Genomic DNA, 144,179 nt, shown 5'->3' on the forward strand with positions numbered 1-144,179 from the left:
CTTCAGAGAAACCAGGGCAAAAAAGATGTAAAGGAAGTAGATTCAGTAATAGCAGGCCTATCTTATAAGTTGAGAGCATTGTTAAAGTATAAAAAGGATAATTTTGATTATTTTTAAATCAAAATTTTTGTATAAATAAAACTTATGCAGCTAAGAATAGAGAGAATGCAGAAAACTGGAGGAAAAACTTACACATCTCTCAGATAGAATGTGATTGGGTTGAAATATTGCTGGGATGTAAGAAATGATGATTTTAAAAAACATGGAAAGACTTGAACTTATAAAGGAAGATGTCATCTACTTTGAGAGTACAAGTCTTACATATGTGAAAAGGATTGTATATATGTTTATTTTCAGAGAGGTCTATATGTATACATATATACAAACATGGATGCATGCTTAATTTGTTCCTCTGGGAAGGGGAAGAAGGGGAGAAAACAAAGAAAAATTGCACAGCAGAGAACCAAAAAAACTTACAAGTAAGCAAAGAAAAGCTGGACAGCTTTGAAAATACTGTGTGTAGTATTTATTATATAGGTTTTCTTGAAATGGAAATTTGTTTTATATTGAATCCTATCATGTTCTGCTGTAGACATAGTAATTTTCCCCCTTTATTTTGTAATTAAGTTTAAAATAAACTTTAAAACTTAATTTAAAAAATTAAATGAGGCAGAGTTGCCCAAAGTCTTTTCAGCCTTACACTCTCTTCCAGAGTCATTGAAGCCCAGTGGCAGGATAAAAATCAAGATGACTGGTCTAGAATGGAATGGATGAATTTGGCATCCTTGTTGTTGGATCAAGCTTTAAGTGCTCCACACCAGGGGTCCAGGGGTAGGTAAAATCAAATAATAATTTTCCCTAACTAATCTATGTGAGCCATCCCAATTAAATTACTAAAAATTAACTTACTGAGTTAGAAAAAATAAAAACAAAGTCCTTTGGAAGAGCAATCTGCTTCAGTTGCCTTCATGGCTGTTGCAACAAATTATTCTCATATGCCCATTCTACCAGAGGAAATCTTAATATGCTTGGGGTAGACATTTTTTTAACTCATCAATGGGTTTGAGACTATCAGTTATTTTCAGCTTGGTTGAGTCAGTCTGCCAAGATGGTTTTACTGGGGTGTGTCTACTGCACATGCTGCAGCTTCTTAGAAAATGAACATAGAAGATAAATGATATCAGCTTCTTACATCTGCTAGCAGTAACAAAGCCTTGGGTTTAGAATTCTAAAGCACAGGTGCCCAGCAGGACAGTAATAAATTCCCACCAAATGAGTTAAAGCCAACAGTCAATGCTCAATCATGACAACAACTGTCACAGCAAAGATTCCAAGAGGGAATAAGAGCCCATACACCATCAGGAGGTGGCAAATTGTTATCTTGGGATCCTGAGTTGGTCAGAAGGCTATAAGTGAAGTTTCTGGATGAAAACTGACCTGAGTAAGACTAACCTCAATTTTTCTTCTCTTCATCCTACTAGAAAAGTAAAATATTTGGTAAAAAAAAATAGTATTCCTCAGGTAAATAAGATTTACGTTCAATTTTTCCTAGTAGTCATGAATAGTTAAATATATAAAAATAATAAATGAAATAATTTTATCTTTAAAGTCTTCAGAAATGACTACATTTGTTATTCCTTTTATATAAACAAATCTGTTCCTTGGCTTTCTACAGTCCCAAGCATTAAGCCACCTTTCTTCTCTCATTACATACAGATTGAGTTATTTTCAACTTCCAGAATTGAATCACCCTGTCAACTTCAGTGTATTTAAAATGAGACCTGAGTGACTGAAAATTCAAACCAAATCATCAAAAATGAATATGAAAGAACAAATTGGTTATTATAATCAAAAGAATTAATTGGATTACCCACACAGGTACTTAGCAGTATACCCTGGACAAGTAACCTCACTTCTTGGGAGTTTTCTCATGTGTAAAGTGGGAATGATAATAGTTGTATTATTTCACAGAGTTGTTGCAAGGCTTAAATGATATATGTAAATTGACCATATCAATGTAAATTGATATTATTTCTTATAAAATAGCTGCTAGAATGAAATGAATTCATGGTGATAAGGGACATCATAGATAATTTAAATACAAAGAATGTTCTCAAATATTATATTTGCTATTTATTTCAGACACTTTTCACTTTATTGATATAGTTACTCTCTTTGGTACCTTTTCATAGGAAAGTTGGATGTGGTAAAAGGACTAGAAGCTGTCATGAGTCTGCTGCTTAGGGAAAGACAAACAACAAAATCATCTTCAGATTAATTGAAATTAATGAATGAGGAAACCATGGTGTTCCAAGACTATGATGGTAGACAATTTGGGGGCAGTCCTGCCAAACTAGAAAGATTTATAGAACTGATAATAGATTGTGTTTTCTGAGGAAAGACTAGCTTAGATAAGTTTGAAGAGGTTATCATTAGGAATTTTCCAACCAAGGCAATTTGCAAATACCTATCTCTTAAAATTTAGAGGGGGTTATAATCTATATTTGATTCATCAAACTTTATTCAAGGCACTGGGTTTATGGAGAGAATATAAATACTTTGAAAATTTCACTACTTTGAAATACTGAAGAATAAGAGTAAGACTATGCCCAGATAATTGCCCCTTTGGCAACAAGGTTCAATAGACTCTTTTCCTCTTCTATAGAGTTAATCTAGTACCATCTAACCTACCTAATCAAACTATAACAGCAGGCAGATAATCAAAGTTCAGTACTCCTGTCTTTTGCATCAATACAGCAACCAATATTGACTAAGAACAACATGTCTCATCCCATACATCTAGTTTAGATGACAATATGAAGTTATGAAAAAGAGCTCAGCTTTTGTAGACACACAGAGAAGGGGAGAGGAGAAAGGACCCCTCCCTAAATGGAATAGCAAATAAAGAAAAACAAAACCCTGAAATGCCTTCATCCAATCCATAATTGCCAAAAAAAAGAGTCATGAGACAGCGGTGTCTGGAATTGGGATCACATAAGGGAAGCCAATCCAAACCATGAATCCTAAAAGTTTGGGTAGAGGGATTGCACATCACAATGAAGAAATACTCTAAAATAAATTCAAGGAGTAAATCCAGACAGAGAGAATAGACTTACAAGTACTTAGTGAAACCACTTGGCTACAAAGACTACAAATATGACTAGATATGAAACAATAGTTAAAAGACGAAATTGAAATGAACATAAGAGTTCCAAAATATGAGTTGGGGAGGGATTGAAAGAATAGTTTAGACCAGAAAATGGAAACCCTTGCCCAAGTAATGGAAAAGAGACTAGAGTAATTAGAACTCAATTACTCTATGAAATAAGAAATACTCAAATAAAAGTGAACAATTGAAAAAATAAGAGAATGAAAGGTATCTACTATAAAAAATTCTGACTGAAAAAATAGTTCTGGGAGATATATAATTTAAGAATTAATGTAATTAGAGTACCTGAAAACCATTACCAAACTAATTTCTCACATGGATGCACTCTGACTTTTCCATGATGCCTAGGAAATTCATTACTGGAAGCTCATTATTGAGATAACTTCATCATCCTCTAAGATCTCATTAGCCCTGGTCCTCTACCTCATCGCTATCCTTTGCCTTTCTAATTGGAGAGTGAAACCATGAACTACAAATCTCTATTTAAGGAGAGAACTCAGCTCAGATATCTCCTCTCACCTGACTATTTTGGGATGATGACTTGCCTTTTTCACTATGTCTCTTCCTCAAGATTGGATGTTTTCATTTGATCTCCTTTTTAGTTCCATTTTGTGTGTTGTCTTCCCCCTTTAAACTGTAAGCTTCTTGAGAACAAAGACTATTAACATACCTAATACTTAGTACAGTGCCTCACAAATAAATAGTTTTGATTGTTGAGGAAAAACTGGTTACCAACTTTTTAGAAATCACAAAAGAAAACTGTTCAATCTATTAGAACCAGAGTACAAAGAAAATAGAATTCTACCTCCTAAAAAACACTCCAAACTGAAAACATTAGAAATATCATAACCAAAATTAGATACAAGTCAATGAAAAAAATACATGAAGTAGCTGGAAAGAAAGAGTTCAAGGTCCAAGGATCTATAGTTAGAATCACACAAGACAATGCTCCAGTGAGAGCAAAGGAGGGAAAATCTGGAAATATGATATTCAAAAAGTCAAAAGATAAGAAAATAAAACCCACTTATCCTGAAAAACTAGTATGATATCCTGTGGATACATGGAAAAAGAAATGATCATAAATAGATTAAAAGACTCAAACATTCCTGTTCAACAGTCCAGAGCTGAACAAAAACTTTGAAATGTAAACACAGAAGTCAAGAGAAACTTAAGGGGGGGTCAATTGGAGAGGAACTAAATAAATATGGAATGTTTAAATTTGAATATGAGGAAAAGTGACAAATTTCCATATGGGTTTTCACTGTCTCCAAAGGTCACAGAGAGAATTAAATAACATATATGCACAGACACTGGCAAGGCAGATGTAGAACCTCTCATATACTACACATAGAGTTTTAGAGACTGATCCAACCTTTATGGAAAGCAATTTGAAACTATACCCCTAAATTCAATTTAAACTTAAATCTCTTGATATAGCAATATCACTTCCAGACACATAAGCCCAAAAAAATCAGAGATAAAGGATCCAAATATAGACATTTTAATAATAGTTTTTCTTCTTGTAGCAAAGAACTAGAATTAGAGTGGCTACCTATCAATTTGAAAAATGGTTGAACACATTCTATTGTAGGGATGTACTACAATAATTTTATGCTGTTAAAAGGAAAGTGTTTTCATTTAAAATCAGTTGTAAAGCAAGAATGTTCACTATCACTACTATTATTCAATATTGTACTAGAAATTCTGGCAATAACAAAAAGAAAAAGAAATTGAAGGAATTAGAATAGGTAGTGAGTACAATATAATGGTATAATTAGAGAATCAACTAAAATACTAGTTGAAAAAATTACTTCAGTGACCTCAGCAAAGTCTAGATGAAAGAAATAGAAAAATGTCATTTAGAATAACTAAAGGCAACATAAGATACTTGAGAGCCTATCTGCCAGGACAAATCCATAAACTATATGCACGCAATTACAAAACACTTTTCACACAAATAAAGGCAGATCAAACCAGGAGGGATGGAAATAAACCAGGAGAGATGGGAATTCAGGGAAGCCTGGAAGAATTTGCATGAACTGATGCTAAGTGAGATGAGCAGAACCAGAAGAACATTGTGCACCCTAACAGCAATATGAGAGTGATAATCAACATCAATGGACTTGGCTCGTTCCATCAGTGCAATAATAAGGGACAATTTTAGAGTACCTGCAACGGAGAATTCCACCTGCATCCAGAGAAAGAACTGTGGAGTTTAAACAAAGGCCAAAGTCTATTACCTTTATTTTTTTTAAAGTGTCTTATGACTTAACCCCATTGCCTTGCAAAAATCTAAAAAAAGAAAAAAAAAGAATATAAAGTGTCTTATGTACAACAATTTTGCTATCTCTAATATTTTATTTTCTCCTCAAGGATATGATTTCTCTCTCAACACATTCAACATAGATCAATGCATACTGTGGGAATGATGTAAAGACTAACAAACTGCTTTCTGTAGGGGTGGGAGGGAAGCAAGATTGGGGAGAAAAATGTAAAACTCAAAATAAATAAAACCTCTCTTAAAAAAACAAAGACAGATCTAAACAACTGGAAAAATATTAATTGCTCCTGCATAGACTGAGTCAATATAATAAACATGACACCTACCTAAATTTCACTTAATTAGTGCTATACCAATTAGATTACACTCCACCCACAATGAGCTAGAAAAACTATAATAAAATTCATCTGGATGAAAAAAGTCCAGATAGCAAGGGAATCAATTTTTTAAAAAAAATATAAAGAAAGGTGGCCTGGCACTACCAGATTTAAAACTATATTAGAATTATAAAACAATCTGATTCTGGCTAAGAAATAGAGTGATATATCAGTGAAATAGAATAAGTATTTAATATACAATATTAAATGACCATACTAATCTACAGTTTGATAAATACAAATACTAAAGCTTTCAGGAAAAGAACTCACTATTTGACAAAAATTGCTGGGTAAACTAGAAAGCAGTTTAGTAAAAACTAGGTATAGATCAACATCTCACACCATATACTTCAGTGACCTCAGCAAAATCCAGTTGAAAGAGATAGAAAGAAAAATGTCATTTAAAATAACTAAAGACAATATAAGATACTTGAGAGGTCAAATGGATACATGATTTAGATATAAATCATTATGGAAATTCTTTTATGGATGGAAAAATTTACCCATCAAATTATGGATAAGGGAAGAATTTGTGGAAACATAAGAAATAAAGGGGAGCATAGAAAGTAAAATGGATAATTTTGATTACATTTAAGTAAAAAAAAAAAAAAGGTTTTGCGTAAACAAAGCCAATGCAGCCAAGATTAGAAGGAAAGCAAGAAACTGGGGAAAATTTTTTTTATAGCAAGTTCATTGATAAAGGCCTCATTCTCAAATATATAGAGATCTGAGTCAAATTTATAAGAATGCAAGTCATTCCCCAATTGATAAATGATCAAGGAATATAAATAGGCAGTTTTCAGGGGGAAAAAAAGCAAAGCTATAGTCATATGAAACTGCTTTAATTCACTTAATAAGAGAAATTCAAATTAAAATAAGTCTGAGATATCTCATACCTATCAGATTGACTAACAAAAGAAAAGGGAAGTGACAAATGGAGGTGATGTGGAAAAATGGGTACACTATTGCACTGTGTGTGGAGTTGTGAAGTGATTCAACCACTCTGAAAAGCAATTTGAAACTATTCCCAAAGAGTTATAAAACTATATATATATATATGTATATATATATATATATATATATATATATATATATCCTTTGACCCAGAAATACCACTATTAGGTCTGTACTCCAAAGAGAACAAAGAAAAAGGAAAATGATCTAAGCTTTCAATAATATTTTTAGCAGCTCTTTTTGTAATGGCAAAGAATTGGAAATCAAGGGGAAGTCTTTCAATTGGAGTTTGACTGAACAAGCTGTGTTGATATGTGATTATAATGGAATATTATTATGATGGAAGAAAAAGTATGCAGGTTAGTTTCAGAAGACCTGTGAAGACTTATATGAACTGAGGCAGAGTGAAGTGAGCAGAACCAGGAAATGTACATAATAACAGCAATTTTGTACTTTGAGCAAATGTGAGTGATTTGCTTATTCTGGTTTGCAATGATCCAAAACAATTCCAAAGGATTTAGGATGAAAAATGCTAATCACAGGAACATCTTGGTGGTATAATAAGGGGCAGCTAGGTGGTACAGTGGATCGAGTACCAGCCTTGGGATCAGGATTACCTGAGTTCAAATCTGGTCTCAGACACTTAATAATTGCCTAGTTGTGTGACCTTGGGCAAGTCACTTAACATCATTGCCTTAAATAAGTAAAATTTTTTAAAATGCTAACTACCTCCATAGTAAAATGATCAACTCTGAATACAGATTGAATTTTTTCTAGTTTTTTGTTTCCCTTTTTTGGCAATATAGATATGGCCAATATAGAAAGTTTTTTTGCATTTCACATGTATAATTAATATCACATTTCTTGTCTTCTCAATAAGTGATAGAGGAATGGAAAGAAGGAAATAATTCAGAACTCAATTTTTAATGTTAAAATAGTTTTTTTAAATGAAAGATTTATTGAGGAAAAACCTCATTTTTATCTGAATTAACCTACTTCAAAAGTCCTAGTCTACTTTAGAATAGCATTGATGTTTCATGTTTTCCATCTCTGGGCAATAAGGTGATAAATTAGAAGTGAAAAATGAGAGGTACATTTATAATCAAAATTAATGCATAGATTTGTTTTGTTGACAGAATTTGTAACAGAGTTTTATTGGCAAAAGGAATTTGTCAGAGAAAGTATACTGCAGATAATGACAAAAGTAAAAGGAAGAAAAGAAATAAATGTCAATAAAACATTAAAAATACTCAGAAAAGTTCAAAAGTTGGTTCAACTGTGTTCTATATTAAAATCAACCTTACTTTAAAAGTAAACTGTTCATAATATTTATAATATAAATTATATTGTTTTTCTGTTCTTTTGTAAAATGTTCATATTTCTTGATATTTTGTCAAGTTCAAAAATAAAAGTAAAAGAAAGCTTTTAAAAAGTAAAAGGAGGGACATGTTCATTACATGTAAAAAGACCTATTAGAGTCCACAGAAAGGTTTGCTCTTTCTGAACTTTGCCTGATAGTTCAGACCTAAAATAAGAGTCTCAGTTCAATCCTAGGTTCAATCATGGTCTGTGAAATTGGAGCAATAAAACAAACAAAAAATCAAGTCAAAACAATATTTTTATCTGAATATTTAAGAACTTGGGTAAAGAAGCAAATGTTTTTACTCTGATATTTAATCCCCCAGAAGTTATTTTTCAATTTTTGTTTTTATGAATTTAAATGATACCCCAAATTGTAATACACAAAGAATAGAAAAAAAGGAATCTCTATGAAAGTATGAATTGTATTCTGTACAGATTTTAAATGAAGATTTTTTTTTTCATTTAAGGCAATGGATTAAGCAACTTGCCCAAGGTCAAACAGTGAGGCAATTATTAAGTGTCTGAGACCAGATTTGATCTCAGGTCCTCCTGACCCCAGGACTGGTGCTCTAGGCACCTCACCACCTAATGTCCCCCATTAAATGTAGATTAAAGATAATAACAAACCTGTATTGTCTGTATCCTTTTCTGAATTTATCTTTGCTTCTTCATTTAAAAAAAAAACTATTTCACTAGTGGCCTTTTTTCCTTTTTTCCTTTTGACATAATTGTCCTTCTGCAACCTCTTCCTCCACATCCTACCCTCTCAAATAAAAGTCCTTCTTTATACAAATAAGTATAGTCAAATAAATCAATATATTATCTGTGAAAATTTATGTCTCATTTTATATCTCTAGTTTATCATCACCTCTGCCAAGTGGCAGGTAACATGCATCTTGCCACCAAAACTACACTGTCAGTAAATTTTTCTTAAGTACTTGACATGGGTAGCTAGGTGGTACACTGGATACAGCATAGGCTTGGAATCAGAATGATACATCTTCATGAGTTCAAATCTGACCCTGAGAAAGTCACTTAATTCTGCTTGCCTCAGTTTTCTCATCTGTAAAAGGAACTGAGAGAAGGAAATAGCAAATCACTCTAGTATCTTTGACAAGAAAATACCAAACGGAGTCACAAAGAATCAGACACAACTGAAAAAGACTAAAACAACATGGTGAGACATTTTACTTATTACTATCAATCCTCCATTTCACTTAGCTAATGAAGATTTAGTATCGAATGATTCATTCTTCTCTCAGTTCTTCCTAAACTAACTTCTAAGTTCAGCCCCTTTGTGGCAAGTGAAAGCACATCAGTTTAATGTGTGGTGATCTCTTTCTGAGTAGGTAGAAATTCAGTTACATTTGGCAAATTGTTTTTTAATTTTTCCTAAATAATGCTATATTATTAAAAGAGAAGGCAGCAAAATTCAAAGGTAACACATAGCTTTATCTATTGCAGACCCACCCCAGGTAACTCAGTGGTGTCCATCTTCCCACTATAAGGCATTTTCAAATACCCAACAGTTTGACACTGAGATTTCTATATATCACCACTTTTTGATATATATTCTGGAGACTAAGTGTTTAGCATCTGAACTTTAAAGACTATAAAATTCAAGACAAAGATTTTCTCCATAAGCATGTATGATATTTAGTGAATTCAGAAGAAAAAACATTTATTTTAAAGCATTTCTTCTAAATTTATGAAAAACCAATGCTCCAAATCTTTCATATTCTCTGAAATTCTTATCCCCTACTCTATCATTATGGGCTTTATCATTATAATCTGAATCATCAGCTTCATCTTTATCCAAATTTCTGGTTGTTTGGATATAGGTTCACTATTATAGCTGATGAAAGTTTTTATATAGTATTTTAAATTTGGAGGTAATTCCTAATACATTTGTTAATTACCAAGGGTGTGATCCTGGGCTAATTACTTCACCCTAATTGCCTCCCTTTTCTCATATATAAAATGAGCTGGAGAAAAAAATGGCAAGCCACTCCAGTATCTTTACCAAAGCAAACAAAAACTAAATCAAATGGGATCAAACAAAGTAAGATAGGAGTGAAAAACTACTGAACTGAGTTAAACACAAATGGAATAATGCAAGAGAGGGGGCTAAACTTTACTCTGGTCATCTATTTTAGAACCTAAATAGAGCGCATATACTTACTTAACTAGAAAAATAAAGTTTCATCGTAGATCTTAAAATTAGTTGGCAATATACCTTGCAAAAATGATTCAGATGATTGATAAATTGCTAAGCATGCTATAAATTTAAATAGTTATCCCTTTTACATCATGGGGGTTTGGGGCACGGTGCCCCTACAATCTGGAAAATCTGCTTAAAATCATGGGACAATACAATCTTGCAAGAATCAAAATTATAAGATACACAATTTGGAAAGATAGAAGCAAGTAGAATGAGTATATTATCAATGATAACTCTTGACCACAGATATGTATATGGCTAAAAAAAGAGGTGTGCTGCTCATATAATGAGAATGAATAACAATGAATATTTTGTTACCCAAAGATATAAAAGTCAGAAAGAATAGCAATGTGTCAGGTGACTTTTTTGTGAAAGATTTATGGAAACTCAAGGGTAGCAAAAGAAGAGAAGGCATGTAGGCATTGTGATATTCATTGATAGAAGGAATATTCACCATAATAAAAGCACACATTCTTTCAAGTGTCAATGTATTAAATTAGAAGACTAAACTTTTTTCTACAGAAGTATTTTCTTTTTATACTATTCTTTTTTTTTTAGGGTTTTTTTTTGCAAGGTAAATGGGGTTAAGTGGCTTGCCCAAGGCCACACAGCTAGATAATTATTAAGTGTCTGAGGTAGGATTTGAACTCAGGTATTCCTGACTCCAGGGCCAGTGCTCTATTCACTGTGCCACCTAGCCACCCCCTATACTATTCTTAATATTCTCTATGATTATCTTTATCTCAAAATTCTAAACATTTATAGTGAAAGAATTCTTTTAAAAAGGTAAGGGCAGAACCAGAATAATATTTTGTAGCGAGAGGATTGAATTTATCTCCCAATGCTTTTAAGTACATCATACCATCACCTTTGGATGTATATAGAGCACTGGGCCTGAAGTCAGGAAGACCTGAGTCCAAATGCTTCCTTAGACATTTACTACCTGTGGGATCCTGGACAAATCACTTATCCTCTGTATTTTTCAGTTTTCTCATTTGTAAGATAAAGTTAATAATAGCACCTAATTCCCAGAGTTGTAATGACTGAATTTTAAAAAAATGCATATAAACACATAATTCACTGTACTGTAGCCTTACTAAGGAGGAGAAAAAAAGAGAGGTTTTTGTTGTAATAAGTACCTTTAGATCAATAAAACACTTCGTAGTTTTTACCTTCTAAATCCTATTCAATTCTGAGTATGAACATGTATCTCATGCATACACATATACTCATATATGTAACAATGAGAGGCTCCTAATAAGAGTTGCAGGTATAGTTTTTTAGAGATATCTCTGGATTAAAGTCCCAATCAAGTAACCTGGGCAATGATTGTGGTTGACTCATTTTATTTTCCCCTGAAAAGGTCTTCAGTTCTCCTAAAAGTACTAAGGATAAACTATAGAAAAGATTTTATTTAACCTCAAAAAAAAAAAATGGGTTCATACTATCTTCCATTTTTCTAGTTTATCAAACAATCCTCTCTTTTGGTGTGTCCCAGCGCATCTCAAAGTTGGATGGGATTATCTAGTCCAACTGATATCTGAACAAAGATTCCTTCTACAACATACTCAATGTTGTCATCAGACCTCTATTTGAAGTCTTCTAGTAAGGGGGAAAAGGAAGGTCACAGTCTTCAAGTAAGCCTAGAAAACTACTGGATAGTTATAATTTCTCCTGGATATAATGAAAATATACCTTTCTGAATCTTCAACCACTTATAGTTATGCCTTCTGGGTTTAAATTGAACAAATCTATTCTTTCTTCCACATCATGCCTCTTCAAATCCTTGAAGATAGTTATTACCATCTCACCTAAATCCTCTGGGTTAAAAACCTTCAGCTTTTACTCTGAGTTGAAAACCTTCAGCTCTTTCATCTGATTCTCATACAGCATGATCTCCTTTTATGGTCACTATCTAGCTTATCAATAATCTTCTTAGAATATGGTATGTGGATATGAGCACAGAACTCCAGATGTGGTCTGAATAAAACAGAGAATGAAATAGTGTTGCTATCACTTCTATTAAGTATAATGCAGTTCTTCAAGACAGCTTAAAATTACGATGTGTGTGTGTGTGGGTGTGTATGGTTGTTGGAGTTATTTCTGGATATAATATAATACTGTTGACTTAGATTAACTTTCCAGTCCTCCAAAAATTCCATTTCTTTTTAATGTGTTTAATCATTTTTCAGTTGTGTCTGACTCTTTGTGACCCTATTTGGAGTCTTCTAGGCAAAGACTAAATTGATTTGACATTTCTTTCTCCAGCTCATTTTAGATGAAAAAACTGAAGCAAAAGTTAAATGAATTGCTCAAGGTCACAAAACTAGAAAATGTTTGAGGCCAGATTTGAACTCTCAAAGATGAGTCTTCCTGACTCAAGACTCAGTCTTTCTACTGTGCCACCTAGTTGCCCATGTCAGTTATTTAAGAAGGTTTACTGACATAGTGTATTAGTGTCCAGATATTGGACCTGAAACCTTAAGATAATTCAGAGGTAATGAATGATAGACTAGGATATAATACATGTTTTCATAGATAATATGATTTACTTGCCTGTACTTATTCTACACTCTATATACTGTACCACCTAGATGCTCTTGGTCTTCTACAATCCGCATTATTGACAGTATGAGGGCAATGCTATATTCGGATTGACCCTCAGTATATCTCAGCATTAAAACCTCTTCTAAAACCTCCATGTATATGTCAGTAATGTTTTTATTCCTTTTCAAATAAGTGTTCCCTCTAAGTTACAGAAGCAGATTGTTTTTTGGGTGAGTGTCCTTGGAGTACTCATCTAATTGGGGGGGGGGGGGAGAGTTTATCCAAACAAGGGAAGAGGAGCTTCTCTGGAGTCCAGAAAGGTAGAACATCACATAGTCAAGGTTGAATTCAAGGCCTAGCTCAGCTCTTTATTTCCATGTGTCACTATGGATGTAACTAAATTTCCTCATATAAACTGAAGGGGATGGACTAAATCAGGACTTCTTAACCCCTTTTGTGACTTGTATTTCTTTAAACAATTTGTTAAAGCCTGGTTTCTAGTGTATAAAGTAATGTAACAAAGTAATTTAAGAAATAAAGGAATGGATTTAAATGAATAAGATAAAATATTCATGATCACAAAGGAAAATATTTCCAAAATAAAGCCATCACAATGTTTAGAAAATACATTAATGCATACCAGGTTAAGAATGCCTACACTGGATTGTCTCTATGGTTTCTAACATCTTCAACGTGGTGATTTCTATAACTTATATAATAATTTCTCTCAAATGAGTTAGCATTTGTAGAACCTTTTGCAAACCTTAAATCACTATGTACCACCAGCAATAATAATGGTGTCCATCTTTCTTAAAAAAAAAATAAGTTGTATACTAGAAGAAAAAACTAACATGTAAATAAGCATTTCTGTTATATTTATTAGAACACATAATAAACCATTAACTTTATTTTTCTTTCATCAAAAATGGAACAAGTATCTTTGAACAGAAGATACAGTGCGTTATTTTAGAATAGGGGGGATAGGATTAACTGTTGGGAAGAGTAATTCCTTTAAATTTGCATTGGGAAAAATTCCACTCTCTTTCTGCCATGAATAAATACCTCCTCTTTTAAAGCCTTCAATATCAGTGATCTGAGAGCGGCATTTTCTGTGAATTGGTAATTTAAAATCTGGGAGGGGCTGAATCTATGGAAATAAGAGAAACATTTTTGAAGTGAACATAGGTCATTTCATACATTATTACTATTTAACATATTGGAATATGTTATAGACATATATACAGAGAGACAAAAATTCATTCCCAAATAATTAAAAGATTTTATCTCCAAATAAAATATTTAGCTGGCAAATCTGGCTTAATTCATAGCTAGGGATAATTTCATGTGGAATCTTCTTAAACAATTTTAGAGTGAAGAATGACTTTATTTAAAATTTATGCCTAAAACAGTTGGTGAAGTTGTATACTGATTCAATTATTCTAGACAGAAATTTGGAACTATACTCAAAGGACTGTGAAACTATGCAAGCCTTTTAACCAAGCAATACCACTACTAGGTCAGTATCTCAAAGAGATAAAAAGCAAAAAAGGAAAAAGACCTATATGTATACAAAACTTTATAGCAGCTCTTTTAGTGCTGGCAAGGGATGTCCACCAATTAGGGAATAGCTGAACAAGTTGAATATGATTGTGATGGAATACAAGAAATGACTATCAGGATGCTTTCAGAAAAACCTGGAAAGATATACATGAACTGATGCAAAGTGAAATGAACAAAACCAAAAGAACATTATATAGAGTAACAGCAATATTGTATGATGATCAACTGTGAATAACTTATCTATTCTCAGTAATACAATGATCTGAAGGGCTTATAATGAAAAAAATTGCATCTCCAGAAAAAGAAGTGATGGAGTTTGAATGCATATAAAATACTGCTTTTTTAATTTTTTTTTGTTTTGTCTGTTTCCTTTCACCATATAACTTATGTGGAAATTTGCATGACTGCATATGTATAATCTTTATCAAATTGCTTGTGTTCTTACTGAGGGGGAGTGAAAGAAAAGGAAACAAAGAAAAGGAACTCAAAAATTTAAAAAGGGTTAAAATTGTTTTTACATATAATTAGAGATAAATAAAATATTAAACTTTTTAAAATTTATGGCTGAGGATTAGAAGGAAAATAGAAAACTGGGGCATTTTCTGTGGTAAAAGCCTCATTTCTCAAATTTGTAGAGGAGAATATGAATTTAGAATATGAATCATTCTTCAATTGGTTCTAGTCCTTCCTTATCTAAGACCACCAAAATGACATTATGTTTGAAATAAATTACACTCTGTCCATCTGTGGCTGGTAAGAACAATACAAGCTTAGAATGTTCTACCACAGGTTCGGCACAAATAGTTCATATGTCATGTTTCCTTTGAGCTGCTTCAAATCTGCCTTCCTCAAAGAGTGCAGTACCCTCATTAATGAGGGCATGCCATGCTAGCAGGCCCTGTGCCAGTGTCTACCATGCTGTACAGTCAATTCTAAGGTTCTTCAATGAGACCTTCAGGGTATCTCAATATTGATTCTTCTGACCCACTATGAGTGCTTACTCTGGGTGAGTTCTCCATAAAATAATCTGTCTGGCAAGTGTATATCTGGCATTCTAACAATGCATACAGCCTATCATGGTTGTGCTCTCTGTAGTAATGTTGGAATGCGAGGCAGTTTAATTAGAGAAAGGACCTAAGTGTCTGGTATCATCTCCTGCCAGGTGATCTTCAGAATCTTCCTGAGACAAATCAAATGGAAACGATTCAATTTCCTGACATGGTGCTGGTAGACTGTCCAGGTTTCACAAGCATATAGCAGTGAGGTCAACACAATGACTCTGTAGACCTTCAGTTTGGTAGTTACTTCTCTCCTACACTTTCTTTTGGAGTCTCCCAAATACTGAGCTAGCTGTGGCAATGCATGTGTCAACCTCTTTGTCGATATGTCCCTCCCTGGAAAAGACATTGCCAAGGTAAGTTAACTTGTCCACAGTACTCAAAACTTTGTTTGCTGTAATGATGGTTCCCACATATGGATGGTGTGGTGCTGGCTGATAGAGCACAAGCAGCAAAGAATCAATCCATACTTTGTTGCATCTCAGCTTCAGAGGTTGCACTGAGTGCACAATCATCTGCAAACAGAAGATCAGGCACCAAAATTCTCCACTTCAGTCTTAGCTTGTAGCTTTCAAGTTGAAGAATTTGCCATTAGTGCTATAGCTGACTCTGAGGTCTTGTTCATCCTCAGTGAAGATGTTTGATAACATGGTTGAAAACATCATGCTAAAAAGTATAAGAGCAAGGGACAGATCCTTGTTTCACTCCATGGGTGCCTGGGAAATCTTGAGAGCATCATCCACTCTCCAGAACCTGGGCATGCATGCTGCCATGAAATTGATGTAAAAAATACTGATGAACATCTCCAGGTAACCAAATTTTGCCATAATTTTCTATAAATCCTCACAACTGACAGTATCAAAGGTCTTGATCAGATCTACAAATGTTGTATACAGACTTCTGTTCTATTCCTGACATTTTTCTTGGAGTTATCAGGCAGCAAACAATCATATTGACTGTTCTTTCACCCTTTCTGTAACCATACTGGTTCTCAGGGAGGTGACCATCTTCTAGGTGAAGGATCAGCCTATTGGGAAGAACTCTAGTAAGAATCTTACCAGCAATGACTAAAAGAGAAATACCCTTTGTGGTTGTCACAAAACAATCTATTCCCTTTACCTTTATAAAGATAGACAATGGAAACATCCTTGAAATCTTGGGGAATAACCTCTTCATGCCATATAACCTGGAAAATATCAGTCAGTTTTTGGATGAGCAATGGACTTCCCCCACACCTTGTTGATCTCAGCTGTAATAGAATCAGCACCAGGTGCTTTGCCACTTGAAAGGAGTTTAATGGCATTCAAAACCTCTTCTTCAGTTGGAACTTTAGCTAGGGAGAGATTTACTTCAACTTGAGGTAAATGGTCAATGGCTTCTGCATCAATTGATGATGGTCTATTAAAGAAAACCATGAAAGTGTTAGGCCCATCTCTCTAGGATCACATCCCTATCTATTATTAATGTTTTGGTAGGCAGGCTAAACCAGGTTGAGGGTAACCAAGGGAATCTCAAACTCATTGGTGAGTAGTGGGGTGTTACCTACCCCAAACATGTGAAGTCTTCCGCTGGGGAATGGGTGGAAGAGAACAATTCATTCCAATGGCCATGAAGTCAGCTGAAGCAGGTGCTGTGGAGCACTTAGAGCTTGGTTAGACATCAAAGACACAAAGGTCATCCACTGTATCCAGAGCCATTACCAGTTGTCTTGACTATCTTGCTATGCTGGATCATGATGATTTTGGAAGAGAGAGTGAGGTGGGTGACTTTGTGCAGCTCTATCTCACTTAAATCCAATCTACTCATGGCAACAAAATACATCACTCATAACCATTCCTCAAAGACCTGTGACAACAGGCAACTGATGAAGCAGCAGGTGCAGATACACTGGGAGCTGTAGTCACAGCACTGAATAGAACCAGGCCAGAGTAATGGTAAATTCTAAGCACCAGAGAAAAAGCAACATTACTATTCCTCCTGGGAGTTTGCCTTAGCAAAACAAAGCGCCTATTATACTACATCTAAGAATCCATTTGTCAAGGCACCATATCATTGACCAAATCCCAATGGATTACTTATGTTACTGCTGATAGCTACTTGGATTATACTAGACCTTTGAACTGGTGAGCTAATGGCTACTTTCAATCACTACTAATTTTAAACTAAGAGGAGGAGCTGTTTACTCTAAGTAAATAGCTAAACCTCAACCTGTGAAACAAAACAACCAAAAGCCACCAAAAATTATTTCTGTTCCATTTCTTTTTTCATTTTTCACTGGATCAGGTAGCTGCTTTTCCCCTAGCATTATGTCTAAGGGTATGCTAGTCCTTAAGAGGTGTCAGTATCAAAATGAAAAGTCACACGTCTTACTTAATTTTATTTAGTTCCTGGCTTCTCTTGTGCCATATAAATTAATGGAAATTTTTATTTATTTCTTTGTTTCAAGCTACAAAGGACATTTAGCCTTGATAAACTACATAGAACCTGCTCAGTCTTGTCTGTTTTATTCTTTCTTGTACAGTAAATAATCCTTGGGTTGGATCTGTCATCCAAAAAGCACTAGATCTTCATTTCAAGTGCAAGTAATCTCTTGAAAAATTTAGTAATTATAACCTCATTTTAACATTGCAGTTCATTTGATGGCTTTCTTCATGGGAGATAGTATAAGAAGTATCTTTAAAATAACATCTAGTCTAGATCCCTTTCCTACAGTGATCCTACAGTATATGGATTAATTGGTTGCCTAGATTCTTAACACCTAGAGCACACAGTTCTATGTGGGGGATGAGAGAATTAGAGGAGAGAGGGAGAGAGAGAGAGAGAGAGAGAGAGAGAGAGAGAGAGAGAGAGAGAGTGAGTCAGACAGAGACAGAGCCAGAGAGAGAGAAAGAAGAACAAAATGTTTGTGGATATATTGAGGAGTGGTTATTGTCACTGGAATTTCCATGAGAATATTTTGGAGGTTTTTGAAAGTAGAAAGACAATTTCTGTGTGTAGAATTTTTGTGGTACACAGAAACCAGTCCAAATGTAATAAGAAAAAAATCTAAAGGTAATCATTTAGGGAGTGAGGCTAAAAGGCATAGGGGCAATGAGACCTAAAGCATATTGTCTAGGATCTCATTCCCTTATGCCATCATTGTGGTATTGGGGTGAGAAGGAAAAAGTTAAGGACTTCCTGGTGCTCCTGCCCAGGAGCTATGAAAACAAGTGATGATGAGAAATGTGGTCAGATCTAGTCTCAGTACCTAATTCAAAGCTTCATCTAAATGCAAATTGATTGGGTTTCCTTCTTTTTCTTTTTCTTTATCATAATGATCATCTTAATTTTACTACCAGCTAATAAAATTAGTAAGCTAGCTAAAAAAAGAAAAAGAGAGAAAACTCTAGTTTTCCATCCATAGAGAAGGGAGAGACCTTTCTGCCCCCAGGATGTCCAACTTTACACTGAAGTGAGTTAAATAGACTCTGCAGTCTCCCTAGTCCAGATATCCTCAGATCTGATAAAATGGCTTGGATGATATTACACATAATTTGTACCACATCTGACCCTCCACTGTCCCCTAGTGTCTGTCCACTGATACCTCATCCCGGTCTGATCTGCAAGTTTATTAGCAACATGGGTGTTGACTAAAGCAATAATGACAATAGCTCCTTGAGGCCAGACTTTTTTCTTTTTCTTTTTATCCCCCAGATCTTCACAATGTCTGTCACATAGTAAGAGCTTCATAAATTCTTGTTGATTGATTTATGTGTTATTTTAAGGTTTGCCTGAGTTTTCCACAGGAAACCGATAATCATTATGGGTTAGATTAGGCAGTAAAGACTTCATGGATAAAGTCTTTGAATTCAAGTTGCTAAAAACAGGAAATACATGGAGAGGCAGAGGTGAGAAAGAGCAAGGCAAGGAATAGATACAGACACAAATAGATTAGTTTGGTTTCAGGTAGGGGATTGGAAACATAGATGGAGTTGGAATATCAAACTAAAGAAGTCATTGGTTGTAAAGAAAAGAAAAATGATTGTTTATAAGATATGATGGAGCAGTTATGTGGTGCAGTGGATAGAGCACTGACCCTGGAGTTCAAATCTGGCTTCAGACACTTAATAATAATTACCTAGCTGTGTGGCCTTGGGCAAGCCACTTAACCCCATTGCCTTGCAAATAAAAATGAAATAAAAATTTGTTTTAAATATTTATAAGATAGGATCAAATAACAGGATTTTAGGTTTACAGAATTAGAATTTGAAGGAGTCTTTGACCCTAACTCCAACCCCATCATTTTAGAGATGAAGAAATAAAGGCAGAGGAATTTAAGTGACTTTCTCAGGGATCACATAACTAATAAATATATTAGCTGGGATAAGTTCAGTATTCTATTCACTAGTATTTTATTAAAATTATTCTATTATGCAACATGAACAAAAGGCACTGGAGGTACTGGGACTATAAGTGATAGAATGGATTATAAGATAAGGAGTCAGGACTATGAAATTTGGAATAAAGAAGAATGTAACATAGAAAATACAATAGGTAGAGAAATAGTTTAGACTAGGGTAAGTCTGAGGCAGGGTAGGCCTGATAACTCCCTACATCATATTTTCAAAATTCATGATGCAGGGCGTTATGAATATAGGAAAATTGTAATCGGAAACAGATTTTGTGATCCTTTTTTACTGTTAAACTTTGTAAAAAATCTTATCTGCTCCTGTGATGTAAATTGACCCCTATTGTTCCATTGTTAAATGTAAACTTGTAATGTCTCCTCTTTCCCACCTTCCAACTTTCAAACTTTTACCTGGTTTCAGTCACATTGGGGGGGGGGGGGGGACTTCTCCTTTGCTCTTGGTCTCCAGCCCCTTCAATACCCAGAGAATTGGCAAGACTAGGAAGGTCTGGACTAAACTTCCCTCCTGGCATGCACACTCCAAAGACTTGGCCCAGCCCCAGTTCACCCCTCCCAAACAAATCTCTACTAGCCTTTTGTTAATTTATTCCTGTCCTCAAAGTGCTTGTTGCTTCTCCAGGAGGAAAAAAGGTTTTAATCTGTATATTTTGCAGACTCCTAAAATAAATCCTGAGCAGTTTTAAATCCCAGGGATGTGTATGAATTATTTCATCATTCAAAACTCTCAATCTTAATTTTAGAGACACCAAAATTTGGCAACAGGTCTATAATGTTGTTCAGTTGTTTTTCAGTTGTGTCTGACTTTTGGGGATGCCATTTGGGGTTTTCTTTGCGAATTTACTGGAATGGTTTATCATTTTCTTCTCTGGCTCATTTTATGGATGAGAAAACTGAGGCAAACCAGATTAAGTGACTTAGTCAAGGTCACACAGCTAGTACATGTCTAAGACCAGATTCAGGAAGATGAGTGTTACTAGTGGTCAAAGTTGAACTTCTGTAATCAGAAGAAACCAGAACAGAACCGTTCAGGTAGTGGTCAGAAACAAACTGAAGAAATTAGGGCACGCACCACGTCAACTACTACTTTGTAGATAAGGACAAGGGACAGTGAGGGAGGAGAGACTTCAAAATGAGATCAATGTCTAGAAGATCAAATTTATAATAAAATAAAAATCTAGAGCACTTGGCAGACAGACCAAGACAAATGGTGGAAGTCTAAAGAAATACTTAAAATTCCAAAGAATTACCTCAAAAAAGAGAGAGAGAAATGATTGTCTGAATGCATACTGAAGTCTACTTTTTATTTTATTATTCTTGGGGATGTTTGGGGCTTTATTTTTTTTTTGCATCATGGCTAATATGGAAATGATCATGATGTTTGTTTGCCCTTTGTTCTTGAAGGTGATGCCATGACAAGCACATGAATTGGATTTGAATGAGGGATTGCTGTGCTAATCACCAATCTCACTTTCCCTTACAGAGTCATCTGAATCTAGATGTCAGACATGAATCAGGACAACTGGAGATGGCCCTGGATGTGGGCAATAAGGGTTAAATGACTTGTCCAAGGTCACACAGCTAGTAAGTGGCAAGTATCTGAGGCTGGATTTGAACTCCCTTCCTCCTGACTCCAATGCCAGTGCTTTATCCACTTCGATATCTATCTGCCCCCTAATATGGAAATATATTTTACATGATTGCACATGTATAATATAATTCTAATTGCTTGCTTTCTCAAAGAGGGGGGGAAGGGAGAGAATTTGGAATTCAAAACTTTTCAAAATCAAATGTTAAAAATTTTTGTTTACATTCAATTGCAAACAAATAAAAATTAAATTTAAAAAAATTTAAAAATTTTAAATCATCAGCAGATATGTTAGCAAAACACATATGTGTGTATCTCAACATATATATGAAGGCACAAACAAGACAGATTTGGTAACTGAGATAGCTTCCTTGTTTGGGCTATAGCGCGCCTAGATTTTTGTCAGTTATACATTTGACCTCAATACCAGCATGGTTAATTTGAGCCCTACAACCAGAAACAAGTAAGAGAATATATCTGAACAAGGTAAAGGGTCTTTTTTTTTGGTTTTACTGTACCCTATTATGTATCTGGAATGCATTGAGGTACTAATTTATTTTATAGCCACTTTAGGCACTTAGCAAGAAGACAGCCAACAAACAAATCTAATGTTAAATGCAAGAGCCTCTCTGCCTTATTTCTACTGACTCTAGCCGTGCTCCAAAATGATCTAACAGTGACATGCTCTTTCTTAATAAACTCCAGGGGCTTTGTATTATTCTCCAGGACAAAATATAAAAATTCTCTGTTTGGCATTTGAAACCTTTCATAATCTGGTCCCTTCCTACTTTTCTAGTCTTCTTATACTTTATTCCGCTTTACATACATACTGCAATCCAGAGACACTGAAGCTCTCTTGCTATTGCTAATACCATCTCCCATATCTTCACTTTTTGCCATCCTGGAATGCCCTCCCTCACCATTCTCACCTCTTGACTTTCCTGGATTCCTTCGACAGAGTTCAAATCCAATCTCCCACCAGTTTTTCCTGTTTGCTAATGCTTTCCCTTAGAGATGACCTTTCATTTACACTGTTATGTATCTGGTATACACAAAGTTACTTAACTGTTGTTTCCCCTATTAGAATCTAATGGTAACTAATGGCAAAGACTATGTTCTTTCCATGCTCTGTATACCTGGCTGATACTAAAGTATTTAACAAATAAATGCTTGTTGACTAATAGCAACATAGTCCTTATGAGATATCCCTCAATATATACCAAGTGCTGGATCACTAACATTTGTATCCAAGCCTCAAGTCAACTTTTCTCTGCCTAGCAGCATAGTCAAGGTCAAGCTTTCCTACTTTGTTGACATGCCATTTCCCAGGGCTAGGACTAGTACTAATCCTAGGTTGAGACTGAATCAATTACATTGTTGGAGCTGAGTGGAAGGACAAAGGAAGGCCATAGCTGGAAAATCTCCATGCAATTTGGGACCAGAATCATGGTGCTGTAAGCCAGACTAACTTAGACTGGCTAAACTAACCAGACTACTGCTAAATTGAAAAAGTCAGAAGAGGAGGGTATTGGGAATTTAAAGTAATAGAAAAACAAGTGAACAAAAAGGCATGCTCTAGGGTGAATAAAACTAAAAGTCCATGATACCAAGGTAACCACTGAAATATGAGATAGAATCGGGTGTTACTCAATTGGCTTTGTTCAATTTTCTTTGGACGTGTTAATGGGTTTTTTTTTTTTGCTTTTCTATGAATGAGGTTGGCACTGATCACTAGTTCCCATGCTTACTGTCCAAAAAAATTTCTGAGTTGCAATGAATGGACTTTAGAATAGTACATGGGAATGGAAAGCAGAATAAAAGAAAATTGTATAGATACACATGCTTATAATTCTTTGATTATGTTCATTAAACTTAAGATATTCCTTTGTAATAGTGTGTTTTGGATTGGTTCATTAGAAACATAAAAATAGCTATAACAAAAGTTATTAGAAATGTATTCTTATTTTTGATGCACTTTCATCATCTATCCCAATAATGAATATAATGTACTCAAATGAGTGGGAACTTCAGGGAATACAGCTCAAGCATCCTTATATTGATATTTTAAATATAGACCTGGCTAGGACCCAGTATTCTCTAGTTGCAGCCTATCCTTTTATGTCCACTTAAGAAAATAAGCTCACTGGACCTGGTTCAAATGCTGACTGCTGACCTAACCTACCTGCCTCTCACACAGGAAAAAAAATGGAATGGAATGCTGGAGACTCTCACAGGATGGGCACACAGGATGCTTTCAACTCATTAAGCAAAATAATAAATGCCAATCGGCTCTGTACATCTCAGCCTCTTTATTTGCTATAAGCCATGTGGATAGAAGAATATAACTGGGCCATATACTTTACCCTTAACTGATACAAGAAAGGGGGGTTCAGAGAATGGATGATATTTAAACTTAGTGTAGATTCAGCAGTATGGACAAATGATAAGAGTTAAAGCCGCATTTAATTCCATCAAAAGTAAAATACAAGTGAAGCTTAGGGAGATGCAGGACTCTTGGTTCAGTAAGAAGGCAGAACAAACTAAAGTCCTTTTATGATGTCCTGAAGTGCAACTATGATGGGCTGGGCACATTGTTTGAATGTCAGACATAACCAAGATCAAAAGAAATGAAGTAAATTGGGAAACAATTTTTACAACTAGAATTTCTGACAAAGGATTCATTTATAAAGTATATAGAGAACTGAGTCAAATTTATAAAAAAAAAAACCCATCCCCCCCAATTGAAAAATGGACAAAGGATATGCAGAGACAATTTACAGATGAGGAAATCAAAGTGATCCATAGTCATATGAAAAATTGCTCTAAATCATTACTGATTAGAAAAATGTAAATTAAAGTATCTCTGAGGTACCACCTCATATCTTTCAGATTGGCCAATATGACCAGAAAGGACAATCATCGATGTTGAAAGGGATGTGGAAAATCTGGGACACTAATGCATTGTTGGTGGAGCTGTGAACTCATCTAGCCTTTCTGGAGAGCAATTTGGAATTATGCCCAAAGGGCAATAAAATATGCACACCCTTTGATCCAGCAATATCACCACCAGGTCTGTGTCCTAAAGAGATCATGAAAAGGGGCAAAAACATCACAAGTACAAAAATATTCATAGCAACTCTATTTGTGGTGGCAGAGAATTGGAAATTGAGTGAATGTCCATCAATTGGGGAATGGCTGAACAAATTGTGGTATATGTATGTTATGGAACACTATTGTTCTATTAGAAACCAAAAGGCATGGGAATTCAGAGAAGCCTGGAAGAATCTGCATGAACTGATTCTGAGTGAGATAAACAGAACCAAAAGAATGTTGTACACACTAACAGCTATATGGAGATTGATGATCAACCTTAATGGACTTGCTCATTTCATCAATGCAATAATCAGGGACAATTTTTGGGTATCTATGATGGAGAATACCATCTATATCCAAAGAAAGAATTGTGGAGTTTAAACAAAGACCAAAGACCTTTAATTTAAATTTTTTAAAATATATCTTATGCAATTTTCTCTTATTTATTTTTTTCCCTTAAGGATTTGATTTCTCTCTCAACACATTCAATTTTTTTTTTAGGTTTTTGCAAGGCAAATGGGGTTAAGTGGCTTGCCCAAGGCCACACAGCTAGGTAATTATTAAGTGTCTGAGACCAGATTTGAACTCAGGTACTCCTGACTCCAAGGCCGGTGCTTTATCCACTACACCACCTAGCCGCCCAACACATTCAATTTTGATCAATGCATGGAAATAATGTAAAGACTGCCTTCTGTGGGGGGTGGGGGTGGGAAGTGAAATTGGGGAAAAATTGTAAAATTCAAAAAACAATCCAGAAAAAAAAAAGAATGTCAGATGTTTACTTGCCAGAAAGACTATTTTATGGAGAACTCACACAGGCCAAGTGCTCACAAGAGGGTCAGAAGAAGTGATACCAAGATACCCTGAAGAACTGATTGTACAGAATGGGAGACACTGGCACAGGACTACCCAGCCTGGCATGCTCTCATCAGTGAGGGTGCTGTACTCTATGAGGAAGGCAGAATTGAAATAACTCAAAGGAAACATGACATACATAAGTTTAGAGTACCACCCAGATGTTCACATGGTCTTTTTGTGCCTGACCTGGTAGAACATTCTGAGACTGTTATTGGCCTGATCGGCCATAATCGGACATGATGCAATTTTCAAACATAGTGATGTCATTTTGTCCTTTTTCAAAACAAAGGACAAAAACCACCCATCTTGTATATGTCTCTCTTTATGCACATAAAAATCTCTTCTAATGAAATATAATCTCTTTGAGGGCAAGGAGTATTTATTTTTGTATTCCTCAATCTTAGCATTGTTCCTGCATGAATAAGTGGTTAATGAACACTTTTTGATTGATAGGTGTCAGTCTAAAATTCCCAGGTCAGAATTTAGCAAGGTCTCCTCCTTTATTTCCTAGATAGTAAGTTCTTCTGATCTTTGAGTACTTTAACCTCTATAGTTCATTGAATAAAATTACAACATCTCCAATGATCTTTTGTGCATCTTGCTTATATAGAAAAACAACTGTTTACAAGGTAAAGATGGTACAGAAATAGCTATGCAGGAAAAGAACAATGCTTATTAGGAAATTATTATGAAAAAAATGGAATACCAAAAATATATTTCTTTTTATTACTTGAAAAACAAGGGGGCAGAGTCACAAGGGGATAGGGTTGATTTTTTGTTTGCCTATTTGTAGGGCTCTTAGGTCTGACTTGGAGAATATTAGAGAGACCATTTGTTCTCTCTCTTCCTCACTACTTTCCACAATTCTTAGGAGTTTCAAAGATTCTTTTGCTTTTTTCTGTCTAGATATTTCAAGGTTGTGCAGCAAGAATAGCCCAGCAGGACTCTGGGAAAGAAATATTTACTATTCTGTTCTATTTTTTCAGAGGTCATTCCTGAACCTAGTATCCTCCCTTCCTAGTCAACAAGAATTTATATAAAGCACGTATTATGTGAAGAAGGATTCAGCAAAAAAGCAAACAGTCCTTGTCCTCAAGGAACTTACAGTCCAATAAAAGAGATTTCCATTCTCAATATTTTAGGTGTGCACATAAATCTCTTCCCAATCATGAACTTTAACCCTTTTTGATCTCCCTTTTGGATTCTGAATCATATTAGAAGTTGTTAAAGCTAAGCTCCCTATACAAAGTAGTTCTCTAATTGAACTAATTGCCATTTTGATGAACAATGATTTGTCTTTGAGCTAAAATTTCCCCTATGTGATTAGTGTATGATTTAAATCTGTATGCTTAATAAATTACCTTCTTATTTTCAGCAAACCCATAAGGCTTCAGACTGCTGGATATGATCTGCCAAGTCAAAACTATTGCTAAAAATAAAAGATGCAATGTTCATGAGATTATTAGAACATTAAGTAAAAGATGGGAGGAGGCTCACTGTTAAAAATGCAAATATAAAATTAAAAAGAAAAAGTTTCCTTAATAGATTGCAGTGAGTTTATTGCCCCAACAAAGAACAGAAGAAAATTTGCTCTCTTATCCTTGTAGGAATATACTTCCTTCATAATCCAGTTTATCCCAGAGCAGGGATTGTAGTAGAAGGAACCCTGACACCCAGACTTCTTTTCAACGAGCCAAATAGATACGGCCTAGAAAAAGGCATGGATCACACATGATGAAAAGAGGAAGAACAAAAAGAATAGCTACATGATAAATTTATCAAATATTGCTTAATCTGATATTCTTTAATTTGGAATTAATATTTATGATCTATATTTCATGTAAAAAAGGCAAGAAAAAGCTTTTACAATGGAATGGAAGGGGGGAAGATAAAGTGGAAGAGGTGAAGGTGAGGGGTAATGAATGAACCTTCATACTCATCAGTAGTGGCTCAGAGAGGAAATAACAAACATACTCAATTGGGTATAAAAATCTATCTTTCCCTAGAAGAAATAAGGAGAGGAAAGGGATGGGAGAAAGGGAATGGGAGAGGGGAAGTGAGGGTGTAAGTGATAGAAGACAGGGAGAATCATGGTAGAGGGAAATCAGATCCAACACACTTTTGAGGAGGGATAAGGTGAAAGGAAAGAGAATAGAATAAATGGGAGTGGGGAAGAATAGGATAGAGGAAAATACAGCTAGCAATAGCAACTGTGGGGAAAAATATTGAAGCAACTTCTTTGATGGACTCAAAATATATAATGCAATCCAGTCCAGGGACTGGGCCAATGGTATCTGAACACAGACTGAAATACACGTTTTTTCCCCTCTCACTAAAGTGTTCTTAAGGTTTCACTATCTTTGTGGGGGAAGGGGGATTATGTTTACTTTTACAAGACTATTGTAATAGTGTGAAAATACATGAATGAGAAAGGAAGAGAAAAAGAAAACAGCATATCTCAGTCTCTACTGAGTTAATCAGTTCTCTGTCTGGAGGTGCATAGCATGTTTCACCATGAGTCCTTTGACATTGTGGTTGGTTAGAGTTACTATAGCTTTCAAAGTTGATTAAAATATTGCTGTTATTGTATAAATTGTTCTTGATCTGCTTCACTTTTTTCAATTTTAATTCATTTATTTTTTTGGAACATGTCTAATGCAAAATTAAGTTTTGCATGACTATACATATTTGTAATGGGTTTTGTTTTCTAGTCTCAATGAGTTGGAGGGGGAGGTGAAGGGAGAGAATTTGGAACAGAAAAAATAAAATTGGACCTCCACACTACTTTGTGTGTTCTCTATCAGCTAAGCTTACTGTTAACCCAGTCATTACAAGGTAGTTTATATGACTTATGGAAATAAGATGTTAGGGGTGATGGTTTTAATTTATGATAAACTTTGCTTCATAGAGAAGTTGAATACTATAAGTTTCAGGAGAATAATCAGCTCCATTGCCCCTGTTGTAAGTTGAAACAATAAGTACTGAAATTTCCTTTTATAAAAATATATTTTAAAAAATACAAAGTATATTCATGTGTTAAGGTAGCCTTTAAAATTCACATTTATCTATACTCCATATAGCAACTTTCCTTTTTTTATAGCACAGATGTGCAGAAGCAAAGATGGAAAGAAAGCCAAAAATTTTACCTACCATAAAATTTTAAGTTCTGAATGACAGTAAAACAAGAAAGAAAGTGGCTGGTATATTTAAAGCACTGAAATTGTTTCTTCCTTGCAGTCTACAAACTACTCAAAACTGTCACATTATTAGTAACTTCTTCAGACATGTTGCTAATAGCTCTATGTAAATATAGTATTTTTAGTAGTCTTTTCTTACTTAAAAAAACTTGATTATTTAAATTGGAAGATATATTTTAAACAAATTAAAAAAACATTTTATAGAGCTCTGTTCTCTCATACTTACAATGTGTGAGTAATCATAGGGAGGAACATATTCTTCACGATAGTTTGTCATATATTCCCTATAAAGGAAAAAACAATATTCATGAAAAGACACAATAAACAAAAAATAGGTTTTTTTCTTTTTGTTTTAATGTCAGTTTGGGATGCATTCATTAAACTATGACTTCCCTTGGTCTCTCTAAAGACCATGTTAAGTCAAAGAATGACTGGGGTTTTTTGTTTTGGGTTTTTTGGTTTTGGGGTTGTTGTTGTTGTTTTTTTTTGGTTTTTGCAAAGCATTGGAGTTAGGTGGTTATGTGACTTGCCCAAGGTCACACGGCTAGGCAGTTATTAAGTGTATGAGGTCACATTTGAACTTAGGTACTCCTGATTCCAGGGCCAGTACTTTATCTACTGCACCATCTAGCCACCCTCAAAGAATGACTGTTAATCTGCATTGGTTGAGAGTTTTCTCACTAATAATTCTCTAAACAGCAGTAACAGAAGCAGCATCACCATAGACCAGCATTGAACAGAACTATAAAAATAGGCAAAATTTATCCTCATTTTTATCTCCCCAATAATAGTCCCAAATACAAAGATTTTAACCTATCCCTATTCTAAAGATCTTCTCTGATGTAGTGGATAAAGCACTGGCCCTGGAGTCAGGAGTACCTGGGTTCAAATCCAGTCTCAGACATTTAATAATTACCTAGCTATGTGGCCTTGGGCAACCCACTTAACCCCGTTTGCCTTGCAAAAACCTAAAAAAAAAAAAAAAAAAAAAAAAGATCTTCTATGTACAGTCAAACAGGAAACAGGAACTTTGTAAGAACTTGTTATATTCCTGACACTAGGCTCATGTTATCGCTCAGTACCTCCAAGGTTCAAATGCATCCATCCCAGTTTTTATTTTTCATCCATAAAACTTATCTGTCCTGTGTCCCACCCCTTCAGGATTCTGTCTCTAATACCTGACAGTTAATTGGTTTAATAAATTATTCTTCAATACTTTTAAATAAGAGGAGTTAGTATCAGTATTGTACTCAGTTTCTTTATATGCTAAAATGAGGAAAATAGTACCTGCTCTATTTCCCATACTCAGTTGTGAAGATGAGAAAAGATAATGCACATGGAGGAATTTTGAATAGTCTGAAATGTTCTGCAAATGTCAATTGGTATTGATGTCTGTCTAACAGCTAATATTTATGGAACATATTCAGGTTTGCAAAGCAATTTTCATATATGATCTCATGTGATTATTATGACAACCTTGTTAGGTAGTTATTACAAGTATTATTACTGCCATTTAAAAGAGGAGGAAACAGATTTAGGAAGGCAATATCCGTGTCCACATAACCACCTAAGTCAGAATCTGAACAGAGATTTCACCAAGTCCAATTCTAGTGTTCTTTTCACTATCTTACCATTTGCAGTCATCATGATAGAGTAAAAGGGGAAGAGATAACAAACATATGGGAGTGAAATGAAACTACATCATGGTTAATGATCTCTTCAAACTATTAGAAAGATTGATTTCTGTGAAGCATGGGTGCTGTAGTGACATTTGAGCTATAAATGCCAAGAAGATATCCTATATGATATTAAAAAGATAATGACATAGAAATCTTCAGTTATGAAAAGTTTTCATCCTTACAAAAAGTCTCTTCAATATAAATAGATTACTGTACTTTTTTCATTAGTATTTTATTTTTCCCCAGTTACATATAAAAACAATTTTTAACATTCATTTTTAAACAAATTTGAGTTCTAGATTCTCTCCCTTCCTCCTCCCCTCCTCCTCTGTGGAGAAGCAGAGCAATTGAGATATAGGTTAAACATGTGTAGTCAAACAAAACATTTCTGTAATAGTCATGTTGTGAAAGAAAACAAAGGCCCTTTTTTTTAGGTTTTTGCAAGGCAAACGGGGTTAAGTGGCTTGCCCAAGGCCACACAGCTAGGTAATTATTAAGTGTCTGAGGCCGGATTTGAACTCAGGTACTCCTGACTCTAGGGCCGATGCTCTATCCACTGCACCACCTAGCCACCCTTGAAAGGCTCTTATTTTGATTATGGCTTTCAGATAGTCCAATGATTTATGAGAAATCAAGAACAATAAAATAAAACCAAAAGAATGGTAAAAATAGAAGACAGTGTGAATTTTCTCTTTGGAAAAAACAATTGACCTGGAAATAGATCCAGGAAAGATCATTTTAAAAAGCTCTTTAGGCACAGTTCCAAATAGCTCACAACTCATCAACAATGAATTAATGTCACAATTTTCCCACATCTCCTCCAACACTTGTCATTTTCCTTTTCAGTCCCATTAGCCAATCTAATAGACATGAAGTACTTCTTCAGAATTGTTTTAACTTTCATTTCTCCAATCAATAGTGAGTTAGAGCATTTTTCATATGGCTATACATAGCCTTGATCACTTCTTCTAAAAATTGTTCATATCTTATATAATAAAGTTCTTATGAGTTACAAGTATCATTATTTTTCATTTGCTCAATTCTAATTTTTAAGGAATTATTTTCTTTAGTGAGTTTTTTCTCCCCTAATTTTCTTTTTGGCCAAGTCTGCTTTTTTAAAGGCATTCTTCTCATTGGTTTTTTGGTACCTCTTTTGCCATTTGATCTAGTCTGTTTTTTTGATATGGTTTAGGGGTTTTTTGGTATCTGATATTTTTTGGTATTGTTTTTCATGATTTCTTGCAACACTCTCATTTCTCTTTCCAATTTTTCTTCTACCTTTCTTACTTGATTTACAAATCCTTTTTGAGCTCTTCCATAGGTTGAGACCAATTCTAACTTTTCTTGGTGGCTTTGGATATAGGAACTTTGACTTGTTATCTTTATCCAAGTATGTGTTTTGATCTCTCCTGTCACCATATTAACTTCCTACAGTCAGACTTTTACCCAGCTTATTTATTCACTTTTAACCTTTTGTTAAAGTAGAGCTCTGCTTCCAGGGTGGAGGGCACCTCAAACTTCACACATACTTTTTCAGGGGAAAAGATGGACTTTCAATGAAATAGGGAACTTTCAAATTTTCCTGATGAAAAGACCATAACTGAACAAAAAAATTTGACTTTAAAGTCTAAGTTTGGGTTTTTGTGAAGTTTGGGTTTTGTGTAACTATATTCAGAGATACTTCTAGGGATTCCTAAATTTTCAGCTTTTTCAAGGTGGTATGATCTAAGGAGAGATATTTACTACTCTCCTGGCCTGTATTCAAAAGCATTCCTTTCTTCTCTGGAACTGTGAGGAGGGTCCCTGCTCCCCTGTGGCCACAAATTATGTTGTGCTAGTGCTCCTCCTCACCCTGGCACTGCCACCCAGATTATGACCTAGATCTGAGTTTGGGTAAGCTAGCTGAGTTCTACCTCAGTGCTAACAAATCTAATGCTAGTAATCCATGATGGTGATTTTTTTTAAGGTTTTTGCTAGGCAATGGGGTTAAGTGGCTTGCCCAAGGCCACACAACTAGGTAATAAGTGTCTGAGACTGGATTTGAACCCAGGTACTCCTGACTCCAGGGCCGGTGCTTTATCACTGTGCCACCTAGCTGCCCCTGCTGGTGATCTTCTGACTGGATGTTTGATCTTCTTACAGTTTTGAACTGGGAGCTCCAGGCACATCTGCTGCCACTGCTTATTCAGTGGCTCCCTAGGCCTGTCCTGGTTTGCAGTGGCAGGAGCTGTGTTGGGCAGCCTTTCACCCTGGTGCAACATACCTTTCCTATCAATCTTCTAAGTTGTCTTGAGCTGTAAAATTATTTCACTCCATCTTTTTGTGGGTTCTGCCACTCTAGACTTTGTTTAGAGAGACAATATTAAAAGTATTTGGAGGGGGGTTTGAGGGAGAGCTCAGATGAATCCCTGCCTTTACTCTGCTATCTTGGCTCCATCTCCTCTATAGTACTTTCTAATATGATTCACTGAATCATTAGGAAATTTCATCTCAAGAGAATTGGGAAGCCCTCAAGAATGATACTTTAATATTACAAACACCAATAAAGTCAAGGAAAAAGATAACAGGATGTTGCCTTAAAAAGACTAATAAGAATACACAAGGAACAAAACGACATGTGGCAAATCATCATATACTTACTGGCTGTCTAAGTGTGATCAGTATAGTACACATATCTATAATATGGGAATAATAAAACCTGCATATATATCTTCCCAGAAATGTGAGGAATGTCATTAGAAACCTTAAAGCATTTTATATGTCATTTTTTCTATCATCATCAAGATTGAAGGTGAAAGAAAGATTAAGCAGTTGCAGCTAACAAGTGTAATAAAGTTCAGAATCAACTCAGGCTAGGAGATTTTAGAGAAGAAAGGCAATGTTGCAAAAAGAAGACCAAAAAAAAAAGGTAACAGGATTAATGTCTTTGAGGTCCTTTCTAGCTCTTAGATTCTATGATTTCCCTGATCTGGATAGGTAGATGATAATAGTAGATTATGGTGAAGACAGAAATACTCAACTTTTATTCTACCTTTTTGTGTGATTTCCTAAAGAAAATGATTTTTAAGCTAGAAATGACCCAAAGCCAGAATGCAGGATGAGAAGTCAATATTCGAAAAGGTCTCAACAAAATGGAAATAATGGACTAAAATTTTAATACAATGAAATTTAATTTAAAGTACTATTCTTGGGTTCAAAATATTTCCTATACAAATAGAAGGGTTAGAGATACCTGGATTAGGGTTATATGAAAAAAGTTCTAATTTGCTCAAGGAGCCAACAAACTCAGGTTTCTGATTACCAAAATTTTTCATTAAGACTTTTTGTTCCTCTATGAATTGTTGAGGTCTATTTATAAGGAAAAGAAGCACATATATATGTACATATATATACATATATACATATATAATTATAAATTAATTTGAAGGTTTCTGAAATTTAATTATTCTCTGATAAATGTCTCCATTATAATAAAGTTATACATTTATGCTGTTTCACAAAGAGTTAACATGAAGATTATAATTACATTATAATTATAATTTTCCACCAAAACTAGAAACACATCGTTCTGGTCCAGTGAACAAACTCATTTTAATTCATTGCTTTTTTCCTGTTGACATTTAGTTTTAACTGCTATACAATTAGCAAGAAGCAAAAGAATAGCTGATATTCAAGAGAGAATAAGCTAAAATAGTTTATTTTAGTGAATTTTCCGAAATGGTATGCAATGTGTATTCAGACTAAAATAGTATGTTTAAGTTTTAAATACTTTGATTACATTCTTGAATTAAATAAAATAAACAAATGATTCCAGTCAACCATTTAAATTAATAGTCTTATTTGCTAATGAATATATATTCTCCACATTCATCCAACAAGATGTAATTAGAAAGGATTTTATAACTATGTGCTGTCAATTGTTATGTCAAATATAAAAATTAATCACACCACTTACCCATTATCTCAGAAGTATTTTTATTCTATAATATCATTGCTATTGTTTGTTTTTTCATTTTAAAAGAGGAGCATGACATCAAGAAGGCAATGTCATGACTTGTAAGTGAATTGGATTTAATTGAAGGAGGGTTGCATAAAGTTATCAGCTTCTCTGAAGAGAGTGACTAGAGTCATAGGCAGAACCACAGAAGTTCAGAGGTGAAAGTGACTTCATAAGTCATTTAGTTCAACCCATACTCACTGTAGCATATCTAAGAAGCCACTAGTTTGGGGAAACCTAAAGAAACAGCCCCAAATTTAGGCACCTCCAAAATTTAGTTGCTTTAGTTACTTTTTCCTCCCTGACATGAAACAACAATTTGACTTTTGGCAATGTCTATCCATTTTTCCTGGGTTTTCCCCATGGAATCAAACAGAACAAAATTAATCCTAAATGACAGAACTTCAAATATCTGGAGACAGCTATCGTGTCTCTAATGAGACTCCTATCCTTTGTGACAAACACTCCTAATTCTTTTAACTAATCCTCATCTACCTATAGAACATCCAAGAGAAATGAAATTATCTTCGATATCTGTGCTCCCCTTAGATAGATTAAGTTTATATTATTCCTTAATTCACAGATTCCCATTGCCCTTGAAATAAAAACTTTAGTTAATAATACATGTTTATCAAAATCACTGCAACCCAGATTAAAAGGAATGTAGTAAATTGGGAAACAATTTTTACAACTAGTATTTCTGACAAAGGACTCATTTCTAAAATATATAGAGAACTGAGTCAAATTTATAAAAAAAAAACAAACAAGTCTTTTCCCATTTGATAAATGGTCAAAGGATATGGAAAGACAAAGAAATCAAAGCTATGTATAGTCAAATGAAAAATTGCTCTACATCATTATCAATTAGAGAAATGCAAATTGAAGCATCTTTGAGGTACCACTTTACACCTCTCAGATTGGTCAATATGACTAGAAAGGATAATGATCAAGGTTGGAGGGGATTCAGGAAAACTGGGACACTAATGAATTGTTGGTGGATCTGTGAATTGATCCAACCATTCTGGAGAGCAATTTGGATTTTTTTGTCCAAAGGGCAATAAAAATGTGCATACCTTTTGACCCAGCAATACCACTACTGGATCAGTATACTAAAGAGATTCTAAAAAGCAGTAAAAATCCCACATGTAAAAAATATTCATAGTAGCTCTTTTCATAGTAGCAAAGAATTGGAAATTTAGGGGATATCAATCAGTTGGGGAGTAGCTGAACCTATTGTGATATATTTATGTGATAGAACACTATTGTTCTATAAAATATCATGAGGGATGTGATTTTAGAAAATCCAGGAAAGACTTGAATCAATTGGTGCTGAGTGAAATGAACAGAACCAGCATAATATTATATACAACAACAACATAGGATGATAATCAACTATGATGGACTTGTACATTTCAGCAGTAAGAAAACAATTTTAAAAGACTTGTGATGGAAAAATACTAACCTTATCCATAAATGGAACTGTGGAGTTTAAATGAAGACCAAAGCTAATTACCTCCAATTTTTTAAAGTTGTCTTATGTATTATGTATTACGCAGTTTCATTATCTCTAATATTTTCTTTCTTCTATTTGGATCCCGATTCTACTCTTATAACATTCTCTCAATTTCAATCTCTGTTTAGCATGGTTACAAATGTAAAGCCTATATCAGACTTTCTGCTGGGGGAAAAGGGGAGGGTCAAGGGAGGGAAAGAGAAAAATTGAAAACTAAAAGCTTTGCAAAAAAAAATGATTGGTAAAAACTACTATTGTATGTAGTTGGAAATATAAATAAAATATTTATTAAAAACATAAAAAATACATGTTTATGATGATCCTTCATAATGTTTTTGAAATCCTACAATTTCTTCTACATCACTGATATATATCTTTCATTGTGAATTTTTTAAAAAATTTTATATTATTACAATAATCTTGTCATGAGGGTAAACATAAACCCCTCTCCCTCCCAAGAGGTTGAAAAACCTAAAGAATAGTGAGAGAGAGAAAAAATGTACTTGAGTCCATGTTCAGATTCCAATGACTCTGATTCTGGGGTGAGTTGCCTTCTTTATCATAAGTCCACCAGAGAAGTTGCTTCAATATTTTCCCACAGTTGCTATTACTAGCTGTATTTCCTTCTTTTCTATTCCTCCCCACTCTCATTTATTCTATTCTCTATTTCTCTCTCCTTTCATCCTATCCTGTCCAAAAGTGTGTTGTATCTGAGTATCCTCTCCCATAATCTTCCCTCTCTTCTATCACCTATTCTCCCCTTCCCTCCCCCCATTCCCCCCCCCCTCATTTTTCTTTAGGGTAAGATAGATTTCTATGCTCTATTAAGTGTGTATGTTATTTCCTCTCTGAGACATTTCTGGCGAGAATGAAGGCTCATTCATTTCCCCCTTACCTTCCCCCCCATTCCACTCCATTGAAAAAGCTTTTTCTTGACTCTTATGTGAAATATCTTAGCCCCTTCTTCCTCTCCTTTCTCTTTCTCCCAGTACTTCCCTTTATCACCCATTAACTCCATCATTTTACTATATCATATTCAGCTCTTTCCTTTGCCTTGTCTATATATGCTCCTTCTAACAGCTCTCATAAATGAGAAAGTTCATATGAGTTATCATTATCTTCTTCCCATGCAGGAATATTAACAGTTCAACATCAATAAATTCCTCATAGTTAGTCCTTCTCATCCATCCCCTCTAGGGTTCACCAGAGTCCTGTACTTGAAAATCAGACTTTCTGTTAAGTTCTGGTTGTTTCAAAAGAAAAGTTTGAAAGCCTCCTGTTTCATTGAAAGTCCATCTTTTCAGGGGCAGCTGGGTGGTATAGTGGATAAAGCACCGGCCCTGGAGTCAAGAGTACCTGGGTTCAAATCCTGTCTCAGACACCTAATAATTACCTAGCTGTGTGGCCTTGGGCAAGCCACTTAACTCCATTTGCCTTGCAAAAACCTAAAAAAAAAAAGTCCATCTTTTCCCCTGAAAGAGAGTAGTTGATTCTCAATTGTAAACAAAGATCTTTTGCATTCTGGAATATCATATTCCAAGCCCTATGAGCCCTTAATGTAGATGCTGCTAGATCCTGTGAAATCTTGACTGTAGAGCCACAATAGTTGAATCGTTTGTTTCTGGCAGTTTTTAGTATTTTCTCTTTGACTTGGGAGTTTTGGAGTTTGGCTATAATATTCTTTTGGGATCTCTTTCAGGAAGTGACCAGTGAATTCCCTCAATTTCATTTCACCCTCTGCTTCTAGGATCTCAGGGCAATTTTGCTGTATTACTTGAAAAATAAAGGCTAGGCTTTTTTCCCAGGTCATGACTTTCAGGTAGCCCAATAATTTTAAAATTATTTCTACTGGATCTGTTTTCAAGGTTGGTTGTTTTTCCAATGAGATGTTTTATATTTTCTTCTAATTTATGGTTTTTTTGGAAGAGTTTTATTTCTTCCTGATTTCTCACAAAGTCATCAGCTTCCTTTAGTTCCATTCTGCATTTGAAGTTGTTATTTTCATCAAAGTGCTTTTTTAACTCCTTTTCCAGCTGGCCAATTCTGCTTTTTAAGGCATTCTTCTCCCCATTTGTCTTTCGTTTTGCTTTTTTTCCATTTGGCCTGAACTGGTTTTTAATATATTATTTTCTTCAGGTTTTTTTTGTATTTCTTTCGCCAAGCTGCTGATTTGGTTTTCATGATTTATCTGCACTGCTCTCATTTCTCCTCTCAATTTTCCCCCACCTCCCTTAATTGCTTTTCAAAGTCTTTTTTGAACGCATCCATAACCAGAGCCCACTTTCTCTTTCTCTTAGAGACCTTGGATATACAGAAGCTTTGAGTTTGTCATCTTCTGAATCTTCCAAGGGACCAAAGTAATAATTTTTTATGGTCAGATTCTTCTTTTTCTTTTGTTTGCTCATTTCCTCAGCCTATGACTGATTTACCACACTTCTGGGGGGGGAGGGATTTAGGACATCCCACTGAGACCTTTATTCCTCCAAGGACTTATGCTCTCTTGCCTGTGCTTTGATATGTAGATAACCACAGGTACTCACCCTCTGCCCTGGAATTGTGAGGAGGATCCCTGCTCAGCTATCTTAGTATGGATGCCTAAACTACAACCTGGATCTGAGTGTGGGAAAACAGCAGAATCCTGCCCCAGGGAAAGCAGAGAGAGTTCTACCTACCCCCTTACCATCTGTGGGCTGTGCTCTGGAGGTACAGGCTGGCTTTCCTGATTCCCACTGTAGGTTCTCACCACAGGGCTGTTTTGAGGCTGATGTTCCCACACTCTGGTGCAGCAGAGTTCTCCTACCACTCCTTCAAGCTGTTCCTGGTAATCCCTGGGCTTCGCTGCAGTCATGGTTTTTTCCCAACCTCTGGTCCCGTTGAAACACACCTTTCCCATGGAATTTCTAAGTTATCTTGGACTGGGAAGTTATATCACTCAGTCTTTCTGTGAGTTCTTCCCCTCTTAATTTTGGCTAGAGTTATAATTTGATGGCTTTTGGAGTTTTGGGGGAAAGGAGTTTCAGGGAAACCCTGCCTTCACACTGCCATCTTGGCTCCACCCCCATTGTGGATATTTTAATTTGGAACTACACCCACTAAATTAGATTGCCTCAAGATACCTATAGCCCCCAAAGATACATTACTTTCACAATTTCTTATCTTTGAAAAATAGGAAAAGGCATATTAATTTAATCAATGTATTATATAACAATTATTATGCAATATTAACTATATTAAAATATGTTTCATACTTATTAATGGGCAAAATATATTAAAGAACATAAGACTAGAAGATAAAACAAATTGTACTTGAGAATATTTTTAAGTCTGATTCATTGCACAAATTTCAGAAAATCAAATACCTTTGATTCATTATGTGATATTTTCTATTGGAGGTATTCTTAATAAATTACTAACATTTTATGGTGATCTGGTGGGTGTCGAGGGAAGAGAGCTCCAAAACCTCTTCTGGGAAATCCAATGTCCCTGAAAACAAAAGAACAATATCAAATTATCAAATATCAAAACATAAAAAACTCATTTAAAGGAGAATTTCAATAATTTTTAAATGATTCTATTGGAGAAAATGGTAGACAAGTCTATACCTTCTAGAGAGTAAAATGACAGCTTAAGTGATCCAATGGATAGAATACTAGGACTGGAGTCACAACAACCTGAGTTCAAATCTAATCTCAAACCCTAGCTGTGAGCCCCTGGTAGTTGTTCAACCTTGTTTGCCTCAGTTCTTTTTCTGTAAAATGGGCTGGAGAAAAAAACAGTAAATCGCACCATTATTTTTACCAAGAAAACCCTAAATGGGCTCACAAAGAATCAGACATGGCTGAAATGACTAAATAACAACAGAGAGAAAATATTTTAATATTACAAAAATTTGCTAAGTCCTATCAATTCTAGCTACATAATATCTCACATATCTCCCTCTTCTCTAATATGCTTGCCATATATTATATTTTATAATTATCTATGTGTTATGTCTCTCCCTAGTAAACTTTGAAGTCCATGAGGGAAAGGTCCTAATTTTATCTCAATGCATTTTTTTTCCTTTTTTTTTTGGCAAGGCAATGGGGTTAAGTGACTTGCCCAAGGTCACATAACTAGGTAATTATTAAATGTCTGAGACCAGATTTGAATTCAGAGTCTTCTGACTCCAAAGCTGGTAATCTAGCCACCCTTTCTTTCTTTTTTTTGTAAGGCAAGGGGTTTAGTGACTTGATGAAAGTCACAAAGCTAAGTAATTATTAAGTGTTTGAGGCCAGATTTTAAACTCAGGTCCTCCTGACTCCAGGACCAGTGTTCTACACTGTAGCTTCCCCTTGCAAAACCCTGGGGGTTTTGCAAGGCAATGGGGTTAAGTGACTTGCCCAGGGTCACACAGCTAGGTAATTATTATTAAGTGTCTGGGATCAGATTTGAACTCAGGTCCTCCTGACTCCAGGTCTGGTGCTCTCTCCACTGTGCCATCTAGCTGCCCTTTCAATGTATTTTCTTTTTACAGACACATAGTACTCTGTATTTAGTACACCCAATATATACTCACTGTTTTTATGATGTTATTAAAATGTCATACAAATCAGTAAGATATTTATATATTATGTGAAATAAACATAACTCATTTATTTTTCTGTATTTCCTTTTCATCTCCACTCAAAAATGTTCCTCAGATGTTTCATTGTAGTTTAGAGATAACCCTGAGGTATTAAAACCATGCCAACAGGGCAGGCATCAAAGGTTAAAGAGTATAGACTGATTATGAACTGTATACTTGTTGTCTGACCAGTCAAGTTACATTTATGATAGTTTTTTTTTAGGTTTTTGCAAGGCAAATGGGGTTAAGTGGCTTGCCCAAGGCCACACAGCTAGGTAATTATTAAGTGTCTGAGATTGGATTTGAACCCAGGTACTCCTGACTCCAGGGCCGGTGCTTTATCCACTGTGCCACCTAGCTGCCCCCAGTCAAGTTACATTTAGAAGATTCATTACCAGGCTGAAATAGGGTGAGTAGTTGTTCAACCACAACAAGTCTCAGGGAATATCATTTAGAGAATTATGTTCATTCTTTATTTTATATTACTATTTAAAGACTACCACAAGAAATTCCGTGAAAATTATAAATGCTAATCTTCATATATGGAGAAATTTTCACACAGGAAGTTCCTTACACTGCTGAAATCATAGATTTGTATAAAAGGAGACTTGACGACTGATTTACTGACCTCTTGAAAATGTTCTGTTTTTAAGGTTCATGCTCTATACAAATAAATGCAAATATAAAGAATACCGTTCAACAATCCCAGAATCAAGTGTGTCAATATTCAGCAGGGGTAAACTACTTCTTTCCACAAATTCTTTGTTTATGCAACATTGCTCCATCTGTTCCTGTGTTTCTGATTTCCAAGGCTAGAAAAACAAGAGTTAACATAAGAAAAATAAATGACCTAGCAAAAAGGTCAAGTAAATGTTTCTATTGAAGTAAGCACTACACTGATTTCTTTATAACAGCTAGCAAATATCTTCTGACAACTCCCCAAATTTCTTAATTTGGATATACATGTGGCCAAGAAAAGAGAGAACCAAATTTATTTTTAATAAAATGGAAAATATTATTTTAGTAACAATGAAAAACAATGTTTCTCTGGTCTATTTTGTTTCTCTTTCTCTTTTCTCAAGTGAAAAGTGAATTCTATTTATTCATTTTTATTTCATTTCTCTTCGAAATAGTTGTGTTGAAGATGATCCTTAAATCATACTTAGATCAATACTAGCCCCATAAGAGATCCTAGAAGATCATGACCATGAAATCTCCATGTATGTGATGAAGAGCCCCTTGCCTTGCCAACTCCAGGTCAAATAACTTTCTCAAATCTAAATACAAAATAGAGCCCTGAATCATTGGATGAACACCTGTACGCTCAGTATTATCAATGTTTCTGACTAAAAGTGGAAGGTATTTATTATATAATTTTTTCTGTAGGTCACTTCTACTTTCACAAATTTCTATAATGCATTTAAAAAGTTTTATAATGAGAAATATACAGGTTTGGGATTACAGTCAAACTAATGTTTTACAATTACAGAAAACTTCCTATTAAATAAATGAACATTTGGTCATGGAAGGACCCTTAGCTGCCATCAAGATAATTTTACAGATGAGAAAACTGAGGCATATAAAAATTAACTGACTTGTTCTGTTAGTTTGAAGTAGAATTTGAGCTCAAACATTACTGACTTGGCAAATTCATCTATCAGTTACTTCATACTACATCTTCAAGTCTAAACTATATCTTACTTGGAAGGATGAACCTTAAATGTCATAATTTCACTTATTTATTCAATGAAATTAGTTGTTATTTATTATTTAACATTAAAGAGAATAATCAGAGCCTGATCCTAATTCAGTGAATAGGACTAAGATGTTCTGTAAATCAAGTGCTCTGCTCTACCTGTCATGTACATTGTCTAATACCAAATACTACACATAGGCTCCCATATTCCTTATGAGGCCCTTAGAATTGGCTTTCACACACCCATGTGTTCTGCCCCTTAGATAGTAATGTCATTTTTCTCATTAGTCTAGGAAATAGTCATAGTTTATTCAACCAAAGCAAAGATTGATCTCTATCCTACTTTAATATATACCATTCCCCTTTGTTCCTTACCCAATTACTCTTTCTTTAAAGCTCTTACACAGAAATTCTCATATGTAGTTCTTTAATTGGAAATTACTAAATGTAAATAACATCAGTTTAATCAGCACAGACATTCTATAGCCCATACACTCATTCTTAGTTCTTGTATCAGACTCAACGCACACCTCTCAAGGTAATAGTAAAGTATCAAATCAAGGTCAGTCCTCTCTATTCCCCCTCACCTCATGTTCCCCATAAGGAGTTAGTAAGGTTTCTGCTAAAAAAAAATTTAAGATTTTTTTTGTAATCATAGCTAAACCTCCATCGTGTCCAATAACTTGTGAGTTAAGTAATCAGAGTTCTCTACTGGACTCTTCTGAAAATAGCACAAGTGACTCCTCAAGAAGGTGGAGCTGGGCATCAGTCCTATCCCAAATAATTGTGTCTGCCTCCAGGCTTCAACTCTTTCAGATGTTTTCAACCTCTCCTCTCTCAGAATTAGATAAATCTAAATACAAAATAAAGAAGAAGGAAGTTAAGGGGGTAAATAAAATGTTAGAAAATCTTGAATGGAGATAGAAAGGAATATACATTTTTTTCTGCAGTTACATGGTGCCTACACAAAAATTGACCATGTATTAGGGCCTAAAAACCCCATAATCAAATGCAGAAAGGCAGAAATAGTGAATACTTCCTTTTCAGACCATAATGTAGTAAAAATCATTTGCAATAATGGATCATAGAGAGATAGACCTAAAACTACTTGGAAACTAAATAACCTCATTTTAAAGAATGAGTAGATCACACAACAAATTATAGATAAAATTAATGATTTTAACCTAGCAATGACAACAACAAGACAACATACCAAAACTTATGGGATACAGCTAAAGCAGTTATTAAGGGATATAGTATATCTCTAAATGCTTACATGAATAAAATAAAGAGTAAATCAATGAACTAAGCATGCAACTAAAAAATTTGAGAAAGAACAAATTAAAAACCCCCAATTAAACACCAAATTAGAAATTTTAAAAATTAAAGAATTAATAAAACCTAAAGCAAGAAAATTATTGGACTAATAAATAAAACCAAGAGTTGGTTTTATGAAAAAACCACTAAAATAGATAAACCTTTAGTTAATTTGATTAAAAGAAAGAAGAAAACCAAATTACTAGTATCAAAAATTAAAAAAGTGAACTCATCATCAATGAGGAAGAAATTAAAGTAAGTAATTCAGAACTATTTTGCCCAAATATTTTGCCAATAAATTTGATAATCTAAGTGAAATGGACAAATATTTACAAAAATATAAGGTGCCCAGGTAAAATGAAGAGGAAATTAAATACCTCAATAACCCTATTTCAGAAAAAAGAAATTCAACAAGCCATCAATGAACTCCCTAAGAAAAAATCTCCAGGGCCAGATTGATTCATAAGTGAATTCTATCAAACATTTAAGGAGGTTTCAATTCTATATAAACTCTTTGGAAAAATAGATAAAGACAGAACTCTGCCTAATTTCTTCTATGATACCAATACAGTGCTGATACCTAAACCAGGAAAAATCAAAACAAAGAAAGAAAATTATAGACCAATTTCCATAATGAATATGGATGCAAAAATACAAATCTTACCAAAGTGATTACAGCAAGTTATCACTAGGATAATATACTATGACCAAGCAGGATTTATTCTGGGAATTCAGGGTTGGTTCAATATTCAGAAAACTGTCAATATAATTGACTATAGGGGGCGGCTAGGTGGCGGCTAGGTGGCGTAGTGGATAAAGCACCAGCCTTGGAGTCAGGAGTACCTGGGTTCAAATCTGGTCTCAGACACTTAATAATTACCTAGCTGTGTGGCCTTGGGCAAGCCACTTAACCCCATTTGCCTTGCAAAAAAAAAAAAAAAACCTAAAAAATAGATATATATAATTGACTATAGTAATAACAAACCTAACAGAAATCATATATTATCTCATTCGATTCTGAAAAAGCCTTTGACAAAATACAGGCCCCATTCCTACTAAAAGCACTAGGGATTGTGGGAATAAATGGATTCTTTCTTAGACTGATAAGCAGTATCTATCTGAAATCATCAACAAACATTATATGTAATGGAGATAAGCTAAAGGTATTCCCAATAAGCTCAGGGTTTCAGATGCCTGATATCACCACTACTATTCAATATTGTATTAGAAATGTTAGCTTCAGGGCAGCTAGGTGGCACAGGAGATAAAGTACCAACTCTGGCATCAGGAGGACCTAAGTTCAAATCTGGCCTCAGAGACTTAATAGTTAGCTAACTGCGTGACTGTGGGCAAGTCACTTAGCCCCACTGCCTTGAAAAAACAAAAAAAAAATTAAAAAAAAAAAAAAAAGAAATGTTAGCTCCAGCAATAAGAGAAGAATAAGAAACTGAAGGAATTAGAATTGGGAAGGAAGAAACAAAACTCTCACTCTGCAGATAACATGATGGTATACCTAGAGAACCCTAAAAATTCATCTAAAAACTACTTGAAACAATTAGCAACTTCAGTCAAGCTGCAGGATATAAAAAAAAACCCACATATATCTTCAGCATTTCTATATATTACTAGCAAGATACAGCAGCAAGAGCTAGAAAATAACTTCAGACAACATAAAATACTTAGGAGTCTACCTGCCAAGGCAGACTCAGAAGCTCTATGAAAACAACCATAAAACACTTTTCACACAAATAAAATCAGATTTAAATAACTGGGCAAAAATCAACTGCTCATGGATAGGCCGAGCTAATATAATAAAAATGACAATTAAATTACTTAATTAGTGCCATACCAATCAAACTTCCAAAAAATTACTCTAACGAGCAAGAAAATTTTGTAACTAAATTCATATGGAGAAAGAAAAAAGTCGATATCAAGGGGTTTAATGGAAAAACAAGTACAAAACAAAGCCTCAGTTATCAAAACTGTCTAGTACTGGCTAAGAAACAGAGTGGTGGATCAGAGGTATAAGTGCAAAAGAGACAGCAGGAAATGATTATAGCAATCTGCTATTTGATAAACCCAAAGAGTCCAGCTTCTGGGATAAGAACTCACTCTTCAATAAAAACTGCTGGGGAAATTGGAAGATAGTATGATAGAAACTTGGATTAGACCAACATCTCACACCCTACACCAAAATAAGATAAAAATGGGCACAAGATTTAGGCATAAAAGACAATATTATAAGCGAACTAGGAGATCAAGGAATAGTTTACCTGACAGATCTATGGAAAGGGGAGCAGTTTATGACCAAAGAAGAGATAGAGATAAAGAACATAATAAAAAAAAACAAACTGGTTAATTTTTATTGCATTAAATTAAAAAGCTTTTGTACAAACAAAACCACTGTAACCAAGATCAAAAGAAATAGGCAAACCCTATTACCAGGCATTTATCTTACATAACCTCCTTCCTCAAAAATCTTTAGTTACCCTCCATTGCCTATAGAATAAAGTCACAGAATTATACAGTGTCTGAGATGGAAGAGATCTAAAGTTCCATCTCATTGAATGTTGGGGGCCCTGCAAACCTGCAGCAGGGCAAGGGAAGAGTTACACATGACTGAAGGTTGCCTGATAAATCAAGAGACGGGACACTGACAAGATGGAAAAGAGAGTCTGATTTATTGAGCTTATATATTGCAAAAACCACAAGGTCCCCTCTTTATCTAATCTCCTGAGAAACTGAGTACTTCCCTTATTCCCAGGTTGTGCTGTATGTACTGGCATATCAAATGCATCATAACTGCATAACTGCTTAAATTCCAGGAACATTGTATGCTTAGAAAGTAACCACTGAAGCTTCCTGGGATGGGAAACCAATCCAGGCAGAGAGAGCAGGCTCCTTCCACCAAGAGGGTCTATTGAACCATCATGGTCAGAGTCCCACTCACCTGCGGTCCTCAACATCTCCCCCTTTCTTTTATTGAAGCTTAAGGAAGCACAGCTCTGTTCCTATGGAGCTCAAGGGCTGGTTCCAGCAATGACAACATAGAGGAACAAAACAACATGTAAAGAGTACTAATATGATCAAAGGGATCAGAGGTGAAACAAGAGTATTAAAGCCAATGCATAGGAATCAGTTCTTTCAAGGAATTCCAAAGATTCTCAACAATTTCATCTATATTCATATTATTTAATTTGTCCAATGATATTATTCAATGTTTATATATCCAAAGTTACAGAGCTATTTCCAAATGCTCCAAGCAAATGATTTTTAACTTTATCCCATTCATGATCAGATGTATTATATTTTACTGGAGTAACACAAAGAGGTACATATCTATAATCACATTTCATATTTAATCTAAGTTCTAACAGAACAAGTTCATTCCCTTCTGCAAGCACTACTTCCTTCACACTGTCAATCAATGCAAGGAAGTCCTTATTAATTCTGTCCTGTTTCTGTAATGCTTTAGTTACATTTCTTTGCAATTTTAGCAAATTCAGCAGGTTTTGCTCCCATCTACAAAGAAGTGATACTGCAGCAAACATAGATTCAGGTTTGTTTGATCACTTCATGTTTTTTGGTCTCCTACAGCTCCTTGCAGGGCATCTTCTCTTCCTCTGCTTTTCTTGGAGGTGCTTGGTACAGGTGAACACCTTTCTGTGGGACCCATGCTGCTGGTTCTCCATTACCCTCACCCCCTTGTTAGTACTGTTCTTGGCCCCTGCCAGGCATTAGTGGCCACATTTTTTCATATAATGTGTTTGTTCCCAGGACCTTTTGGGTCCTTTTTTGATTCATAGGTTTGTTTTTTGTTCTCAATTCCTTGTTTTTAACTCCAAAGTGCTGTTCAGCCAGCATAATTCCTGAAGCCTTACATGAAAGAAAATTTAAAGTATATAATGCCAGATTCAACTCGTTGATAAGGGTTATACCCATATCTCCCCCTTTCTTTTGTTTTTAAAGGAGTGTTTGAATATCTCTATGGTTTCTTTCTACTATGGCTTCTCCTGACAATAGTTCTAGCACACTCCCAGCTTCCTCCAAGGCCATTCTGTCCCTATCTATTATAGCATTTCCATTAATTCTTTTTCCTCCTATGACTCTGGAGGAGCCAAACAACATTTACAAACCCCTTAATTTAGTTTACATGTATCTTCAGATCACTTTGTACAAAAGATTAGCACATTATATATTTACCTAATTTGAAGAAACAATTTACATTTACCTAGAAATTATTTTTATATCAAACTTTTCATATTATGGGGGTTTATACTTTCCAATCAAGTCACTGCCAGATAATGCAAAAGTGGCAGTTTAATGCAATTTTCAGATTTCCCCAAACCTCATTTAAACACATATCTCTATTTGAACTTTTAGGATTTCTATATTTTTTACATTGATTTTTAAGTCAACCTCCAAAGCTCCCAAAATCCCCAAATCAATCATTTTACTCATACAACCTGCTCAAACCTTCTGTCTACATGCTTAACCATCTTCCAAACTTAACAAATGGTTCAAAAACCCCAACTGTCTCTATGCCTTGATTCTCTTCCCCAGTTCTTTCAGAACCTTTCTCAGATTATAAAACTTACATTTTCCCTTAATATTCTGCTCCACTATTCTTTTTCATTAACTTTTGTACTTTAGTTCAAATTGTTCTGAATTAGGATCCCCATAGCTTATTTAAAACTTTAAACTATAAACACTACATGCATGATTTCACTTTTCACAATACATATTCCATTCAAAGGTTTTAATATTTAACACTCCTTGATTTTAACTGGTAAAACTTTTAAGAAGGCAAACAGTCACTAAAAAAATCTCACAGACTACTAATTGGAATATCCCATGTCCCCTTCTTCATCTAGAATAAATGGAATAACTTCTTTTAAAGGGGATAGTCCTAAGTCTTTTCTGGAGTGGGGGGGGGGGGTCTTCTGTTCTTAAATCCTCACTTGTCCCATAATTTTCTGTAAAAACTAATATTATCAGAATCTGTGTTAATAAATTCGTGAAGCTATAATGTTACCATATCATTCTGGTAAAAGTAACTAGCTTCCCTTTTTCTGGCATTTCTATATTTACATTCTATAAACTTTCTCAAATTAATATAGCATTTCTTTTTATGATTTCTTTAACATATTTTCCTATCTGGTAATACTGTCTCTTTAACTCCAAATAAATTCTCTTTTTAACACTTGTTTACCCAAGTTTTCATGAAACAATTCTTGAACTCTTATCTAGTCCTTTTTCTAAATTCCTCCTTCTGCTAACTTCAAGGTCGAGAGATAAGAGCAAGAACTGCAAGAGGACTAGTGGAGGAGAGGAGGAAGCAATCTGACAGCACAAAATCACAAAGAAGAAGCAGGGAAGAGAAAAAGTCAACAGCATTTTATCATATTAATATTCATTTATCTGTTCACACACTGTTCTCCAATCATGTAGATTCGCAGTACCTTATCATTGGCAATTTCAAGGTCAACTGGGTTAAGACACTGTACCATCAATGTTAGTGAAGCCTCAAGCTCCTCTGGAGAAGGAGCAGTTAGTTCCTAGTATAGAATCCATATAATGAATAATGTACATCTCTGGAAAGTATTCTCTAATAGGCTGAAGAGCTTTAGCTACACAAATTTGACGTATACTTGGGCTATTTTTCATACTTTGTGGGAGTACTTTCCACTGAAATCTTTTATAAGGGCTTTGTAGATTAGTAGATAGTATGGATAAAGCAAAATGTCTGGCATCTTGAAGGGTAACAGGAATATAATAAAAACAATTCTTAATATCAATAATCCAAATTTGCATCCCTTGAGGATCATATTTGGAGATGGAATTCCAGGTTGAAGAATTCCCATAAGTTCCATTTAGGTACTGACCTCTCTTAGATCTGTGAGCATTCTCCATTTACCAGACTTTTTTCTTAATAACAAAAGCTGGAGAATTCCAAGGACTATTTGATTCCTCAATATGTCCTTGACTAAGCTGTTCTAGGATTATTTTAGTAAAAGCCTCAATTTTCTTTTTTTTGCAAGGCAATGGGGTTAAGTGACTTGCCCAAGATCACACAGCCAGGTAATTATTAAGTATTTGAGGCAGGATTTGAACTCAGGTACTCCTGACTCCAGGGCCGGTGCTATATCCACTGCATCATCTAGCTGCCCAATTTTCTCTGTTGTTAAGGGCCACTGCTCCATCCATATGGGTTGATCACTTTTCCATGTTATTGATATGGGTGTGATTGCTATGGGTGTAAGGTATTGAAGCTGTCTGTCAGTGACCCCCATCAGAAATCCTTTGTGGTGAGTGTTAACCTCATTTGCCCTAGTATGTCACAACCCCATAAGTTAATAGGCAGGGTTGGTAGCACATGAGGTTGTATAGTTCCTCTTTTTCCTTCACACTCCCATGTTAACTTCCAAGTGCTTATCTTGGGGGAAGGACCTGTGCCCACAGAAGAACACTTCTGAATCATATCTTCTATTGTGATTTTTTTTTTTACTGCCTACTAATGCCCTTTTGCAACCATTGCTGCAATTCTCCCCGTCTAATCAAAATGTCTGCAGCTGGTCCCTCCCCTACTTTTCTAAGAATAAGAATAGCCTTTGTGAGGCAGGCAAGGAAGTCTGTAAAACTTTGTTGCAGTCTTTGCCTTATTTTGACAAAAGATTGCCCTTTATCTTCCCTTCCCAAGCTTTAGTTGCACATAGAGTCACTTGTTGGTATCTGGCCACCTTATAGTACAGTTGCCTACCCACAGCCCAATATTGTACTATGCCAACTAATTGCTCAAAATTAAAATTAACCTGCCATTGTTCATTCAAAACTGCTTGTTGTCTACTGTTCTTGAAAGTCAGAACACCAGAGCATCTAATCTCCTGGTTTTAAACACATCCAAGCAACCCGCCTCCAGTCATGAGGAGGGGAAATAGAATAAGCTATTTGGTCCAGGAGAATTCTAACATAAGATGGAGGCAGGACCATAATCAACAGAAGCTGTTTTTATCTCCTAGAGCACTGTGATATCAAGAGGCTCATAATTCCTCAACTGTTGTCGAGTCATCAGTCTCTAAGATGGGATATATGTGGATGCTGAGTTCCCCTGTCCACCAAACTCACTTGAGCAGCCTCTAACATGTGGAGCCCTAGATCTCCGATCTCTTCTCCTTTCTCCTGGGCTTGTCTAAGAGCCCTTTCTAGGGGCATCTGTCTTGGCTTTTTCACTGGAGGTACAGAGGGCTGCATACTGGTGAAAGAGGGGCAGCATGACAACAGAGGGGCAGCGGGGTAAATAAGCTCAGCCTCTTTGTCACTCCCTCCCGTGTCTTCTCTTTTGGCCTTTGTATTTGTCTCTGAGGCCACTTCTCTTGACTCCCCTCCTCCCTCTTCTACTTGTGTCCCTGCATCGAGCCTACAGACTTTTCTATAATGGGCAGGGCCCACTAGATACAGTTTTATGACATTATATTATTGGAAACAATGAACGGGGAAATTGTCACCTTCCACTTGTCTGGGTTTAAGGTTCCCTCCCTGGGTAGCTAAGGGGATATGATCTCTATCAAATCTAAGCATGCTTTTATTTGTGACTATAAGCCCTCGGTGTTTCATCGATTTCTCAAAAGGACTTTCTCATCCATCTCTCAGCTGCACTGCTTGATTTGAACTTGTCTCATGTTTGTTACTTCCTTGCTCGGGAGGAAAAGTGAAGGTAACCACAAAGCAGATCATCTGAGCCTTCCCCTTACCTTATCTTGAAATCCCAGGTCATTGTCAGGAACATGGGGTACTGTCAGCCAAAACTAAGGCAGGCTCGAGACACCCAACTTAGCCTGCTATCAGTGTTCTCAGTGCCCCACATTGGGGGCCAGAATGTTGGGGCCCTGCTGACCTATGGCGGGGCAAGGAAAGAGTTACAGAGTTACATGACTAAAGGCTGTCTGATAAATGAAGAGAGGGGACTCTGACAAGATGGAAAGGAGTCTGATTTACTGAGCTGTGCACAAGCTTATATATTGCAAAAACCACAAGGTCCCTTCTTTATCTAATCCCCTGAGAACACTGAGTACTTCTCTTGTTCCCAGGCATATTCATATGGCATGTTCCCGTGCCATATGTACTGGCAAATCAAGTGTGTCGTAACTGCATAACCACTTATCTTCCAGGAACACTGTATGCTTAAAAAGTAACCACTAACACTAACTTCCTGGGATGGGAAACTGGTCCAGGCATAGAGAGCAGGCTCCTTCCAAAGAAAGGGTCTATTCAACCATCATGGTCAGAGTCCCACTCACCTATGGTCTTCAACAATTCAATTCACACCTAAAGAAGAATCACCGCTTCTATGATATGAACTAGGAGTTCTTCATCAACTAGGTTGCCCAAGTCAGCACTCTCCAGCTAATCAATGTACATCCTAAAATATGGTGCCCAGATATGGTCTGAAGAGTCATCATCTCCTTATGCAACCAAAGATTACATTAAAAATGGTTTATTGTGAATTATAGCCATTCTTGTATTTGTCCTAAAATTATTATATATTATTATTGTTTCTACTATTGCTATTTTATTATTACTGGATTGTATCCATTGTGAAGGTAGGAATAGTTTCTTACTCATCTTTGTATTTTCCTATTCTCTAGAACAATGAACAGAATAGGTACTCAAAAAAATTTGTTGAATGAAGAAATGAAAATTGAACATCTGAATGAATGAGTGAAATACAAACTTCCAAATATGTTTTGATGTAATTATATATTCTCTCCTACTTCCTATATTTCTACATTAATTCTGTATTTCTTTACTCTTGTACCATGAAATTTGATCCTTAAGAAACATTAAATTATATTCTTTATACTCTTACTAATAAGCATATATATGTATATATATATATATACCTACTAATAAGCAAGTGTCAGTTAATCATTTTTATCAGAAGGCTCAACAATAAAAAAAACCAAAGTTGTCTTATTAATTAGTTATTATGGTTAAAGGTTCTAGGCTTTTCATGGGGTTTTTGGTTCACAAAGTTTCTTAGTCCCTCATGGGTTCTGAATTCACGAGAAAAATAATTTAAACAGAATATCCTATTTCCCTATTATTCCAGTTAATCAAGGTTTTCCTTCATAAGACATCTCTTTTATGTGATATTTATACTTGAATACACCATTATTTGATTCACAATGTATACAGATCCATGAATAATAAATTATGACACAATAAGGTTCTACTTTATATTCCCATGTTGAACATTCTTTTTTTTTGGGGGGGGGGGGTAAGGCAATGGGGTTAAGTGGCTTGCCCAAGGCCACACAGCTAGGTAATTATTAGGTGTCTGAGGTCAGATTTGAACTCAGCTACTCCTGACTCTAGGACCGATGCTTTATCTACTGTGCTACCTAGCTGCCCCCCATGTTGAAGATTCTTTTTTTTTTTTTTAGGTTTTTGCAAGGCAATGGGGTTAAGTGGCTTGCCCAAGGCCACACAGCTAGGTAATTATTAAGTGTCTGAGACCGGATTTGAACCCAGGTTCTCCTGACTCCAGGGCCGGTGCTTTATCCACTACGCCACCTAGCCGCCTCATGTTGAAGATTCTTAAAACAAATTTTTAAAAATTGCTGTTTCCCTATGCATATTCCTTCAATCTTTTTTTTCTGCTTTATTGCTATAGCTAGCATTTGTAGGATTATGCTAAATAGTGGTAATGACAACAATGAAGAATGCTGCTCATCTCTTTATAGAGAAGTGAGAATCTAATATGCAGAAAGAAACATTTTTGGATATGGTCGATGTGGGAATTTGTTTTGTTTAACAATGTTTATTTGTTATAAGGGTTTTGTATTTCTTTTGTTGCTGTTTTCAGTGGAGGAGGGAAATAAAAAGGATAAAAAATCTTTGATAATAAACATTCACATAAAATATTTTTAAAAATACAAATTACTTACCATAGCATCCATTGTTCCAAACCTCAAATAACTTGAATTACACAGATTTCTTGAGCCCAAAGGAAATTCTTCTATATCATAATCTTTAGGATATCCTTCTCTGTCAACCTGCCTTTAGATAAAAAGGATGAATATTTGTTAAGAGACAAATTCTGTTTATCATTCTCCCTTCTGAAATGTCTTAATATTACTCAAAATATTGAACACTTTAGCTCTATTTCTTAATTCTAAAAAATACTTTGTGCCTTGTTTCATTTAAATATGAATTTGATAATAATGATAATACTTCTTAAAGATCAATGGAAAGCTTTGCCAATAAATCCATACGATTTCCTCACAAGGCTTCATTCCTATACTAGTCATCCCTACTCCAATTGGCTAATCCATCTCAGAGATTATTACACTGTGTTCTCTGAAATTCCTTGCTGTTATCATAAACTTCCTCAACTCCCTAAACTTAAAAAAAATTTTCTCAAGAGACTATCTATCTTCTGTCCTTCCTACCTCTCTGTATTAAGAAGAAAAACAAAGCTCCAGTTACAGAAGTGTATAGTCAAATAAAACAAATTTCCACATTGATCATGTCCCAAAAAATTATGTCTTAATCTGCATTCCACATCCATCATCTCTCCATTGGGATATAGGTAGCAAGTTTCATTATGAATTCTCTGGAGTCATGGTTGATCAATGCATTGAACACACTCTTTAAGTTGTTTAAATTTATTTGTCTTTATAATTATAATTTCTCTCCTGATTCTTCTTACTTCACTCTGCATTATTAATGAAATCTTTCCAGTTTTCCTGAAACCATCCCTTTCATCATTTCTTAGAACACAATAAGTTACCCTTAAGAGTTATAGTGATTTAATTCTTAGATCTTAGATCCTTTTCTCCTTACTCATCTTCTTTGACCTTTCTATGAGTTTCGATACTGTTGAACACCAGATCTTTTCTCCTTCCCTTGCTTCTATGAAAATACTTTCCACTCCCAAAAAATGTCTCTTGAATGCAAGGAAATCCATGGAAAAAGCAGTGTAACTTGACAGCCCAGGCTACCAAATGGAGAGTCATTGAGATTTTTAGCTCCTAGGGCAGAAGACCCAAATCTTTGCTTACTACACTTTGGGAGGTTTAAGAAGAGAGAAACATTTTCAATAAGACTGGAATATGGGGGAGGGAAGGGAAAATTCCTTCCATGCTGATAATTCAGTCTAGTCCCTCTTTCATATATTATATGTCAATCATTATTTAAATTCCCTAATCACAAATAATGAAATGTGCAGAGCCAAAGGAAATTGTGATCAAAAGGCAGTCATGGTATTAATTAAAACAGAAAATGTAAAAAATCTTTAAAGAAAAGGAAATTTTTGAAATCCACCTCTGCTCTCTTGGACCACTTTACCATCTACCTACATTCCCTTGCCTCTGACCTAGGCACCAGGCATGTTCCATATGATTATAGTGTGAGAAGGTGGCTTTCCTTTGCAGTCACATCTCTCAAATCACTGGGCATCTGTCTTACTCCACCAAAAGACCAATCTTAAACCTTACCAGTTTGCACTCAGCTCAGGGCAAATGTTCACTTGTTCACTTCTTACAATTTCTGCCTACAGACACTCTACAAATGCCCTGCCACACTATGATTTTAAAAATACACAGAAGGAAGTTTAGAAGGGAACACTGCCCAGCTGAATAGTGTTGGTATTGTTGAAGTAGATTTAAAATTTACTTGAAATAAAAACAAGCTGAATGTAATAGAAATTCAGTTTTATTAAAAAAAAAATCCCCAGACCTTATTGTTAATAAAAATGGCAACCAAAAAAATCAGTAACACCAACCCAAATACTTATTTTCCTTTATCTACAAAATCTTTATAAAAATAATTTGTATACACATTGAAAGGATCCTTCATAAAGATACAGGATGGAAAAAGACAGACATTCACAAATAATATTCTACAGGAAATCATATCCATAGTCTATAAACTATTTAAAAATACAAAAGATAAAAGCTGCAACTGTGTTTATCACTTGTTAAGTATAAAAAGGCATAGGATTCCATCTTAAAGGTAATTTTTCAGCAAGGTATCTTCCATGCATTCAATATTACACAATATTTCCTGAAAGTTGTGACAACAGAGAAAATGTTGTTCAGTCCTCAGATGTTTAACATCAGTCAAGGAATAAAACAAACAGCCATATGCTTACAAAAAGTTTTAACCATCATCTTATGAACAAGATCCAGTGCAAGGTCCAAACAGAAGATGGATTCTCTGTTGATGGGCAAAATTCTCTAAATACTCTTGCTTGTGGATGTTTTTGTAGTGATTATACCAAACCCTGAAAACACAGCAAAGTCTGCTAAATAAAATTCATAATCATCCAAAATATTTCAGCTCACCTACCTACTCAGAAACAACCAATTGAATGTAGTGAGATCACAATTTTAATTATAATGGCATGGACCAATCTTTAACAAGTTAGAGTTCTTCAGTTATTTAAATCTTCCTTTTTTTCTGTAAGGAGTATTTTGTAGTATTTTGTATAAGACCTAAGTATATTTGGTTGATAAGTTAACTCCCGTATACTTGATATATTTTGCAATATTTTTAAAGGATTTTCTCCATCTTTGTAAAACAAAGATGTCCAATGTCATTACTATTATCAGATATAGTTCTAGAAATGCTAGCCAAAATAATAAGACAAAGAAAAACAGTCTGAAAGAATAAAAAAACAGACAAAAAACACCAAATTATCACTATTTGTAGATGATGGTTTATTTAGAGAATGCTAGAGAGATGTAATTTAAAATTAACTGAAATAAACCAGAATAGTAGCAGGATATAAAAGTAACTCACAAAAATCAGCAACATTTCTGCATATTACTGACAAACCTCTGCAAGAGGAGATGGGAGAAAATCCCTTAAAAATAACTGCAAAAATAAATCAAGGATGTGGGAGTTAACTTATCAACCAACAATACTTAGGTCTTATATGAATACCACTACAAAACACTCCTTACAGAAAAAAGGTGACATTTAAATAATTGAAGAACTTTAAATTGTTCAAGGTTGGGTCATGCCAAAATAATAAAAATAATGATATCATCTAAATTAATTTACAGATTTTGTGCCGTACCAAACAATGATGTTATTTTATAGAACCCTATAAAATAATAAGAAGATTCATCTGGAGGAGTATAAGGTCAAGGGTCACCAGGGAGAAAAATGGATTATTCTAGAAGCAGTAATCATCAAAACAATATGACAGTGGCTAAAAACACAGAACACAGAACAGAAATAGTGACAGAAGATGAACAACAGAGCATTAGGTTAAACACAAGCATAGTATAGTGCTGAATTTGGAGTTGGAAAGAATTGGGTGAGAATCTTGCCTCCAATATTTACCAATCACACAATTGCAGACTACTCCGGCCTCAGGCACAGGTGTGCGAGCAGAAGAACCAGCCCAGATGACAATAGGAAGAAGGATAACCTCACCCCAGGGTAAAGCCCATTATTGATTGAAGGCAAAAGAATTCAATAGCTCCAACCCCTCCCTTCAAGCTAAGGGAGAAGGCCTCAATGAAGGTCACAGACACACCAGAGAAAGCAACCAGAACCTCCTACTGGCCAGGCAGAGAAATTGCACTCAGTGAGTAAAGCCTCTAAGGATCCCAACACCAAACCCCTGTGAACCAGCCCCTCCGGAACTCAAGGTCTTAGCAAAATGAAGAAGGGTCAGTGCAAAGGTGGATCCATAGAAAAATTCTTGGAAGGAAACGACCCTAACTCAGAGAGACCTAGAACCTTTGAGGAGAATTTGATCTGGTCTCCAGTATAGAAAGACTCCCTTGAAGAATTAAGGAAGTTTAAAAGTCAATTGGAAAATTTGGCAAAAGAAACCCAAGAGAAGATTAATACCTTGCAACAAGAAAACAAATCCTTAGAAAATAGAATTGGACAAATACAAAATGAGAAAAAAATCTCTCAGATCCTCAATTGGACAAATGCAAAAAGAAAATAATTCTCTCAAAACCTCAATTGGTCAAATGGAAAGCTCTTTCAGAAGTAGAATTGACCAATTGGAAATGGAGTTGCAAAAGGTTAATAAAGAAAACTCCTCCCTAAAAAAAAGAATGGAGTCTACAGAAACTAATGACTTCATGAGAGAGCAAGAGCCTGTCAAACAAAATCAAAAAATAGAAAAAATAGAAGAAAATGTAAAATACCTCATCAGCAAAACCACTGACCTCAAGAATAGGTCAAGAAGGGGCAACCTGAAAATTATTGGACTTCCTGAAAACATTGAAGAGAAAAAAAAGCCTGGACTTAATATTACAGAATCTAGTGATGGAAAATGCCCTGATATCATGAAATCAGAGGGCAAAGTACTTATGGAAAGAATACATCGATCCCCTCCAGAAAAAGATCCTAAAACGAAAACACCAAGGAATGTTGTGGCCAAATTTCAGAACTATTAGATAAAAGAGAAAATCCTGCAAGCAGCCAGAAAGAAATGATTTCAATATCAAGAAGCCACAGTAAGGATTACATAGGACCTGGCTGCTTCAACATTAAGGGATCGAAGGGCCTGGAACAAGATATTTCGAAGAGCAAGGGAGCTTGGAATGCAGCCAATAATCCACTATCCTACAAAGCTGAGCCTTCTCTTCCAGGGAAAAAAGATGAACATTTAACGAAATGGAAGAATTCAAAAAATTCCTTATGAAAAGACCAGAGCTAAATAGACATCAAACAGGAGGTTCAAGAGACACATGAGGGGTGGCTAGGTGGCACAGTGGATAGAGCATCGGCCCTGGAGTCAGGAGTACCTGGGTTCAAATCCGGTCTCAGAAACCTAATAATTACCTAGCTGTGTGGCCTTGGGCAAGCCACTTAACCCCATTTGCCTTGCAAAAAAAAAAACTAAAAAAAAAAGAAAGACAAGAAAAGGTAAAAAAGGGGGGGGGCGGTAAAAGAAGTAAAGGAAAAGAAAGTAAAGGAAAAAATGGCTATCCAACAAGTTGAAATCGGTTATATCCCAGCATGGGGAAAAAAATTCTCATAAATCTTGAGAATTGTAACTGTAACAGAGAGAATATACCTAGACAGAAGTGATGGACATTCATTACCTATCCATAAGACTGCTATCCAATGGGATGTAACTGGCTTTAACCCCATTTGGGAGAAAGACCCTAATTTTAACTCTTAGATAGAATGTACTTAGAAGTGAGGGATACTCAGAATTTTCTATGACTTAGATAGAATGATCTAAAAAACACTACCTCCTTATAAAGGGGGGGGAAAGGAAGGAGATAGGAGGAGGGAGGGGATTGAATGAGGTAAATCCCATTACATTAAGAGGTACAAAATACCTATGGTAATAGAGAGGAAGAAGGGAGGAGTTGAGAAACACCTGAATCATCTTCTCATCAGACTTGGCTTAAAGTCAACTTACACATACTTAGTTAACTTAAAAAACATCTAACCTTTCAAGTATTAAAAGGGGAAAAGGGGAGTGGAGAACAGAGAAAGGGAGGGGGAGGGGAAAAGGGGAACTAACAAAAAGAAGGGAAGGGAAAAGGTAAAAGGGAAAGAAAAGGGAGGGAGTGATATAGGAGGGCAAACACACTGAAGGGGTGGTATTCAGAAACAAAATACTGGGGAATAAGGATAAAGGGAGGGGAAAGGGGGGAAAATACAAACAAAGGGAAGATAGCATGGAGGGCAATAAAGAATAAGTTATCATAACTTTGAATGTGAATGGGATGAACTCTCCCTTAAAATGTAAGTGAATAGCAGAGTAGATTAAAAACCAGAACCCTACAATATGATTTCTCTCTCAACACACTCAATTTGGATCAATGTACAACATGGAAACAAAATTAAAACTGACAGATTGCTTTTCATGGTGGGGGGAGGTAAGACTGGGAGAAAAATTGTAAAACTCAAATAAAATCTTTAAAAAAAATTATTTACATTCTAATGAGGATGACAACACAGCCACAAATTATAAGGAAAGATCCCCATGGTCCTTAGGATGCAGCAGCAAAACAGAGGGTAATGCCTTTTCTTTAATGTTATTTCCAGTAATAGAAAATGGGAATTTGACACATGTCCAGATTGTCTAAAATTGAAGCACCCATGGAGGAGACACAAGGATTCCACTTCTGGGAGAGGCAGCATCCTACCTTCATCCACTTCCATGGAGGTCAACAACCTGGGAGGGAGCATCCTCTTTCCACCTGTGGTGTGGTCAGAACAAGCTGTGTCTTTAAATCTACCTGAGTAAAAAATAAGCACTATCTTTCTGGTGATGTCTGGAGGTGAAGGAATCCCTCATTCACAACATAGTACTGCAGTACTCTTAGACTCCTTCTAAGAAAGTTAGACACCATAAAAATAATTTGAAAAGAAAATAGTTTGGGAAATAACCAACTGAGACTCAATAGTCATATATAACATTCCACACCAATGATCCTCCACCTCAGCAAAGAAGAGAGGATGGGCATTTTGTTCAACTCTTCTCCAGGATCACACTTCTCAATCATTATAATTGCATAGCCTTCATTTTGTTTTTCTTTCCAGTCACATAGTTGTAACAATTATTTTGCTGGTTCTAATCAAGTTCTTTTAAAAAAAAACCACCAAGTTACTCTCAGAAACAAAGGCCCATCTTTTTATTATTTGTATTTTTCAAATAATGCTATCTAACTATAAGGCATACAATAGTACTCTTTTCAAAGAATTAAAATTTCAGATCATTCAAAGGGAGATGGGAAGGAGCTTGTGGAATATGAGAAAGATGCACATAAAAATCAACAAAAATGGGAAAATGCATGAAGGATATTATCAGAGATATAGTTAAGTAAAAATATATCAGAGATATACCAGAATAGAAAAATAAATTGCCCCATACCATAGAAAGAAAAGAGATAACTAATATAGCATCTGTGTTTCCACTCAATTTTAAGAAATATAAAGGAAAGTCCCCAGACCTTGGAAAAATTTCCTGTGTAGGATTTATGAGAGTAGATAGACAAAAGTTACACAGGATAAGAGCCGATGGAAAGGATCCAAATTGCAACACTGGAAAGTGTATACAGAAATCAAATCATTTGAGAGAGCTGAAGTACATATGAATAAATCGAGTCATGTCATTATTCTGTTCAAAAATCTTCAGTGGTTCCTTATTGTTTACTGACTGAAGAGCCTATTCCTTTTTTTTTTTTAGCATTCAAGGCCTACTCTAATATGGCAACCTACCATTCCAGTCTAATTTCATTTTATCTCCTCCCTAACACACACACACACACACACACACACACACACACAGAGTTTACACTCTAGTCCAATAAGATCTTTTCTCTGCCTCCCAATGCATCATGCATCCCTCTTCCCTTAAAGCCTTTTTCATGTTTTTCCCTAACTTAAAGCCCTTAATTCCATTCTTTGCCTGTTGAATTCCTATTTAGTCTCATATTCAATTTAAATATCAATTGCTCCAGTTGTCTTCTCAGAATCCCACGTCAATAATGACCTTTTCTCTTTCAAATCATACATAGCATGTTTGCATCATACTATCTACTAGACTCTAATCTCCATGAGGGTTCTCTCTCTCTCTCTCTCTCTCTCTCTCTCTCTCTCTCTCTCTCTCTCTCTCCCTCCCTCTCTCCCTCTCTCCCTCTTCCTCTCTCTCTCTCTCTCTCTCTCTCTCTCTCTCTCTCTCTCTCTCTCCCCCCCCCCTCTCCCTCTCCCTCTCTCTCTCTCTCTATCTTTCCCTGTCTTCCAAAGAAACCTCACCTAGTCTTGTATTATTCACTTCTGTCCCCAAGTGCTTCTCCCAGAGAAGAAAAGGTTTTAATCTGTACACTTTGTAGGCTCCTTTAATAAATCCTGAGCAGTTTTAAATTCCAGGGATGTACATGAATTCTTTCACCATTCAAATTCTCAATCTTAAATTTGGTGACACCAATCATCCAGCAACAAGGTCACAGAGTTGGACATGACTGAAAAATGACAGTAACTATTTTTTCTTTACCTTGTCTTTTGTTTCTATTTTTGTGCATGTTTTATAATATATAAGGATAGCGCCTAAATCTATGATTTCATTAGTATAGGCAACTCTGGGAAGACAAAACTCCCTCTACCAGTGCAGGTGAGCAACTTCTCTGTAATTTCAAGTCTTAGAGAGATCCTGAGAGCATTGAAAGGTTTTTGTTGCCTCAGAGGCACAGAGCCTAGGTATGTCCAAAGGACTTGTATTCCTATCTTTCTGACTCTGAGGCCAGCTCTCTATTCACTTTGTTGTGTTGCCTCTAACATTTTATAATGCATATGATGTATGTATACAGTAGTATATACAAAATATGTGTACTGAAGTACATCATCATTTTTTTACCAATCAAAAAATTTTTACCATCAAAAAATGTAAAGACTGCTGTCTAAGAACAGTTAAGTTGTCTCTAAATACTGCCCTTCTACATCCTCACCATGCTCAGATTAGCATTTGGGGGTTTGAGGCAACTTTTTTTAGAAAGATTTTATTTATTTTGAGTTTTACAACTTTTCCCCCATTCTTGCTTCCCTCCCCCCCACCCCCCACAGAAGGCATTCTGTTAGTCTTTACATTGGTTCTATGTTTGAGGTAACTTTTATAATAAGATTTGCTTCTCTCTCATACTCCTACTCAGCAGAGAACCTCATCTTCTACGTACTGAGAAAATAGAAGGCATTGTGCTCTTCTCTGCTCCACACTTATTTCCACACACAAAGTCATGATGAATCAGATATTGAAACAAGAGAGAAGAAAATGGAGATGGTAAGAAAGGTTTTGCTCTTTCTTGCTTTAATATCTTTACTTTACCACTTAACTATGATAATCCCTCTATTCTTATCCTCCTGACCCCATCCCTTCTGATATTTTCTGAGAGTTTGACCTCTAAGTCATTCCTATTCTCTTTCCTCTTCTCTCCTCATCCATTACTTCCATCTAAGCCTAATTCTCATGAATCCTTTAAAAAAAACTCTTCATATAAACTGCTAATTACCTCAAAGTTTATTTAAATTTCCATTTCTTTAGCTCCCACTCACTTCAAAATCCTTTACCATCTTGGGGCAGCTAGGTGGTGCAGTGGATAGAGCACTGACCCTGGAGTCAGGAGGACCTGAGTTCAAATCCGACCTCAGACACTTAAAAATTACCTAGCTAATGTGACCTTGGGCAAGTCACTTACCAAAAAAAAGAAAAATCCTTTGCAATCTGGTTACAGCTTTCTTCAAGGTTGCCAATGATCTCTTAAATCCAATGGCTTTGGTTTAATTTTAATTTCATTTAACCCTTTCTCCCCTGGAGCTTTTAACATTCCAGCATATTTTTTCTCCTATTCATTGTCTATTCTTATCTATTCTATCTATTCACTGACAATGCTTTTTCTTGATTCTTCTCCTACTATTTTTATTGTTCCTTTTAAGACTTGCTTCATAGATAGATGGATATATAGAAGTGTGTATATGTTCATAGACATGTGTATATATCCATATACACACATGAATAGCAACAGCAGCAGCTTCCCCCTGCCTGTCAAGTGTGGGCATCTCCCAAAGCTTGGTCTTCCTTGTGAGTTCTCTTCTAGATGACTAGATGTCTAGATTTAATGTCAGAAAGACCTCAGTTTGAATCCAGCCTCTGACACTTACTAGCCTTTGGACCTTGGGTAACTCAAACTCTCAATTAACTCTGTGAAATGAGGATAATTGTAGCACCTAGGTCACAGGGCTATTATAAGGTTCAAATGAATTAACATATATAAAGTATTTCACAAACCCTTCAGCATTATGTAAATGTTAGTTATTACTATCACTATCATAATTATCATAATGTTTTCCCCCCTTAGTGATCTTATTCTATCATATTGCTCATGGGGCAAATTCTGTCTATCATCATTTTCTGTACAATTCAAAAGTTAAAAATGATTTTTTTATCTTAACCTTTGATTGTATTAACAGTCTATGTAGATTACTCTCAAATATGCATGTGCATAGGTGTGCATACATATACATTTATAAGTAAATATGCATGCACATTTTTATAAGTATGAAAATAAAACTAGGTCTAGAGAAAAGAAAAACCAGTCCTTTGTCAAGATAATGGAAGTTCAAGTACTACTTCTGATACATTATTAGTTGGGTGATTACAAGTCCCTTAACCTCCTAAGTGCTCTAGGCCACTTTCTAACAGTGACTCAATTAAAAAATATGTATTAAGCATTTATTGAGTGTGATGAACTGTTTAAAGTGCTGTTGATGTGTATTTAAAAGCAAAGATAGTCCTTACCCTCATGGAATGGAGAACTAGGTGGCATAGTGAATAGAACTCTGTGGAGAGAACCTGAAGTCAGGAAGACAACTTCTTGAGTTCAAATCTGAACTCAGACAGTTACTAACTATGTGACCCTAGGCAAGTCATTTAATGCTGTTTGCCTCAGTTTTCTTACGTGTAAAATGAGCTGAAGAAGGAAATGGTAAATAGCATTTTTGCCAAAAAAAAATAAAGTCCCACAAAAGAATATGAAGAGGTGGATGTGACTAAAACAATTGAAGGACAACAACAACACCCCTCAAAGAATTTACATGGTCATAATACACATAGTTGTGGTGGAAGGGATGGAAAAGTTGATCTGGAAATTGGGAGGCTGATGCTGGGGTTTTAGGAGAATGGAATGACTACCTGCTCAAGAAACAATGGCAGAATTAAATAGGTCGTGATTCCATAAATGGAGGAAAAAGGGGCACTAAAGACAAGGAGGTTGGGGAGAAAATAACCTTGAAGTAGAGAATTAAATGAAGCATAGCTACAACCTGCAGAAAAATAGTCCAGTGGGGGAAACTAATCACAACTGCAGGGCCCTGGGGCTGAGAGCACTAAAGCCTTCAAGGAGAGCCCCGCAGGTCAGGAAGTAGGGCAATCAGTAAGAAAATGAACAGGAGCAGGAAAGCTTGAATGAACAACTAACACAGCTAGGGCTGATACACATTTTTGGAGGGAGTTTTCTCAATAGCTTCCTGTACAAAGGAAATCACAGCTCTGGTCCTAAGCAATTATATACAAATCCAGCCAACAGACAGACTGTCAACCAGATCCCAAGCTTGAAACATGGTGAGGTTCAAAAGAATAGCTAAACTTCAGGGAGGGAGGTTGAAAAAATGTCCTTGGAGCTATCTCTACAAGGGAACAAAGGCAGTTAGAAACTACTGGTTTCAGCGAGAGTGTCAGGAATTAATCTTGGAGGTAGGATTGGAGGGGGATTGATTAGAAACTGCTATTGGTTAACTCCAAGATTATTTGCTGGACCACCATACATTAAAACTTTGCTGACATAGTACAGAAAATGTTACAAAATATGAGTTTAAAAACATAATACATATAGAAAAATTTGAATAACAGAGTCTGGGGTATTTATTTTAAGGATTATCAGTCTTGAACACCTTAGTAGGACTAGAGTCATAATATAATAATTAGTATTTACATTAATTATGAGTCAAAAAAAGACTAGTTTTTGGATATTACTAAATGGAAATTGAAAGGAACATACCTATAGCTCAGATGTGAATGGCACCTTTACAAAAATTGACTATGAGCTAGAAAATAATAAAGAGAAACAACTGTAGAAAAGCTGAAATATTAAAAAAAAAAACCAAGGGTCGTTCAGGGTAGGGGCCCAGAGCTTCTCAGATGTTGAGAGAATATACAGATAGCTAGATAATGGGGAGAGAGAGAGAGAGAGAGAGAGAGAGAGAGAGAGAGAGAGAGAGAGAGAATGAAATCAATAATAATTTCTCATAACTATATTGTGGGGGTGGCTAGGTGGCGTAGTGGATAAAGCACCGGCCTTGGAGTCAGGAGTACCTGGGTTCAAATCTGATCTCAGACACTTAATAATTACCTAGCTGTCTGGCCTTGGGCAAGCCACTTAACCCCATTTGCCTTGCAAAAAAAAAAAAAAAACCTAAAAAAATAACTATATTGTGATAAAAGATAAATTTTATTTAGAGAATACTAGGCTTCAGATCAAGTCACTTTGCCTTACCAGTTAGAAATTAAGCCCTTGGTATGTTTAATGTGGAGAATTAAGATAACCTGTGAATCTTTACATGCTCAAAATCTTGTTCACAGGTCCCATCAGTATGTTTACTTTTATCAGTCTGCTAAAGGGAATCTTAGCTTGAAACAAAGTAATCAAAAAGTATAATACCCATATAATGTAGATGTGCATAATCATAGTAAATTATAATCAAATAATATATTAATATATACATGTAATTCTATAAAAAGTATTAAAAGTTCTATATATACTATGTCTTTATAGAACTATAAAACAGTATTTAATTATCAAACAATGTATCAAATCAAATAGATAAATGCATTTATAGCAAATTATATGTGTACATATGATTTATGAAATAAGCCATAATTTGCCATATATGCATATATAATTTTCTATGTTTAGTTTGAGCAAATTTGTATACAAATATGTATATACATACATATGTAACATATAATATTATATTTTTGGTGGTCATGTCCCACAATATACATGTGAATACATATATACATGTGTATGCATGTAGATGTACACCTTAGTAGGTTGGATACATAGATTCATCTCTATATAAACAGAAAATTTTCTATAATGAGACAATATTTATAAAGAACTTAGTTCAATGAATGGTTAACAAATGCTTTTTCTCTTGCTATCTTCTCCATATTGTTTTCAAAGAGGATTGATGACATAACAGGGTGATGTTTTGACATATGGGTGAATTGATTTAAGAGAGGGAGAGTTGCACAAAGTCATCATCTTCACTCTCTCTTCCAGAGTCATCAAAGTCCAGTAGCAGGACAAAAGTCAGGACAATTGGTGATGGTCTGGGATGCAGTGGCATCTTGGCACCTTCAATATCTAATCAAGCTCTAAGAGCTCCACAGCATCTGCTTCAAATTATTCTCATCTGGCTATCACCACACAGGAAGTCTTAACATGCTTAGGATAAACATCCTCTAAGTGACCCACCAAGTTGAGACTGGTCACTTACCCTCAATCTGATTTAGCCTGTATGCCAAGACAGTTTCTCTGGGGTATGGCTTCTGCACAAGCTGCAGCTTCTGGAAGACACAGATGAGCAAAGGTAGATAAGCAGTCCTGAAAAGGACTTGGCAGGCCCTCAAACTGAAAGTGCTAGTTTTTCTTGACTACCAAAAAAGCCCTTCCCTAAAACCATCTTATATAAAGATATCTGATTCCCCTTCTCCCAATTTATTAGTCCTCTCTCTCTCTTGAAATTACTTTCCATTATACTGAATATATTGGGATTTACTTACTTGTGTGCATGTTATAATACCTACTTGAGTGTACGTTCCTTAAGGGCAGAGACTATTTAATTTTTCTCTTGTAACCCTAGCACCTAGGAGAGTACCTTGTATATGGAGGAAGCTTTATAAATATTTATTGACTTGAATTTGACCTGAAATGCAAGTTTTACAATTAAAGTACAGTGAACGATAATACTGCTTTAGCAATGTCCCAGAGGACAGGTCACATGTTTTATTCTTGCCTTCACAATGTCCTTGTTCCAAAGCTATTCACACAGTGAAAACTAATCTATATATTTTCCCACTGTCATCTTAACAGTTCAGATGCTGAAAACTGAAGCTTTCAAATTTACCTGTAAAGTTAAAAAAGTAGCTCTGCTCACTGTCAAAGAAGGTATAAACAAGGAAGAATTTATGAATATTTATATCCTAGTTCTTTATAATACAGGTTTTTTTCCTTGAGGAATGTAAATCATCTGATGAAGGGGAACACGTTTCAACATAAATATGCATAACACTGATGTTCTAAACAGGGTTTTTGATCTTTGATCTAATTTTGAAATTAGAAGAATAAAAAACTGAGTGTCAGAATCTCTAGTTCTTCTGAGTAGGGTTTTTAGATGAACTATATAATTTGTAGACTAGCACTATAGTATCTATAATTTTACATTTTAGAATTATTAACTGAGATTAAGACTTGTCATCTGGGGCGGAGCCAAGATGGCAACAAGAGAGAATCATCTCTTAGGTGCTTTCTCACAAAACTTATAAAATAAGGACTCTAAATTTTTGAGAGACAGAACCCACAGAGGGATCCAGTGAGGCAGTTCTCCAGCCCAAGGTAACCTGGCAAAGAGTGGAAAGGCTCTGCTTCACAGGGTTGGAGGGGTGGCCCGCCAGAGTGAAGGAACTTCAGCCTCCCAGAGGCAGCCCCAAGGGCACTGGGAGCTGCCCAGCCCACAGCAGCGAGGGCAGTTTACTGACCTATACCCTGGGGAGCACCAGGCACAACTTGGGGGATCAGCAGGGGACCTCTGCCAGAGCGAGCATGTGAAGCCCAGCCCTCAGGGCACACAGTGAGCAGTGTGGCCACAGCATCCCAGATCCAGGAACCAGAAGCAGAAGCCAGTAAGCAGGAGCCCCCAGGGAATGAGTGCTGAGCCTGGATGGGAGTGGAGAAAGACTGCTGAGCTCTGTCCTCTGTCCCTGGTTCTGATCAGATCCTGATCGCAGTCTAGGCCCCCCATAGAACAGCAGGGACCCCCTCACCTCAGCCCTGGGGCAGAGGGGTGCACTTGTGATCATCTGTAGACCAGGAGGGAAGACAGAGCCTCACACAGGGAGATCCTTGGGGGTGGGGGTGTCCCACTAATACTCAAAGGAAGCACCCCAAAACCAGGCACAGGCTGGAGAAATGAGTAAGCAGAGAAAAAAAAGGAGCATCATTGAGAAATACTTTGCCTATGATCCCAAGAAGGATCAAAACACTCAATCTGAAGATGAGGAAGTACAAGCTCCTACATCTAAACACTCCAAGAAAAAACAGAAATTGGGATCAGGCTATGACAGAGCTCAAAAAAGACTTGGAAAATCAAGTGAGGGAGATAGAAGAAAAATTGGGAAAAGAAATGAGAGATATGCAGGAAAAACATGAAAATGAAGTCAGCAGCTTAGTCAAGGAGATCCAAAAAATGCTGAAGAAAATACCATTTTAAAAACCAGCATAGGTCAAATGGATAAAACAGTTCAAAAAGTTACTGAGAAGAATGCTTTAAAAAGTAGAATTAGTCAGATGGAAAAAGAGATAAGAAAGTTCTCTGAGGAAAACAAATGCTTCAGACAAAGAATGGAACTGAGGGAGGTTGCTGATTTTATGAGAAAGCATGACACTACTTCAAAACCAAAAGAATGAAAAATTAGAAGAAAATGTGAAACATCTCATTGAAAAAAACAACTGATATGGAAAAGAGACTTAGGAAAGATAATTTAAAAATTATTGGAATACCTAAAAAGTCATGATCAGGAAAAGAGCCTTGACATCATTTTCAAAGAATTACTACAGGAAAATTGCCCTGATATACTAGAAGCAGAGGGCAAAATAGAAATGGAGAGAATCCATCGATCTCCCCAAGAAAGAGATCCAAAAAAAACAACCCCCAGGAATAGTATAGCCAAGTTCCAGAACTCCCAAGTCAAAGAGAAAATATTACAAGCAGCCAGAAGGACACAATTCAAATATCGTAGAGCTGCAATCAGGATCTCACAGGACTTAGTAGCAACTACATTAAAAAGTTCATAGGGCTTGGAATATAATATTCTGGAAGGAAAAAGATCTTAGAATGCAACCAAGAATCAACTACCCAGCAAAACTGAATGCCCTCTTCCAGGGAAAAAGATGGACTTTCAATGAACCAGGGGAATTTCAAATGTTCCTGTTGGAATGGCCAGAGCTGAACAGAAGGTTTGATCTTCAGATACAGGACTTAGGTGAAGTATGGAGATTGGAGGAGAGGGGGAAAATATGAGGGACTTAATGATGATGAACTACATGTATTCCTGTATAGAAAAATGATACTGATAATACTCATATGAACCTTCTCATTTAATAGAGCAGGTAGAAGGAGCTTTTATAGATGAAGCACAGGAAAAAGCTGAATTTGAAGATATAATGTGGTATAAAATGGAGTCAATAGATAAAAGGGAAATGTAATGGGAGAAAGAAAAAGGAGAGGAAGTGTAGGCTAAGATATTTCATATAATAAGATTTTTCTTTATTACAATGAGCTATTGCAATGATATGGAATGGCTAGGAGAGGAAACAGCATATATACTCAATGGGGTATAGACATCTGGACTAAGAAAAAGAGAAGGGGGATGGGGGAAGGAGGGAGATGTGAGTGATGGAGGAGAAGATGGACCATGGGGGGGATAGTGGTCAGATATAACACATTTTCATTTTTACTTCTTGCAAGGGACTAGGTTTAGATGGCCTGTCCAGGACTATAGGGCCAGGTGGGTGCTGAGCCTAAGGGGTGGTATGTGGGCTCAGGGCCTCATGGCCCCAGGGCTGGGGTTCTGTCTGCTGCACCACTCAGCTACCCTACAGCAGAGACAGAGTGAAAGGAGAGAGAAAATATAGTACATGGTAGTAGAGAAGTATGAATGGAGGGAGTTGCGATCAGCAATGGAAATGGTGGATAAATATGGAAGTAACTTTTGTCATGGACTTATCATAAAGAATGTGATCCACCCACAACAGAGCTGGTGGTGTTGGAACACAGACTGAAGCACATTTTTTTTATTATTATTATTGGGGGGGGGAGTTGCAGGGCAAATGGGGCTGGGTGGCCTGCCTGGGGCCTCACAGCGGGGTGATTGTTGGATACCTGAGGCCGGATTTGGACCCAGGTGCTCCTGGCTCAAGGGCCAGTGCTCTGTCTGCCACCCAGCCACCCCTATTATTATTATTACTATTTTATTTTATTTTGGGTCTTTTTTTTTTTGGTTTTTGCAGGGCAGTGGGGCAGTGGCTTGCATGGGGGTCACACAGCTGGATGATTGTTGGGTATATGGGGCAGGATTTGGGCTCGGGTGCTTCTGGCTCTGGGGCCAGTGCTCCGTCCACTGTGCCACCTGGCCATACCTACTACTATTATTATTATGATGATCATTATTATTATTATTTTAATCTTAATTTTAATTTTTTTCTCCCCTTTACTTTATCACTCATGCAGGTCTATTTTTGGGGGGAGGGGGTATTATGTTTACTCTTAAACAAGAATATTTTAGTAATGTATAAAAAACATTATTTGTACAAAATAAGAATAAATAAATAAATGGAAAAAAGAAAAAAAAGACTTGTCATCTATATTTTATTTTATTTTCTAAAGTGCCTCGAAATAAGATGAGAGTGATGCTTTTTTATTAAGATCCAATAGTAGGCATCTGCTATCCAAGATTTCAGAAAAATTACTCTGGAAAGTGAACAATTCCCTAACATATTATAAACCCAAAACAAATAGAACCAAAAAAGCAGAATTCACTTTTGCCTGTCATCTTTAAACAATATCACAAACAAATGAAGCAAATGTCAAGATTTGTATTTCAATGAGAGATTCTTCAAATCAACAAATACTCTACCATAAAAAATAAAAAATAATATACTACATGGGGTGGGGGGCTTCCCATTTTCAAACTTTTTAAAAGGACTTATTTTTCTCTGTCCCATATGATAAATGTGAATTACATCCCATGAATAAACAGACGCCAACAAGCCAGAAAAGGCAATATCAAAAAAGCTCAAACAACAAAAGCAGCTCAGGTCAAACTGGAAGGAAAATCCATCTGACTTCCAATTTAGTAAGACAAAAATAAATCTCACTGAGCCAAATGATATCTATCATGACAGTGAAACAGAGCTGTAAACTAGCAATTTTTGTATCTAGGGTAAACCATAACACCACCACCTATGAAAAGCCATATGAAAGATGTTCTCAGTGAGGTATTGGCTTATCCTTTTGATGCAGGGAGTTAAACAAATTTTGTGGAACAAAGAATATTGTCTGTGCTTATCTGGGGAACTCCCTGTTGTTCAAAGTGACTCCATTGTTAAATGTGAATTCATTAAGTTGGGAGCAGCCTTAGTTGTTTCCCTTCCTCCGGCTTCCCATTTCCTGTCTACCTGACCTTGGCCATTGATGGGTCAAGCTTATACTGGCATGACAGTCATCTTCCACAGGAAATGATGTGTTGGACTTACAGGTCATGCACCTTGGGACAGGAAAGACCAGCAGGTAGCTTACCTATTGGAGAATACCTGGAGCCAGGTGTTGGACCACTCCCCAAGCGCCACCCTAGTCCAACCCATTACAGAAGTGCATTTAAGAGCAACACCCTTCCATTTTCTCTTCTCTTTGCAAGAATGGCTCTCTTTCTCTCTCTCTCTCTCTCTCTCTCTCTCTCTCTCTCTCTCTCTCTCTCTCTAAATTAGGCTATGTACTCCTGGAGAACCATGTGTCTCTATGCCATATGACTGGACTAAGCCAGCCCTTACGGCTATCTATCCTTTCCTTCTTAACTACGTCTCCTGGCTATTTTCCTTTTTTACTTTCTTCTCTCTCCCTAATACCTCACCTAACCTTTGTTATTCACTCCTGTCCTGTCCTCAAATGCTTTCAGTTCCTCTAGGAGGGGAAAAGCTTTTAAAATCTATAAACTTTTCAGGCTTATATAATAAATCCTGAACGGTTTTAAAATTCCAGAGCTAGATGTGAATTCTTTCACCTTCAAGATCTCTCATTCTTAAATTGGTGACATCAATCCCAGGCAATATTTTGTTTCAGGTACCAATGGCATCACAGGTTGATGTCTTCACTTGCCTGTGAATCAGATTTAAGTGAGTTGGAGTTGTACAAACATCTTCAGCCTCACTCTCTCTTCCAGTCATCAAAGTCCAGTGACAGGACAAAAATCAAGATAAGGGTGATGGCCTGAGATGCACTGGAGGGTCTTGGTTTGATGTCTAACCAATCTCTAAGAACCCCAGAGGACCTACTTCAGCTGCCTTCATAGCTGTTGGAGTAAATTGTTCTCATCTACCAATTCAATTGGGAGAAGTCTTTATTTATTTGGGATAGACATTCCCTTAATTAGGTTAGGGGATTTGATGAGTTTGAGGCCTGTACATTAACCACAATCTAGTTTAGCCTATCTCCAGAGAAAGTTTGACTGCAGTGTGGCCACTATGCATTCTGCAGCTTCTTGGAGCCACAAGTGATGGCAGGTGAACACCAAAGGAGCGGACTCTGCTCAGTCCACTCATTTTAGAAAGGAAGAAATAGAGACCCAGAGTTCCTGTAAGAGCAAGAGCTAGTATGCAACTCTCCCAACTCCTGGTCCATATTGTTGAATTTTGCCTTCTGAGATTTAGCAAAAAAACCCACTTATGGAATCTGGTCCTCCCAACCTCTTTCCTGATAAGGGAAGACAGCTATAAAAAGCAGATGCAAAGGAGAGGCGCAATGAGAGGGGGGAACCAGGAGCCAGGCAAACCAAGCACAACTGCTGATGGAAGGTGGAGGGAGGGGGGAGTATTCACCTTCCCCTAATTCACAGGCAAGTTGGAGGCTATAGGGGTACCCTCCTGGTTCAGCCCATCTTCCAAGAAGCCACTTGTGCATGTTGTAGCTTCCAGGAGCCAGAGGTGAGAGTTGGAGAGCAGGTGGACACCAAAGATGGAAAAGCAGCTCGGAAAAGGCTCAGCAGCCCTCACCTAGAGATACTGGTCCTCCCTTATTACCACATACCACCCTGCCCCAAAAAACAAAGTGATTCATTTACTTAAATACATATGCCTGAAAGAAAGGTATAGATTCACAGCTCCACAGAACCATGTTTAGCACCTGTTATCTCCCTTGCTCTGCTTTCCTACCTCCTTTTGTGAATTGTCTCCCCCATAAGATTGTAATATCTTTGAAGGCAAATACTCTTGTTTTTGTTAAAGGCATTCCTCGCTTTTAGTTCAAGGTTTGCCACATAGTAAATAATAAATATTTATTGGATTAGAAATAGAAAGATCATAGGTTAGAGCATTTGAACTGTATCATTGCAGTTGATTTTAAATCTTGTAACTGCTCTGATCATGCTAGATCTTTCCCCAAAACAACTGCCCTTTCTCCAGTGCACATGCCCAATAACATCTATAATAAACATGTAGATCACTGATACTTTCATGGAGTTCCTGACCCTAGAGTTTGAAAATTACTGGCTTAAATCATTTTAATATTTCTAATTTAACAGAAGAGTACATCAGATGCTATCCATCCCTCTTAGGGATAATGTGCTTCAGTGGTATTCACAAAATATGAAGAGATCTAGATGAAAGTTTCCAATATATTGATCCTCTTTGGAGAATTTGTGGAAAGATATGGAGAAGAATCATAAAAGATGAGAAGGTAGAGATAGGTTATGATTTGTGTACTAATTGGGGGCATTGATGAAATTATGGATCCACAGAAATAATGAAATAGAAATCAGATGATTTCATGGTCTCTTTTCAACTTACTTTTCCGGTTCTATGAGCCCTGAACATTCATTGGATAAGAAATAGCCTTCAGTTTCTAAGTAATCAATAATTTCATAATCAGTATAATTTGTTCTCAGAAAAAATATAAATTTCTCTCTATATGAATAGAATCTGAAAGTAAAATTTCTTTTAATGAAAATGCAGGATGGGTTAACAAATAAGTTGAAGTCCATGTTAATTTTACAGATAGCTAAATAACTTCTCACACCTTAAGTGAAAATTTTGAGAGAAACTTAATTCAACTAATTAAAACACTGGTATTACACATTCTGTAAATGTATTATAATACATTCACCTCTAATTTATATAGAGCTTTAAATACTGATTTCATAAACACCTTGTGGGGTTGGCAGAACAAAATTCCACTTTTATAAATACATAAAAGTCAATTTTTGAAATGTTGAAGTTTTTAATTTAAAAAACAACAAACTACAACTGTGAACAAATAACGATAGGGAAAGGACTGAATTGAAATGATTATGGAAAATCATCCACTTGAAAAAAATGAGACAGGGGTGGCTAGGTAGTGCATTGGATAGAGCCCCGTCTTGGAATCAGGAATACCTGAGTTCAAATTTGACCTAGACAGTTAATAATTACCTAGCCGTGTGGTCTTGGGCAAGCTACTTAACCCCATTGCCTTGCAAAAAAACCTAAAAAAAAGAAAAAGAAAAAGAAAAAAATGAGACACAAAACAGCTGAAATCATTTCTGCCACATGCTTTCAATGTCCTCTACATGTGAACTCAAAATTTGTGTGTTCATCCATTCTTTCCTTCTCTACAATCTCAGAGAATAAATAACACTTCTTGCCAAAGTTAACCCTTGCATTGTTTCACTGATCCTTTGTCTTTTTCAATCTGTTTTCTAGTTTTCCAGAACCCATGCATTCTGTTGCCTCTTTTTCCCTAAATTGTGGACATCAGAGCATATTTTCAAACACCCATGGGAGAGTAACAACAGCTACTATGCATAAATATCCAAATCCTATGAATCCAAGTGTGATTGGGGTTGATGTATGAAACTAACATATAGATCTCACTGGAAAATTGCATAGTCATAGGCTTCTCAGAGTGGAGAATGCCTTTTATTGTTAAATAGCTTATCAATGCAAAAAGAACCAAAACAAATTTGCAGGAACATTTTGTAGTTGATCACATAGAAAAAACAATGTAGCTTTAAATTAAGTAATATTTCATTTACAAATAAGATCTTGGTAAATGAGAGACATACAAACCACATCCTCAAAAACTAGGAAAGACAATTTGACTCAAAAAGTCAAAATCGCTGTGAAAGGAATGAACCTTAGCAGTTATCTAAATGGACTAATGGAAAGTACAATACCATCTTAAGCTAATAAAGGTTATGAAGCAATGGAGTAGTTAATTAACAAAATAAATGCTGAGGATGAAGAATTGACTGCATCAGCAAGAGAAAGCATCAAGACATTGATGGCAGTTGCATCATTTGGAGAGAAATGATAATGGCTATTTAAATGAAAAATTAAGAGGTCCACTAGGGTTTCTCCAAGCTGGTTAACATATTTGCTCATAATTGTTACTTAAGAGCCATATCTATATATTATTGAGGTATTCAATTAGCATGGAGAAAGTTTGCAATGTTTGAGGTTAAAAAAAAAAAAGAAAGTCCAGGGCTTCCAAATACATGGAATCAACTGGATTTAATTTTATCCTAAAATACCATACAATATCAAGTTTCCAATATTTTAAGATTTAAGGATATTTCAAATGTACATCTTGATCAGAAACTGGTGAGCTGAATATTCATAATGTTGAATTTTATAGCATTTAATTCATGAGACTCTCCCTTGTTTTGGACCAACTCCAAAATGATGCAAAAGCTATCTTTTCTAGCATGATTGTCCTGTTTTATTTGATTTGAGCAGTTTTCATGTTGTATTAACTTCCTTTGAAAAGAAGAGTATATTTCTTGAATTCAAAATGCAAGCTTTATTTGTACAAAATAACTGACTTTCAGGGGCAACTAAGTGGCACAGTGGATAGAGCACTGATGCTGGAGTCAGGAGGCCTGAGTTCAAATCCAGCCTCAGACACTTAATAATTACCTAGCTACATGACCTTGGGCAAGTCACTTAACCCCACTGCCTTGCAAAACCAAAAAAAAACATCAGCCACAAAATAACTGGCTTTCAATCTCCTCTACAGCATAACAGTCAATTAAAATGCTGATTTGGAATTAAGAAGATTTGGGGTCAAATCTACCTCTAATATACACTATTTATGCAACTTTGGAAAAATTACTTAAATTCTCAGAATCTCTTGGTTTTCTTAGCTGTAAAATGAGAATGAGGAGTTAGTAATGGATAACATATAGAATCCAAATCTTAAGAAACTGGAAGATCTAGATTCACTCGCTACCTCTCTTATACACCAATATGCCCAAGGCCAAGTCAATTAGCCACTCAGTGCCCTAGTGCCCTAGTTTGCAAGATTCTAAGCTGCAGATAAATTGTAGATGTATTATCAATACAAGAATTTCCATACTGGGAATTTCCTATATAGGTCTGACAACAACAACAACAACAACAACAACAAAATGGGAATCACAGTACCTATAATCCCTATCTCAAAACCTTTTGTGAGACTCAAATGAGAGAATACATGCAAAGCACTTTCCAGACATTAGAGTATTTTAAAATATATGTATAAACACATATATACTATATTTGTATGAATGTATGTGTCCATGTATATGGCTACATACATAGCTCAGAGATATTGCAGATTCTAATCTAGATTTACTTCAATAAAGAGAATATCACAATAAAGCAGGTTTCCCAGTGCATATAAAAGTTATATTTATATTATACCATGAGCCATTAAGTATACAATAGCATTATGCTTTTAAAAAATATATATTAATTTAAAATACTTTATTGCTTAAAATGCTAAACATCTGAACTGTCAGTGAGTCATATTTCTTCTTGCCTCGATATATATATATATATATATATATATATATACATATATATATATATATATATATATACATATACATATATATAGTGTTACTATAATCATTTTTGCTACTGGTGTCATTGCTGCTGTTATTACTACTACTTGTTCTTGCCCAAAGTCTCTCTTCTCTCTGAATCAAAAGCAAACATCAAAATGCCTTTCCTATACCCCTGCTTACTCCTCAAGATATCATCTTTCCTCCTCTTAAATATCAAACTCTCAGAAAAAAGTGGTCTTATCACTGCCTCTACTTCTCTCAATCTCTGTATTCCAGGTAAAATATACTATTTAATTGTCCCTCACTCACTCACTGTTCTCTCCTTCCAAGCAATTATTTGCTAAAGTCAAAATCAAACATGTCATAAAATCAGGTTCATTATTTTTCCTCTTCTACTTGTCCCTCCATTTCACTTTATCATTTCATAACCATTTATCCAGTCTCCCACATTCAAAGCCTGTGGATCACTCACCTTTTCTTAACATTCTACCTAGATTAAGATATTACTTTCTTTTCCTGCTCCTTCCTTCTTGGTCTCTTTTGCAGAATTCATCTAGGCTCTGTAGTTACACCTTTTTTCCCCCTCTATGCTATATCACTTAATGATATCATCAGTTCCCTTGGACTCAATTATCATCTCTATGCTGATGATTTACACAGAACTATTTATCCAGCCCTGATCTTTCTGGTGGCCTTTAATTTCAACATCTCCAATTGCCTATTTGATGTACAGAACTGGATGTCCTGGAGACATCTTTTTTAAAAATTTTATTTAATAGGGGCATGCTATGTTCACTTTTTAATTTCTTTTATTTTCTTTCTTTTTCATGTACTTTTCACCTTAGTCCTAATTTTGCTTTCACAACATATTAAAATCTGGAAATATGTTAAACACAATTGTACATATACAACTTATATAAGATTGTTTGCTGTCATGAAGAGGAAGGAGGGAAGGGAGGGTGGTAGAAAAATGTGAAACTAAAAAGCTTATAAAAAGAATGAATGTAGAAAATTACCTTTTCATGTAATTGGAAAAAATAAACAAAATTTTAAAAAATCGTTAGTCACTGATTCCCTCTTGCCTACTAAGTAAAATTCAAAGTTCTATGCCTAGCATTCAAGATCCTGCAAAATCTTGTATTACATTTTTTTTCCAATCTTCTCTCAAATTACTCCCCTGCCCATTCCCCTTCAAATTTCACATTTCAGACAAGGTCATCTAATCTTTTTTCTCTTCACCTAATAACTTCTCACTCATCCTTCAAAATCATTTTACATCAATTCAGTATGAAAAGAATATTATATAAATATTTCATTTGTTTTCCATTTATATACAATAGCAGTTTCTACCTATCATTTTTTTAATATTTGTAATTTTACAATTTTTACTCCACTCTCCTTTCCTTCCCTTCTCCACTCCCCCCACTGAATGCAATCTGATAATCTTTACATTGTTTTCATGCTATACCTTGATCAAAATTGAATATGTTGGGGCAGCTCTATAGTACAGTGAATAGAGTACTGGCCCTGGAGTCAGGCCTCAGACATTTAAATGCCTAGCTATGTGACCTTTGGCAAGTCACTTAACCCATTGCCTTAAATGAAGAAATTGAATGTATTGAGAAAAAAATAATATCCTTGAGGAAAAAATAAAATATTAGAGATAGCCAAAATTATGTAGTCATAAGACAACTTTTTTTTTAAATTGAAGGTCAGACTTCTGGCCAAGATGGCAGACAGAAGGCAGGCACAGTTCTAAAGTTGATCTTCCCCCATCAATGATATAGAAACAAACCTCTTAACAGAAATCCAATCCACAAAAACCCGGAAAAAAAAGCTAGGAGAAAGAACATCTACCTCAGGATTTGTCTTCCACAGGCAAGGGTGGGCACAGAGGGCAGATCAGCCACAGATCATCCTGATTAGGGGCTGGATTGGAGCCCTGGGAGCCTGAGGGCCCCAGTGCAGGACCTGCTTGATCAGCAGAGGGGCTAGACCACAGGGACTTGTGTCTACTAGGGAGTAGAGGCATTGGTGTTGGCACTGACCTTCTGGAGCTTGCCAACAGGGCTGGGGGGGAGAGTTCCATTGCAGGAGAGCTGCGGACACCATCCCTGGGCTCCTCTGGTCTGAGGAACTCTGAGTCCATGCCTCCATTGCCACTGAGGCCTCTTCTCAGAACAAACAATTACAGACTACTTCTGCCTCAGGCACAGCTGTGTGAGCAGAAGAACCAGCCCAGCTGACAATAGGGAGAGGATGACCTCACCTCAGGGTAAAGCCCACCACTGACTGAAGGCAAAAATATTCAACAGCTTCAATCACTCCCTCCAGGCTAAGAGAGTAGGCCTCAATCAAGGTCACAGACACTCCACAGAAAGCAACCAGCACTTCCTACTGGCCAGCTGGAGAAATTGCACTCAATGATTAAAGCCTCTAGGGATGCCAACATCAAACCTCTGTCAACAAGCCCATCCCCAACTCAAGATCTTAGCAAAATGAAGAAAGGGCAGCAAAAAGGTGGATCCATAGAAAAATTCCTGGCAGGAAAAGACCCTAACTCAGAGAAACCTAGAACCTCTGAGGAGAATATGATCTGGTCTCCAGCACAGAAAGACTTCCTTGAAGAAATAAGGAAGGAGTCAGGGGCAGCTAGGTGGTGCAGTGGATAGAGCACCAGCCCTAGAGTCAGGAGGACCTGAGTTCAAATCTAACCTCAGACACTTAATAATTACCTATCTGTGTGTCATAGGGCAAGCTCTTTGAGCCCATTTGCCTTGAAAAATCCTAAAAGAAAGAAAGAAAGAAAGAAAGAAAGAAAGAAAGAAAGAAAGAAAGAAAGAAAGAAAGAAGGAATTTAAAAATCAATTGGAAAATTTGGGAGAAATAATTAACATCTTGCAACAAGAAAACAAATCATTGGAAAATACAATTGGTCAACTACAAAATGAGACTAAATCTCTCATATCAATTGGACAAATACAAAATGAAAATGATTCTCTCTGAGATCCTCAATTGGGAAATGCAAAAAAAAGAAAATAATTCTCTCAAAATCTCAATTGATCAAAAGGAAAGCTCTTTCAAAAGTAGAATTGACCAAATTGGAAATGGAGTTGCAAAAGGTAAATGAAGAAAACTCCTCCTTAAAAAAAAAAAAGAATGGAGTCTGAGGAAACTAATAACTTCATGAGAGAGCAAGAGTCTGTTTAAAAAAATCAAAAAAATAGGAAAAAATGTAAAATACCTCATCAGCAAAACCATTGACCTCAAGAATAGGTCGAGGAGGGGCAATCTGAGAATTATTGGACTTCCTGAAAACATTGAAGAGAAAAAAAAAAAAAGCCTGGACTTTCTATTACAGGATCTAGTGATGGAAAATTGCTCTGATACCATGGAACCAGAGGGCAAAGTAGTTATGGAAAGAATACATCGATCACCTCCAGAAAAAGATCCTAAAATGAAAACACCAAGAAATGTTGTGGCCAAATTCCAGAACTATCAGATAAAAGAGAAAATCCTGCAAGCAGCCAGAAAGGAGCCACAGTAACGAATATGCAGGGCCTGGCTGCATCAACATCAAGGGATCGAAGGGTCTGGAATGCAATATTTAGAAGAGCAAAGGAGCTTGGAATGCAGCCAAGAATCCACTATCCCCCAAAGCTGAGCCTTCTCTTCCAGGGAATAAGATGGACATTTAATGAAATGGAAGAATTCCAAAAATTCCTGATGAAAAGACCAGAGCTAAATAGAAAATTTGGACATCAAACAGGAAGATCAAGAGACACATGAAAAGGTAAAAAAAAAAAAAAAAAAAAAAAAAAAAGGAGGGGGAGCTGGTAAAAGGGGAAAAAAAACTGCTATCCAATATGTTGAAACTGGCTATATCCCAGCATGGAGAAAAAGATTCTCTTGACTCTTAAGAATTGTAACTCTAACAGAGAGAATATACCTAACCAGAAGTGATGGACACTTATAACTTCTCCATGAGACTACTATCCAGTGAGATGAAACTGGCTATACCCCTACTTGGGAGGAAAAACTCTAATAAATCTCAAGAATTTTAACTCTATTAGATAGAATGTACTTAGCTAGAAGTGACGGATACTCAGAATTTTCTATGACTCAGATAGAATGATTTTAAAAACACTACTTCCTTAAAAAAGGAGCAGGAAGGAGACAGGAGTAGGGAGGGGACTGAATGGGGTAAATCTCATTAAACTAAGAGGTACAAAATACCTATGATAATAGAGGGGAAGAAGGGAAGAGATGAGAAACACCTGAATCATCTTCTCATCAGACTTGGCTTAAAGTCAACTTACATGCATACTCAGTTAACTTAAAAAACATCTAACCTTTCAAGTATTAAAAGGGGAAAAGGAGAAGGGGGACAGAGAAATGGAGGGGAAGGGGGGAAAGGGGAACTAAGAAAAGGAAGGGAAAAGGAGAAAAAAGGTAAAGGGGAAAGAAAGGGGAGGGGTTGGATATAGGAGGGCAAACACAGTGAAGGGGGTGGTATTCAGAAACAAAATACCTGGCAATATGGATAAGGGGGGGAAGGGGGAAATACAAACAAAGGGAAGATAGCATGGAGGGCAATAAAGAATTTGAATGTGAATGGGATGAACTCTCCCTTAAAACAAAGCAAATAGCAAAGTGGATTAAAAACCAGAATCCTACAAGAAACTCATTTGAAGCAGTAAGATTCATATAGAGTAAAGGTGAAAGGTTGGAGCAAAATATTTTGCTTGAGCTGAAGTGAAAAAAGCAGGAGTAGCAATCCTTCTCTCAGACAAAGCAGCTGCAAAAATAAATAGCATTAAAAGAGATAAGGAGGGAAACTATATTCTCCTAAAAGGTACCATGGACAATTAAGTGATTTCAATACTGAATATATATGCATCCAATGGGATAGTATCCAAATTGTCAAGAGGAGAAGCTGAAAGAATTACAGGAAGACATAGACAGCAAAACTCTACTAGTGGGAGACCTCAACCTCCTGTTTTCAGATCTAAATAAATTGAATCATAAAATAAACAAGAAAGAAGTTAAGGAGGTAAATAGATTGTTAGAAAAACTAGCTATGGTAGACTTACAGAGGAAATTGAATGGAGATAGAAAGGAATATACCTTTTTCTCGGCAGTACATGGAACTTATACAAAAATTGAGCATGTACTAGGACATAAAAATGTAATGATCAACTGCAGAAAGGCAGAAATGATGAATACATCTTTCTCAGATCACAATGCAATAAAAGTCATATGCAATATTGGCCCAGGGAGATATAGACCCAGCACCAATTGGAATTTGAATAACCTCATTTTAAAGAATGAGTGGATCAAAAAACAAATTATAGAAAAAATTAATCATTTTATCCTAGATAATGACAATAATGAAACAACACACCAAAACCTATAGGATTCACTCAAAGCGGCTGTCAGGGGATATATTATATCTTTAAATGCTTGCATGAATAAATTAGAGAAAGAGGAAATCAATGAATTAAACATGCAACTAAAAAATTTAGAGAAAGAACAAATTAAAAATCTCCAATTAAATACCAAATTAGAAAATCTAAAAATTAAAGGAGAAATTAATAAAATTGAAAACAACAAACCTATTGAACTAATAAAATTAAGAGTTGGTTTTATGAAAAAAACAATAAAATTGATAAACCTCTGGTTAATTTGATTAAAGAAAAGAAGAAAACCAAATTGCTAGTATCATAAACAAAAAAGGTGAACTCACCACCAATGAGGAAGAAATTAAGGTAATAATTTGAAATTATTTTGCCCAACTCTATGCCAATAAATTTGATAATATAAGTGAAATGGATGAACATTTACAAAAATGTAAGTTGACCAGGTTAAATGAAGAGGAGATTAAATACCTAAACAGGCTTATCTCAAAAAAGAAATTCAACAAGCCATCATTGAACTCCCTAAGAAAAAAATCTCCGAGGCTTGATGGATTCACAAGTGAATTCTACCAAACATTTAAGGAACAATTGGTTCCAATTCTACATAAACTCTTTGGAAAAATAGGGGAGGATGGAACTCTGCCTAACTCTATGAAACCAATATGGTGTTGATACCTGAACCAGGAAGAGTTAAAACAGAGAAAGAAAATTATAGACCTATCTTCCTGATGAATATAGATGCAAAAATATTTTTTTTAGGTTTTTGCAAGGCAAATGGGGTTAATGGCTTGCCCAAGGCCACACAGCTAGGTAATTATTAAGTGTCTGAAACCAGATTTGAACCCAGGTACTCCTGACTCCAAGGTCCAGTGCTTTATCCACTGCGCCACCTAGCCACCCCAGATGCAAAAATCCTAAATAAAATCTTAGCAAAACAATAACAACAAGTAATCAGTGGGATAATATATTATGATCAAGTGGGATTTATCCCAGGAATGCAGAGTTGGTTCAATATTAGGAAAACTGTCAGTATAATCAATTATATCAACAACAAACCTATCAAATTATATGATCATATCAATAGATGCTGAAAAAGCTTTTGACAAAATAGTGTCCATTCCTACTAAAAAACACTAGAGAGTGTAGGAATAAATGGACTGTTCCTTAGTATAATTAGCAGTATCTATCTGAAACCATCAAAAAAAAGCATTATATTCAATGGGGAGAGGCTAGAGGCATTCCCAATAAGATCAGGAGTGAAACAAGGGTGCCCATTATCACCACTACTATTCAATGTCATATTAGAAATGTTAGCTTCAGCAATTAGAGAAGAAAAAGAAATTGAAGGAATTAGAATTGGGAAGGATGAGACAAAACTCTCACTCTTTGCAGATGACATGATAGTATACCTAAACAGAATCCCAAGAAATCATCCAAAAAACTACTGGAAACAATTAGCAATTTTAGCAAAGTTGCAGGATATAAAATAAACCCTCATGAATCTTCAACTTTTCTATATATGAGTAGCAAGATACAGCAAAAGAAGAGCTAGAAAGAGAAATCGCAATCAAAGTAACCTGAGACAATATAAAATACCTGTGAGTCTATTTGCCAAGGCAGACTCAGAAACTTTTTGAAAACTATTATAAAACACTTCTTACACAAATTAAATCAGATTTAAACAACTGGACAAACATCAACTGTTCACGGATAGGTAGAGCTAATATAATAAAAATGACAATTCTACCAAAACTAAACCTCCTGTTTAGTGCCCTATCAATCAAAATTCCAATAAGTTACTTTAATGAGTTAGAAAAAGTTGTAAGTAAATTCATATGGAGAAATAAAAAGTCAAGAATATCCAGGGATAAGGGGCAGCTAGGTGGCATAGTGGATAAAGCACTGGCCCTGGAGTCAGGAGTACCTGGGTTCAAATTCAGTCTCAGACACTTGGTAATTACCTAGCTGTGTGGCCTTGGGCAAGCCACTTAACCTCATTTGCCTTGCAAAAACCTAAAAAAAAAAAAAAAAGAATATCCAGGGATTTAATGAAAAAAAGTGCAAAAGAAGGGGGGCTTAGCCCTACCTGATCTAAAATTATATTATAAAGCATCAGTCATCAAAACTGTTTGGTATTGGCTAAGAAATAGAGTGGTGGACCAGTGGAATAGACTAGATGCAAAAGCAGGAGATGATTATAGTAATCTGCTGTTTGATAAACCCAAAGAGTCCAGTTATTGGAATAAAAACTCTCTCTTTGATAAAAACTGCTGGGAAAATTGGAAGTTAGTATGGAAGAAACTTAGATTAAACCAACACCTCACACCCTATTCCAAGAGAAGATCCAAATAGATACAGGATTTAGACATAAAAAATAATACTATAAGCAAATCAGAAGATCAAGGACTAGTTTACCTTTCAGATCTATGGAAAGTGGAGCAGTTTATGACTAAGGAAAACAAACTAGATGATATAAACAAACTAGATGATTTTGATTACATTAAATTAAAAAGCTTTTGCACAGATAAAACCACTGCAACCAAGATCAAAAGAAATATAGTAAACTGGGAAACCATCTTTACAACTAATGTTTCTGACAAAGGACTCATTTCTAAAATATACAGAGAACTGAGTCATATTTTAAATAAAAAGCCATTCTCCAGTTGACAAATAGTCAAAGGATATGCAAAGGCAATTTACAGATGAGAAGATCAAAGCAATCCATAGTCAGATGAAAAATTGCTCTAAATCATTACTTATTAGAGAAATGCAAATTAAAGCTTCTCTGAGGTACCACCTCACACCTCTCAAACTGGCCAACATGACCAGAAAAGGATAATGATCATTGTTGGAAGGGCTGTGGGAAATCTGGGGCACGATTACATTGTTGGTGGAGCTGTGAACTCATCCCCAACCTTTCTGGAGAAAAATTTGGAACTATGACCAAAGGGCAACAAAAAATGTGCATACCCTTTGATCCAGCAATACCACTACTGGGATTATGTATACCCTAATATACTTGTACAAAAATATTCATAGCCGCCCTGTTTGTGGTGGCAAAGAATTGGAAATCAAGTAAATGTCCTTCAATTGGGGAATGGCTTAGCAAACTGTGGTATAAGTATGTCATGGAACACTATTGTTCTATTAGAAACCAGGAGGGATGGGAATTCAGGGAAGCCTGAAGGGATTTGCATGAACTGACGCTGAGTGAGATGAGCAGAACCAGAAAAACACTGTACACCCTAACAGCAACATGGGGGTGATGATTAACCTTGATGGACATGCTTATTTCATCAGTGCAACAATCAGGAACAATTTGGGGCTGTCTGCAATGGAAAATACCATCTATATCCAGATAAAGAACCATGGATTTGAACAAAGTTCAAGGACTATTCCCTTTAATTTAGGAAAAAAACTGCTATCTTATTGTCTGATATTGTTATCTCATACTTTATGTTTCTTCTTTAAGGATATGATTTCTCTCTCATCACACTCAATTTGGATCAATGTACAACATGGAAACAATTGTAAAGACTAACAAATTGCTTTCTTGGTGGGGGGAGGGAAGTAAGATGGGGGGAAATTGTAAAACTCAAAATAAATAAAAATAAATAAAAACTAAAAAATTGAAGGTTGGGGCAGCTAGGTGGCACAGTGGATAGAGCACAGACCCTGGAGTCAGGAGTACCTGAGCTCAAATCCGGCCTCAGACACTTAATAATTACCTAGCTGTGTGGCCTTGGGCAAGCCACTTAACCCCATTGCCTTGCAAAAAAAAAAAAAACTAAAAAAAAAATTGAAGGTCTTTGGTCTTTGTCTAAACTAAACAGTTCTTTCTCTGGATACAGTTGTATTCTCCATCACAGATGCCCTAAAATTATCCCTGATAATTGCACTGATGGAATGAGCAAGCCCATTGATGTTGATCATCACCCCCATGTTGCTGTTTCAGTGTACAATATTCTTCTGCCTCTGCTCATCTCACTCAGCATCGATTTATGCAAATCTTTCCAGGCTTCTCTGAAATCCCATCCTTCCTGGTTTCTAAAAAAACAATAGTATTCCATAATGTACATATACTACAATTTGTTCAACCATTTCCCAACTGATGGACATTCAACTCGATTTCCAATTCTTTGCTACCACAAACAGAGCTACAGTGAATATGTTTGTATATGTGATGCTTTTACCCATTTTTCGTGATCTTTTCAGGGTATAGACCCAGTAGTGGTATTGCTGGATCAAAGGGTGTGAACATTTTTATTCCCCTTTGGGCATAATTCCAAATTGCTCTAGAGAAAGATTAGGTCAGTTCACAGCTCCACCAACAACATATTAGTGTCCCAGATTTCCCACAACACTTCCAACATTGATCATTGTCCTTTCTGGTCATATTGGTCAATCTGAGAAGTGTGAAAACAATTTTCTTTGAGACATTCTGCTTACAATAAATAGAATAATAGAATCTCAGAAAAGAGCTCAGAAATTCTTTATGCTCCTCTAAAGTAACCAAGACAATATTCCATTCAAATTTCATTGGAAATGGGAATTCAACTGCCCATTCCACTTTTGAACATCTCTGATCAGATTTTTTTCTCCCTTATATTGAACTAAAATTTGTCTTCCTAAAACTTTCACCCCTTGTCTTAGATCCTATCAACTATAATCCTTCCTTTTTCTCATAAATCTTTTTTATAATAATTCCTTAAATATGTGAAGACAGTTATCATGACACCACATCATATCTTTTCTTCCCCAGCTAAACACCCATGGTTCATTCAATCAGTCCTTTTATGCCATGGTCTTCAGTACCCCATCATCCCTGGAGCCTTTATCTGCATGAGAGAAATGATTATTATCTCTCTTATATTAATAACATTTACGATTGGAGAGATCCAAGATTTTCTCCTTTCCTATTTCCTCATTCTCTTAACATTTCCACAACCTTGTTCAGACCCACCCATTCAGGAAAACTGGCTAAGGTAGATTGTGCTTTCTGTTTTATTGTGTTTTAGTCAGATGGTCTGAATGAAAGTGGATCCCCACTTTGTCTAGATTGCCATAGAATGGATTGGTCTAAGAAGAAATGTCTCTTTGACCAAGATCAGAGTCACTTCCCCCAGATCTTCATTAGAATAAGTCATTCTATCATTAATTGTTAACCACTCAGAGTTAAATTCTACTGTCAGGAACACTACACTCTTCCAAGGGCACATAAGTGTTGATGGATTCCATGAGGGGTCTTAGTCATTAGAATGCAGAGAAATGGGGGCATAGGGGGTGATGAGATCAGTTGGTGACAAACTTTGTAAATCTTTTGTTTTGTAAAGGGAATCTTCCTTCATCCTTCCACACCTGAGGGCCTGACTTTCAACCTGACTTGGATCCATTGTTTTTGGTGGGGCTGTCAGGGAGCACAAGTCCTGGAAGACCAACCAAAAGAGACCCCTCTCCCCCGACTCTGGGAGAGAACTTGAGGAGATCTGAGGAAGGAGTAAGCCCTTTGACCTTCCAGCCTCCTGCTGAACTCTGGCCAGCTGGCCTAGCCAATTCAATCAGCAATTCAATTGTCTTCTCTTTAAAATCTTTCTAACTTTTCTATCCCTTTCTTAATATTCTGTAACTTCCTTTAATAAATCTATCTCTCTTTTCTTTCCAAAACCTGCATTCCCGAGTCTAAGTTGTGATCAGTGGCTACAATTAGAGAGTGCCACTTTTATTAATTATCTGCTAATGATATTTAATAAATTAGTTACCCAGAAACTATGTCTCTCAAACTTTTTATAAATCATATACATACACTCTAACTTGTCAGTGTCCTCTGTAAAAGCTAGCTTCCAGAAAACTCTAGATGTGGTCTACGCCAAGACTCATTGTTCTGATTCTAGGTACTGTGCCTGTCATTGTGCAATGAGGTACTATTGAAAAGAGTCCTGAGGAGAATTTGAAGACCCCAGTTCAAATTCTGATCCGATAATTATTACCTATGTGATTTGGGGCAATAAAATTATAAAAAATATTCATGGAATAGGGAGTTCTACTTCCTTCAGACCTTCATAATACTCAGAGATCAAAAACCACAATCCTAGGAGAGGAAGTAGCAAACTATATCTTTGTTTCCCCACTAATCTCTGCCATGGAACCCCAGAGAAGCTAGGAAACTGTTAGAACTTTACTGAACTAATATTTGTGGAATGAATTAACTCTTAGCTTCAAGCCCATAAAAACTTTTATAATGTCTCTAACCCTAAAAGGGGAATTGGGTTTGGAACAAGGAATAGAGGTGTGGTGGGTAGCTCTGATGAAGGCACCAAAGGAATGAGGGAAGTAGCTGAGTAAGGTTTCCACTGACCACCACAACAATGGAGGTAGAAAGTTTGCAGAAAAGAAGAGGATCAGCAGAGAATAAAGGATCTATATTAGACTGTGTCATAACTAAAAGACATTATCAACAACAGGGTAAGGCTCTAAAAATAGGAGGTGGAAGTGAAAAGAGCTATTCAAATATATGGCTTGATTGTAAATCACTGACTTTATAGTACATTCTCCTCTTTAAGGATGTCAGTTTTCAAATATAAATCTGAGAATTTTACTTCAGCTAATTTCATTTAAATTAAGTAAACTCTCATATAGAGAACAAAGAGCTAAAGATCCTTTTGTCATTGGTTTTCAGAAAAGCTTTTGATGTGTATGTCTTAAAAGAAAACCACATGGAGAGAAAAATATTGTCATGGAAGAATGACCACAAAGTCTCTTGTATTTGTTTATAAAATTTAAAGGGACTTAAAAAAAATTCCTACAATTAACAGCATTTGTGCGGATATGTATAATGAAGAATAAGAAAACAAAGTTAGATTTAAAAAAAATCATAGAGTAGCATGTTATACTGGAGAAAATAGCTAAGAGAATAAAAAACATCCCAAATTCTATTTTAAGAGCAGTTAGATGGAACAGTAAGGGCTGGGCCTGAAATATGGATATCAAATCTCTCAGAAATAACTATCTTTCCTTGGGCAAGGCACTTAAACTCTTTTTGTCTCCCTTTATTCAACTGCAAAAATAAGGATAAAAATAGCATCTACCTTCCTGGGTTGTAGAATCAAATCAGATTTGAAACAGTACTTGGCATAGCTAGCACTTAATATTTCCTTCCTTCCTTCCTTCCTTCCTTCCTTCCTTCCTTCCTTCCTTCCTTCCTTCTTTCCTTCCTTCCTTCCCCTTTGAGCAATAACCATATGTAATCTGTCACTGGGCTCATATTTGAAAGTTTTCCAGCATGGTAGGATCTACTAGGCTTTGAGAAAATAGCCTCATTAAGATGAGGCATCCAAATAGTACTTTAGTAGAAGATGCCTCAACTTTGGAAAATCAGTTGTTCTGAATAGCTGAGATTTAAGCACTAAAAAAAGTCTTGAAATCTTTTTCCAGAAAATGTATTCTATAATAGGGTTCTCTATCTTCATAAAAAAAGAACATGCAGAAAAAATTTAGTCATTTCTTAGATGATTTCAGTCATATTTATTGTCATTATCTCTGCTTAGTTTCTCCCCCAATCTATATAAACTCCCTTGTAACTTATCTTATAGTACCTTATATAGAGCTCTATATACAATAAGTGCTTAACATTTTTTAAAAATTGAAGTTAAATTATTCTTATGTTTTATATTCAGAGCTTACAGAGTTATAAATAAAATTATTTTTTATTCTTATGTCTGATTTTTATAGGGTTTTTTTGGTCCCTTCTCTTACTGTAAGACTAAATGTATTAATTTCACTTATGTTTTTCTGTTTCTGTTTTTTGGTTGTGGGAAAGGAGGGTGGTATGTATATGTGATTACTCTTTTCTCTTCCTACATTGCTAATATTGGCATATAAATCAGATAAACAAGCATGTTAAAACTGTGTGACCAGGGGTGGCTAGGTGGCACAGTGGATAGAGCACTGGCCTTGGAGTCAGGAGTACCTGAGTTCAAATCCAGCCTCAGCCACGTAATAATTACCTAGCTGTGTGGCCTTGGGAAAGCCACTTAAATCCCTGCCTTGCAAAAACTAAAAAAAAAAAAAAAAAAAAAAAAACTGAACATAAGGAGACAAGTTTTGAGGTTCTGGCCTATGTAAACAACATATATGAGTGTATGAATTTTATCATAGTAAATTTGATCATTTCAAAGGCCTTTGGGGATTAGGGTTAGAGCAAATATCTGAGTTCTAAGTAAGCTAGGTATTACTATACCATAGTATAGTGCCTTAGAACCTGGAGAATCCTCTGCCCTTTTGAATCCATTCTCCTGACAAATGACTCACAATTTTGGAAGGGCACCTGTCATGCTTACCCCTTGATTTATTTACTTGTTTACTTGCATTTGTACCTCTAACTTTAAGCAGAGTGTGTGACACATGATGAGCATTTAATGAGTGTTTTATCTATCTGTAACCCAAAAACGTCAAAATATTTCCATTTAATACAAAAGATCATAATCTCTGGAGAAAACTTTGTTTTAACTTAAAACAATGCTACATGTATAAAAATTCAAGATCCATCTTTGATTTCACTAGGAGTGTAATAAGTATGACTTACAGGCTATGACAGAAGTCTAGAAGTAAAAAAACAAAAAAAAATGTGACCTTTCTCTTGATTCTAATCCATTGCCACCTTATGGATAATTTCATGTAAAAAACTAGAAAAAATAAAAGATATGACATAATATCACTATAGTTTATTTTGTTTCCTTTTTTCCTTTTGATTTCTATTTCCTATATGCTATAGAAAAAATATTGATACTAAGGTTGTTGAACTGGGCTTAGGTAGGAAACAAATCGTATGAAATTTCAAATACATAAAATTAGATTTGGTCTGCAAGTCTCTTTAAATGTCACCATGGAGACTAGGGTATGAATTGTCTCCATGGAGATTCACATGAGATCTTTCTACTTAAAATTATCATCACACATAATCAAGTATAAGTTTAATCATAAGAAGCAACAGGAAAATTAAGGACATGTGAACCTTCAAGAGATAAAAACCAAACATTCCTGAATGTTATCATTCCATCATCAGAATGAATAGGAAGAAAGCTTTTAGTTCAGGTTCTTCCTCACTCAGTCTATAAAAAATGCTATGCTGATGTTTAACATGACAATAGTTTGTGAGAGAGATGCTTTAAAAAGGCATCAGATATTAGAAGGGAAATAAGGCATTTATGTAGCTCTTGCTAGCTGACTATTACTGTGTTAAGTGCTTTTTTTACAAATAGGATCTCATTTGATCTTCAGAGGCTATTAGTGTGAGAACCAGTGGAATAATTCTGATGGGTGTCATCCTCTTTACTAGCTCATCAATCAGTCATATAGCTCTCCAGAAAAGTTTTTTCGATTGCTTTAAGTCAATCTAAATAGCCATCCTGGCATAAAAACCCATTAGCAGTTATGTGTCTTTTCATGTGTTTTCTTTAAATATGCTTAATGAGGGATAGCTAGGTGGCACAATGGATGGAGAACCAGCCCTAGAGTCAGGAGGACTTGAGTTCAAATCAGCCCTAAGACACTTGACACTTACTAGCCTGTGACCCTGGGAAAGTCACTTAACACTGCTTGCCTCAGTTTCTTTATTTGCAAAATGAGCCACAGAAGGAAATGGAAAACCATTCTAGCATCTTTGCCCCAAATGGGGTCACAGTCAGACATGAAGAACAACATGAAGGGGGTGAATTTCATCAAGGAGAGATTTTAAAAATAAATAAGAGAAGCAGACATAAATACAAAAAAATCAGAAAAGGTTTACAATGCAAGATCCCGAAAGAACAAACAACTGGAATGAAAGGAATTCAAGAGTATATGAAAGAGGGCAGTTGGGTGGTGCAGTGGATAGAGCACCAGCCCTGGACTCAGGAGGACCTGAGTTCAAATCTGATCTCAGATACTTCACCAGCTGTGTGAATTTGGATTAGTCACTTAACCCCATTGTCATAAATTAAACAAATTTTTAAAGATTATATGAAGGAATTAATAATCAAATGAACAAATGAATGAAAAAGTATTTTATTAAGCACTTACTATATATGTAGTATATAGTATAAATACATAAAACTGGAAAAAGAAGAGGATCATCATTGTGCAGCTAGCAAGTACTTTATTTGGTAAGTGGTGGAGATCTGATCAAGGTTTCTGAACAGTGAAACAATGTGGCCAAGAGTTAGGATGATTACTCTAGCAATAGAATACTGTTGTACTGCACTAAACTCACAATGAAATTTGTTCATGTACTTAGGTTAGAGGAATTTTTTTTCTTGATCAGTGATTACATATTATCAACCAATTCAGTCAACTGATTATTCTTGATCAAATATTCAAATGAACTGCCAAGCACACATACTGCTATATTCAAGATAGGGGTTTGAAAAATATCTCCCTTCAAGAGATATGCAGAGAGCTCTACTGGGCACCTAAAGTACAATGACAAAACCAACAGTCTCTGCTTTCAAAGAGCAAACTTCTACTGAGAAATACAATTGAACTTAAATTAGCATAAATATCAAGCAATTTCAAGACTAAGGGTGTGGTGGTGGTGGTGGGGAATGGAATATAGAAATCAGGAAAGGCCTTGCTAATGTGGTGGACACTAAGCTGTGCTTTGAAGATTTTAAGAGGCAGAGGAGAAGAGGGATTGTGATCTAGTTATGGGGAGACCTTGAGCAAAAATAGAGGGGTGAGGAAGGTAGAATGTCCAATATGAAGAGCAGATGTTGACTATTTTGATTGGAAAAGAAAGCTGTATAGAGGAAAATAATATGAAATAAGATTGGAAATGGAATTGGGAAGCTGATTTTGGGAGAAGGGGATCAAATGATGGTAGGAGTCAGACAATAGAATGTCCTTAATATATAATTATTTGTGTGTTATTTGGTATAGTAGTAAAAATCATGCCATTAAAATATATATTCTGTGTCCTATAAAATATGGCAATATAAAGAATTCAAATTCAATTCAATATATATTTATTAAATACCTTTAGTGTATAAGGCAATACCTGCCTATAGTTTTCTAGAGAGATACAACCTGTGCATAAGTAACTAAAGTTAGTGAATAAAGGGGACAAAGGAAAGATAAGACACAGAAAATAAGGAGTCTGAAATATGGCAATGGCAGTGGAGTGTATGCCAGAAAAATATTGGAACAATTTGCTCCATGTTGCACAATTGTACTAAATTTATTAGCTTTAGAGGAACAGGAGGGGATTAGATCAAGGAATATGCAGGGTGACCCAAAAGTCTTAGTGTAGTTTTTGAGCTTGAGTAACTTTTTAAGTATTAGAAACACTACTACCTTATAAAACTTATCATTTGAAAGTTATTTAAATTTTCATAATTACTTAAGCTTTGGGAATTTCTTCCTGGAAAAACTAGCAAATATAATGTTGGTTTATTTTATTTATTAATATTCAATTTTTAAATTTTTGAGCTCCAAATTCTCTTTTTCCCTTCCATTTCTCCCCACATTAAGAAGGCAAGAAATATATCAATTATTCATGTGAAATCATGCAAAAATATTTCCATACTAGCCATGTTACCAAAAAAAGTAAGAAAAATAAAATGAAAAATTATGCTTCAATCTGCATCCATATTCCATCAGCTCTTTCAATGGAGGTGGATACATTTTCATCATAAGTCCTTTGGCATTGTCATGGATGTATAGATGAGAATAACCATTCTCTAAATCATTCTCTGTTAATCATCATATGATATTGCTGTGATTGTGTCCTCCTGCTTCTGCTCACTTCACTTTCCAGGAGTTCCTCTAAATTTTCACAGATTTTCTAAAATCATCCTGCTTGTGATTTTTACAGTACAATAGTATTTAATCACAATCATAAACCACAACTTCTTTAGCCATTCCTCAAGAAAAGGATATACTCTCAATTTTCAATTATTTGCCATCACAAAAAGAGAAGCTATAAATATCATACATATATACATATATATAATTCCTTTTTCTTTTCCTTTGACCTCTTTAGAATATGTACCTAGTAGTAGAAAGATTACTGGATCAAAGGATATGCATTTTTATAGCCCTTTGGGCTTAGGTTCAAATTGCTTTGCAGAATGGTTGAATTACTTCACAACTCCACTAACAATGCATCAGTGTCCAAAGTTTTTCACATCCCTCTCCAACATCCCCTGCCATTTTCCTTTTCTGTTATGTTAGTCAATCTGATTGATAAGTGTTTCCTCAGAGTTGTTTTAATTTAATTTAATTAATTAATGTTTAATTTAATCAATAGTGATTTAGAACAGCTAAATAAATATGACTGTAGATAGTTTTGATTTCAGCTCCTGGAAACTTCTTATTCATATCCTTTGACCATTTATCAATTGAAGGATGATTTGTATTTTTATAAATTTCACTTAGTTTTCTATATATTTAGAAATAAAACCTTTCACCAAGAAATGCTGTAAAAAATTAGGCTGTTAAATTCAGTGATGATGGGGCCGGTCAGGTGGTGCATTGGATAGAGCACCAGCCCTAGAGTCAGGAGTACCTGAGTTCAAATCCGGCCTCAGACACTTAATAATTACCTAGCTGTGTGGCCTTGGGCAAGTCACTTAACCCTTGCAAAACAAAAAAAAAAGCAACATAAATTCAATGATGATGGATATCATTCATTTCAACCCACTTAAAAGTCAGCTAGGGACTGTTTGCTGATCAGACTACCTGAAGTCCTTCTCATTTATGTACTTATCATTTCTCCTTCATGTAAGCTATATTCCAAGCAAACTAGACTTTATATCCAATTGTCTCCTATATCAATTTACTCCCTGCCTCCTGTATTTCTGCCTACTGACATCCTCTTTTCCTTTAAAGCCACTAGTTCAGTCACTAGCTAGGTGGTTCAGGAGCAGAAATGGATCTGAAAGCAGGCAGATCCAACTGCTGTGATGGTTCATTTTACTAGAATGCTTTTTTTCCACGTCTTTCCATTTTTTTAATCATTTGTTCTGAGAGATGGTTCATTCAAGTCAAGTCAACAAGCCCTTCTTAAGGAGCAGCTAGGTGGTGTAGTGTATAGAGCACCAACCCTGGAGTCAGGAGGACCTGAGTTCCAATCCAGTCTCATACACTTAATAATTACCTAGCTGGGTGGCCTTGGGCAAGCCACGTAACCTCAATGCCTTGTAAAAACCTAAAATTAAAAAAAAAAACCAAGCCCTTATTAAGCACCTACAATGGACTTGGCACTGAGTGAAACACTAGAGATACAGTCTCTTCTCTCAAAGAGCTTATAGTAAAGAAACATGCATATAAACATCAAAATTGTTGGACATAATAAAGGAGAGTTTATTTTAAGAAGAGGCAGTAAGATTAAGGAAGAATGCTGTATCTGAAGTCAGGCAGATCTGAGTTCAAATCTAACCTCAGAAACCACTAGTGTGTGAGATCTGGACAAGTCAACTTAATTTTTGTCTCAGTTTCCTTATTTTTGCAACGGAGATAAAAATAGCACCTATGTGTCAAGATTGTTGTGAGGATGAAATAAGATATTTGTAAAGCTCTCTTGGACCCTAAAACACTTTTTAAAAAAACAGCTCCTCCTCCACACCTTCCCTGATCCCTCTTGCCCCTGCCCCTCCCCATCTGAAAGGACCATTCTTTCCTTGGATTTTCCCACGTCACTTTGGATCATTCCTTTGTTTTCATCAAGTTCTCTCTTTAGCCACGCTTCGTGTGTAGACATTTTATCTCCTAATCTGGAAAATTCCCTGAAACTAGAAACTAGGCCAATAGTGCCGGACCTAGAGTCAAGAAACCTGGATCCATACAGCAGACAGGTCCAGAGTTTCTTGTAGACCTGTCATACCCCGCTTCCATCACTGTCCTTTGGACGCGTGTCCAGAGACTACAGCCTGACTCCGATCTATCTTTCTAGTCTTAGTCCATGCTTTGCCCCTTTCATCCGTCCAGCCTTGCTGTGAGGAAGGGGTCGGAAGGGCCAGAGCCACGGGGGCCCTCGCCCGGCGGGGCCGCCTCCCCTCACGAAGTGGGCGCCCTCTCCTGGAGGCGGGCTGGCTGGGAGGCTGGAGCCCCGCCATCCCCCCGGGGCTGTGCAGGCGCGCCCGGCACTGCGGGCCCCAGGGGCCAGGGAGCGCGGACACCGAGGGGAGGCGCCACGCGCGGGGAGGAGCCACTGGGGGCTCCGGGAGTGTCGGAAAGCGGCTGGGGTCGGAGCGGGCAGGCACCTAGCGGGGCTTCGTTCGGGCCAGCCCCACCTCGGGGCACAGGTGAGGTTAAAAAAGCAAATCGACACCGGGACTCTTTGCACTGTTCTGCCCACCCCGCGCTTTGGAGGAGGGGAGGAAGGGCAAGAGGAAGGGGCAAGGGAAGGGGAAGGGCATGGAGCCCGGCTGGCTTGGCCCCGGGAGGCTCTTCCAATCCTGAGGTCCTGTGATTCTACAAACGGCCTGCAGGGAGCGCGAGGCGACTAGAGGAGGGCCGTCGGTCCGGCGGCGACAAGCGGAGCGGCTCCCCCGTCCGGCCGTCCGGCCGTCTGCCAGCCTCTCCGCCCCTGGCAGTGAGGGAGGGCTCCTTACCAGCTGTGCACCAGGACCGGCTTCGAGTACTTCATGCGGTGGGAGCGGATGGTGAGGGAGCCTTTCCGCTCCAGGATGTCCGGGGGCCCCAGCTCCAAGTACCCGCCGCAGCTGAGCGTGGTCATGGCTTCTTCGTGGCCGGCCCGGGGCCAGGTGTCAAAGCTCCGGCCGCCCTGGCTCTCCGCGCAGCGTCTCTTCGTCTCCACGGCAACTGAAAGGAATGGGGCGGGGGCGGGGGCGGGGCTGTCGTGGGACCCGCACACACACACACACACACACACACACACACACACACACACACACACACACACACACACACACCCCTGTGGTCATGGGCAGATCACATACTCCCCAGTAGATTATGAGCCCCCTTGAAGGCAGGAATTGCCTTTTTCCTCCTTTTTCCTGACTTTTCCAGGCACAGAGTTGGCTTTAATAGATGCTTATTGAATTGAACCTTAGTAATAACAATGCTACTGGTGATATATTTATAGAGCACACTGTGCTAAAGTGTTTTACAATTATTGCGTTTAAAATTCACAGCAATCCTGGGAGGTTGGTGGCCATCACCCCCATTTTACTAATGAGAAAACCTTGGCAGAAGTCAAATGATTTGTCCAGAGTCGCACAGCTAATCTGGGTTGAATTTGAACTCATTTTAGTTACTCCTGGTTTATCGCTCTATCCACTGTGCCATAGAGAATGAGAAATGCAGAAAAGGAACCTCTCTCGCTTTAGACGTGGGGAAACCAGAGATGTGAAACATTGCATTGCTGTCGCTCTCTTTTGATGTGCCCATTTTTTTATTGTCATTTTTTGTTAGAAAAGTCAAGTAGCATTTATTAAATATCAGACATTGTACTAAGTATGGGGACACAAAGGCAAATAATAACAGTCCCTGTTAGAGAATTCAGTCAAATGGAAGAAACAACCTGTACATAATTTTGTACAAACAAGGATAAGTTGGAGATTATCTTAAAAGAAAGGTACTAAGAAGGCTGGGAAAGGTTTCTTGCAGATGTAGATTTTAGCTGAGATTTGAAAGAAGCCAGGGAAACCAGGAAGTTGAAATACTACTCAGGGGAAAGGGAGTGGGGAATATGTAAAAAAATAAAGGTGATATTAAAACTAGATTATTTAAACATCAATTTTTTTTTCAAAAGACTACTTTTTTTTTTAGGTTTTTGCAAGGTAAACGGGGTTAAGTAGCTTGCCCAAGGCCACACAGCTAGGTAATTATTAAGTACCTGAGACCGGATTTGAACCGAGGTACTCCTGACTCCAGGGCTGGTGCTTTATCCACTGCGCCACCTAGCTGCCCCTAAAAGACTTCTTTTAAAAGTGATTTTGAAGTTGTTATAAATTATAAAATCATAGGTCTGGCTTCCCATCCTAACTGGAACCCAACCACAAAATAAATGGAGCAAATTTGTTTGTGTTCCCCTTTTAGTGGAAGTTAGTCCATATTGTCTAAAATACTGAAATTGGGAGGTTCACTTTACTTCAAATGTAAAATATAGTTGGACAAAAACAGGGATTCTTAACCTTTTTTTTCTGTCATGGACCCTTTTGGCCATGTGATCCCCTTCTAAGAAGCAATACATAGCATTTACAAAGGAAAACTATGATGAAATAGTTATCAAACTATGTGAAAAATAAATTTATGAATCCAGGTTAAGAATCCTGCCTTGGAAGATTTCTAAGTATCCAGCTCTAAATCCTACTTAAAGAAATGAGAGAATTAGTTTTATGAGCTCTAAGACCTAGCACATGATTGATATGATTGTCCTCTAATATCCTATAAGGTATTGTGAGGAATATAAAAGAATCTGAAGACATAATTCTTCCTGAGATGTAGTTTGTAATTTATTTGATGTCTTTACCAGAGCCATTAGGTGTTTACAAGACTCCAAACTTATCTATGGAATGTGACCTTAGGGGAAAATAAATGGTGCTGCTACTCTTCCCCACCTCTTAGAAATGTCCATAAGACTAATGTAGAAATGTTGGGAAACTTCTGTGGCATGCTATAGAACTGCTGCAGTATACTCATCAGTACTACATGCAAACTCCCTGGCCAAACCACTTGTGCAGCTTCTATGAGATTTTTAGCATCCTAGTATAGTAAGAAGAGTACAGGACTTGTATTCAGATGCACAGGTTCAGTTTCAGGTTCATCTGTTAGTTTTGTGATCCTATGTGAATCACACCACTTTCAGCCTCAGTTTCAGAGAAAAGAACTGTTATGAAGAAAGCAATTTGTAAACATTAAAAATTATAAAAATATGTTTTATATATATAAGTGTGTGTGTATGTGTGTGTGTGTGTGTGTGAAGTGTGTCTTATTATTCCTCAATACAAATCAGAATGTGTGATTTCATTGATTATGAGTACAACTTCCAGTGATGCATATCACAACCCATCCAAACTGTCTCATACTTAGGGACTCTTGTCATGAATTTCCATAAATTCCTGAAAAGTGAGAGTAGCTTTTCTGTGGGATTTTTATGGGGATACCAGCAAGGCACATATGTCATCTATTTGTTAAGCCATGCTTTCTACAACTTTTCTCATCATACACTTCTTAAATGATAACTTTTGTGCCATTTAATTACCAAAAGCAAATATGATCTTCCATATATCTCTCCATTTCCATATAGGCCACCTCCAATTTTGTAGATTTGAAAGTTGTAGCATTTCATTAGTCATAACCAAATAACATCACCTGAAGAATAGTGGAGTTAAAAAGGTGAATTTTTGTTTCAGGGACAAATTTGGGATTATTAAAAGTACCGCATAACTTGCCAGATGTAATTCAGCCCACTCTTCCTTTCCACCATCCAATTTTTTATAATTATAAATTTTAATTTATTTATAAATTATTATAAATTTATTTTTAAATTATTATAAATTTTAAAACATTACCTAATTAGCCAGCACATATGTGCTAGGTGGTTCTAAATAATGTATTGCACACTGAATAGCTTGTATCTCCCCAACAACTCTGTAAAACGATAATATTCTTTCATAAAATTGTTGCAATGGAAGGTGAGAATCATCTTTGAGCTCATTGAACTAAAATCAGGAGTCCCAGTTGTGATGTTACCATACAGAATAACTCCATAATTCCTGAAAATTCAGACTGTTAAATAATGGATTTCTTAGTGATTTAATTAACTAAAATTGATCAGTAACTATGACTAGATCTTCAACCATGCACTTTCTCACAAAGCTGACTAAACTATGAGACTGCTTTTGTGCAGTCAACATATTTTGAATAATCAACATTCTTTTTAATTAAATTGATATCCTTGACATAGTAGAAATTTTTGATTGAACAAATACTGGCACAAATGCTATGTAAACTGTAATCCAAATGAACCACCTGAAGCATAGGATTTCTAGACTTTTAAATCAGTGATGTGCTTTAAGCCATCAATGCTTGAGACAATCAATTGTTAAATTATCATTGTAATCATTTACACCTTTTAGAAAATGTTCAAATCTGGGCTTGATTTGTTATTTTGCTGATTATCTAGACTTCAGAAACTGATAGAGAATATGTTAATAGTGAAGATTTTAAGTTAAAAGTGTGAAATGTTGTGCCCCACCTACTCATCCAAATGGCTGTTAAATATTTACCTACCCACACCTACCTCCTGCATTTAGTTCTCCCTTTTACTGTGAGTGGTAGCCATAAGCCCCCTATAATTTATTTTCCTTTTCTGCAATCATTATGTCTGTTCAGTAAACAATTAAGGAATGACAAAAAAATCATATATATGGCATAGAAAACTATAATCTAGATATCACTGGAAAAAATATTCTTATTTATTTATTTCTCGGAAACTTTCTTTCCACTTCCTCACTTTAAAAAAAAAAAAAGGAAGTTGTTTGGTGTTCAGTTTCCCTTCCTTATTTGATCCAGTTTGAAAATTAAGATTAGCTACATGTGGTAGACTTGGGTTCTCCTAATTTACTATACAAGACATATTCCATTTTAAGAACATCTATCATATCTTTTAATCTAATATAAAGTAAGTTAAGGAGAAGTCTTTTCAGTTTTTTTACATTTTATAGTATTTTTCCAGTTATATATATATATATATATATATATATATATATATATATATATAAAGAAATTTCAACATTTATTTTTGTAAGATTTTGTTTCAAATTTTTCTCTTTCCCTTCCCTCTACCATCCCCAAGCCAGCAAGCAATCTGATATAGACTAAACATGTACAATCATGTTAAGCATATTCCACTTTAATCATGATATAAAAGAAGAATCAGAACAAAAGGGAAAAACCATGAGAAAGAAAAAAGAAAAAAACAACAAAAAAGTGAAAATCGTTTGTTTTGATCTACATTCAGACTCCATAAATTGTTTGTGTTTTGGGGTTTTTTTAGGTTTTTTCAAGGCAAATGGAGTTAAGTGGCTTGCCCAAGGCCACACAGCTAGGTAATTATTAAGTGTCTGAAGATGGATTTGAACTCAGGCACTTCCTCCAGGGCTGGTGCTCTATCCACTGTGCCACCTAGCCGCCCCTGCCCCCAGACTCTGTAAATTCTTTGTTTGCATCTAGATAGCATTTTCTATCATGGGTCTTTTGGATCATTGTATTTCTGAGAAGGACTAAGTCTTTACTGGTTGATTATCATACAATGTTGCTATTACTAAATCTTTACAGGTTTTTCTGAAATTCACTTGCTCATTATTTTTTTTTTGTAAGGCAAACGGGGTTAAGTGGCTTGCCCAAGGCCACACAGCTAGGTAATTATTAAGTGTCTGAGATCAGATTTGAACCCAGGTACTCCTGACTCCAGGGCCAGTGCTTTATCCACTACGCCACCTAGCTGCCCTCATTATTTCTTAAAGAACAATAGTATTCCCTTACATTCATATACTACAACTTGTTCAGCTATCCCCCAATTGGTAGGCATCCCCATAATTTCCAATTCTTTTCCAGTATAAAAATTACAGCTACCAATATTTTTGTATATGTGAGTCCATTTCTCTTTTTTATGATCTCTGTGGGGTACAAGATGTCTTTTCACTCTAAGGAGAGTTTTTACCAGCTACAATTCCAAAGCATGATGCATGATGAAACAGAATGGGTATATCCCGCCTAACAAAGATGTGATTGTAGATTGAAATGTGTATGAGGGAATGTTTTTCTTGATTACACATACTTTTTTTTTTTTACAAAACTTCTACCTGCCCTCCCATTAGAGGGATGGAAGAGAGAGAGAGAGAGAGAGAGAGAGAGAGAGAGAGAGAGAGAGAGAGAGAGAGAGAGAGAGAGAGAATATAAACTGATTTTTGTTAATGGGAAAAAAATAAGTTTTTAAAAAAAGAGTTTAATTTTCACAGAAGATTCACTATAGAATTCTTTTAAATAATGGAATGCTCTATTGCACTTTAAATGATTCCATTTTCAAAAAATTGGATTACATGCAACTATTTAAGAGCACATCTACCATATAAAGAGATGTAAGGTGGAATTTGCATTTAGTTATATTGCCAACTTGCACATGCAGGAGGATATATAATTTGAAAACATCAACATGGCACATTTGTACTCATAATATAAAATTATAAAGTGGTTCACAATTCTTTTTTCTTGCAGTAATGAATAGGAAGACATAAGGTATCATTAAAAGAAGCAAATTACATTTAGCAAGAGCATGCATATTCTATAGTTCAGAATTTTAGTAGTATTCAATAAAGCCCAATTCCCATTACACACATACAGATGTGATTTTTGTTGCCTATATTTAAGAAAATGCAGAAATAATAATAATCTGCTTAATCCTTTCCTAGGCACCAATAAGAATATGGCATATTGACAATATGGAATAATTAATGACTAGAGAAAACAACAATAGCAACAAACACAATTGAAATCATCTTAAACTAAACTAACTTCTTATGTTGTCAAACTCCTTTTTGTTATTTACTTTCCATTTAATTTCAATTATATTGTCAGTGTCTCCCAAATACCTTGTTAATAACTTTGAGCTAAACTGAAAGAGATTAACTCTCTAAAACCCTAAAACTTTGATGTATAAGATAAAGTATCAGGGATGTTCACCTTTTTAAGCTGTTCTGGACCACATTACCCAGCAAAAACTTGTGAAGGTTGGAGTTAGGGTTAGGGTTCTTAACAAGTTTTTGTTGGGCAATGTGGCCCAGAAGAGTTAAAAGATTGGATACATCTGCTTTAATTTTTTTTTTTCCCAGCACAGTTTATATTAGTGAACTTGTTCATCTGTTTATCATATTCTAACCTTATTATTTCCTTTAAAAATTTGTTTTTGGACTGGACCTGTGACATCTTTAGCAATGAGAACTAGCGAGTAACTTCCCTTCCCAAAGCAAATTGATACCACTTCTGCAGTTTAAGAGTTTTAAAGAGTTGTCTGGATCAAAGGCCTGAAGTAAAGAAGATTCACGTTCATGAGTTAAATCCAGAACCAGACATTTACTAGCTATGTAACCCTAGGCAAATCATTTAACTCTTTTTGCCTCAGCATCTTCATCTATAAAAAGAGCTTGGGAAAAAATGGCAAAACACTCCAGTATCTTTGCCAAACAATAAGAAGAACCCAAAGGGGGCCACAAAGAGTCAGATACCACAGAAATGACTGAACAACAAACAAGTAAACAAGAAGTTACGTGATTTCCAGAGGATTACACAGCACAGTATGAGAGGCAAAACTTGAACCCAGATTTTTCCTGACTCCCAGAATTGTCCTCTGGCCCATGTTGCCTCTCAGTCTTATCTTTGAACTCATCAAATTAAAAAAAATAGCACCAAAAGTGGCAATAGGCTAGAATTTCCTGGACTATCCTAAAAAAATATGTGTATATATATGCATATATTACATATATATATATGTATGCATATACATAGAGTCACTGTACTTCAGTCTTTATGTTACACTATTTTTAAAAGATTTTAGCATATTTTCTAATTGAAATTTCACTGTTTCAGAAATGTATTGCCAGAATATCTGCATGTTATCAGAGATAATGTTTTGCATTCAAACAGTCTTTTATGAGAATAATAATGTGCTTCTTTTATGAATTGATGTCATAATGGGGGAAAAAAATCTCAGAACTGGAGGTGCTTCCAGGGTCTTCTAATCCAAACCGCAATCAAATAAACTTTTTGGTCTCCCTATTGAAGGTAGCTAGGTATTACAGTTGATAAGAGCACCTGGTCTGGGATCAGAAAAATCTAAGTTCAAATCCTATTTCAGGCACTTACTGTGTGACTCAGGGCAAGTCACTCAACCCTATTTGCCTCAGCTCCTCATTTGTAAAATGAGCTGGAGAAGGAAATAGCAAACCTCTCCAATATCTTTGCCAAGAAAACCCAAATGGGATTACAAAGAGTAAGACATGACTGAACATCAACACCAAAAAATTAAAGACCTTTCTCTAATGATAGTCTAGTGAAAAAAAAATCCACTTTTGCACATCTCCAAATGTTGGGAATATTTTCCAAGCATTAAATCAAAGTTTGTTCCTCACTTAAACCTTTAGCTCATAGTTCTTCAATTAGTGACTAAGCAAAATAATTACAACTCCTCTTCCACGTGAAAGACCCTTAGAGATACTTGAAGACAATGATTATTCTTTTCTCCAGGTTAAACCAGTTACTTTGGTCAGGTCTTTTAGGGTATGATTGTGTGTTCCACATTTTGTCCACCTTCTTCTGCATGTGCTACAGCTTGTCAATATACTTTCTAAAATATGGTCCTCTAGCTGTGGTCTTATCAAGGAAGGTTTCATAGAGTATAACTTACCTTTTTCTATATATTAATAACTTACATTTCTAAAGTACTTTAAGGAAAATTTTTAAAAATCACAAATTCAGCAACCTAAGGCTAAGAGCTAAGGTTTGCAAAGCAGTTTTTTTGGAAGCAATGGGTAGAACTACATGAAGAATAGAGATCTGAGTTCAAATCTGACTTCATACACTTCCTACCTGTATAACTCTGCCTCAATTTCCTCAACTATAAAAAATTTGATAATAACAGCATCTAATTCCCCTAACTTGTGAGGATCATTTGTAAAGCTCTTAGCACAATGCCTGTTATTTTGTTGGTGGTTCATAAATGTTCCCTCCCTTTTCTACTTTATGTTTTTATCAATGACTTTCTTAGCTGCCACATCACACTACTGATTCTTATTGAGTTTCTTAACCACTTAAACTCCCAGGTCTATTTCATATGAATTATTATTTGTTGTCTAGTCAAGTCTCTTCCAATCCAAAAGTTGCACAGTCAAATTTGTTTAACCCAAGTTTAGCATTTTACATTTATACCTATAACATTTCATATTATTACATTCAGCCCTTCATTCTGATTTGTCACAATTTTGGGGGTATCCCTCCCAGTTTTGTATCATCTGCAAATTTGATAAGAATGCCACCTCTATACCACCTCACACCTCTCAGACTGGCCAATATGACCAGAAAAGGATAATGATCATTGTTGGAAGGGTTGTGGGAAATCTGGGACACTATTACACTGTTGGTGGAGCTGTGAACTCATCCAACCTTTCTGAAGAGCAGTTTGGAACTACGCCCAAAGGGCAACAAAAATATGCATACCCTTTGATCCAGCAATACCACTACTGGGTCTATACTGTGAAGAGATGATGAAAAAAGGTAAAAACATCACTTGTACAAAAATATTCATAGCAGCCCTGTTTGTGGTGGCAGAGAATTGGAAATCAAGTAAATGTCCTTCAATTGGGGAATGGCTTAACAAACTGTGGTATATGTATGTCATGGAACACTATTGTTCTATTAGAAACCAGGAGGGAGGGAAATTCAGGGAAGCCTGGAGGGATTTGTATGAACTGATGCTGAGTGAGATGAGCAGAACCAGAAAAACACTGTACACCCTAACAGCAACATGGGGGTGATGATCAACCTTAATGGACATGCTCATTCCATCAGTGCAACAGTCCTGGACAATTTGGGGTTCTCTGCAGTGGAGAATACCATCAGTATCCAGAGAAAGAACTGTGGAGTTTGAACAAAGACCAAGGACTATTACCTTTAATTTAGGAAAAAATAACTGATATCTTATTGTCTGATCTTGCTATCTCTTATACTTTATTTTTCTTCCTTAAGGATATGATTTCTCTCTCATCACATTCAATTTGGATCAATGTATACCATGGAAACAATGTAAAGACTGACAAATTGCCTTCTGTGAGGGGCTGGGGGAGGGAAGTAAGATTGGGGGGAAAATTGTAAAACTCAAAATAAAATAAAATCTTTTAAAAAATAAAAATAAATAAATAAAAGAATGCCACCTCTATTTTTATTTAAGTAATTGATAAAAATATTGAATTCAATAAGCCTTTCATTTATTTGTATCTTCAGAATTCATCAGACTTTAAAATAATGTCTTATGCTTATATGTCACTTTTATGGGCTTGACATTTTTCATAATGGCAGTTTTCCCAAGAAGATTGAGGAATTGACCTAAGGTGATTGCTTCGAAGTTACAAATAAATTCAAGATCCTAATATGGAAATTAAGTCTCCCAATTATAACAGATTAATGCTTCCCTGTAGAGAGAATTTGTCCAGCAACAAATATATCTTAGCTAGAAAGTACTAGATTTCCTTTGGGAAATTATACAGTATTTTTAATGATCTGAAAATCCTCCCTGAAATAAGGAAACTGTTTGAATAACAAATATTCATCTTCTGATGCTATATGGCTGTAAATTCTGAAATAAGACTAGCATAGTCTCTGGAGGATTAAAATTTCAAGTCACCCAAAGGGAAAAGCTCATGGTGGTAATTGAGCAGAAGTAGGCTACAAATATATGATTTATAGTATCAGGCACTATCATCAAAGTAAAGTATGGGGCAGCTAGGTGGTACAGTGGATAGAGCACTGGCCCTGGAGTCAGGAGTACCTGGGTTCAAATCCACCCTCAGACACTTTAATAATTACCTAGCTGTGTGGCCTTGGGGAAGTCACTTAACCCCATTGCCTTGCAAAAACAAAACCAAAAAAAGGGTTTAAAAACAAAATTAATGTATAACCAGAAGAGGAAGTGAGCTTGTCATATGATAGGAACTGAAATTAAAAGATGGATGGCTTCAGAGCTCTGCTGTTATCCATAGATTATCAAAAGCCTTGAGGAAGGCTCACTGGGAAGGATTTCCAGGATATGGACAAGAATCATAAAAGATGACAAGGCATCCATGGGTTTCAATATGCATTACTAGAAGTAATTCCCACATTGATGACATCACATATCCCCTGAAGCTTGAAAGCATTTTTCTGTGGAAAACAATTTGTGTACTATTGTTTTGTAAGAAATCATGAGTGACCTGACTTCAGAAAAATCCAGAAAGACTGGTGAACTGATGCTGAATGAAGTGAGCAGAACCAGGAAAATGTTGTATACAATTTCAGTAGTATTGTAAGATGATCAACTATGATGGATGCAATTCCTCTCAGCAGTTCAGTTATGAATGACAGTCCTGAGATACTTGTAATAGAAAATACCATTCATATCCAGAGGAAAAAACTATGGGGTTTGAAAGCAGAACTAAAAAAAAAAAATCACCATACTCTGTTTTTCCTTCCTGTCTCATGGTTTTCTTTCCTTTAGTCCTAATTCCTCTTACACAAAATGAGTGGTGAGTGGAGCACAGTCCAGGGCAGGCCTTAGAACTTCAGAGTCACCTCAGAAGACCAGGAGGAGGTCTTGGAAGCTACTGAATCAACAGAAAGGCAGCTACTCCATGGATGGTAAAAGGGTCGAGTGTCTCATTGCTGTCACTGAGGCAGGACTGTGTTACTTTGCCCATACTCACATCTAGGTCATGGTCTATGGTCCCAGTCCCAAGAATAGAAGCAGAAGTACAACAGAGTTTACTGCTCCAGCAGAACAGGGACCCTTCTCACAGTTCCAAGGCAGAAAGGAATGCTTGTGGTCACCCCCAGACCAGAGCATAGGTCAGGAGAATAGTCAAAATCTCTCCTCAGATAATAAGACTTTGGAAGAATTTAAAATTTGTCAGTCCCTAGAAGTACTTTTGAAAACAGCTGCAAAAAAACCCAAAGCTAGGGACAGTGAATGCTCCAATATGGAAGTATAGCCCCACCTTAACAAAGAGTTAAAATCAAATAGGCTGGGGTAATGAGTAAACAATAGAAGAAAAAAAATCTGACCATGGTCATAAGGAAGATCAAAATATATACTCAGAGGAAGATAACAAAGTCAAAGTTTCTGCATTCAAAGTCTCCAAGAAAAATATGAATTGGTCTCAGGCCATGGAAGAGTTCAAAAAGGATTTTGAAAATAAAATAAGGGAGGTAGAGGAAAGATTTGGAACAGAAATGAGAATGATGTGGGAAAATAATGAAAACCAAGTCAGCAGTTAATGAAGTAGATACATAAAATACTGAAGAAAATAACATTTTAAAAAGCAACTGGGTCAAATGGCAAAAGAGATCCAAAAAGTCAACGAAGAGAAGAATGTCTTTAAAAAGCAACAGAATTGGCAAATGGAAAAGGAGATACAAAAACTTCTCTTTGTATATCTCTTGATTCTTGTATTTGAAGACCAAATTTTCTGTTCAATTCCGATCCTTATTGGATGACCATTTTTTCCCTTTAAAGACCATAATGAAATTTGCAGAATAGTTGGTTCTTGATTGTAATCCAAGCTTCTTTGCCCTCTAGAATATCATATTCCAAGATGTCTGATTCTTTAATGTTGAAACTACTAAGTCCTACATTATCCTACTGCTACTTGCAGTATTTTCTCCTTTAGCTGATAATTCTGAAATTTGTCGACAATATTCCTAGGAGTTTTTATTTATGGATCTCTTTCTAGAGCTGACTGGTGAATTCTTTCAAGGACTGTTTTACACATTAGGGTTTTTTTACCTCAAAGATTTCCTGAAGATATTATTGAGGTCCTTTTTTGGTCAAGGCTTTCAGGTAGATCAATAATTAGTAAATTATCCCTCCTAGATCTATTTTTCAGGTACTTTACTTTTTCTTCAATTTTTTTTCCAATCTTTTGGTTATGTTTGATTGATTCTTCTTGTTTCATAGAGTCATTAGTTTTCTCTTGCCCAATTCTAATTTTTAAGGTTTTATTTTCTTCAGTTATCTGTTTTCTCCTTTTCCAGTTGGTCAATTCTACTTTTAAAAGAGTTTCTTTCTTTTTTTATTTAGCTAATTATACTTTTAATATATTGTTTTCTTCAGTCAGTTTTGGTGTCCCTTTACAGTTTTTCATAATTCTCCTGCATGACCCTCATTTCTTTTCTCAATTTTTCTTCTTCCTCTCTTGTTTTTTTTTTAATTCTTTTTTTGAGCTTTTTCAAGAGGACCTTTTGGATTTGAGACTTCACATGTAGACATTTTGTCACTGATTTCCTCTTCTGAGATGGCATTTTGATTTTCCTTGTCACTATAGTAGCTTTCTATGGTTAGTGCTTTTGGGGGGTTTTTTGGTTCATTTTGAAATTTGAGCTCTACTCCTGGGGTATAGGAAGTACAGTCTCAAGCTTTTTGTGCAGGGGTCCCTGGTCCCTGACTTTTAGCACTGGAGTCTCAGGTGCTCATAACTTGCTCCCTGTATTAGGGTAGCACTACTCAGTACTGCTTGTGGCACAGGTTGTCTGGGGCTTTCAGTATACCTTCCTCACTGGGACTGGGACCATCACTGCTAGTCTGCTCTACCCATGGGCATCTGGGTCTAGACCTTGTTTCCATGGTTACTGAACTGAATGGAAGTTAAGAGTTAACCACTGGCTTCCCACATCTCCCACCTACCCTGGGCTGCACTACTCTTTTACCCAGGTGAGACAGACCTTTCCTAACATCACTGAACTGAAAAGTTGTTTCACTCTGTCCTTTTGTGGTTGCTATAGCTTCAGGGTCTATTTAGAGACTTCATTTAAAGTTATTACAGGGACAGCTAGGTGGTGCAGTCAGGAGTACCAGAGTTCAAATCCAGCCTCAGACACTTAATAATTACCTAGCTGTGTGGCCTTGGGGCAAACCACTTAACCCCATTGCCTTGCAAAAAAGCCCTAAAAAAAATATAAAGTTATTACAGAGGGAAACAAAAAAGTTTCTCTCTACCATCTTGGTTCCACATGTCAAGTACTTGAAAAATATCTCAGTTGATCCCCATAACAGCCCTAGAAAGAAAATAGTATTATTAACCTCATTTTATTGGAGTATCTTGCCCGCTATCACAGAACTGTTTGATTCCAGACTTCTAACTCCAGTCTCCCTTACCCAATCCCAGCATTCTATCTAATGAACCACCTAGCTTCCTCAGTGAATTAATCAAATCAATATAGCAAAGAGGGCAATACTACCCAAAATAATTTATAAATATAATGTAATACCATGTAAAATGTCAAAATCTGACCAGATAATTAAATAAAGTATTGACAAATTCTTCTAGAAGAACAGATAGATATAAATATCAAGGGGAATTATGGGAGAAAGGAGAAAGAAAAATTGAATTTGTGATATCACTTTATAATATAGAGTAGGAATAGTCAAAACTGTTTGATAGTAGATAAAGAATAGAAAATGAATAGATAAAGAATAGAAAAATGAAACAGACTAGATAATCCAGAATTGACAAATAACAGAATACTGTTCAGTAAATCAAATATCATAAAACATTTGGAAAGGAATCATTATTCAATGAAAAAGTATTTAGAAAGTTAGATGGCAACAATGCAAAAAAATTAAGTTTAGATTCATATTTTATATCATACACTATAATAAACTTCGAGTGAATCATTGATCTAACCATAAAATATAATAGAAACTTAAGATAATGAAATTGTATATATTATAAACACTAACATTTTAATGTTAGCATCTTAAGGGTCTATTTAGTGCTTTATAAATATTATTTTATCCTTACAACATAACCCTAGGAGCTAAGTTCTATTATTGTCCCCATTTTATAGACAAAAATTGCATAACTTGCCCAGGATCAAACATCTATAGTAAATATATGTGTACAAATTTGAACTTTGATGCTCCTAATTTCAAATTTAACACTTTACTTTACCACCTTGCTGCCTCTGACATATATACCATATCTATGAAGACAAAATTTTTTATCAAATTGAAAAGAATTAGAAAAGCTAAAGTAGATGAACTTTATTGTCTTTTAAACAATATTAAAATATATCCAGAAAAAAGAAATACTGTGGGGGGAACACTTTGCCATAAATATTTCTAATAAAAATCTGCCATTTGCATCAAATGAAATTGGTACAAATATGTAAGAATAAGAGCCATTCCCCAAAGTATGATTAAGCAGATTTTTTTCGATATTCAGTATTCAATGTTGACTGAAAAATGCAATTCAGTGTTGGTAGGGTTTTATAGAAATAGGTATACTCATTCATTGTTGGTGGAATTACAGACTTGTAGAATCTTTGTGGAAGGTGGCTAGGTGGAGCAGTGGATAGAGCATTGGCCTTGGAGTCAGGAGTACCTGAGTTCAAATCCAGCCTCAGACACTTAATAATTACCTAGCTGTGTGGCCTTGGGCAAGCCACTTAACCCCGTCTGCCTTGCAAAAAACCTAAAAAAAAAATATTTGTGGAATATAATCTGCTAGTCCAGACTACAGTTTGAAAAATAATTAAGCTTAATTATTCCATTGTTGTTAATATCCTCATGAGTTATTTTAAAAACTTACATGTCAAAATTTATAATTCTAAAAAATACTAGAAATAACTTAAATTTCCAAAAGTTGAGGATGGTGATATAAATTTTCATACATTATTGTGAAGAAATAAATAAACAAATAAATTTAAGATAGATAAAGATGAGGAATGTAAAGAAAAGGAAGAACTAAGCACCAGAATTGTTCATTGAGATTATTGGCCGGGGGGGGGGAGAAATAAGAATTTATGAAGCTTTCAAACTCAAATCTTCCTGCCTTTTAGCATCATCTAAAAGATAAGTTTGAAGAGCATATAATTTGGCTATGCAAGTATGAACATTTCTTAACGCTAAGGAAACACAGTCAATATATTTTGTTATAGTTATTTCCTTTTGAGAGTCAGCAAAGTGCTGTGCATGTTTAAAGTGATGTATAAAGCTCAATGCCCTAGGTAACAATCAGTCTCTATCTTGTGTCCAAACATAACCCAAAAGACATAGATATTTTAAAATCACTCCTGCTTTTCTCCAATCAAAACTTCTTCCCAGTGGCTACAATAGAGTCATCCCAGGAAATTCTTTACTTTCCTGTGGGTGTATGTAATATGTAATGGCTGACTATGGCAGCTGGACTAAGAGTTCTACAATATTCAAACATGCCATCAGGATGTCACAAGCAATTTTTGTCCATTTTACACAAGAGTGAAAGGTCTGATACCAGTAAGGACTTGTGGAAAATGGTTTCAAAATCTGACAAGATGATAACTGGGATTGGTAGTCAAAAAGTGGTGCTAGTGAAAAAGTCTATTATGGAATATTACATGGAGACCTTCTTCCTAGATGTTTAGCTATTGACAAAGGTTTCCGCTCAAATTATCTGTCCATGTTTATAGTTGGGATCTAAGCATTCAAAGAATTAGGGGAATGAATGCAGAGTGTATGGCTATGTCACCACTAGGTGTTGCTGTGGAGCAAAATTAATTGTTTGCTGTCTTCCTTCCCTGAGTTCATTACTCCTACAACAGTATAACCCCTATAGGAATTTCTGAATATCTTCTTTTCCTATATCTCCTCTTCCCTTGGGGGCTAGAATTTTACCTGAAGTTTGAGCAGTCACCCTTGAACAATGACCTAAATATCTAGCCACATGGTCCAAGTGGATTTCTTTCTTTGCTCTCTTAAGGAACTAATTGAAATAAATATAGTGGGATAAAAGTCTGATTACTACCCTGACCTATTATTTTTATTTTTAATTCTTTTATTCCCACCCTGATTCTCCCCTTCCCAGACATATGATCTTTGGCTAAAAGGTTTATTTACAAAAGACTCTCCTCACTGATGGAGATTGATTATTCAGTGTTCCCTGTCTGTGGGAAAGGCAGAGTTGGTGAGAGCTAGAGAAAAGAATCATTTTGGTCTCCTAACCTCTCTTTCTTTCCCTCACCAGGACCAGGAGTATTGAGTAATCAATTTCCACCCATGAGGGTAACAAAGAACATTCCTTAATTTCTCTCCATCTCAGTTTTCTAACTCTGCCAAAATGAAGATAATAGTAGCACCAATCTTACAAAATTGTGAGGATCAAATGAATTATTATATATTTTATAAGTAATTTGCAAATTCTAGAGCCTATATAAATGTTAGTTATCATTAGTTATACCTCCCAACTTTGTGTCATCTTCAAGTCTGGATAAGATTCTATTGCTTAAACTCCAGTTCGGTGTGTTTTCCATCAGAAAGACTTTGTGTTAAGATTCTGTAGTAGTCCCTTGTTAAAATTCAAATGCACCAGATAGAGGTAATACTTTAAGCTTTGTGCAGATAAATTGATACCTAGCTGAGAAAAAGGATACTAGGTTAATTAATTTATTCATTCAGCAGGCATTCATTTAGCATCTGCTATGCTTGGTATAGGGCAGGGGTGCAAAGAGAAATAAGGCAAGACCCTTCTCCGTAATAGATTGATATAGAGTCCCCAGGAGAGATAAAGGGAAGGGCTAAGATAGAATAAAAGATTACTGAACAATTTTGCATGGTATTCAGCTATGAACACACACAACTGCAAAAATCTACCTAATTTTCCTTGTATCTTCAAATTGGAATAAGGAAGAAGCCATCAGTCCAACTAAGACTAATGTTTGATATACAGCCTTCAAACCTTTACAGGACCTTATCACTAAATTCTAACTAAAGTACCAGGTAAAGAACTACAGTGGTAATTGTTAACTGGGTATTTGGTGATATTTGTCCTTCATTTTTGAAAAAGACCATGACATCAGGGGAAGTGATGACATGACAAGCACATGAATGGAATTTGTGAAGGGGTGCTGTGCTTAGTCACCAGCCTCACCTTCTCGTCCAGAGTCCAGTGGCCAGATATGAATCAGGACTACTGGAGATGGTCCTGGATGTAAGGCGATCAGGGTTAAATGACTTGCCCAATGTCACAGCTAGTAAATGTCAAGTGTCTGAGGCTGGATTCAAACTCCCATCCTCCTGACTCCAAGTCCAGTTAACTATCCAATACTCCACCTAACTGTCCCTAACGGATCATTTAGTATTTGAGAGTATTTGAGGAAGCACCCTGGGACAAATATTTTGGCTGGGGTATTAGAATTTAACCTTAAGCCAAAAACAATGGAGCAGTGAATAAAGTACCTGACCTGGAGTCAGGAAGATTCATCTTCATGAATTCAAATCTGGCCTCAAACACATACTAGCTGTGTGATCCTGGACAAATCACTTAACCCTGTTGGTCTCAGTTCTTCATCTATAAATAAGCAAGCCACTCCAGTATTTTTGCTAAGAAAACCTCAGAAAGTCAATTAATATCTAACTGCTATTTAAATTAGATTGATTACTTTTACCAATGTGTATCATTCAATCAATAAGCATGAAGTACTCTTGTGCCAAGTACTGTGATGGCAGTTGAGTGACAAAGACCAAATTGAAACAGTTTCTCCTCTCAGAGTGTTACCTATTTATCAATCTCTTAAATCTCAAAGGAGGGGTGGCTAGGTGGTGTAGTGGATAAAGCACTGGCCCTGGAGTCAGGAGTACCCAGGTTCAAATCCGGTCTCAGACACTTCATAATTACCTAGCTGTGTGGCCTTGGGCAAGCCACTTAACCCCATTTGCCTTGCAAAAAACCTAAAAAAAAAATCTCAAAGGAAGGCTAAGTATTGGGAAATTTTGAGGAGGGTCAGCAAGGGATTAATTCATTGATTTCTATGGGGCAGGTACCGTGCTAAATGCAATGGATATAAAGAAAGTAAAAAACAATCACTGCCCTCTTCTACATACTAATGGAGAGACAACATGCAAAGAAATAGGTCCATACAAGATCAGCTGCCTCCTCAAATTGAAGCTTCTTGTTTTTTCATCATTGTATCTCTAGCACCTAAAACTAACCTTGGACACAGCGGGCACAAAATAAATATTTCCTGAGTGAAATTGAAAGCATTCCTTCAATTTATATCTTGTTTATCAGCCATTAGATGTTACTATGTAGAGGCTTTATCCAAGATAGGATGTTACTATGCAGATGCTCTGTCCAAAATTTATTGACAATAAACTGGGACCTAAATGCACCATGAGAAGCTGTTAGAGGGAATTTGAAGTACAGCAGTGGTTTCTCAAATGTAAATATCAATGTCTGCTTCCGTTTATATTTCCTTCATCTCTTTTTCATGTAATTGTTCCATGTCATCATCTTCAATCATGCTGCCAGCTCCAGTTCTAGAAATATCATTTCTGAAGGTGCAATTGCACCTTCTTGTTGAGATATTAAAAAAAAAAAGAACTGCTGAAATAAGCATTTACCATTTTATTGGTCTGGTGTGAATAATTGGTCATTTAGAACATTTCAGGACAATGTTTTCTCAATTTATTATTGATTATTTGCTATTTGTAAGAATTTTATGTGAAAGGCAGCCATGAAAAAGCTTTTTATATCTTTAATAAATGATGATCTTTCTTTCTGGGTATATTCATGTGTCTAACTAATGCATAGTTTGTTCTAAATATAATGGATGAGTGGTAGCAATGCATTATGGCTTGAGTTATACCTATATAAATAGAGAATTTATCCATGTCAACTATACTAAAATGGTTTCTAACAATTTTTCCTAAAAGAGTTATTTCTTATACTTACTAGTCAAATGTCACTTGAGAATTTATACATGGATAAATTAACTTAGCTCAGTAATATAAGACAACTTGATAAAGGGGAAAATCTGAGACTAGATTTAGTCTTGTAATCAGAACACCTGAGTGAGAATTCTGGTTCTGTCACTTATTATGTGACTAGGCAAGCAAGCTGATCTGAGACTAAATGTGAACTGTCTCCAAAACAGAGTTTATTGGATCATTGAACTAGAGCTGGAAGCAATTTCAGATGCTTTTTAGTCCGTTCTTTCATTTTACAAAGAAATTTTCTGTTCCTCACACACTCCCATTTCTCTGCTGACCTCTTTGCCTGAATTCTCTCCTTCCTCATGTCTACCTCTTAGCTTTGCCAGCTTTCTTCAAGACTCAATTTAAACCCCCCATATTCTGCAACAGACTTTTCTGCTCCCACCAGCTTCTATTTCCTTCCCCTCTAAGATCTCCATCAATTCTGGTTATCAATTCCTCTTAGTTATCTATGTGTTGGCTTTTTCAGAGTAAAAACTGGTTTTCACCTTTCATTGTATCCTAGTAAAATGCCCAGAATCTAGAAAGCCTTTAATAAATACTTGCTACTGACAGACTAGAGCCCATGGAGTAGTTTGTGTTAGAGGCAGAATTTGAACCTAGTACAGTATTCTGTACTATACTGCAATCTGACTTATACTATTCACTACAAAGGACTATTGTGACAAGGCTCACATCTGGAAAGCACTTGGCAAAACTTAAAGTGTTATATCAATACATCAGTGATCTGAGATTTTAGTTGTATATGTGGATTTTTTTCACTGGTAGAGATCACCACTTACAATAATTTAGTGGATTAAGTATTAAGTTTGAGGTCCTACTGGAGTCAAAAAGATCTAAGTTCAAATCAAGTATCAGACTCTTACTAGTTGAATGACCCTAGGCAAGTCATTTAAACTCTATTTGGCTCAGTTTTTCTCATCTGTAAAGAGGGGATTAAAAATAGCACCTACCTGCCAGGGTTGTTATGTTGACAAAATGAAATAATATTTGTAAAATGCTTTGCAATACATAAAATGATATATAAATACTAGATATTGTTATATTAAAGTATGGAAATATGACTATAATTTCCTGTGTGAATTGCTTTCTTTGCCACCGAGAAGATGTAAGTTTATGTCTCTGTTCCTGTACTTTATTTACATTATGTGGATTAAATTAGCTAAGACTATAAAAGAATTTGATGGTGGGGGAGGAGGTTGGGGAGGAGACAATCATAAAATTTTAGAGATAGAAAATAATACAAAAAAAAAGAAAAGAAAAGAATCCAAGCCTTCATTTGTACTACCTATCTCACAGTGTTATTTGGAAGAAATCATTTTGTAAACCATAAAATGCTGCATAAATTACAGAATTACTATTTCATTTTTGAGGAAACTGAAATCCAATATAGGTGAGTGACCTACCCATGGTTATACAAGTCATACATGGTCATGAAATTCAGGATTTGAACCCTCATCTTTTGACTCCATATTATCGTGAAGGTTTACATAAAAGGAGGAGGCCTCTAGGTGGTACAATTGGTAGAGTGTTGGGCCTGGAGTCAAGAAGTCTCATTTTCCTGAGTTCAGATCTGGGCAAGTCACTACACCCTGTTAATCTCAGTTTCCTCATCTTAAAATGAACTGAAGAAGGAAATGATAAACTACTCCAGTATCTTGCCAAGAAAACCCCAATGGAGTTACAAAGTGTTGGAAATGACAGAAACAATTAACAAATACAGAAATAGAAGATTTTATAACTATAATTTTGAGAGGCAGCATAATATAATAGAAAGAACACTGGACCTGGAGTTCAGAAACCTGGGTTCAAATCACCTCACCTTTTAACACCAGGCATGCCAATTTACTTTTCTGATCCTCATTTTCTCATTTGTATATATGGGGCAATAATTCTACTATACTGAGGTAGGTTGGTAGGTCTTGAAAAAGTTTTTATGAGAAAATACTTTATAAATGAAAAGTAATTGCTATGATTATTTATTAAATTATTTATGTATAATTCAATAATATGATAGTAATATTTATACAGCATTTTGACATTTGTACTTTCTTCACCACAACCCTGTGACATAGGTACTACAAAGATTCAACACAAAATTTCAAAGGCCTGTCAAATATATTATGAATATTCTAATCTACATCATCTTGAATCTAAATGTCCTGGTTAAAAAAGTAAGATAAATAGATAGACAGACAGATAGACTCTTTAAATTTGGTGCTTTTGCATAGTTTTGGATAGAAGCATAATCTCAGAAAAACATCCCTGGTACCAAAAACATGATCTTTGCTTTGGCATTAAGGCATTAAAGAAATAGGATCACAAATGCAAAGCTGGAAAAGACCTTAGTTCAACCCCTCATTTTAAAGATGAAGAAATAGAGATTGGGAGAAATTAAGTGACTTGCCTAGGGCTTCCAGCTAGTGAGTATCTGAAGCAGGAATCAAATTCAGGTCTTCTTGACTCCAAATTCATCACTCTATCCAAAGTGCTATCCTGGCTTCCCAAAAAAATAATCAATTATGCATACAATTGAGAAAGTTAATAGACTGATTATGACAAGAGATGGAAAGATATAAGAATGGCAACCCTACTTTAAAAAAACATTTTAATAAGCTATAAACCAATGCACAAGACTTGAAATTTCCTGCAATAAATAGTTCAAGTATAATTGTATAATAAAAGTAATTTATGTTTTATTATACTATTAACTAGTCAGTTAAAAATACTGTTTAAATAATAAAAGATGGATGATAATACTTCAAAATTATATATCAAAAATCTAACCTATATCATTATGAGTCCTTGGTTAAAAAAGTAAAATATATGTACTCCTTAAATTTCACACACTTAATACATTTGAATTATTTTGGTTAAGTAGCATCAGCTCAGGATAACTGTTCATTCTTCTTATAAAAAATTTGCAAGTCACTCAGAAGCAATCAGACATACAGCAGACATAGCAGTCGAGAATGTATTTACGGCAATACTTCAATTCACTAGATGAAATTCATCTGAATTATGAATTGGACCAGCTTGCAGAGATAGCTTCCTAATGAGGTTGCATATTAGAAAGAAATTGATAACTGGAGTGTAAGTCATCCACTAGCGACATTTGAGCCAGTCATTAAGGCTTAAAAATCTTCAAAATGGCTTTAGTTCTTATTACTAGTACCCAAATTTAAAGACCAAAATCTTCAGATTGTAAAGGTCAGCTTTCAGAAACATTATAAAAGGAATTAACAGTGATGCCATTAAATCAAATTAACTTTAGCTATCAAAACTGTAGAAAGGTCACAAAGAAGTATCTCCTCATTAATTAATTTTTTTAGCATTTGATTATACAGCTCATTATTGTGCTTTGTGCCCTCTTAGTCTTTTTTGTAATACAATTACCTCAGAATATCTTTCCTGGGTCCATGCCCACCCATTTTTCTGGGTGTCACTTGTCCCCATATGCTCTGATTCTTTTCTTGAGGCAGAATGTGTGGCCTTTCATAGCACCAAATCCTTGAAGATAATATTTACATAATTTACATAAGAACCTATCTCCCTTTACACACTATCTCTCCTTTCTACTCTCATAGAAGCGTGCATCAGTGATACTCTCTCCCACTACTGAAATAAAGTTTTTCTCTTTCCTTTTCCCCCTTTTTTAATCCCTCCTTCACTTTCTCTCATTACCCTTTTCCTATGGGTTCACATCTTCCTCAGAAAATACAAGAGTTATTTTCCCTTGATTGTTAACATTTAACTTGATTAGGGCATATCACACATTCCCCTCTATCTTCTTTTTCCCCTTTCCCTTTCTATGCATCCCCCCATTCTCTTAGTCCTGCAAAAAAACACAAAATATTAATTCTTCTGAATATAGCATGTTGTGAGACTGAATCCATGATGTTTCAGGTCTATTTCTTCAATGTCACTGCTGTTTTCATGCATGTCTCCTCATGTAAAAGCTCTTGTTACTGTCCGTGGTTTCTGTATTTGTTTACCCTTCCTATATTTTTATTGTTTGGGGTGCTTGGGATGACATTATTTCTTCAGGTCTAGTTTTCTTTCTAAGAATGTTTCAAACACTTCCTTATTATTTAACATTTATCTTTTCCAATTATTATTATGTTTAAATTTGCAGAGTAAATCACCTTGGGCTGCATCTTGAACTCTATTGCTCTTCATAATACATTATTGCATTTCTTTCTCGAGTTTCTGGTAGATTCAAAATACTTGAATTTCAAAATATTTGAATTTCCTTTTCTCCAGATCACTTAAATTTGTTTCTCAATGGAATTGTTAAACATAGTTTGTAACCTAAAGTTTTTTTTTTCTGTAGACAATCTATAGATTTTTTTTGAATGGCATTTTATTTTCTGCAATCAGAAATTATAGGCAATTTGTTGATATTAATATGCATTTTAGTGTTAAGGGGGTTTTTTTGCTTTTTTTTATTTTTATTTAAGGTAATGGGGTTAAGTGACTTGCCCAAGGTCATACAATTAGGCAATTATTATGTGTCTGAGGTGGGATTTGAACTCAGTTTCTTCTGACTCTAGGGCCAGTACTCCATCTTCCTACACCACATAATTGCTTCCTAGTGTTAAGATTTTTTTGGTTCACTGTGTTCTTTGGGAGATATATATACATATATATATACATATATATATATATATATAATATATATAATATAATATAATATAATATAATATAATATATATAATCCTTAGGATGTATCTGTGCATCCTGTTTTCAAGACCAATATCTTTTACTTCTTTGGAGAGCATTCCATCTTTTGTTATTGCTCTTCTTTCAGATTGTCCTTCACGTTTTTTGTATTTGCATTTCCAATTACTTATCAGTTCTTGTGTTTCTGTGGTGAGACCTATTACCATGGATTCCTGTTTTTCTTTTCTGCCAATTATTTCTGCTGTGTAGGTCATAAGTTCTACCTTCAAAATTCTCATTTTTCTTTTAAACTATTCAGTAACAGTGTACTGTGGTTCTCTTCAAAATCCACAGGGTCCTCTGCCTAATTAGCTGTTAAATCATTTTCCCTTGTTTTGCAAATGCCTGAACTCTTTTCCTAGATCTGAAGGTCAAATGTCCTTCTACTATTTTTCCTCTTGGTTTATCTGTTTATGCTCAAGGTCTTTGAGTTTTTCTTCCTCCTGAGATCTTAATTTTAGTCTTTTTTCCCCTAATTTTTCTCCTGTTGCTTATTTTCTGACTCCTTCCCCTTTAATGGTGTTTTCCCTAGGATTTAGGTCTCAAAGTATCTCAGTGAGTCCTATGCTCAGTAATGGTGTTTCACCAGTCTTGATCTTTGCCCTGAATGACACACACACACACACACACACACACACACACACACACACTCACAAAAACATATCCTGGCCTTCTCCAGACCTTCCTTCTGTTCCATGTTGCTATCCCATGATGGTCAGAGCATTTAGAATTTGGATCTCCTCAGTACTGTGGAGCACAGGAAAGGTGAGTGTAAAGGTCACTTCTATTAGAAGCATAGATATGTTCCATTCTTTCTTCTGCTCTCTTGCTTAGTTGTGTTAGAGTTATCATAATCTGAAGAAAATTCTGCTATTTGTAGTTTGGATCTTTATGGCACTGGAGAAAGCAGGGAGCAGAGGTTAGGTTTTGGGGTGCTCCCTCCAGGAGGTTGGATGGTATGGGAAAGGATACTGGGTGATTGATCAGTCAGAAGTTAGAGGAATATATCGGCTTTTTCTATTGTTAGTTCATCAAGTTTTTTTTTTAATATTGCTTGGGATCTTGGTGTCTTGAATCATGAAGACAATTGAAATTTCTTTATCACTGATAGATAATTTCTATTTTGGAAAGACTTGAAATTTTGGTCATAAAGACTGAAAAAAAATATCTAGTCCTCCGTCTTTTTGGTCATTGACCCATCCTCCACAATCCTAGTCTTTCACTAACTCCCACAAATATTAAAAATCCCAGAGGAAGAATTAAATCTCATTGACCAGATTCTTTATGAAGAAATAATTAGGAAAAGATATAGACAAGAATTAAACACAAACAGAAAGCATGAATAGGCTGCAGTTTGCCTGAAAGGAGGGCACATGATTGAAATCATAGATTCCACAATTCAGTTCTCCTAGACACATTATAGCTAAACTCCAACAATAAGAGGATAAGGAAAAAATTTGGTAAGGTGGGGGAAAACACCACAAAAATAACTTACCAAATTACTTGAATCAAGATGAAAATGAACAAGAAAACAAATGAACAAAGAAAACAAGAGACATTTAGAAAAACTGGAAAATAACTTATACATAAGAAACATGGGGGACAAGAAGAGAATTCTCTATCAATTCACAAACACTTAGTGAACACTTAATAAGTGCCAGACACTGTGCTAAGCACTGATTAAACAAAGAAAGGAAGGAAAAAACAGTCCTGTCCTAAAGGGCTGGATCGCCTGATAGGAAAGTCTACATGTAAATGAACGGACACATTAAAGATAACATACAGAATAGAAGGAAGGTAATCTTAAAGGAAAAGATTCAAGTTGCTGAAAGGACTTGGGAATACACTCTGCAGACAACAGAATTTGAGCTATATGAAGGTCAGAACAGATGGATGGACAATTGAACTTGGGGCTTTTGTTTGATATAAAGCTTGCAGAGACATAGGTACTTCATTTAACAACAACCAAGTTTTCAAGTAGAAAATGTATATGTGAAAAACAGCTCACACTTCTCAAAGTCAGAAAATGCTGTTCCTAACAAAAATGTGATAATTCTCAGAATATCATGTTGGCTAAAACACTATTATGTTTTAGAGAAGTATTAAAATAAGATATACAGGGAATAAGAACAAGGTAATACAAAACAAAGTACCTATGTTTGACAAAAGATAAATCCAATTTAGGCAATCTAGGTGATATAGTAGTTAAGAGTTCTAGGCATGAAGTCAGGAGGACCTCAGTTCAAATCTGGCCTCAAATCTGGCCTCAAATCTGTAAAATGAGATGGAGAAGAAAATGCAAACCCTTCCTGTATCTTTACCTAGAAAACCCCAAATGGAGTCATGAAGAGTAAGACACAACTGAATAACAACAAGAAATTCAATTTAAAGAAACCCACCTACTTACTAGTATCAGAAGAGTTTTGTTAAGGTAGTTTTATTCCTTTCAGATTTTTTTTTAAATTAAAGCAATGGGATTAAATTACTTGACCAAGGTCACAAAGCTAAGCAATTATGTGTCTGAGGTCAGATTTGAACTCAGGTATTCCTGACTCCAGGGCAGGTGCTCTATCCACTGCACCACCTAGCTGCCCCACTTTCAGATTTTTTAATGACAAAAGTAGTAAGAATAAGAATAAAAAATTTTGCTCCCTGATAATAAATTGAATAAAAATTTGAAAGGAAATCTAGAAGATAACTATTAACATCTTATAGCTAAATGTAAATAAACTTACTTCCTCAATTAAAAGGAAAAGTTAAGACTGCATTTTTTAAAAATTCAAGTCTAGGGGCAGCTAGGTGATGATATAGTAGATAAAGCACTAACCCCAGAGTCAGGAAGACTTGGGTTCAAATCCAGTTTCAGAAGCTTAATAAAAATCTAACTGTATGACCTTGGGTAAGTCATTCAACCCCACTGCCTTACAAAAGCAAAAGCAAAAAATTCAAGTCTATAGTAGTTGGAAAAAAACACATCTAATACAAATGAATTCAAATAGATTTATACAAAAAAAAAGCATTCTCAATTGCCAAATCATGAAAAATGATGGTTACACTAATTATATCAGACAAAGTCAAATTCAAACCATAAAACTTCAAAGTATGCAAATGAGGTTCTATTCAGAATGAGAGTATATACATTTTTTTTTAGTTTTTTCTTTTTGAAAGGCAATGGGGTTAAGTGGCTTGCCCGAGGCCACACAGCTAGGTAATTATTAAGTGTGTGAGTCTGTATTTGAACTCAGGTTCTCCTGACTCCAGGGCCAGTACTCTATCCACTGTACCACCCAGCCATCCCAAGTATATCTATTTTAAATGCATAGACAAGTAACTCTATAAATATAAAAATTACTAAAGAAAAGCCTTATTATTTTTTCATGGGAAATAGCAAAAATATGATAATTGTAATCTTTACACCACGCTATCAGAATATAAATCCAAAATGGGATAAATTATAAAGAGATAAGTATAGTATTAAAGAAACTAGTCTCATAATTTTATACAGAGTTCAATTAGAAAAAGCACATTTTGAATGCATATGGAATGTACACAAAATGTCGATCTAGCTCAATTTAGAAAAGCAGAGTTTTTATTCTTTATGATTACAAATCATAATACAATAAATTAAGACAAGCATTTAGGAATCACCTACTTTGCATTCTTGCCTTATGCTTTAGATGATATGGTTACAAAGAAAAATGAAGAAAGGTCTGATGCAACCTGTAAATAAGTAGGTATATGATCATATGAGGAGGAAGAAGAGAGGGATCAAGAAAGCCTTCTCACAGGAGCTGGCACTTGAGTTGAGTTTTTAAGGAAGCCAAGGATTCTAAAAGGTAGAGGTGAACAAAGGGTGCATTCTAGATATGGAGGGTGGCCATGGAGGGAGGCCATGGAGGGCAGGAGGCTGAATGGGTTGAAATGTAAGGATGAGGGGCGGCTAGGTGGCGCAGTAGATAAAGCACCGGCCCTGGAGTCAGGAGTACCTGGGTTCAAATCCAGTCTCAGACACTTAATAATTAACCTAGCTGTGTGGCCTCGGGCAAGCCACTTAACCCCATTTGCCTTGAAAAAAACCTAAAAAAAAAAGTAAGGATGAGTGAAGGTAAACATTGTACAACAATGCTAAAAAAATGCAAACTGGCACCAGTCCATGAAGAACCTTCAAAGCCAAGCAGAGAAGCATATCTTTTGCTCAAGAAGCAGTCGGAAACCTCTGTAGTCCCTGGGCAAAGGATTAACAATGTCAGACTTGTACTTTAGGAAGATTATTCTGACTGCTTCATTTAAGACAGAAGGTAGGAAAAGTGGCTGGAAGTCAGAAAGCCACTGAGAATTCTTGCAGTAGGGTCTGATTTAGGAGAGCAATTGTGTGAATGGAGAAAAGAGGATGGATTCAAAGTGGAACCATGGATGTGGAATTCATAATAATAGAGCATGATTGCCTGTAATAATGAGATTGAATTAAAGGACATAATATATAATTATCTAGATGACATGAAATGATAAAAACAATGGCAGGTTGAATAATAACAATAAAATATGACCTATCAAATGCTATGAGATGTGGTCAAAAAATGTCCAGAGGGAAATTTATAGCATTAAATGTCTAAATTAATAAAAAAGCAAGAGAGAAACTTAACAAAAAAGAACAAAGCAACACACCAACAGAAAATGGAAAGTCAAGTCAACAATCATTTTATTAAGCATCTCTAAGTGCCAAGAACTGGGGATACCAAAAAAGCAGAGAACAGTCTCTGTTCTCAAGATGCTACAGTCTAATGGGGATGAGAATATGCAAACAATTATTTACAAACAAGATACATGCAGAATTAATAGAAGGTAATCTCAAAAGGAAAGCTCCAAAATTAAGATGGAGGACTGGCAAAGATTCTTGAAAAAATGGGAGACTTGAAAGAAGCCATGGAAGAAAGGAAGCAGAGATGAAGAGATAGAGAGTTCCAGGCATGGGGACAACTATGAAAATGCCTGGAATTAGAAAACAGATCACCTTTTGCAAGGAATATCAAGGAGACCAATATCTTTCTATCCCAGAGTATGAGGGAAGGAATAAAGTGGTAAGAAGACTGGAAAGGGAAGAAAGATCTAATTATGAAAGATTTTAAAAGCCAAAGGATTTTATATTTGATCTTCATAGTTATTAAAATGGGGTTTGTAGGCAGGAATACAGGGAGGGGGTCATGGTCAAATCTTTACTTTAAAAATATCAATTTGAAATCTGTGTGGAAGATAGATAATAGAGATCAATCTGTATGACATTGCCAATGGCTGAGGCATAAAGTGATGAGGGAGAGATGACTTGAAACAATGCAGAGATTAATATTATTGAAAATAATAATTTTGAAATAAAAATATTAAAGATCAACATTAATAAATTAGTAAGTCTAACAAATAAAAATGAAAGCAAATACAAATCATCAGCATGAGAAAAGAGGAAGAAGAATATAAAAAAGGCAAAATAAACCAAGAATAATGTCAAAAGTGACTGACAGACATTTCTATGATGCTAAATTTGAGACAATTATTTCCAAAAGTGAAGAATACAAAAATTAACAAATCAAGAATGGTATAATCTAAATGTATCCCATTCCAGAAGGAGAAATCAAAAAAAGTTATTTGGAAGCTACCCCCCCCCCCAATATTGGGACCAGTTGGATCTAGAAGAAACTTTCACCAAACTTATAAAGAACAGATTCCTATACTATGAAGATTGATACAAAGCATAGAAAAGGATATGAATTCTGAGCTGGTTTATTCAAAGAGAAGTCTATTAATGAGATGATGTCAATTTAAAAGTCTAACAGTGCCCCAGGGATCAGTTGCTTTTTGGATTAAAGAATAAATGGTAAGCTTATCAAATTTTCAAATGACACAAATCAAAAGAGATAGTTAACATGCTAGATGATAAGAGTTGATATCTAAGGATTTCAACAAGAGCCACATTTAATAATATTGATAGATATAAAATCACTTGGGTTTAAAAAATCAATTTCACAAATAAATGATGAGGAAAGTATGGTTAGACAACAGTTTATCTGATAAGAATCTGGTGGGGGAGGAAAGGGCAGAGTATAGGTGATTACTGCAAAACTCTAAAAGCCTCAAACTCTTCATGTTAAGAGCAAAACCCATTGTGAGAGGTGTACAGGATCAGGAAGGTAATATCCTATCATGTTCTCTGTGCCCTGAACAATATACATCTGGACGTTCATTTCTGGACCTCATATTTTAGGAATTAAAGTGATAAACTGGAAGCCAGAATGTCAAGGTCATTTGAGAATTAGTTGATAGAATGAGGAATGAGCCTAAAGAAGAGAACATTTAAAGGGGCAGAGTAGCTATTTTTGGTACAATGAAAAAGGTATTGGTTCTGGAGACGGAAGTCCTGGGTTCCTCTCTCTCTCTCTCTCTCTCTCTCTCTCTGGCAAGGCAATGGGATTAAGTGGCTTGCCCAAGGCCACACAGCTAGGTAACTATTAAGTGTCTGAGGGCAGATTTGAACTCAGGTACTTCTGACTCCAGAGCCGGTGCTCTATCCACTACACCACCTAGCGGCCCCTAAATATCTCTTTGTAAAAAAATATAAATCACGGATGAATGGAAGTGGGTGCTATTATTATCTCCATTTTGCAGAGAAAGAAACTGAGGCTAACATCACTTACCTAGGCTCACAAGCCAATATGGTTTCAAGACTAGATCTAGTAGTTATTGTTCTGTAATAAAATTTAAAATCTGGTACAGCAAATAGCTTTGCTTTGGGTAGTACTGTTTTTAGACTCCTTCTTGATATTATTTACCATAGCCAAATCACAAAATTACAAAATCTTAAGAGTTGGCAATGGCTTCAGAAGTATTATAGTCCCACCTACAAATTCCCTGTACATTAACCTAGAAAGCAGCCTTTCATACTTTGAAGGTTTCTAGTGAAGTTAGGGGTGAGGGAACACACACACACACATAGACTCACTCCTAGAATTGATGCAGGGAGTTATGGACATAGTAGATGCTGTAATTGGAAACAAATATGGTAATCTTTTACATTATTAAATTCTGACTGAGTGGAATATATAGGAGAAATATAGAAGAAATTCTGTCTAGTAAGAAAATGCTATCTGTGTTTGTGATGTAAACTGATTCCAGTTGTTCCATTGTTAATGTAAATTCTCACCCTCAACTCATTCTCCGCTTCCCCCCCCACCCCAGTTTACAGCCTCTTTATATGATTTCAGTTATGTAGTGGGGAGGGATTTCCCCCCTTGCCTGAGGTTTCTATGCCCAGGGAATGGGCAAGACTATAAAGTCTGACCTGGATTCCCCAGTCAGTTCTCCTGGCTGTCTCTCTCTTTTCCTCTCAAACCTCCCCAAATCTTTTTTTGTCATTCACTCCTGCCCTCAAGATGCTTGCTGTTCCTCCAGGAGGAGAAAAATAAACTTTGCAGAAGTGAAAATAAATCCTAAACTTTCATCTCTAGCGCTAAATGTGAATTCTTTCATTTGTGACAATTCTAAAATCTTAATAGGTGACATGAATCCTCCAGCACTAATCCTCTGGCAAGCTGGGGAAAGAGGTAAATATCTATATGTGTATATATATATATACATATATATATATAGTTTATATACTATACACATGCATACATGTATGTGTGTATATGCATATATATGAGTATATCTATATATGAAAGAGAGTGCTAGAGTGCTACCCTTGAAGGGCAAAGGTAAGGTAAAGAAGAGAGCCAGCTTCTATTCCAGTTTGACTTAAATGTACTGCTACAATAGGATGGGCAAGGGTGGTGCTTGGGGAGTGGACCAGTACCTGACTCCAGATAGTCTCCAATAGGTAAGTGATGAGCTAGTCTTTTTCTCTCTCAAGGTGCTTGACCTCTAAGTCCAACATGTTATTTCCTGTGGAAGATGATTGTCACACCAGTGCAAGCTTGACCCATCAATGGGAAAGGTCAGGTTGGAAAGTGGAAGCTGGAGGAGGGGGAATGAGCTGAGGCTGCTCCCACCTTGATGAATTCAGATTTAACAGTGTAGTCACTTTGAACAGCAGGAGCCCCCCAGATAGGCACAAACAATATTTTTCCTTCCAAAACAATTTGTTTCTAATCACATCTCCTTTATCCATAAATCCCTGTATCAAGTTTTATATATCTATATATCTACATAGATAGAGCTATGCTTTTCTTCTAAGAAGAACATACAAATTCAAGATGAGCATAGAACAGCTTATATAAGGGCCCAACATAAGAGCATTAAAAAAAGATTAAGGTAACAATAAAATTTCCCTTTCATAGAGACCACTAAACTTTGACTACTACAATTCATTGCATAATGTGGTAGCTGTGACCATTCTTATAACATGTATGAGGCTAGCTGTGTGATTTGGAGTTTTTCTTTATGCCACCCTTCTTAAAAGGAACTAAAATGATTTGCTATTACTTTCTAGAGGAAGTATTTATACAAACACATACATACATGGTATATTAATAATTCTCATATATAGATATGTTAATAATTCCTCTTAGGATCCTTGCATATCAGAAACCTCTTTCTCCTCATAGAACCTAGAATAGAATTCTCAAATAGCATCTAGCAACAGAAAAACTGTAAACACCCACTATCAAAAAGCCTTTGTCCTCTAGTTTGAGAAAATAGCTCAAGGCCATTCTCAGGATATTGGCCTGGCAATTTAGAGATAAAGAGCTCCCAGGGAATGTGGTGACTATTTATTATCCAGCATACCTACTTAGTCTTAATTGTTTTTCTTTAGTTCTTTTCTTTAAACCCCTAAAACCATCTTAGAAGGGCCCCTCCTTTCTCTATAATTATTATAGTTAAGTGTCCATCTGGACCCTAAGGCTTCATAGCACCTGGGACAACAAATAACAGTTATTTTCATGAATAATGACTTGAATAATGAGGAAAGCTAAATTCGATTTCTTTACCAATTTCAATTTTTCCACCAATTACAATGCTCAAAGATCCCAAAGAATACATCTGGGAAGAAATAACAGATAATTCTTTGCTTCTCCATCATTCACTTGTTCTGAGGAAAGAAGGGAACAAATACCTCAGAGATGGAACTTTTCCTGTACAAGTGGGGAAAACTAGGAAGTCATTTTAGGGGAACTACTATTCCTGATATCCATTGAATTTCATTATTTCATTGAACTAAAGACTTACAACACTCCTCCCATAAACATCTCCAGGTCTCCTGAGTCCTCAGGCAGTAGACAAAATATCTTTCTATAAAACTCATATAGATTTTTAAGTTTTACATACTTTTTTCCTTTCCCCTCCTATTATTTGATGCAGAAATATTTGCAGCTTTGTGTCAAACTTAAAATTGGTGGGAAGATTTGGTCAATTCTCCTTTTTCATCATAAGAAAAATTTTGCAAATTCAAAGAATTATTATTAATTCAAACTGGTGTCATTTTAGTAGGGCTAATTCATCTCTTGGTGGAATTTCTCAAGGGAGGATACCAACCTTATGAGGAAAAAAATCTCAGATATTATGATTTTTTAAATATAACTAACCAAAAAATATCGACAACTACAAAACTATCTGCCTACCCTCCAATCTCTACAAAATATGTATAAGGACTATCTATACTTCTATCTTTGATGAAAATATGGGAACAATAAGTAGAACTTTCTCAAATTATATCCTATAATAAATCTTTACAGAACTACAATTGACTGAAAGGTGGAAGGAATCTAACATCCCCGGGTATTTACTATTTGTAGCCAATAAAAAATATTGAGTTAGTTAAGTAAAATTTTACCTTAAAGGCTCTTTTCCTTTATGAGATACCCTAAAAAATATGAGATAATTTTGTTTGATAACCCTTTGATTAATATCAAGCATAACAAGAAACAAGAAAACATATGCTCAACAAAGGTATATGTCTCCCATCTCTGAAGATTTCCAGAACAAAGTCCAAATGGAAAAGGATTCCTTATAATAGTAAGATCTATGTCATTGTGCTGATTTCAGCAAGCCCTAGACAGTTTCCTAAAATGACATGTATAATTACTCAGGAATGTTCAGCCTAAATATCCCCAAAGGAAAAACCAACTGGTTGAAGAAAGGTTATAGCATAAAGTACAATATGTGGCTGAATGGACAACCCATAGAACTGGTCCAGTAGTACATAATGTCTTGGATATATCAGATAGATGAGTTAGGTCCTGTGAGGAAAATATGGGTGTTTGGGTTCCACAAGAATGTAAAGGGAGAATTCAGTTCACATTACAAAGACTAAGGTCTAAGGTCTGTTTATATTGTTGCCTTATGGGCAGGTGACCTCAATTTGATCAAAAATTAACATTTCTAATATTATGTAGTAGTGATAATGGGCATCAACCCAGATTTTATCAGAAATGCTCCTAGCTTATCCGCAATGAATATAGTGGTTGTTGATGGTTTTTAGATGGATTATGTCTCAAATGACATGTTGGTTAATTTTGTTAAAATAGTTTTTTTTCCCTTGTCTTTAAAAAAAAGGTTTGGGGAAAGGATTTTTGGGAAGATGGCAGAGTAGGTCAGAAAATTCCAAGTACTCTAGATTTCCTCCACAAACAAGACTAAATAGAGCCTCAGAGTGACCATATAAGCAGCAAAAAATAAACAAGAGTTGGAGGGAGAACAGTAATAGGGAATAGGATGGAGGGAGGAGTTACAGAAAGATGTGTAGATTAGGGGCAATTAGGTGGCACAGTGGATAAAGCACCAGCCCTGGAGTCAGCAGGACCTGAGTTCAAATCCAGCCTCAGACACTTAATAGTTGCTTAGCTGTGTGACCTTGGGCAAGTCATTTAACCCCATTGCCTTAAATAAACAAAATTTTTTAAAAGATGTGTAGATTAACAGGAATGGGATAATAAAGGGAACAATATAATTTATAATTTCAGATAGAAACAAAGAGAACAAGGGGATAGGGTGGGAGGAGAGATAATGGAGTGATTCTTTGAGGAGTAAGGTAAGTAATAGGAGGGCAAGGGTAGTAGGAGGAATAGGGTGAGAAGGCTAGTGAGAAAAATAGGAAAGAGGAAAATCAATAATAAGAAATTATAGCTCAAAATGTAAATGGGAAGAATTCACCCCAAAATGGAAACAGCAGGTTAAAAATTTGAATTCAAATATATTATTCAAATATGTTTCTTTCTGTAAATGCTATAAAAATGAGACATACACACACACAAAAATAAGATAAAGGTCAGGGATATAATTCATTATGCAACAAAAGCAGGGGTAATAATCCTAGTCTCAAACAAAGCTAAAGCTAAAATAAATTTAATCAATACAGAAAAATAGGGAGACTATAGTATATTTCAGCCATATCAATCAATATTGTTATTTTAAATATAACTATTTTTATTTAAATAAATATAAATATTTAAAATTATAATATATAAAATATAAATATTTAAAATAGCTATTAAACATTAAATATTTTAAATATTAAATAGACTATTTAAAATAACTAGACAGTATAAGGTTGGAATGTTGTTGTGGTGTAGGAAATGCTGAGCTTGGTGAATTTAGAAAAATATAGAAAAACTTGAACCTATGAAGGAAGATACTATTCACCTTCAGAGAAGATGATAAGTGGAAATAAGGATAGTAGGATCTTACATTTCAGCCTATGAATGTATATATGTTTGTAGGTGTATGATTATAGATATCTATGTATGTATATGTATATATGTGTATTTTTGAGTATATACCATACATATATACATAATTTGAGTGTCTGTATCTGCACTTAATTGTAGTCTACTGCGGGAGGAGAAAAAAAAGGAAAAAAGTAAATAAAACACGTACAAAAGAGAACAAAAGAAAATCTACATGGAAGCAAAGATGGACAGTTTTGAACATAATATGTAATATTTACCATATAAGCTTTCTTGAAATGGAAATTAAATGCTTTAAACTAAATATCTTGTGTTTTGCTATGTACCTGGCAATGTTTCTTTCTCTTTTCTTAGTTTGTATTTAAGTTTAAAATAAATTCAAAACAAACTTTTTGTTAGAAGGAACATTCCCATCATATAGGGTAGGGACTAGGGATAGATAGATTAGGAAATAAAAATGATATAAAAATAAAAGATAGTTAAAAATTGAAAATACTTTAAATTAGGCTTCATAGTTTGTGTTTTATCCTAGACAATTGGTAATCACTAATGGGCTCTGAGTGGTGAGTGACAAGGCTAGCTTCGGAAAGAATATTTTGGTGGCTATAAGGAAGACAGAGTATGTAGGAGAAGGACTAGGTCAGGGAAGCTATTACCAATGTCCCTGCCAAGAGGTCATATAGGGTTTAGAAATAACAAGAAAGATATGAATGTAAGAAATTCACTGGAAAGGGGGGAAGGGAAGGGAATAAGTATTCATATAATACCTACTTTGTGCCAGAAACTATGCTAAGTACTTTTTAGAAATATTATCTCATTTGATCCTCAAAACAACATTGCAATATAAGTGACACTATTATTTCTATTTTATAGTTGAGGATACTAAGGGAAAGGTTAAATGATTTATCCATTTAATAATTAAGGATTCTAAGACAGAAAGATTAAGTGACTTAGGATCACACAGCTAATCAGTTTTGGAGTTCAGGTTTGGACTCAAGTCTTCCTGTCTCCAGGCACAGAGATCTATACATTGCACCAACAGATGCCTCAAAGAAAGCCAGATTCAGAGTCAAAGGAGCTGCGCTCAGGCATGATGTTGTTCATTATCTGAATGACCCTGACAAATCATTTTACTTCCCAGACTCAATTTCTACAGTTTAAAAAAAAAAAAAAGAAAGATTTCATTGGGATCATAAGATCATAGCTTTAGATCTGATGAAAATTTTGGGTCCATAAAGAACACAACCACATTTTCCTATGAGGAAACTGAGACTCTGAAAAGCTAAATGACTCGCCCAGAATCACACATCTAATACATTTGAGGCAGGATTCAAACACAGCTCTTCCTATGAGCAAGTCTAGCACACTATCTCTTGGCTGGTCTCTACAATCTTTTTTTTTAATTTGTTTTTTTTTTAGATTTTTTTTTTTTGCAAGGCAAATGGGGTTAAGTGGCTTGCCCAAGGCCACATGGCCAGGTAATTATTAAGTGTCTCAGACCGGATTTGAACCCAGGTACTCCTGACTCCAGGGCCGGTGCTTTATCCACTATGCCACCTAGCTGCCCCTCTACAATCTTTTTTAACACTAAATCTATGACCCTAAAAGATAACAACACATAATTACTTGATAAATGACTGCCTATATATGGGACAGACAGGAAGGGGTCAATGTTGACTCCATGTTACATAATTACATCAGTTACAAATGGTATCTATGCTCCCCATGTTGCTTAAATAATCTTTCCACTAGGCATTTGGCTCAAATAAACTTTCTTTCCTGAGACTCCTCTTATTTTATGTGGTTTTGGTTTACCTGGTAACAATCTTTCTTTCTATGGTCTTCCTTGATATTTTTCTGAAGACAGATAGGAACCTGACCCAGGTATGATGCAGAATGGAAAAAATGTCTAGCTCAGAGACAATATACATTTATCATAAGTTCAAAACCGGCATTGGATTTCCACTACAAACTATCTACACTAAGGATTACATAATATGGGGAAGGGGAAGGCTAGTATGTAAAAAAAGAAAGCTAGAGGAAACTCTGCAAGGAAGAAACTAACCTTGAAATTACTTGAGTGGGGTTAGGGGGACTTCTATTGATTGATCAGTAGAAAGGGCTATAAACATATGTAGAAATGAAGATATATGGATATGTCTATATCCTTTTTTTTTTAACAAGGCAATGGGGTTAAGTGGCTTGCCCAAGGCCATAGAGCTAGGTAATTATTAAGTGTCTGAGGCCAGATTTAAACTCAGGTATTCCTGACTTCAGGGCCAGTGCTCTATCTACTCCATTACCTAGTCACCCTGATATGTCTATATCCTAATGGCAATCATCACAGTTTCTGGCATAATGTGATCCCTAATTTCCTATATTCATAACTATAACATCTCCTACATGGGAACATCTCTGAGATGAGAGTGAAAATGATCATTTATAGAAATATGATTTATATATCACATTGCAGAGACTCATTTCCAGTATAAAGGTGAGGTACATGTGTAAAATTCATTTAGTTTTTTTTTTATTTTTGTAAGACAATGGGGTTAAGTGACTTTCCCAAGGTCACACAGCTAAGTAAGTATTAAGTGTCTGAGGCCGTATTTGAACTCAGGTCCTCCTGACTCTGGTGCCATACTGTATCCACTACGCCATCTAGCTGCCCTGAATTCATCTATTTTAACGGTTTCCAGTGTATAGCAAACAGATCTACTATATAGCAAAACAATCATCAAAAAGGAATACAAAAATGAAAAGTTATTGGAAGCAAAAATATTTACATATATGATTGGTTGTTTGTACTTATAAAGAGGAAAAAACAAAATAAGTTTTAAAATCTGTTTCTGATCACTGTAATATATATCCGGAGTAAAAAATAGGGGCGGAGTGAAGATGGTAGAGTGGAGGCAGGAAGTCCCAGAACCTCTCCCCCAGAACACTCCAAATGCCTTAAAATTATGACTCTAAACCAAATTCTAGAGTGGTGGAACCCAAAGAATGACTGAGTGAAACAATTTTTGAGCCTAGGACAACTTGGAAAATCCATAGTTAGGGTCTGTTCCACCAGAGTTGGAAAGAGCTGCAGTATAGCCTGGGCCATATCCCTCCAGAGCAAAGAAGTTCCAGTCTTCCAAGAACAGCTGGCAGGGTGCCTGGGTCCCTGAGAGTGCCTGGGTACCTGGAGGTGCCTGGGTCCCTGGGGAGCCTGAGTCCCTTAGGGTTTCTGGGTCCCTGGGGATGCCTGGGTCCCTGAGGGTACCTAGGTCCCAAGGTGCCTGGGTCCATAGCAACAGACCTCTCAGCCCAGGGATTGCCAAGGACAACTTGGAAGGTCAACAGGAAACTCTGCCAGTGTGAGTATGGAGCCCAGGCCAGCACAGCCTAAGTGCAGGTCTCAGCACAGCCCCACCCTGGGAACCAGAAGCAGGCCTGCAGAGCTACCCAGAAGTTTCTTCCAGAGCACTCAGTCCATGGATGATAAAGGGGTTAGGGGAGACTGCAGTGGTCTCTCCACTATCCCCGGAGCAGGACTCTGTTGCTGTGCCCACACTCATATCCAAGTCACAGTCTGGGACCCCCTATTGCCATAGCAGATCAGGGACCCTCCTCACAGCTCCAGGATAAAGGGAAATGCTTATGGTCATCCACAGACCAGAGCACAGGCCAGGAGAGCAGCCAGAGCCTCTCAAAAGACCTTGAAGGAACTGAGGTCCCTGGGGGAATCCCCCCAAAAAAACAAACCTCAAAAATTTGGGAAAGTGCATCCTCCACCCTGGAAGCAGAGCCACAACATAACAAAGAGTTAAAATCAGGCTGGGGATATGAGCAAATAACAGAAGAAAAAGAATCTGACCTTAGACTTTGATTCCACACTGAGAAGATAACAAAGTCATATTTTCTATATTCAAAGCCTCCAAGAGAAACAGAAGTTGGTCTCAGACTATGGAAGAGCTCAAACACGATTTTGAAAAGCAAGTAAGGGAGGAAGAGGAAAAATTGGGAAGAGAAATGAGAGTGATGTGGGAAAATCATGAAAACCAAGTCAGCAGCTGGGTGAAGGAGATACCAAAAAATACTGAAGAAATAACATCTCAAAAACCAGTTTAGGTCAAATGGAAAAAGCAATCCAAAAGATCAATGAGGAGAATGCCTTAAAAAGCAGAATTGGACAGATGGAAAAAGAGATACATAAACTCTCTGAAGAAAATAATTCTTTCAAATGTAGAATGGAGCTAAGGAGAGCTGATGACTTTGAGAGAAATCAAGAAACAATAAAACCAGAGTGCAAAATAAAGTATGTATGTATATAAATATATATACATATATATATGGCAATGTGGTATAATGCTGACTTAAGGGGAGGGAGACTAGAACAGGCCCTGGAACAGGACAAAAAAAATTCTAAATGCCTCAAGAAACTTTCTAAGGCAATGAACAGCAGAGTAAGTATATTTACATTGATAGAGGGAGTTCTTTCTTTATAAGTTCTTTACCAGTCTGCTCTAGCCCAAAACAAAATTATACACATACACAGAAAAGAAGAAGCATGCCATACTAGAAAAGAACATTGAATTCAGAATTCAAGGACTCAAAAGTCAAGTCCTTGTTTGGTCTCTTTGTACTTACTTTAGACAAGTCATTTCTTAATTGAAGACTCATTGAGTCTCTCATTACAGAAAGTTACCTTTAGAATTTCAAGCTTAACAATAAAAGCTTGTAAATAAATTTCATATTAAATTGTGTTAACCAACTCCAGCCTGGTCATGACAAAGCAGTCCAGAGATAGAATGCCAGTAAATCAAGATAATAGTTTATTAATTATTTTCTTTGTAAGGAACTAATTTGCAAATCATGAAAATACTCCATTCCTTGGAGCTCCACCTTGCTGTTGTGAAGCCAGATACTTTATTTTATTATCTTAAAAAAATGTTTTATTTGTTTTTCCAACTACATGCAATGATAGTTTTAACCAATTATTTATTTTGCAAGGTTTTGAGTTTTATATTTTTTCTCCCTCCCTCCCTTCCCTCCTGCCTCTCCCTGACAGAAACAATCTGTTATAGGCTCTACATTTGTAATCATGCTAAATATGGATCCATACTGATCATGTTGTGAGAGAAAAATCAGATCCAAACAGAAGAAAGAAAACATTAGAGAAAAAGGTGATATAATACATAAGACAATTTCTAAAAATTGAAGATAATAAGCTTTGGTCTTCATTTAAACTCCACAGTTCTTTCTCTGTACATGGATGGTATTTTTCATCACAAGTCTTTTAAAATTGTTTTTGATTATTGTAATGCAGAAATGAGCAACTCCAGCAGGGTTGGTCATTGCCCCATGTTACTAGTGTGTATAATGTTCTTCTGTTTCTGCTCATTTCACTCAGAATCAATTCATGAAGATCTTCTCAGGTTTCTCTGAAATCCTTTCCCTTATGATTTCTTATAAAACAATAGTGTTCTGTCACATGCATATACCACAATTTGTTCAGCCATTCCCCAACTGATGGGCATCCCCTCAATTTCAATTCTTTGACAATGTAAAAAGAGCTGCTTTTAATTTTTTTGTACATGTAGGATTTTTACCCTTTTTCATGCTCTTTTTAGGATACAGACCCAGTAGTGGCATTGCTGGATCAATGAGAATGCACATTTTAATTGCCCTTTGGGCATAATTCCAAATTGCTCTCCAGAAAGATTGGATGAGTTCACAGCTCCACCAACAAGTGCCCCAGTTTTCCCATATCCCCTCCAACATTAATCATTTTCCTTTCTTGTCATATTGGCCAATCTGAGATATATGAGGTGGTACCTCGGAGATGTTTTAATTTGTATTTCTCTAATCATTAATGATTTAAAGCATTTTTTATGTGACAATAAGTAGCTTTTGAATTGTCTCTCCATATCCTTTGACAATTTTTCAATTGGGTAATGACTTGGTTTATTATATATATATATATATATATATATATATATATATATATATATATAAATTTGACTCAATTTTCTATATATTTTAGAAATGAGTCCTTTGTCAGAAATTCTATTTTGTAAAAATTGGTTCCCAACTTAGTACATTCCCTTGAATTTTGATTACAGTGGTTTTGTTTGAGCAAAACCTTTTATTTTTTTAATTTTAGAAAGATTTTATTTATTTTGGGTTTTGCAATTCCCCCCCATATTGCTTCCCTCCCCCCCACTCTCCACAGAAGGCAGTTGGTTAGTCTTTACATCATTCGCACAGTATGCGTTGATCTAAATTGAATATGATGAGAGAGAAATCATATCCTTAAGGAAGAAGCATATAATATGTGATATAGCAAAAATTACATAATAAGATAACATTTTTTTTAAGTTAAAATCTTTGGTCTTTGTTCAAACTCCACAATTTTTTCCTAGAGCGCAAACCCTTTTTAATTTAATGTAATCAAAATTATCCAGTTTGTTTTTTTATAATATTCTCTATCTCTTCTTTAATCATAAATTGTTCCCTTTTCCATAGATCTGGAAGATAAGTGATTCCTTATTCTCCTAATTGGGAGTTAGATGTTTTATACATGATCATAAGTGGGAAGAAGGATCATAGAACAATCGTATTTGGAACTTGAGTGATCTTCCCAGGACAAGCCCATGCAGGACAATACGATTACATCACTTGTAACTATTTAAAGTCAGAGTCCTGTGGGAACATCTGGGTTGTTTGTATAGTTATACTGATACACTTTACTTAACACAGGCAAGCACAATTCAAGGAAAAATGCAGAACCTGTCATGAGTGAAATAAATCATCGCTAGCTAAATTTATTTTCACTATTTTCCCAGGCCTAGAGCCTGCCTGTAAATAGGATCCCTAAAGCATTATTAAATTCATTATAGATATCATAATAATCAATATAAAAATAATAACTCTTGACAATTAGTGACATGATTAGTTATCAGACATACCTAGTTCTTTTGGGGTTATAGTGAATAGCTGATTAGAAACAATTGATAAAAGTAACAAATTTGAGAGGAGGCAATTGATATCAAAGGAGACAAAAGAATCAAAAACTGCCAGAAAAATATCACAACTTGTACTTTTTCAGTCAAAGGGCAAATTAAGTCTTCTATAATTCACTAATTTCAAAGAGCAACAATAATTGTCATAGAACTGCACAATAATAGATGTTCATGATAATTCCTGAAATATCATGAAAAGATCAGAAAGTATGCCTACTACTTTCTTTCTTTTTTTGTTTTTTTTTTCTTTTTTCTTTTGGTTTTTGCAAAGCAATGGTATTAAGTGACTTGCCCAAAGTCAAACAGCTAGGTAATTATTAAGTGTCTGAGGCTGGATTTGAACTCTGGTCCTCCTGACTCCAGGGTCGGTGCTCTTTCCACCGTGTCACCTAGCTGCCCCTGATATTTTCCAACATAGCAATAAAGCACAAAATTCATTTCACTAAACTGAAAGTTCCATGGGGGCAGGCATAGTATTTTATAAAAACTTTGCATCTCCTCTAGAGTCAAGAACAGAGTTCTGCACACTACTGATACTCAGAGTAAATGGTCAGTAAATGAATGAATCACTTTCCTTAAAAATTTCATCAAAATGATTAAAATAAAAGAATATAAATATTATCACTGATCATAAGATCACTTATTTGTCATAGGATCATAGATTTAAAATTGGAAGATATCTTGGAAATCATCTAGTCCAAGTCTGTTATCTAGGAAAACCAGTGATTCAAAATTATCTCATTCTCTTGAATGTGGGCTAAAAATGGGCTAAAATATGAGACTTCCAAAAAACCAGATAAATTCAAAATACATTCTTTGTTTTATAAAAAATATTCATTACAAAATTATTTTATATACTAGCATTATTCGGCAAATAAGAAATTAATATTGATATGTGCTTTAAGATTTTGAAAACACTTTCCTCACATAGCTGTGTTGCAAAGCATTGAGAGCAAAGCTTTCTGGGTGATTTAAACATTTTATTAATGAGGGCAACACAATATTAAGAAAAGGATGGTCATTTGTCTCCATAGACCAAAGACAATTATGGCGGCAGGCTCAGACCTTTTGAAAGAGGAGTAGCAATCACCTCTGATTGTTTAACCAATAGGAAGTGTGCTATAATAAAATGAGGGCTGAGAGTGACATTATACCAATTTTGGATAGAGAAATTATCTGTACTCACACCTACCCCAGATTTGAGCTAGCTAATGGCTTTGTCCTTCATTTTTGAAGAAGACCATGACATTAGGGAGGTGATGCCATGAAAAGCACATGAATTGGGGGAAGCTAGGTGGCACAGTGGATAGAGCACCGGCCCTGGAGTCAGGAGTACCTGAGTTCAAATTTGACCTCAGACACTTAACAATTACCTAGCTGTGTGGCCTTGGGCAAGCCACTTAACCCCATTTGCCTTGCAAAAACCTAAGAAAAACAACACAACCAAAAGCACATGAATTGCATTGGGTGGAGAGGTGCTGTGCTAAGTCACGAACCTCACTTTCTTCTCCCAAGTCATCTGGGTCCGGTGATCAAATATAAATCAGGATGACTGGAGATGACTCTGGATGTGAGGCAAGCAGGGTCAAGTGTTTGAGGCCAGATTCAAACTCCTGTCCTCCTGACTCCAAGGCCAGTGCTCTATCCACTGTTCCAACTAGCTTATTTGGGCTAGTTATTCAAAGACTATATACCCCACTCAAGCCTAAGCAGGATATATAATGGCACTAGGATGGGTCTAGCCTCATTATCAGCCATGTTCTTCAAAAGGCTGAACTTTTAAAACCAGAACTTTAAGGAAAAGGATCTCCTCAAATCATTGCTTATTTATTTATTTTTTTTAGATTTTTCAAGGCAATGGGGTTAAGTGTCTTGCCCAAGGCCACACAGCTAGGTAATTATTAAGTGTCTGAGGTCGGATTTGAACCTAGGTACTCCTGACTCCAAGGTCGGTGCTCTATTCACTGTGCCACCTAGCCACCCCAAATCACTGCTTATTAATAATCATTTTATCTCAATAAGAAACAATTCTTATTTTATGAGAGAGGAAATGAAGGGTCAAAGCAGCAGTGGGATTCAGCTAGTTCACTGGTTCAAGCAGAACTGATACCTAATTTTATGTTGAGTTCGGTGAAAAGGTTAATTTATTTGAATCCCCACCACTGAGTCAAAGGAATGGTTATCCAATCTCATCAAGTGAGATCATATCACACAAGATCATATTGTTGCTGTTTGTCTTCAGGGAGGTGATGCCATGACATGCAAGGGAATTGGACTTAAGTGAGGGTGACTATGCAAAGTCACCAGCCTCACTCTCTCCTCCAGAACCATTTAGGTACAGTGGCAAGATATAAATTAGGATGACTGAAGATGGTCAGGGATGCAGTGGGAGACTTTGGCCTTTTTAAGCTAAGGTCTTTCCCAGGTCTCAGTTTGCCTGAGATAATGTCCATTCAGTGATTAAGGCTAGGTAAGAAATGAGGCAAAGAATGACTCCTTTTACCTAGTTTAAAAAAAAGAAAGGGAGAAGGAAGGAAGGAGCTGTGATGCATGGTTGGGTTCCCAATGGGGCATTACTACTACTACTACTACTACTACTACTACTCACAGATTGTTGATTGGTGTTGTTCATTCTTGAAAAATGCCTTGACAAATGGAAGATGATGTCATGACCTACAAGTGAACTAGTTTTACACGAGGCAGAGCTGTGCAAAGTCACCAGTTTCACTCTCTCTGAGTCATCTCAACAAAGTCATATACAGATTGGCTGAAGAGACTAATGAATTTTAACTTGGAAAAGATAATTCTTAGGTGGGACATGTATTGAAGTATTTGAAGGCCCATCATGTGGGAGACAGATTAGGCTTGTTTCATTTATCTCTAGAGGGTAGAAACAGGAACATTGATGGAAGTAGCAGAGAGGTAGATATAATTATAATATAGGGAAAAACTAATTTACTGTTTGAAATAGCTAAAAAATGTTTGGGCTGTCTGGGAAATAGCAGATTTTCCTTCACCAGCTGAATAGTCATTCAGCTCCCTGAGAATGCAGTAGAGATTTTTGGTTAGTTTGGATTGAACAAATTGAGGTTCCCTCCAAATCTAAGATTCTGTGATTCTGGTTCTGTGACTTGCCCAAGGTCATACATCTAATACATGTTAGAAGCAAGGTTTTGAAATTAGGTCTTCTGACTTTTGAGTCCTATACTATATCATACTGTTCCTCAATGTGATTCATTACAAAGATTTTATTAACAGAGTCTTTCAGGTAAGACATACATTCATTTGTACAGTTGTTAATTTGCAAATTACAATGGTAATAAAATAATCTAGTTGTTTTTTTTATTGGTAAGTCCTAATTGGTAAATTGGCCTAATCAGTATTTCTTCATTCAAGAGATCAAAAGGGATTTTTTGAAATCATCCAGTTTTTTCTCCTGCTCAGTGAAGGAAAATATGAGGCCAAAATCTTTTAAGCAAAATATTTAGCAGTTCTCTATCTTTATCATTTGATAATATCCTTAGTGAAAAACCTTTCTTTTTGCATCTCTGTTATACCCTAGGAAATGAGCCATGGTTCATGAATTATCATCCATATGAGAACAAGAAAGTATGTATAAGAGTCAGGATTATGCCATCCACACTTGTTTTGTTATGTGTATTTTGTTGTTTTGCTTTTGCTCAGTGCTTTTACCAGTGAATCATTAAAATAAACATATTTTATCCTCTTTGAAAAGATTCACCATAAATATTATTTTTTGAATTTTTGCTGAAGAATATTTATTTTTCGTTCAGATGGAATGAGATGTAAAGAGCAATGAAAATGATATTATATGCACATAGCTTGTTGAAACTGAGGTAAAAATTTAATGAAACCCCTGAAAGCCATTTCTCCTCCTTTAAGTTTCTACTGAGTGGTCATGTAATACCCCAGAGTCAGGAAGATCTGGGTTTCTTTGACATATACTTAGTTGTGTGACCACAGACAAATCATTTCACCTCTTTCACCCTATCTGCTCTTTAAACTATAAATTAGAGATGAGAGGCCTTATGAATCAGTGAAAGGTTGTCATATAGAAAATGAATTATTGGGTTTGTTCAGTTTGGTCTCATAGGACAGAACCAAGACCAAGGAATGGAAGTAGTCATGAGGTAAAAAGAACTGTCCAAGAGTGGAATGGACTATATGTGGACAACATATATTCTCTTTCACTGGGAGTCGTTAAGCAGAGATTAAATGTCCATTTACTAATAATCACTGAAGTTACTTCCAACTTTAAAACTGTGATTTTGGAGCTATTTTCCATCATAAGAGTTCCCAAGATGAATAAAATCACAGATTCAGACCAAAAGATAAATGGTAATAGAAAAACTAAAATTAGGGGCGGCTAGGTGGTGCAGTGGCTAAAAGCACCGGCCCTGGAGTCAGGAGTACTTGGGTTCAAATCCGATGTCAGACACTTAATAATTACCTAGCTGTGTGGCCTTGGGCAAGCCACTTAACCCTGTTTGCCTTGCAAAAAAAAAAAAACAAAAACTAAAATTAGACAATGAACAGCAAAGGACTAAATTTATAATTCATTCATCACTATGGCAAAATAGGTAAGTAGTAAATGGGTAGTACCATTAGCAGTATGAGATAGGGAAAAGAAAAACTGAATAAGTGTCAGAAAAATCTAATTCCTAAATTTTCTACTTAGTAGCTGCATGATTTGGGGTAAATTATTTAATTTCACTAAGCCTCAGTTTCTCATCTGTAAAATGGGAATAATAATATGTATCAACTAATTCATTATGCTATGATACTATCAGCATTCTGTGAGTGGAAGAAGCTTAAATAATAATTTACATGTATACACTACTATAAGTTTTTATAAAATGTTTGACATATATTACCTGATTTTGAACCTCACAACCATACTGTGAAATGAGTGCTATTGTTATAGAAGTTCAGATACTTTTTCCTATTCACAAAGCCAATGAGTATCTGAGGCAGTCTCAAG

General features: G+C 35.8%; 1 protein-coding gene and 1 pseudogene across 2 annotated transcripts; one reads left to right on the top strand and one right to left on the bottom strand.

Annotated features, from left to right (window-relative positions):
- Nucleotides 1–13,765: 13,765 nt before the first annotated feature.
- Nucleotides 13,766–97,076, bottom strand: CFAP95 (cilia and flagella associated protein 95). Of its 2 annotated transcripts, XM_074202347.1 has the most exons (7): nt 96,878–97,076; nt 53,423–53,534; nt 42,823–43,011; nt 41,156–41,274; nt 39,274–39,342; nt 28,897–28,954; nt 13,766–14,058 (listed from the first exon to the last, which is right to left on the bottom strand). In XM_074202347.1, the coding sequence occupies exons 1-7, from the start codon at nt 97,000–97,002 to the stop codon at nt 13,873–13,875; spliced, it is 858 nt and encodes a 285-aa protein (XP_074058448.1). In that variant the 5' UTR covers nt 97,003–97,076; the 3' UTR covers nt 13,766–13,872. The 2 variants fall into 2 exon arrangements, with proteins under 2 accessions (XP_074058448.1, XP_074058449.1); XM_074202348.1 differs by lacking the exon at nt 42,823–43,011.
- Nucleotides 59,538–75,359, top strand: LOC141503246 (PRELI domain containing protein 3B-like; annotated as a pseudogene).
- Nucleotides 97,077–144,179: the final 47,103 nt, after the last annotated feature.

The sequence above is a fragment of the Macrotis lagotis genome, chromosome X (assembly GCF_037893015.1).
Source record: "Macrotis lagotis isolate mMagLag1 chromosome X, bilby.v1.9.chrom.fasta, whole genome shotgun sequence".
Taxonomy (NCBI): domain Eukaryota; kingdom Metazoa; phylum Chordata; class Mammalia; order Peramelemorphia; family Peramelidae; genus Macrotis; species Macrotis lagotis.

Coding starts and splice junctions, on each gene's coding strand:
- CFAP95 (XM_074202347.1), bottom strand. CDS start 97,002: ATGACCACGCTCAGCTGCGGCGGGTACTTGGAGCTGGGGCCCCCGGAC. Junction 43,012..53,422: donor TTGGAACAATGGATGCTATG/GTAAGTAATTTG, acceptor TTTTGTATTTAG/ATTTATCTAATTCTGAGAGA. Junction 41,275..42,822: donor AGTTATTGGACACGATGGAG/GTTTAGCTATGA, acceptor TTGTTTTTCTAG/CCTTGGAAATCAGAAACACA.